General features: G+C 45.4%; 1 protein-coding gene across 1 annotated transcript; it reads left to right on the forward strand.

Annotated features, from left to right (window-relative positions):
- The first annotated feature begins 11,924 nt into the window (after nucleotides 1–11,924).
- On the forward strand, nucleotides 11,925–118,571 carry CELSR3 (cadherin EGF LAG seven-pass G-type receptor 3). Its single transcript, XM_040408714.1, has 37 exons — nucleotides 11,925–12,309; nucleotides 12,712–16,343; nucleotides 41,171–41,809; nucleotides 66,869–67,091; nucleotides 76,713–76,828; nucleotides 78,421–78,509; nucleotides 78,866–79,023; nucleotides 79,328–79,491; nucleotides 80,335–80,460; nucleotides 80,752–80,921; nucleotides 81,032–81,217; nucleotides 84,106–84,216; nucleotides 84,411–84,579; nucleotides 85,942–86,083; nucleotides 86,178–86,298; nucleotides 87,484–87,667; nucleotides 89,431–89,532; nucleotides 90,287–90,301; nucleotides 90,560–90,654; nucleotides 92,664–92,873; nucleotides 93,025–93,208; nucleotides 94,706–94,855; nucleotides 95,582–95,759; nucleotides 96,038–96,205; nucleotides 96,482–96,608; nucleotides 99,577–99,783; nucleotides 100,164–100,338; nucleotides 100,424–100,536; nucleotides 103,960–104,039; nucleotides 105,298–105,424; nucleotides 110,187–110,306; nucleotides 110,399–110,535; nucleotides 111,574–111,674; nucleotides 112,209–112,382; nucleotides 112,535–112,729; nucleotides 114,711–115,830; nucleotides 118,026–118,571. The coding sequence occupies exons 1-37, from the start codon at nucleotides 11,939–11,941 to the stop codon at nucleotides 118,051–118,053; spliced, it is 10,407 nt and encodes a 3,468-aa protein (XP_040264648.1). The 5' UTR covers nucleotides 11,925–11,938; the 3' UTR covers nucleotides 118,054–118,571.
- Nucleotides 118,572–120,624: the final 2,053 nt, after the last annotated feature.

The raw sequence follows: 120,624 nt of genomic DNA on the forward strand, positions 1-120,624 counted from the left end.
GGTCTCACTCCCATCTGACATTGGTGGCTTATCCTAGTGTCTCAGATGAGACGCCCCTCTTTAAAGGGGTTATACCATGAATCCTTTTCATGCCAAAAGTCTCGAAAGGCTGTAAATGTCTGTTTTAAAGTGGTTTGCAGCGTTTCCAGCTTTAAAAAAAATACCCCTTTCATCCTTTTATTGCTCCCTTTCCCTTTATGCTACTGGACAGAATCAGTCGCCTTCCCCCTCTGGCAGCTGGCCGTATAGTCCTTTCATACCTCTCTGCAGAGGACTCTTATACCCTATACTGCCATTTTAGTGCAGAGGTTCTGCTCCTCTCCCGACAAGCAGGGCGCTGAGCTGTGTCTAACAGAGGATTACTATGCAGAGACCTGGCTGTGGGGAGAGTGACTGAGCATGTGCGACCAGCAGCACGCAGCTCATTTGGTGGACATGCACATTGCTTAACAGTGAGCACCAGGTTGCTCCATAGTATGTAAGTGAGTGAATACCAGGTGGCACCATACTAGGTGATTAAATCAACCCGAGGTGCTACATAAGAGAATAAACATTAAGTGGCGCTATATTATATAAGTGAATGAACACCAGGTGGCGCCGTTCTGTGTAAGTAAATGCCCTAAATATTCACTGGATCAGCTTTTAACAGCATGTAAACGGCAGACATGCTTCATTTTATATGATCTATACCAGGGATGGCGAACCTGCGGCTCTCCAGCTGTTTTAAAACTACAACTCCCACCATGCCCTGCTGTAGGCTGATAGCTGTAGTCAGTCTGGGCATGCTAGGAGTTGTAGTTTTGCAACAGCTGGAGAGCCTCAGGTTGGCCATCCCTGATCTGTACAATGAACGTGAGATTTAATGGTGGGACGACCCCTTTAAATATACAAGTTCTCTTAGACTTTGCTGCCCACAGGAGTTGTCACCCGGCCTGCCGGACACCCGGAGTGACATGTATGCAGAATTCATTAAACGTATGTAACCAGAATTGTCTATAGGTTCGTATAACATGAAAACAGAGATATTTTAATAGCATGTGGAATAATACAGGTTAGCGGGGGTCTGGCGGGTCTTTGTACTGGATATTGGTAATCTGAAAATATAATTCTCTATTTTATTAACCAGATGCTTTATTGACCGGGCTGCACGATGATATTTTTTTAATCAGAGCCGCAACAGGATATTTTATCACAAGCCTTCGATTTGCAGTTTTGAGCTCCTGTGTTTTATATAGAAAAAAAAAATGGCGTCCCTGGAAAAGCCTTGACTATCCCGCCGCTCGCCAGCAGCAAGAGGGATCCGTTGTCCTGTGGTCGCCATGTCGTGTATCTTCGCATTTCCTTCATAGAATGTCACGTCGACTATCCGCTGAAGGTGCGCTCCAGGCTGAGGCTCCTTTAGGGTAAATGCGCACGTTCAGGATTTATGTGTGGAGGATCCGCACTGAAATCCGCAGGTGTTCGCAGGGAAGTCAATTGGTGCGGATTTACATGTGGATTTGGTGCGGATTTTACTCTCCCCATTGAAGTGAAAGGAGAAAATCCGGTCAGGAAAAATAAAATAAATTGACATGCTGCAGATTTTAAAATCCGCACCACATGTCAAAATCCGCACGGAAAAAAATCTGCATCGTGTGCATGAGAATTTCTAATTCTTATAGGATACAATGTGCATGACCTACGGTGCACGCAATCCTGATCGTGTGCATTTAGCCTTAAAGGGCATCTGTCAGCAGTTTTGTACCTATGACACCGGCTGACCTGTTAGATGTTCACTTGGCAGCTGAAGGCATCTGTGTTGGTCCCATGTTCTTATGTGCACACATTGCTGAGAAAAGTGATGTTTTAATATATGCAAATGAGCCTATAGGAGCAACGGGGGCGTTACCATTACACCTAGAGGCTCTGCTCTCTGTACTTTGATTGACAGGACCTGGTAGTATAAATGAACACCTGAAAGTGCAGAAGACGCAGCAGTTGCAGAGAGAGCGGAGCCTCTAGGTGTAATGGTAACGCCCCCGTTGCTCCTAGAGGCTCATTTGCATATATTAAAACATCATTTTTCTCAGCAATGCGGGCACATATGAACATGGGACCAACACAGATGTCTTCAGCTGCCAAGCGCACATGGAACAGGTCAGCCAGTGTCATAGGTACAAAACTGCTGACAGATGCCCTTTAAATACTAGGGAATTGCATTATGAGCGATTTTCTAATGTAGCGTTATCACTGGAATCGCTCGCTGCATAAACGTTCTAGAATAACCTACAGAATCCGCTCTGCTGTAAGCTACCTGGAAAGATGTGGGAAATTTGCTTGCGTTATCAGTTGGGTATATCTTTGATGACCAGATGGACGCCCAGTGTCATCGTTATTTGGAGTACCCGTTATACAGGTGTAGCAGAGCTAAGGTTGTCATTGGTTGACAAACTCTGTTTCGCTCCCTCTGTATGTGTTGTCATAGTCATTAGGTCCTCTTATTATGTTGCACCCCCATCTCATTAGGATGTACGGATGGCGGTGACGGCCGGTTTAGCCGTAGGTTGTGTTACTTCTATGCTGCATTACCCATCAGTCTGTTGATTACTCATGAACATTTTATTTTTACGTATTCCTCCGCTGCATTTGGTTAAACGTTCTTGTCGTTTGTGTCCATTCGTGATGTGCAGTCGCTGCTTGAACCTCGCATCTTCTAATCTGCATCATCTGCACTCCGCCAATGTAACTCGCCATATATATAGATCCATACAGGGCCCCTGGCCCACCCCGTCTCATGTACATTTTATTTCTCACTTTCTGTACTTGAAATAAATGGAATCATAATGTCTAAGCGTCTGGCGTCTTTATTACCGGTTCCGTATGGGACCTTCAGCTATTTACCTTAAAGGGGCAGTACATTTTGAACAACCTCCTGTTCCACAACTGCTTTCACCACATATTCATTGGGGACGTTCAAAGGATTGTCCAGGATCATAATCAGGAAGGCCATCAATATCTGATCGGCGGGGGTCCGACACCCCGCACCTTTGCCAATCTGTTTCAGCGTAACACTGGAACTCCACAGCCCCATCCATTGTGCAGTGGACGGAGCTGGTAACTGCAGCTCTGCTCCCATTGAAGTGACCAGTACAGAATGGATGGAGCTGTGTAGTTCCAGCAAAGGAGCTACTCTGAACCAGTTGATCGGCGGAGGTATGTGGTGTCAGCCCCCCACTGATCTGGTGTTGATGGTCTATCCTGAGCATAGGCCATCAGTATTAGAATCCAGGACAACCAAATTAAAAGGAAGAGTTTAGGAATCATCCCATCAGCTGACAGCTCATGTACAGTGCTTATCTCTGACCTCCTAAACACTCATTATTGCTCAATTCTTATCAAACTGATAAGAATATGTTTGAGATAAGAGGCACACTTGAGCCGTCAGCTAACAGGATTCAAAGAAAACTCAAAGTGACAGCTTGCAAACAGACCAATTTTATTTATTTATTTATTTTACTCTTGTATCTTAGAAATAGCTAAACATCTTAATAAAGACCAATGAAAAGTATTATTTAAAATAGAGCAGGACTTTGTCATTAGCAGTCGCTCGCCGGCTCCAGGGTGGCACCGCTGTAGAATAAGGTCCACTTAATGGTCGCTGTATAACCCTATGGGCGGTCTTTAGGAGGTTAATTCTATGAAGTGTTGTCCGACATCTTTCTTGCTGAAATAAAAAAGCGAAGGACCTCTCTAGGACGGTCAGAAGCCTAATCCTGTAGCTAAGCCTCTGTTTAGAAAACCTCCTCGGGATAAAGCGTTGTAGAGCGAGAGCGTTATTGCTTTCCTGTGGAGCCAACAACAAGAAAAATGACGATTGATTATTTACAGGAAAGTTCAGATACATCAATCAATAACGGTCCTAAGCTTTCAGCCGTGACTGTGTCTCTTTAATTAGTCTTTGCAGTTAAAGGGGTCCTCTAAGTAAGGGGAACCCCTAGGATTCTGTAATAGGGCATCTGAGTTAATGTAGGGTCCCTGGTTTAGGTCTCCTGATCACAGCAATACTACACACGGAGGCTCTTGCGGATCCGACCCATCTGTGACTTGGACTACGGCGTCAGGAGTCCCATCATCTTATCCTGCGTGCTCCCCTCAAATAAAAAGCTTTGCCCACGATGAAGCCCAACACTAGGAGTGATGACCACTATGTTACAGTGTGTGCTGTAAGAGCTGAAATCTTCTATCGTCCCCTGCTGGTTCAGTGTCTGCATTCTGGAAATGTTTCTCTGTATACCTGAAAATGTTCAATAATCAGATGTAGAAAATACTACACCCAACCCCCCCCCCCCTTTCCTTCCGGCTAAATGAGATTGTGTTCACTACTTTGAGCAGCAGAATAGTGAGTGCAGCTATAATACAGCGACTATAATACAGGATGTAACTCAGGATCAGTGCAGGATAAGTTATGTATGTACACAGTGACTCCACCAGCAGAATAGTGAGTGCAGCTCTGGAGTATAATACAGGATATAACTCAGGGTCAGTGCAGGATAAGTAACGTATGTACACAGTGACTGCACCAGCAGAATAGTGAGTGCAGCTCTGGAGTGTAATACAGGATGTAACTCAGGATCAGTACAGGATAAGTAATGTAATGTATGTACACAGTGACTGCACCAGCAGAATAGTGAGTGTAGCTCTGGAGTATAATACAGGATGCAACTCAGGATCAGTACAGGATAAGTAATGTAATGTATGTACACAGTGACTGCACCAGCAGAATAGTGAGTGCAGCTCTGGAGTATAATACAGGATGTAACTCAGGATCAGTACAGGATAAGTAATGTAATGTACACAGTGACTCCACCAGCAGAATAGCGAGTGCAGCTCTGGAGTATAAGGCCCCTTTCACACAAGCGAGTTTTCCCGCGCGGGTGCAATGCATGAGGTGAACGCATTGCACCCGCACTGAATCCGGAACCCATTAATTTCTATGGGGCTGTGCACACGAGCGGTGATTTTCGCGCATCACTTGTGCGTTGCGTGAAAATCGCAGCATGTTCTATATTCTGCATTTTTGACACAACGCAGGCCCCATAGAGGTGAATGGGGCTGCATGAAAATCGCAAGCATCCGCAAGCAAGTGCGGATGCGGTGCAATTTTCACGCACGGTTGCTAGGAGACGATCGGGATAGGGACCCGATCATTATTATTTTCCCTTATAACATGGTGATAAGGGAAAATAATAGCATTCTTAATACAGAATGTATAGTACAATAGGGCTGGAGGGGTTAAAAAAAACAAACAACAAATAATATAACTCACCTTAATCCAATTGATCGCGCTGCCGGCATCTCTTCTGTCTTCATCTTTGCTGTGCACAGGAAAAGGACCTTTAATGACGTCACTGCGCTCATCACATGGTCCGTCACATGATCCATCAGCATGGTAAAAGATCATGTGATGGACCGTGTGATGAGCGCAGTGACGGCATCAAAGGTCCTATTCCAGTGCACAGCAAAAACGAAGACAGAAGAGAAGCCGGGCTGCGCGATCAAGTGAAAATAATAAAATCTACACAACACCTAACCCAAACCCGAACTTCTGTGAAGAAGTCCGGGTACCAAACATGGCGATTTTTCTCACGCACGTGCAAAGCGCATTACAATGTTTTGCACCCGCGCGGAAAAAACGCAAACATGGAACGCAATCGCAGTGAAAACTGACTTGTTTTAGTGTCAAAATCGCACCATTTCCCCTGAACGCATCCGGCCCCAATCCGCAACGCCCGTGTGAAAGAGGCCTAATACAGGATGTAACTCAGGATCAGTACAGGATAAGTAATGTATGTACACAGTGACTGCACCAGCAGAATAGTGAGTGCAGCTCTGGAGTATAATACAGGATGTAACTCAGGATCAGTACAGGATAAGTAATGTATGTACACAGTGACTGCACCAGCAGAATAGTGAGTGCTGCTCTGGAGTATAATACAGGATGTAACTCAGGATCAGTACAGGATAAGTAATGTATGTACACAGTGACTGCACCAGCAGAATAGTGAGTACAGCTCTGGAGTATAATACAGGATGTAACTCAGGATCAGTACAGGATAAGTAATGTAATGTATGAACACAGTGACTGCACTAGCAGAATAGTGAGTGCAGCTCTGGAGTATAATATAGGATGTAACTCAGGATCAGTACAGGATAAGTAATGTAATGTATGTACACAGTGACTCCACCAGTAGAATAGTGAGTGCAGCTCTGGAGTATAATACAGGATGTAACTCAGGATCAGTACAGGATAAGTAATGTAATGTATGTACACAGTGACTGCACCAGCAGAATAGTGAGTGCAGCTCTGGAGTATAATACAGGATGTAACTCAGGATCAGTACAGGATAAGTAATGTAATGTATGTACACAGTGACTGCACCAGCAGAATAGTGAGTGCAGCTCTGGAGTGTAATACAGGATGTAACTCAGGATCAGTACAGGATAAGTAATGTATGTACACAGTGACTGCACCAGCAGAATAGTGAGTGCAGCTCCAGAGTATAATACAGGATGTAACTCAGGATCAGTACAGGATAAGTAATGTAATGTATGTACACAGTAACTCCACCAGCAGAATAGTGAGTGCAGCTCTGGAGTGTAATACAGGATGTAACTCAGGATCAGTACAGGATAAGTAATGTATATACACAGTGACTGCACCAGCAGAATAGTGAGTGCAGCTCTGGAGTATAATACAGGATGTAAATAATCTATAAATTGGATGTCGCACTAGGAGAAATGGACACCAAAGTAGGTGCACCTGTCAAAATGAGACCACTCACTCAATTAGGGGAAAGAAATAGTATATAAATAGACAGGGCACTCAAAGAAAGCCGTGACCATGTGGTTTGAATAAGTAATGCACTTTTATTATTTTGTGCTAAAAATAGCAATAATTAGACAATAAGACTAAAACATACAGTGTATTGTTATCAAGTTAATAAGCAAACCTTCCATATAGTGAATGCCAATAATATTCAAAATACCTCTAGTTCTAATGGATAGTTGATAACAATATTCGACTGGGTCTTCAATAAACATAGGATAAATAACAATGTTCAATAAAATACTGGCTCAAGGAATAAATGATAGCAGCAATCCGTACGATAGACGGCTGCTATCAATAGTCAACAAATGGGTGACAGTATTCAATATAGTGCTGACTCAAGGAATTAGTAATAGCAATATTCGACAAGATATTCGATGCTTCTCGATATAGCAACCAGTAAAATAATCAACCAATAAAAGTCAAAGTCACTGAGTATCGATCAAATTTGTGCCGCTAATTATCGCGACCAAGACCATATGTTCAAAGTCCCACACCTGAATGCAGCTTGCAGCTGTGGAGTATTTAAAATGTTAACTATACACCACATATCTTGGGTTTTGTAGGCTAAGACCCCCTCCCCCCCTTACATTCCCTTCTGTCACTGATGTTGCTGAACAATAGACCAATAGGTTTTGAGATGCACAACTCGGAGGTTAGAAGACTATATATTATGCCTGGCATTCAACTGAAAAGGACAGTTGTGAGGACATTACCCTGTCTGTCATGTGCTCCAAGCCTATGAGCATAGCTGGGAACGCGCTGAGCAATACTGATTGGCTGAGAGCAGCTGATTGACAGTGCAAGTTAACCTGTCCTCACATTGCAGCTGCCAAATGTCCTCTTCAGCTGGATACCAATGTCTGTTACAGAACACATTGGCGAAGGGTTGGTGTTATCACAGTGAGGGGGATGGGGACTTTTGACGCAGCAGCAACGGAAGTAATAAACATAATACACCGTTACTAGGAAACCCTACTGATGGACCCTGACCTGGCCGATGTGTTAGGCCCCCAACCAGCAGTCCCATATAGCAGTCCAGTTTAAAGTTACCCCTGTGGTGGTTTCTGTATATGTTTGCGTTGCTAGCATACTTCTTTTTGTTTGTGGTGGGGTTTTTTTTTTGTTCTTTTTTTGGGGGGTTTCATTACACTAAGGGATTTTCTATGCTGTTATATCTGTTTCTGGGAAAGCTGAGTAGTCCACCATATGATCTCACAGAGATTTTTCACCCCACTTTCCCGAAATCTAGAATATAAAACCTGCCCTGTACGGAAGAGATACTCCGGATGTCAAATATCAATGCTTCAATAGTAGGAAAGCCGGGTGAGAACCAGAACATCTGCCGTCACTGGTCACCCAGCTTTCCAAGAGCCCTAAATGTGAACAGGATATGTATCGCTGCGTAACTGGGCGTATTTGGCATTATGGACTCTGGGAAAGCTGGGTGACAACCACGTGGGCAGCCATATTGCTCGTCACCCAGATAAAAGTTCAGACTTGGCCCTAAACTTCCAATCTCGGAGGTGCCTGGCGGATATCAGGACGGTGACGGATAATAAATTGCTGCCATTATGACACTAATGGAGCCGTCCTAGAACAATGGCTGAAAACGCGCGGGCTGGTATTCAATAGGGGATCCATGGCTATTGGCTTTATCTCCCGTCCTGCATATGCTGACCACTTGCTTAAGATTGAAGAGGCTGGCGGATCTGTCTGCTATAAAACATGGGCTCGCACGCTGGGCCAATCGCAGCGGCTGGATGGGCAGGGGGGACGCGGCAGACAATGAGGGATCTTGGCTCAATGAACACAAGTGAGCGGCGGAGGGCGGCTCCTCCACATTGTGATATGGGGACAATGAGCAGAGCCGGGAACTCACTAATGTATGCAGCCGCTTCCTATAAGCAGATGAGGCCGGGTCTGTACCATTCCTGAAAGGAAGGGGGGGGGGGTGCCTGGGCGATACCATTGACAGCCATCATTGTAACTGGCAAATTGCTGTCTAGGATTTTTTTTTTTTTTTCTCAAAGCCATTCATCACAAGGAGACGGGAAGAAAGACCCCCCTGTAAAGGGAGATGTGTTACGGCCTCGTCTGGAGATTACTAGATAGACATGAACAAGTGACTTAAAGAATTAAAGCTGCAGTGACGGGATATCTGAGCAGGGTAGAGGGAGAAGCAGGGCATGATGAGGCTTGTAGTCCCGGACTCGAGCACTTTAGGTCACGCAAGGGTTAAGTGACTGAAACATTGTAAATGGGCCTTCAGGATGATGATGAAACAATGTGTCAGGATGATGAGGTCTAAACCTATTATAGCTTATTAATCACCGCTGATACATTGTTACATGTGATCCAATGTACAGAGAGGAGGACGACGTCATCGCATTGGATAGATAATAAATAGATAGACAGATAATAGATGAATAATAGATGAATATCAGATAGATACACTGAACAAAAATATAAACGCAACACTTTCGGTTTTGCTCCCATTTTGCATGAGCTGAACTCAAAGATCTGAAACATTTTCTACAGACACAAAAAACCCATTACTCTCAAATATTGTTCACAAATCTGTGTTAGTGAGCGCTTCTCCTTTGCCGAGATAATCCATCCCACCTCACAGGTGTGGCATATCAAGGTGCTGATTAGACAGCAGGAATATTGCACAGGTGTGCCTTAGACTGCCCACAATAAAAGGCCACTCTGAAATGGGCACAGTTTTGCCTCAGTCAGTATCTGGTGTGGCCACCATTTCCCTCATGCAGTGCAGCACATCTCCGTCGCATAGAGTTGATCAGGTTGTTGATTGTGGCCTGTGGAATGTTGGTCCACTCCTCTTCAATAGCTGTGCGAAGTTGCAGAATATTGGCAGGAACTGGAACACGCTGTCGTATACGGCGATCCAGGGCATCCCAAACATGCTCAAATGGGTGACATGTCCGGTGAGTATGCTGGCCATGCAAGAACTGGGATGTTTTCAGCTTCCAGGAATTGTGTACAGATCCTTGCAATATGGGGCCGTGCATTATCATGCTGCAACGTGAGGTGATGGTCGTGGATGAACGGCACAACAACGGGCCTCAGGATCTCCTCACGGTATCTCTGCGCATTCAAAATGCCATCAATAAAATGCACCTGTGTTCGTTGTCCATAACATACGCCTGCCCATACCATAACCCCACCGCCACCATGGGCCACTCGATCCACAACGTTGACGTCAGCAAACGCCTCTACAACGTGCCAGACGCCATCGCATGTGAGCATTTGCCCACTCAAGTCGGTTACGATGACGAACTGCAGTCAGGTCCAGACCCCGATAAGGACGACGAGCATGCAGGTGAGCTTCCCTGAGACGGTTTGTGCAGAGATTCTTTGATTATGCAAACCGATTGTTGCTGCAGCTGTCCTCATGGAGGTGAACATGCTGGATGTGGAGGTCCTGGGCTGGTGTGGTTACACGTGGTCTGCGGTTGTGAGGCCGGTTGGATGTACTGCCAAATTCTCTGAAACGCCATTGGAGAGAAATGAACATTCATTGCACGGGCAACAGCTCAGTAGACATTCCTGCAGTCAGCATGCCGACTGCACGCTCCCTCAAACGTTGCGACATCTGTGATCAAACTGCACATTTCAGAGTGGCCTTTTATTGTGGGCAGTCTAAGGCACACCTGTGCAATATTCATGCTGTCTAATCAGCACCTTGATATGCCACACCTGTGAGGTGGGATGGATTATCTCGGCAAAGGAGAAGCGCTCACTAACACAGATTCAGACAGATTTGTGAACAATATTTGAGAGTAATGGGTCTTTTGTGTCTGTAGAAAATGTTTCAGATCTTTGAGTTCAGCTCATGCAAAATGGGAGCAAAACCGAAAGTGTTGTGTTTATATTTTTGCTCAGTGTAGATACAAGATAGATAGATATGGATATTGGACAGCGCTCCAATCGGTTTTCAGTCATGTCTGTGACATTTCAGATATTTATTACATTTATTGAGCGCGATATCAGTAGATAAATTCCAGTAAGACATTATTCACAGGACTGTGACTGATTTTCCATCAGTAAAAAAACATGTCCTTGAAAAAAACCCGCCTCCTCCTGCTTTCAGTCTTTTTATTGCCATCAGTTGAGGTGGGTATGCTGATAACGCAGTCCAGAATACTCCGTCTGCATTCCGTTTCCGTATGTCAGTATTTCCGTTCCGCAAAAAAAAAAGAACATGTCCTATTATTGTCCGCATTACGGACAAGGATAGGACTGTTCTCTTAGGGGGCCAGCTGTTCCGTTCCGCAAAACACGGAATGTACACGGACATCATCCGTATTTTTTGCGGATCCGTTTTTTGCAGACCGCAAAATACCTACGGTCGTCTGCAATGAGCTCTAAGACTGCAAGTAAAAACCTGCTCAGTGATCTTAAAGGTAAGGAAGCCTCTAATAGAGAATTGCTGCACTTATAAATAAATTTGGTGTGTAGCCTAGTAACAGATACCACCGCCAGTAGAGGGCAGCAGCGCAGTGGGCGTATGATGTTACCATAACTTCCTGATATAAATCAGCCAATCACAATTCAGCTTTCATGTCCTGAACTGCCCTGGTTGCTAAGGGCAACACCTTCTCAGTGACAGGTTTTTAAGGTCTTTCTTCATAGCTAAGTAAAATACGGTGAATGCAACACTTATGGCTGACGCACCGTTCTTTGCTGACATCCGTCTTTCAGTACCATGGACAGCTCCCCCCAGCTGCCAGCAGTAAAGATGGCGCCCGCGTTAATTGTGTCTGACTCAGCCGCCGCTATTGCGCCTGCGCAGCGGGACCTACCAACTCCTTACTGTAGTAAAGGGGGGGAGGGTAAGGAGCTGGGGTGGAGCGGACCATTAGGTTTGCCGGGAGCCATGTTGGTGTTGAATGAAGGGAGGGCGAGGAGATGCTGCGCCCGGAGAGTCTGGGAAGCACCGAGTAGATGGTAGCTGCCAAGGCAAGGAGACAGACAGGAGGACCGGGGGAGGGGAGCACTGCTGCCCAGTGAGGGCTGCTCTGTGCCAGGAGGACAAGGAGGAATACTATGGCTGCTCTGCTGCTGGGAACAAGCCTGTCTTTGCATCTCTTCCAGCTGCTTCTCCTCCTCTCCAGCCCTTTGTTCACTTGCAGCCTGGAGAAGCATGCAGGAAGCCGGGAGAGCACCGGGAAGCTCACCTCTCCTCCGGTCATGTGCATGGTGGAGCAGGGGGCTTGCATCGCAAGGTTGGTACTGCTGCTGGATGACATCAAGGGGGCTCGGTGCATGGTGGAAGCCCTTCAGGCCAGAGGCAATGGCAGCCAGGGGGGCTTCTCCAGGCACCCTTGGCATCACAGTCTTGCAAGGAGGATTTCCGGACAGTTATGTGCAAAGTGCATTCCTAGAACTTGGGGGTCGAGCCAGCTCGGTGCCTGCAGGTGCGTCCCTCTAGGAGGCTGCAGGGGGAAACCAATGCACGGAGCTGGCCCCTGCTTTCATCTGCCAAATCCCAGCTCCGTACCCCCGGCTTGTATTATGATAAGGATCAAGGGACACGAGACCAAAGGGGACCCCCCTCCCTGGATTACAAAACCTATGGACTGCCTGCTCACCTTCGGACCCCATTGCCTTAAAAATCACAGCAAAGACATTCGCGTTCTCTCACGACGCTGCCCGCCAATGCTACTGACCTTCCGTGACGCCGCGCCGAGCAATAGGAGTTCATTACAACTCCTTGTGGTCAGTCGGAGTGACAGGTACGTCAGTGCTCTGAAAATTAACAGTAGTTGCCTTTCCGACTCGATCCGTCCACTTGTCTTCCCCACGCGTTGCTTTTGTAGATGTTTTTCGGGAGGTGGGCAACGCACCCGGGACGATAACAGCGGTGACTTTAATGTGGATGGACATTGTGCCGCTTTGGGGATTGTAATGGTTAACAGCGATGGATCTGATCCGGGCGGCGGGGACCCGCGTGGTATGTTTTACTGTGCCGATGACCACGGGGTGCACGGATCTCCCAGCCAGAGGAATATAAACGGGGATTGCCCCATCCTTGCTTTTTTACCTAAGGAAAACGACACCAGTCTGGTTGCCCAGGTCATCAGGCGTTGTCAACGTAGGCATCCCCGTCCATGGCGGCATAAATTAGCGGACTGTTACGTGTTGGAATACTACACTCATCATCCTCAGCCTTCAGTTCCGTCAGTGATTTCTATCAGTGGGGCCCTGTACGCTTGCTCTGGATTATCGGAAGGTGCTCGGTGTGGGGGTGGACCTGCTGGTGACCAGTCCTGCGGTCTGCCATGGTTGAGCAGCTTCCAGGATTGCTGGAGACATCAGCCCGGGGACAACACGTGGAGAGAGGATATTTCAGCACCAGCAGATCAGACAGCTCCCAGGGTGGATGCAGCTGTTCTTACGCAGCCGGAGCTGTCCCCAAAAGAACCCTGCTCTGTCTATTTTCCATTTAACACCACCAAAGGTTGCTTAAAAACTACTTTCCCACTATCCGGCATGGGGAAGCTTACCAATATTGACCTGTTCGCTCAGCAGCAATTATCTGGCAGCAAAGAAATGCAGCCGAATCCATTCCACCTCCCCCATATATCACATACACACGATGTCAAGCAGGGGATCAGTGGGAGGAGAAGAGAAAGGGCATCCCTTCCATTAATAAGAACACGCAGGGCAGCCAACCGGCCTCCTCTCTTCCTCCAACATAATTATCAGGTTCAGGTGGCCGAAAATCAGCCCCCGGGGACCCCTGTGATAACCATGACAGCGCAAGACCCAGATACCGGGGATTCGGGGAGGGTGATGTACACTATGGACGCCTTGATGAATAGCAAATCTTTAGAGCTCTTCAGTATAGACTCAGTGACAGGTTTAATCTCCACCACCGAAATCCTAGACAGGGAAAACATGGAACAACATTATTTTCGAGTCACGGCCATAGACCACGGGAGTTCGCGTTTGTCAGCGACCACTATGGTGTCCGTAACTGTGGCTGACAAAAACGACCACAGCCCGTCGTTTGAGCAGACGGAGTACAGGGAGAGCATTAGGGAGAACGTAGAGGAGGGGTACCCCATCTTGCAGCTGAGAGCCACCGATATCGACTCTCAGGCCAACGCCAATATTAAGTATCGGTTTGTCAACGAGCAAGCCGCCCATTCGGTGTTCGAAATAGACGCCAGGTCCGGTTTGATCACCACCAGCGGTCAGGTAGACCGGGAGAAAAGGGAAAAATACTCCTTAATCGTGGAAGCCAGTGACCAAGGCAAAGACCCCGGCCCTAGGTCATCTACTGTAAAGGTGGAGATTACCGTGTTCGACGAAAATGATAACGTCCCCCAATTTAGTGAGAAGCGTTACATCGTTCAGATCCGGGAAGATATTAAGCCTCACACGGAGATTTTAAGGGTTACGGCCACCGACCTTGACAAGGATAATAATGCTGTGGTCCATTATAACCTTATTAGTGGGAATAGTAGGGGGCAGTTCTCCATCGACAGCTTCAATGGCGCCATACAGGTCATAAGCCCCCTAGACTTTGAATCCGAGAGGGAGTACACTTTAAGAGTCCGCGCCCAGGACTCGGGCCGCCCACCCCTTTCCAACAACACTGGCATGATAAGCGTGCAAGTCTTAGACATTAATGACCATGCCCCCATATTTGTTAGTACCCCCTTTCAAGTAAATGTCCTAGAAAACGTCCCGTTGGGTCACTCGGTGATTCACATCCAAGCTGTTGATGCCGATTATGGCGAAAACGCCCGTATGGAATACAAGTTACTGGGGGTCTCTTCCACCACCCCGTTTGTGATCAACAGCGCCACCGGTTGGATCACCGTGAGCGGACAGCTGGATAGAGAGACAGAAGAACGCTACTTGTTTGGGGTTGAGGCCCGCGATCACGGTAACCCATCGCTGTCTGCTTCCGCCAGCATCACCATCACCATCCTGGATGTGAATGACAATCGCCCCGAGTTTACCCAAAGGGAATATTTTATTCGCCTAAATGAGGATGCAAGCGTGGGTACCAGTGTGCTTAGCGTCACGGCCATAGACAGGGATGTCAATAGCATCATCTCCTACCAGATCACCGGGGGAAATACTCGCAACCGCTTTGCCATCTCTACTCAGGGTGGAGCAGGGTTAATCACTTTGTCATTGCCCCTCGACTACAAACAGGAAAGACGTTACGTTCTGACGGTGACGGCTTCCGACCGTATCCTGCATGATAACTGTTTCGTCCATATCAACATCACCGATGCCAACACTCACCGTCCGGTATTTCAGAGCGCGCACTACACCGTCGATATCAACGAGGACCGTCCTATTGGAAGCACGGTGGTGATAATCAGTGCCGCAGATGATGACGTGGGCGAAAATGCCAGGATCACCTACTTTCTAGAAGACAACATCCCCCAGTTTCTTATCAATCCAGACAGTGGAGCCATCACGCTCAATGCCCTCCTGGACTATGAGGACCAGATGATTTACAGCCTGGCCGTTGTGGCAAAAGACAATGGAATTCCCCAAAAATCTGACACGACTTATGTAGAAATAATGGTTAACGATGTCAATGATAATGCCCCTCAGTTCCTGAACACGCAGTATCACGGGATTGTCTCAGAGGACGCTCCTCCCTTCACCAGTGTCCTCCAGATCTCTGCCACCGACCGGGATTCCCATACCAATGGACGGGTACAATATACTTTCCAAAATGGAGAAGACGGAGACGGGGATTTCACCATTGAACCAACCTCAGGTATTATTCGTACTGTGCGGAAATTGGACCGGGAAACTGTTCCTTTCTATGAGTTGACAGCTTATGCGGTGGACAGGGGTATCCCTCCGCAGAGAAGCCCAGTCCGCATCCAAGTAGCCGTTCAGGACGTCAATGACAATGCCCCCGTCTTCCCAGCGGATGAATTTGAGGTTTTCGTGAAGGAAAACAGTATTGTTGGCTCAGTTGTTGGTAGGATCAAGGCTTTGGATCCTGACGAAGGTCCAAATGCCCAGATCATGTATCAGATTGTTGAAGGTAACATTCCTGAAATTTTCCAAATGGATTTCTTTTCTGGAGAGCTCACCGCCCTCATAGATTTAGACTACGAGACGAGACCTGAGTACATCATCGTGGTTCAGGCCACCTCGGCCCCCCTGGTTAGCAGAGCCACGGTGCATATTAAGCTGATCGATCAAAATGACAATACTCCCGTTCTGAAGAACTTCCAGATACTCTTCAATAACTACATCTCCAACAGCTCCAACACTTTTCCCTCTGGTGTCATTGGGAAGATACCGGCATATGACCCTGATGTATCAGACAAACTCTTCTACACCTTTGAACGTGGGAACGAGCTAAATTTGTTGATCGTCAATCACTCGAGTGGAGAATTAAGGCTCAGCCGGAAATTGGACAACAACCGACCCTTGATGGCATCAATGTTGGTCACGGTATCAGGTAAATGTTTGTTTTACATTATATTTTGCTCCTTTTAGGTTTCCTTTTCTCATTTCTAAGGCCTCACGTCATGGGTAGTCCTCCCCAGTAGTATCTTCTGTAGATCTAGATGTATACCAGATATTTCAATATACTATTTCAGTCCCTGTGTCCGATCCAGTAGCGGAGGGGCAATTTTGTAGGACATCAATGGACATGTTTTTGGCGTTATAGCTCTGGCCAGTAACCCTAGTTCCCATTTTTTTGCTGTCAGAAAAACATTTTAAATCATAGCCTCGTGTTTTATGTCCAAAAATATGCTGATATTTCCTTTGAAAGCGAAAAGAAACCTCATCCGTCTGGTTTTCTTTCCTTTAGCTTGTTAGCCTTGTCAGCTGACGAGCCTCCGTGCCGGCTCTTATAGACAGCTTGATAGGAATTGTCTGGAAATTATGCTAGGAGAAACAAAACGTCTGATTTAGGTCTAATTATGCAAAAATAATAGTTTTTTTAAATATTATTTTATGTGTCTTATGTAATAATTCTAAATACAAACTGTACCAATATTTTGGGCAGCTTCACCAGATAGGATAGGGCTACTTGACAACTTTCGGTTGCCCACCAGTTTTGGTAAAGTCGTAGCATTCCCGCCACCTGAGTGGGCACAAGGTGGCGGACAACTGTCAGAACTAGGGTTGGATTTTGCGAAAATTTTCAAGGTCACCTGCGACATTGAAATTTTGTTATACTGTGACCACATTTCAACGTATATTCTGATCCTTAAAAGAGCAGGAGCATATTTGCTTTGATTCCGGCTCTTCTGTCAAGTTGTAGGACATTTTTATTGAGTATGGGGTGAATTTTTACAAGTCAAGAAACCTTTCAAATTTCAAACATTTGGAGGGTTTTCCTTGTATGTTCTGTACAATTCCACTTTTGTTTCCAGTGTGATTGGCTGCTAATACCCAGTCTTTACCACGAGGAGCCTGAAAGACTGAACTTCTATATGTGTGGTTGTTGTAAAAGGTTACCCAAGGTCCATGAGCCACTTCACGATGACCCCTACCATTCGGTCATTAATATTTTGTAAGCCACCAATGTCTAAGTACTTACCATAATGAATCTGTGGGACTAGATAGCAGTTGATGTGTTTGTATGGGACTCCCACATGGCTGGTTCGTGTGCTATCCCCAGATGACCTCTTCTGTTTCATAATTAATGGTCTGTTGGCAGCCATTGTCACATTATTTACCGTGAGATTAGCCAGTGGTCAATGTACCTTCAGTAAGGCTGATAGGAACACTTTTCTGACTGTCAGCAAGTCTTCCTGACTACCCCTGTACACATGCACTCTCAGCTCAGCCGGGCATGCTTGTATGGGGAGAGAGGAGTAAAACCCTGCAAGACTCTTCTGGCAGCTTATCCCCCCTGAGAACAAATGCATTGGGCATGTTAAAATATAGCAGCCTGCTTCTTCTTTTCCCAACACTTTCTGTTCTGGGAATGTCAGGAGGCCCCCTACATATAACATGGTCGGCAGCTCCTGGTGGGTTTTGGCTGACATTAAAGGGGTTTCTAGGACCCATCATCCCACCTTAAATAATCGTAACTTCCATGCAGAAGAAAGTTTCTAATATACCATATTTTTCGGCTTATAAGACGCACCTCTGTTTACTAAAACAACAGGAAGAGTTACTTTGTAACAATTACATCAATCACTGCATTCTTTCCTGTTGTTTTAGTAAACAGAGGAGTGTCTTATAAGCCGAAAAATACGGGACTGATTGTCTTTGGAAATCTTACATCCACCAATGTCATGTCCTTCACTCTCAATACCAGGTTTCCACTCTGGTCTTTAGACAGGCACATCAGTTTCAAAGCCCAGGACGGGGGCCAGAACTAACTTGTCTCACTGGCGCATACGTAAAATCCTGAATCCGCCTTAACTGCGCACGCGCCAGTTAGAGGAATAGTTCTTGCCCGTCTATAGCACCTCTCCTGTCCTTGCCTGTGGAAGAGTCGCACCTGTCCATAGACCAGACCGGAAACCTTCTATTCAGACTGACGGACATGGCGTTCAGGGCAGCCGATCCACACAGCTTTGAGACAGTAAGTGTATGGAAAACTTTCTTCTGCAGGGAAGTTATGATGAATTAAGGTGGATTGATGGGTCCCAGATAACCGCTTTGGTCTAATGTGTATGTCCAGCGTAAGGCAGGGCTAAAGAAATCCCAGGAACCTGGTGCCCATCGTACCCAGAAACATAGTAAAGCCATCTAACTCATTGGGTCTTTGGAAGTTCTTATGATCTGGCCACCAAGAAAGTCATATTGGCTCCAGGACTGGTTTAAATATCAAGATTTCTCCATCCCCAGAGTATGGGATCTTTTGAGGATTGATTGGGGCACAAGCTAGCCTCGTTGACTTCTTCAGCGTCCCACAAGTATGTTTGGAGTAGCTTTATGCCAGAACCAATTACGGTCAGATCCTGGTGGTGTAGGCTCCATGGGCATCTCCTCTGAACCGAAATTGTGATCACTTGAAGGTATTGGTTGAGGTTTGCCTTGCCAGAAATGGGCTCACGAGAGTAAATAGTCTTATTTTGGTGCCTCGCTACGAAGCCCTATCGTGCAGGCAGACACTCTGTACTTTACGTACGACAGCTCAGCCGTAGCAGATGCATAATGAATGAGCTTTCCGAGAAACCACGTCTCCGGCCTTAAATATGATCTCACCTAGGACTCATTAAAGAGCGATGATAAAATCGAGTCCCCCGCCTCCTGGTCGGGTTGGAGCACGCTTTCCTCTTGTTGGGGGTAATAGCCCTCGCTCTGTTTTGGCTTTCGTCTTCATCGCTTCTTTCAAGATTAGGGCTCTCCAGGGGTTAATTGTATCTGCAGGGCAAAGCAATAGTGTGAATGCGCGGAGCTCGACCGCCCGGCGGCCGTGCGTGCAGAAAACCTCCGAGTGTTCCAGATGTGGTTCTTGTCTGCTGCAGAAACAGCGCAAGGGAAATCTTCATCATCGGTCGAAACGTGGGTTAGAAAGACGCAAAGCGGCCGGTGGTATCGATATAGAAAATCAATTCATAATTAAACTTCGGCAGGCGTTGACCAGGATAATGACTGGAGCGGCGCCATCTTGAAAAATGTAAAAGAAAAGAAAATATTTGTGGAGAAGCCCTTTAATTTCTTCTTCTGTCAAGATTATAGAGTTACTTCAGCCTTATCTCAGAAAGGGTCCATTCACACATCCGTGTGGATCCGCGGATCCGCAAAACACGGACAGCGGCAATGTAATTGCGGATGTGTGAATGGAGCCTTAAAGGGGTTTTCCAGGACTTCCATATCAATGAGCTATCCTCCAAATAGGTCTTCAATATCTCATCAGTGGGGGGTCCAATTCCCGGCACCCCTGCCGATGAGCCATTTGAAGGGGCCGTGGTGCTTGGATGACATCTGCATCCTCTTCACAGTATACCCAGCACAGCGCCGTACAGTGTATAGTGGCTGTGCATAGTATTGCAGCTTAGTCCCAGTCACTCAAATAGAACTGAGCTGCAGAAAGGCCATGGACGTGAGGAAGAGGCCACAGCACTGGACTCAATACCAAGGTCCCCGCCAATAGCTGATCGGCGAGGGTGCCGGGAGTTGGACCCCCACTAATCAGATATTGATGACCTGTCCTGGTCATCAATATTTAAGTTACTGACCGTCCCTTTAATGAACAGTTTAGCAGTCACCCAGCTTTCCTGAATGTCATCCTGCTTTGTTATGTGAGTTGGATGAGGATGCACACTTGTTCAGCCGTTCTGGGAATTGCAGCTGGAGTGCCGGAGGTTGTTGATCCCGGCATACACTGTCACATTTACTAGTGTGGGAAGGAGTGATCGCTCTATTGGTACTTTAATGGTGTCCATGCTAGTTGGCTATCATTCAATTTCGTTCACATCTGTGTTGGAGGCGCCATAAAGCCGGCCGTACACATGAGGTAACTGCCAGATGAACACGGGTTCGGCCGACAGCTGTCTCTCCCAATCCTCTGTTACAGCCAAGCATGCATATGTCTCCTGATCCCCCCATACAGCGAGCATGCCTGTCTCTCCAAATCCTCCCATACAGCAGAGCATGCATATGTCTCCTGAACCTCCCATACAGCCAAGCATGCATGTCTCTCCTGATCCTTTCATACAGCTGAGCATGTATATGTCTCCTGATTCTCCCATACAGCCAAGCATGCATGTCTCTCCCAATCCTCCCATACAGCCAAGCATGCATGTCTCTCCTGATCCTTTCATACAGCTGAGCATGTATAGGTCTCCTGATTCTCCCATACAGCCAAGCATGCATGTCTCTCCCAATCCGCCCATACAGACAAGCATGCATGTCTCTCCAGATACTCCCACACAGCTGAGCATGCAAATGTCTCCTGATCCTCCCATACAGCCAAGCATGCATGTCTCTCCCAATCCGCCCATACAGCCAAGCATGCATGTCTCTCCTGATCCTTTCATACAGCTGAGCATGTATAGGTCTCCTGATTCTCCCATACAGGCAAGCATGCATGTCTCTCCAAATCCGCCCATACAGCCAAGAATGCATATGTCTCTCCTGATCCTCTCATACAGCCATGTTTTTGCACCCTTCTCCAGATCTGCGCCTCCGCACAATCCCGTCTCTGAGCTGTACAGGCAGTTCTTCCCTCCTCATGGCTTGGTTTTTTTCTCTGATATGCAATGTCAGACAGGGCTGTGTTTTTCCAAATCATCTCCAATCACCTGAATTTACCACAGGTGACTCCAGTCAAGGTGGAGAAACATCTCAGAGATGATCCAGAGACATGGGAGGCTTCAGAGCTAAATGTCAAGTGTCATAGCAAAGGGTCTGAATACTTATGTCTGGCCAAAATGATAGTTTTTCCTATTTAATTAATTAGCAAAAATGTCTACTTTCTCATTATGAGGTGCTGAGTGCAGATTGATGGGGGGGGAAACTTGAAGGAGTAACATAACAAAATGTGAAGAACAGTAAAAGGGTCTGAAGTCCTGCCGATCAGCAGACGCCGGTGTTTGCACACATCCCGTATAATGAGCTGTCGGTAATTTGCTCGTCTGCGATTGTTGTCTAATTGTTAGAGGTTTTTCCTGCTGCTCCTAAACTCATTATTTCCATCCTAGATCTTATCTGCTCGGTGGCAGCGCGGCTTCCTCTGCCGTCTTAATTGCAGGCACATTCAGCCGCCTGCGCCTCGCAGGGTACGATCAGTGCACAGACGGGGAAAGTGACTATCAATCAGATTGGCCAGATATCTGAGCGGACCATATGCACGTGGTGAAGGTCTCAGTCACGACCTCACAACTCCTGTCCCACACTGGTTTTTGGGAAGGAGGCCATACCCATAAGAGCAAAGACAGGTAAAGCCATTAAGAGGCAGACCACAGAGTTTCTATGGGGCCCCTGGGGGAAAGAGGTCCGGATGTGGATGCTCCCTAATTACACACACTTCCCAAGTCCTGCCTTGGGCTCAGTCCTTGCCTTTCATATATAGTCCTCCTCCTATAGGGCTCGTTCACACGACCGTGTGAAGCCCGTGCTGTGGACCGCAAATCCGCAATGCACGGGCACTGACCGTGGCCCAGCCGCATGGGGACCGTGGACCCATTCACTTGAATGGGTCTGCGATCCCTCCGTTCCGCAAAAAGATAGAGCATGGTGTATCTTTATGCGGTGCGGATTCACGGAACCCCAGAAAAGCACTCCGTAGTGTTCCGTTCCGTGCTTCCGTTCCGCATCTCCAGATTTGCGGACCTATTGAAGTGAATGGGTCTGCATCCGTGATGCGGAATGCACACGGAACGGTGCCGTGTATTGCGGATCCGCAATACGGTAACGGGCAGCACACGTTCGTGTGAACGAGCCCTTACCCAGCACATCAGTGTCTGGCTGCCGTCTCTCAGGTCCAGTCCAGCGCTCTCTCTGCTGGGCTGGCCAATCAGTATTTGCAGTGCTGGCAGAGCCTGCTGCTGATTGGCTGGACTAGCCTGCACAGGCAGAGAAATGTCAGTGAGCAGCGCCGCGCAGGGTCCCTCTGCAGCAAGTAATGACTGAGGCTAGGCGCTGCAGACCCCAGTCCAAGAGACAGCCGAGCGGCTTTACTACAGGTTCAAAATAAAAGTTCATGGAGGCTGGGGCTGAGGCAGTGAATAAGGAGAGGGAGCACCAGTCATGGGCAAGGGGGGTACGAAACAGGCACAGATCTTGAGGGGGGGGGGGGTTTTGGCGCACTATATATTAGGAAGAAACAGGCACAGATATTGGGGGGGGGGGGGGGTGGCGCACTATATAATGCCCAACACATATCATTGGGGAGCTAATGGCGCACTATACATTATACGTATCAGGCACAATTTTAAGGGGGGATGTGATGTATGGCACACTATATAATATGCTGCAGCAGGCAGCCGGGGGGGTATGACACACTACATATTATATGCAGCAATAAGCATACTTCTTGCCTGGAATGGTACACTATATAGGCATACAGTATAATGACCCCCAGCGCCCCCTCCATACAGTATGACCCCCCAGTGAGGGGGCCACTGGGGGTCATTATACTGTATAGGGGCCACAGGAGGCCATTATACTGTCTGGGGGGCGCTAGGGTTCATTATTCTGAATGGGGGGCCACTGGGGTTCACTGTTATGAATGGAGGGCCACTGGAGGTCATTATACTGTTTAGGGGCCACAGGGGGGTCATTATATGGTGTGGGACCCACAGGGCAAAAGGTCAATGTAAAAATATGCCACAAGGGGACCCACTGAGATTCCCTTACCCCACGTGACTTCCGGGGGTGTGCGCCTCCGCGCAAGCGCAGTACCAGGGCATGGGTAAGTTAAAATTACAGTGAGCGTTGACTCATGGACAGCGGGGTAAGGGAATCTCGTATTGCACATAACCCTGGAGCCAGCCCTGTATCTATCACTCATCTCCTCTATCTAGGATTTCTATCTATCTAATATCTATCTATCTGTCTATCTCTATCTAGTATATCTGACATCTGTCAGTTAAGAGGTCCATCCCATTCTCTATAGTATCTATGTGCTTCTTACAGTTTGGGTTACATTTGTCTTTGCCCCACTTTCTGCCGCCCGTGGCATGGTGCCACCCAGAAGACAGCTGATGCATAAAGCACTTGTCAAGTTCTGGAAAACTTCTCACAACTCCTTCTCAAACAGTCTTTTATATTTTGCTTAACTAAGAAAGGGGACCCTGGAAACCCCCATTCAGTGAATTGAACCCTGGCAGGCTAAGCCCATCTACAGCAGACAATGGATCTGCACCGAGCTCTGCTGCTTTACAATGAATGCCCCCGGATGCTTTGTGTTTCCTACAGGGGCGTTGCGAGGAGAACAATCCTCAACATTCCTGCGTCTGTAAGATGTTAGGGTTACTTCCCTTCCCCCCAGTCACTGAACCATAAGGGGATGACACAATAGAGAGGGCAGATATCCATGAATGCAGGCAGCACTATGGACGCCAGGATGGGTTCCTCTTCCTGCTCATTCTTCATGGCCATGAAATTCAGGATCATGATGTTCTGAAGTGGATGATGGCATTAAAGGGGTTGTCCACTTTCCTCATGCCACCCCTTTATCAGCCAGGTGGGGACATACATTAAAAGGGTTGTCCCATGAAAATAATTCTATAGTTTTCAAACCAGCTCCTGGATCTGTGTAAATTCTGTTTTTATTAAATTTTTCACAGATACAGGAGCTATAGAGTCTGAATACTTTTGTAATTGCATGAAATTAAAAATTTAGCATAGCCACTGAGTTATTCACTGAAATCTACCTGTATAGCGCCACCTGCTGTTTGTTCTTTTTCTTATTTCTTTGTCCAGCTCACTGAGATGGCCGCACATGCTCAGTTCCATCCTTTAAATGCCTCTTGAGCTGTGATAGGCAGAGCATGGACACGCCCCCTGAGCTGCAGCAGAAAGGACACTCCCCTTGATATAAATCTAGCAGAGCAGTGAATGGGGAGATCTCTGGGTCCATGTGAGGTACAGGGCCGGTTCTAGCTGTTCGAATGAGATTGTCATGTGCTGTATGATGTCTGATTTTTCATTTTTTACACATCGCGGGATAACCCCTTTAAATCCCATCTCTTTTCCGTGTCTTCCCAAGCATCACGCTCGGCACATAACTGAATGGTGTGAAACTTCCTGTGACCACGGATTGATACAGGTACTCAAATGGTGGTCACCCAGGTAGTAACTAGGCAGCATGGACCAGCAAAACATGGATTAAATATAAAGACGTATAATGCTAAGCTACGGTCTATGCAAACCATACACATTAATATCGACCAATCTCACCGATTTCGGCATGGCCATCTGACCAACTAGTGTGTATTCTGCTGTCGAGGGTGGTGAAAAGGATTGGGCTGTTGGATTTCACCATGCCTGATCCATTGCTCTCAAAGGAGATAAGGCAGTTGGTTCTCACTTGGCCGAGGCCGGGTGCATGTGTATGGGGAGGTCAGGATAGACATTCGGCCAACAACTTGTCCACGGTGTATGGCCATCCGTAGGATTTGAAGGGGTTTTTCCTACAAAGATCTGATTGCTGGGGGTCCTACCACTGATCTCTGAATCCCTATGTGCGTGCCTGACCCTCTCTCCGTTCACTGTTGTGGGACTGTTGGCTCTAGAGCTGAGCGCTATCTCCCGTGGTCCATATAAGTGAGCGAAGTCTGGTCAAGTATGCACACTTACCTCTCTTTTGACATCAGGAGTCAGGGACCTCCGTTCTAGTGATCGGACTCCCAGCGACTAAACACTAGTGTTTTTTTTTTTGAAAGACCCCTTTAAAGGCTATGTACACCTCCGGGGGCAATTTGTTTTTCTACGATTGCATTTTACTCATTTGGGGCTAAAAATAATTTTTTCAATTGGTCTTTATTAAAAATATTAAGCCGTTCTGTCAGAAAAACGTTACTTTGTCAGATTCCCTTACCCCACGTGACTTCCGGGGGTGTGCGCCTCCGCGCAAGCGCAGTACCACGGCACGGCGCCTCTGTGCAAGCGCAGTACCAGGGCATGGGTAAGGTAAAATTACAGTGAGCGTTGACTCATGGACGTGTGCACAGACACCGCGCGTGCGCCCTCAGGGGTAAGGAGATCTGACGGTCTTTTGTCTTGTTAAATCTCCTTACCCTCACACTGCGCAAGCGCGCTGTGTAGTGGGGGTAAGGAGATTTTACAATCCACGCGTGCGCAGTGTGAGTGTAAGGAGATTTAACAAGACAAAAGACCGTGAGATTTCCTTACCCCTGAGAGCGCAAAAGCGGTGTCCATGAGTCAACGCTCACTGTAATTTTACCATACCCATGCCCTGGTCCTGCGCTTGTGCGGAGGCGCACACCGCCCGGAAGTCACATGGGGTAAGGGAATCTGACGAGGTAAGGTTTTCTGACAGAACACCGGAGCTGACTCGTGGACACGCGCACGGACACCGAGCGTGCGCTCTCAGGGGTAAGGAGATATGACGGTCTTTTGTCTTGTTAAATCTCCTTACCCTCACACTGCGCACGCGCGGATTGTGATATCTCCTTACCTCTGAAGCGCGCTGTGTAGTGAGGGTAAGGAGATTTTACAATCCACGCATGCGCAGTGTGAGGGTAAGGAGATTTAACAAGACAAAAGACTGTCAGATCTCCTCACCCCTGAGAGCGCACGCGCGGTGTCCGTGCGCGCGTCCATGAGTCAACGCTCACTGTAATTTTAACTTACCCATGCCCTGGTACTGCACTTGCGCGGAGGCGCCGTGCCGTGGTACTGCACTTGCGCGGAGGCGCACACCCCCGGGGGGTAAGGGAATCTGACGAGTTAAGGTTTTCTGACAGAACACCGGTCATCTAATAAACCTTATCTCAAAACTACTAAAAGGTTATAAAAATAATTTAAGCCATATTCTTATCAGTACGATAAGAACTGAGCTATAATGAGTGTTTATAATGTCAGAGAGCAGAGATAAGGAGCCATCAGCTGAGCTGCCTGACGGAACAGAGTGGAAATTGGTGGTCATGACTCCGCTCTGACTGACATCTGTGGTGTCCTGAGCAGGAATCGTACCCCTTTTATTCTAATGGGGCGCAGGGATCGGGGTTGTACCACTTTATTCTGGTCATGAACTGGGTATCGACCACTGCTCGCTGGTGAAATGATGTTGCTGAGCGTCTGCCACACGGTATTGAGATGAAGCCTTCAGGAAAGGCCGAGTCTGACAAACACTGTGCATTGCTGTATGAAACTAATGACTGCGAGCCAGCCCGGTGCTGGGGGCGCTGGGTAATAAGTCACGTTGTCTATCATCATTTTTATTAGACTAGTCTGGAGAAGTATTCACAGGAGATGGATTTCTAGAACTTAATTTGACTCTGCAGGGATGAGAGGGAGGGAAAGGCGCGCACGGCGCTCAAGACATCATCATGCCTGAGAAATGGACGATTTTCTGGCTCGGCTTCTCTCATGAAGATTCATGTGTCAGGTCTCCAGATTGATACGTGTTTATTTCAGGATCAGATAATGGAATATGGAGAACAACACGTGCGTTATGAGCTTAGGAGCCTGGCAAAATGGAGATAATAGCTGACCAGGATCGGTAATGTTCTACAGATGTTACAAAGTCTTCTGATACATTCTGAGAAAATTGTTACTTTGTGTCAGTCAATATTGTATAGTCCTCACTGATTTTGTCATGAGGTTGGTCAGCCTTTCACACCTCTACTTCTCCGAAGTACCCACCAGGGGGCAGCCTGGCCGTTGATCATCTAGGCCTAAGGCCTCATGCACACGTCCATGACCATGTATCCGCAAAAGACGGGGCACCTTGCACTTTCCCGTTCCGCATGTCAAGAATAGGACATGCTTTATATTTTTTGCAGGGCCACAGAACGGACAGCACATGGTATGCTGTCAACATTTTTGTGGCCCCATCGAGATGAAAGGGTCCGCATCCAATGAGCAAAAAATGCGGATCAGAAGCAGTCAAAAAATATGGTCATGTGCACGGGGCGTATTCGAAATGGTTCTGTCCCGGGCATGAATTTATTTATGTAAGGGCTTCTTCTCCAAAATGTATTGTTACAAAAATCTGATTACTAAAACTGCTTGACAACGTCATGTGAAAGACTGGTTGTTAGGCAGTTTATCCATGGCAACCAGTCTTTCTTAGTGTGGATCCGTCCCCTCTCCTGACATGGCTGTTTTAGTAAATACTTGTATTCTCCGCGAAGTAACAATTCTGGAGCATCTTTTCTTAGAAAGCTGTGTTGCGTCATTTCTCTGTTATTCCTCCTGGAAATGCACAAATAAATTATCATCTGGGTGTTACCATTTACCTTGTCAATGTGGTGTTTTTCTACACAGGCAGGGGTGCACTCGCAGCTGGGAAAAAAAAAAAAGTTGTCAATTTATTCACAAATTTTTAGGAGGAATAACTGCACAATGTAGAGTTCAAAGAAAATATGTTTCAAAATTGTTATTTCATGAGGAATACAAGTATCTACTAAAACAGACATGTCAGGAGAGCATAAGAGCATACTGTTGAAATGCTACAGTAATATAGTGCCTTGCCTCAGCTGGCATTATAAATCAGATTTTTCAAAAAATTACAAGTAGGAAATAAAAAGAAATGAAACTCCACCAATAAAATATACTTGTTCTGCTGATGGACCCCCACTAGTCTAGCATTTATCAAATGCTTGTGGCTGGAATACCCCTTTAGGAAATGGTGGAATTGTCATTGTAATTACAGAATGGCTTCCCACAGCACCCATTGAGTTATCTATACAGTGTCTGATGTTGATAACAGGATGCGCTTTAATGTATATCCATCATTTAGCCCATCTTTCGACAGATTGTGCCATCCTGGCAGCCACCACTAGGTGGAGCTTAGGAGCTTAATTGATACTGTTTATATAATTGAATTCAAAAACATAAGTGTATACTGTCAGCTCCTGAGCTCCCCCTAGTGGTGACAGCAGGTATTTATCATTTTATCATTTTGCTCTATGTCAATGCAGGGGATTTGGAGTCGTTATATGCCCAGAGAACCATAGTCTAATATACGTTACATCCTTGAGATCCATGACCCTCCACTCCCATAGCCCCCTTCTCTTCTTACTCTTCTCCTTCCACCAATATACTTTTTTTTAATTTTTTTTATAATGTAATGATATATTGTGATTTCTGTGCAGCTCTCACTCATAATGATGGATCATAGAGAGATTTTAATGACATCTCAGCGGCTGTAACGAGCGCAGAGAAGAGAACAGAAAGATTTGTGATGAGCCGCTAATAATATGTCTTCTCTCCTGACCTTGTCGTCTCATAAGGAGTCTCAAATTCAGCGGCAAATGGCCTTATTTTATGGGGAAAAAAGTTAGAAATGTGGGTTTAATGAAGCTATAGACTTTGGGTGATAGAGAGGATTTCTAATCACCCTGGGGGTCTTGGCTAGTTAGTGTGCGACATATGGATTATTTTTGGGGGTCCCCTAACATTTGTAATTGCTGCTTGGGTGGGGCTATCCTATATGATTTAATACACTGTGTAGTTTTGGCCCCAGCGTGCTGCGGAGCAGTTCCCATTCGAGCTGCAGTACCCTGTCACGGACACTACACAGTGTATGGCGCTGGCTGCTCCCAGTCCTGTGCACAGTGTAGGTTCCAAAACTGCTGATCGTCGGGGGTGCTGGGTGTCAGACGGCCACTGATCTGATATTGATGACCTATCCTGAAGTTTGGTCATCAATATCTGTAGCTGGAGAACACTTTCAAGGTTCCCTTTAAATGACTGCAAGCAGAGATCTTGAAAATCAGGATGAATTGAGGCAAAAGGTATATAAAAAAAATGATATAACTTTAATTGAGAAAGATTAAGCTGTAGTTGCAGATACTGGAATACACCTTTAAAAGGCCCGTTTAGGTTGGGACTGCATGGTGACTTTGGCGGCAACAAGCGCTGCATGACCAAGGATCGCTGTATAGCGGTGCAGCCTCAAAACACAATGGAACTGAATAGGAGCAGTGTTACATTTTTTGTGATTCTGGGGTCGGGGTCACAGCCATATGTGCTGCAACCACATGTAGCCCCGGCATTATGGAGTATCGACGGTATATGACACCTCTGATGGATACGGGTCCGCACCTGTCTCCAGGACATGGGTCTGCTAACCCCATCCTGTCTGCTGAGGCCTGGCTGCTGCATCCAGGTGGAGGATGAATGGAGAGGCTGTTCTAGCTAATAGATGGGGTCCTAAGGGGGGCACTTATGACATCCATATAGCCCTTACTTTCAAAGTTTTCCCAATTTTTCGGCTGACTGACTGACCTTCGTTTCTTAAAGTAATGATGGCCACTCGTTTTTCTTTACTTAGCTGCTTTTTTCTTGCCATAATACAAATTCTAACAGTCTATTCAGTAGGACTATCAGCTGTGTATCCACCTGACTTCTCCTCAACGCAACTGATGGTCCCAACCCCATTTATAAGGCAAGAAATCCCACTTATTAAACCTGACAGGGCACACCTGTGAAGTGAAGACCATTTCAGGGGACTACCTCTTGAAGCTCATCAAGAGAATGCCAAGAGTGTGCAAAGCAGTAATCAAAGCAAAAGGTGGCTACTTTGAAGAACCTAGAATATGACATATTTTCAGTTGTTTCACACTTGTTTGTTATGTATATAATTCCACATGTGTTAATTCATAGTTTTGATGCCTTCAGTGTGAATCTACAATTTTCATAGTCATGAAAATAAAGAAAACTCTTTGAATGAGAAGGTGTGTCCAAACTTTTGGTCTGTACTATATATATATATATATACACTGCGTGCAGAATTATTAGGCAAATGAGTATTTTGACCACATCATCCTCTTTATGCATGTTGTCTTACTCCAAGCTGTATAGGCTCGAAAGCCTACTACCAATTAAGCATATTAGGTGATGTGCATCTCTGTAATGAGAAGAGGTGTGGTCTAATGACATCAACACCCTATATCAGGTGTGCATAATTATTAGGCAACTTCCTTTCCTTTGGCAAAATGGGTCAAAAGAAGGACTTGACAGGCTCAGAAAAGTCAAAAATAGTGAGATATCTTGCAGAGGGATGCAGCACTCTTAAAATTGCAAAGCTTCTGAAGCGTGATCATCGAACAATCAAGCGTTTCATTCAAAATAGTCAACAGGGTCGCAAGAAGCGTGTGGAAAAACCAAGGCGCAAAATAACTGCCCATGAACTGAGAAAAGTCAAGCGTGCAGCTGCCAAGATGCCACTTGCCACCAGTTTGGCCATATTTCAGAGCTGCAACATCACTGGAGTGCCCAAAAGCACAAGGTGTGCAATACTCAGACACATGGCCAAGGTAAGAAAGGCTGAAAGACGACCACCACTGAACAAGACACACAAGCTGAAACGTCAAGCCTGGGCCAAGAAATATCTCAAGACTGATTTTTCTAAGGTTTTATGGACTGATGAAATGAGAGTGAGTCTTGATGGGCCAGATGGATGGGCCCGTGGCTGGATTGGTAAAGGGCAGAGAGCTCCAGTCCGACTCAGACGCCAGCAAGGTGGAGGCGGAGTACTGGTTTGGGCTGGTATCATCAAAGATGAGCTTGTGGGGCCTTTTCGGGTTGAGGATGGAGTCAAGCTCAACTCCCAGTCCTACTGCCAGTTTCTGGAAGACACCTTCTTCAAGCAGTGGTACAGGAAGAAGTCTGCATCCTTCAAGAAAAACATGATTTTCATGCAGGACAATGCTCCATCACACGCGTCCAAGTACTCCACAGCGTGGCTAGCAAAAAAGGGTATAAAAGAAGAAAATCTAATGACATGGCCTCCTTGTTCACCTGATCTGAACCCCATTGAGAACCTGTGGTCCATCATCAAATGTGAGATTTACAAGGAGGGAAAACAGTACACCTCTCTGAACAGTGTCTGGGAGGCTGTGGTTGCTGCTGCACGCAATGTTGATGGTGAACAGATCAAAACACTGACAGAATCCATGGATGGCAGGCTTTTGAGTGTCCTTGCAAAGAAAGGTGGCTATATTGGTCACTGATTTGTTTTGTTTTGTTTTTGAATGTCAGAAATGTATATTTGTGAATGTTGAGATGTTATATTGGTTTCACTGGTAAAAATAAATAATTTAAATGGGTATATATTTGTTTTTTGTTAAGTTGCCTAATAATTGTGCACAGTAATAGTCACCTGCACACACAGATATCCCCCTAAAATAGCTAAAACTAAAAACAAACTAAAAACTACTTCCAAAAATATTCAGCTTTGATATTAATGAGTTTTTTGGGTTCATTGAGAACATGGTTGTTGTTCAATAATAAAATTAATCCTCAAAAATACAACTTGCCTAATAATTCTGCACTCCCTGTATATATATATATATATATATATATACGGTAGATAGATAGATTTTTATTTCTTCATACACATGTAACATATAAAGGGGTTAAAAAGCAAACAAAAGGATAGATAGATAGATTCTTGCAGCATCGTCTGGCCCAGTGAACACTCCTCCGGCGCTCTGATCTTCTCTTATTACACTCGGATGTCTGACCCGTCTTATGGTTGTACCATGGAAACCATATAATGCTATTTGACAATGACAGCCCCCCCGTTACCAAGAGACGCAGCTCACACAGAATCGGATAGTTCCAGGGATCAGGGAGATCTGTTCAGGTTCCTCAGTAAAGGGAGGGTGTCACCAGAAAATTCCCTGTTACACCCAGCACACCGCCGTGTAGGGCTAGTTCAGCTGAATGTAATAATACCTATCACTTAGCGATCCGTGGCTTCATTCTGCTTTTAATCCATATGCAAATGAGCAGTTCAGTGCACTGAGGGCGGGCCAAGTCCACTGTGTGCACCCTTGCTCCTCCCCCTCCCTCTTGATTGTGCTGGTTTAACAGTGAATTTCCTGGGGACAGATTCCCTTTAACAAATCCACCGCCTGAACTACTATGACCCCACAGATTACCCAGCAGGGGAAACGGGCGAATGGGCCAAATATAAAGGCATCTGATTTCTTGCAAAGCCGTCTATCACAATCACACGCACTGCTGACAGGTTCTGTCGCTTTTATCGCCAGCTAGGGGCGGATTGGCCATAGACCTTACAAGGAATTTTCCCAGTGGGCCGATGCCCAAGGGTCCGTCTGAGCCCTCCTCACGGCCGGCCAGTGGACGTTTTTGGGGATGTATTTTGTGCTGCTGGCGGCAGTATGTTGTGATGGACTGTGGTATTTTGCTCTTCTGGGGCGGTATAATGTGCCACAATATGGTATTTCTGGCCTCATCTACTTGTGTTGGCGCTGCCTTCCATCAATTTGGGCTCGACTACAAAACGGGGCCACTTTTAGTATTTTTTCCAGGGCCACTTTAAGTTCCCCATCCACCCCTGCCCCCAGCGGATTAGGAACAGCCAACGAGCGTCCAGCTTCACGTCAGTGATCAAGCCTCCATTTAGGAAACCTGCCATGATGGTCACCCACCTGCTGCTCCCTCATCTCTGCTGAACTGTTACCTACAAGGTGCCACCAGGAATCTACTGTAATGTCTTCTTTTATATTTCCTTCTGGACTGCTGCAATCCCGATGCATTCAGCTTTTAATGCAAAAATTGACAGCATGTGACCACTGCAGCCAATCGCCGTACCGGTGATGTATAAAGACCACTGAGATCACTGGCTGCAGCAGTCACATATTGTGTTATACCTCATCACCGCAGCTGGGTGTCCAGAGGCCGGTGGTGGACTTGGGAAGCGTGGACGGAGTATTACTCCTTTTCTATGATTCTAAGTTGTATATGGCCTCTTTCACATGCCAGTGAATCACGGACGTCTTCTGTCTGTGGTCTCCACAGGTAGCACACCATTCCTGTCTTCCAAATAAGAGGACTGTTCTTTGTAGTCTAACTTGTTTATTGGTAAAACAGGATTGTTTGATTGGTAAAACTATAAGAATACAAATAGCAAGTATAAGTATAGATAGCATGTACTATAGCATTTGCATTAACACTGAAGCATATGGTAAAATGGCTGCCTGTACATAATATTATATCTCTAACTAACAGTAGTAACAACTCTCTGAGTAACAATTACAACTAGCTGAACTTCTCTGCAACAAACAATATCCCTGAAATGAAGGTAGATCTCTCACCAGATATGCTTTTACTATAGGGCTACCATAAGCAGCAGCCTGTAATCCAAGATGGAGTTTAATATACCACGGGTAGTCCGCCTGTTGGTTTAATATCTGCTGGTAGAAGGGTCTCTTATGGGAGACGTCACCGAACACACTGCCGGGGCGGAAGTTTCCGCCTGGCAGTGTGTTATTGAAAACAAAAGAGACCTTGCCCTGTGCGATCTAGTGCAGGGCAAGGGGGCGCATCAGAGCATGAGATGCTCTGATGCCAACATCAGGGGGGCTGCCTGGGTGAGAATAAGGGTATGTCCGGGTTCAGCTCTGAACCCGGACAACCCCTTTAAGACCACCTCCAAAAATGGACTGTCGGAAGGTGTTTCTCTACTTGACCCAATCAATTCACTTCAGAAGGAAGAAGAAAGCTATGGAGTTACCTCTGGAAACTTTAACGTACTCAGTGAAAGTCCATTGGATTGTAGTTGCCGGAGAAGAAACGTTGACCCACTTATCGGGATGTGTGAGCCTCTCAGGTCTGAGTTGGGGCCTCCAGCGTCGCAGGGCTTTAATTAATCCTGAAATACAGGAACGTGGAACGTTCATCCATAATGCATAATTTCAGCTAATATGTTATAAATAGATCTTCCCCGTGTTCCGTCTCCGCTCCTTGATTACGAGAACCCGAGTCTTCTTCTTGTGACTCAAGCTTCTTCTCGTCAGCTGCTCAAGATGCAAACTCGACTTCCCACCAAACAAACAGGCAGGCATCACTGCGAGGGATAGTTTATGTTAAAATCCCTCAGAGATCAATTCTTTGCTGCTGGAATACAAGATTTATCCTGCCGAAGCTTCCTCCGCCAGACTGTCTTGCCGAGGAGAGAAATGCCCTGTTGGAAGGAAGCTGATGAAATCTCTTTGAAGTCTCGAGCTCGGAAAGACGAATGCAGTTTCTGCAAGTAGAAGACGTACGAGGGGAACATTGCAGGAGCTCTGGCCTGCAGCCCTGTAGTCTGGAGATCCTTGCCTGTCACACCGTGTGAGTTCATGCGGATTAGAAGAATGGGGGAGACGCAACAGGGCTTATCGAGGACGACAGTTGGATGGAGATGGTTGAGGAGAAGCAGTTTACGGCTCCGCTGAAATCTTGTGATTACCTTGACTGTGCAAAGAATAGATCTTGAAGAAGACTTAGAATATGCATTTGGTAGCGGTAACATCCAAGGGGGCTCAAAGTCCCTCTGCCACATAAGATGACATCGGTATGATGTCTATAACATGGTACAGGCTACGCATCATTTAGACTTCCATGGTCAAGAGCCATGGTCATAAGTTGGGTGGGAAATCTGCCCACTAAAGATTGTATCTCAGGATAGGCCATTAATATCTGATCGCTGGGGGTCTGACACCTTGCACCCTTACTAGTCAGCTGTTTTTGGTGATAGCTCCTACACAGTTCTGTCTATTGTGTAGTAGAGCGAATGGGAAGGTAAAGCTTGACCATGGCGACCACATCTCCTGTCCAGGTCAATCCTTGCAAAGTTCTCTCACTCCATGGATATAGCAAATTTTGTCATGTCACTTTTCTCCATGGTTCAGAAAAGCACTTGGTTCAGGCATCTCCCCTACAGATGGTGGAGTGGCGGTCTAGATGGCCACCAGGAGCAGACACCATTTTCACTTCATCCACCCATACTTGAGTGCACACGTTTCACCACAGCTTTCGCTGCTAGAGCTGCGCTTCTGTCCATTGTAAAGACGGTAAGATTTGCAGACTCACTGCCGGCATCGATTAGCATCCGTCTCAGAACCTCTTTCATATTTGCTTCCTAATTTCACAGTCTGATTACGACGTTCGCTCATGACTTTGACAGATGTCATTGCTGGCGAAAAATAAAGAGCTGGGGATGGCTCTTCAGACGCTCTAATTATTCCCCATCTCTTTGTTGCGCAATTTCAAAAGTTCTCTGCGTCCCTTTCATGAGCCCTATCAAACAGGCCGGGGCCGCGTGCTCCGGTGGAGATAGACGCAGGCAGACCGCTCATTTTCATGCCGCTCTTTCATGACGAGTGGCGGCTTCTGTGGCCTCGGTGTAATAAATTGGAATGACTTTATCTGTCTTTGGACAGGGGGAACAGGCTGCAAACACTCCGGCGAAAGCTTGAGCCCATGACCGCCGTGTGGGTGTACGCGGCTCGTGCATTCCAGGCGTGTCGCAGCGTGCATTACATTGACAGGAATGATGTCACTTCATGGTACCTGTCCCTTGACGGTGGGGCGGGTGCACATGACAACTGGGAAAGACCGCCGGTGACATTTCGTGTCATTGCATTCATGCATGCACGCTTCGGGGGCTAACTGGCAGATGAAAGGTTAATTAAACATGCATTGCGGTCTATTGTATTCGCCGGCGACAGTCTTCAGATCTGTTACGCTGAGTTCTGGTCCTCATTGTGTCTTTGTTAGCATTGGCTATTGTTCGCCGGACCTTTCGCTTTCTTGCATTACCCTGCAAGCAGCTGTTTCCTGTGCGAGGTCGCCCTACTCTGGGGATGGTACCCCCCACGGCACCAGGCCCGGGTAATTAGGTAAATGGGAAGGGGCCATTCAGCGTGTTACTGAGAGGGGTGCATTGTGCTTTAAATGGCCAGAGGGTAGGGCAGGAATTTTTTTGTTTTTGTTTGCCCAAGGCCGTCATGAATGAATCCGCTGCTAATATCCCTGATTTGCCATGAAGCATTGTCTGCCCGGCACCCGGCTATGGAGGCCGGTCTCTAGAGCCCTTTGAATAACCGTGGCCCCTAGAGGTCAATACAGCAAATAGCGCTCAGCCGAAAGAAGCAGGAAATGGACAGGGCTGGATTCATATTATGAGGGGGGGAAGCCATGCTGTCCATGCAGCTTCTAAGGGGCCCCTAGGGGTTTTAATTAACGTGCATGTGTTTATTATAGGAGTGTAGAAAAATATGGTTTTGGGGGTTTTCTGGCAATAACAGCTCCGCACCTGTTGGGACTGGTATGGCAGCTTAGCTCAGGTGAAGGGGATAGGGTTGAGTTGCAATACCACATACAACCTGCGGACAGGTGAGGCGTCGTTTTTGGAAGACAGCTGCCAGGTTTTACTTAACAGTCCCTTTAAGGAGTCTAGTGCCCTTCAGCTCCACCATGTGGCACTGTATTACTGGGACATTCTCCCCTAGAAGCAATGCAGCCCTCTATGTGACACACTGAATGTCCACCGTCTGTTGCTTTAAAGGAAGAATACGGTGCCCAGGGACTCTATGTGACATCACACACGGTCCATGAACCCGGCTTTGGGGCGTTAAAGGGGTTGTCCAGGTGTTTAATCTTTATGACCTATCAAGACCTAATGGGTGGGGGTCCGACACTCCCGCCAATCAGCCCCCTCACAGCTTATCAAGCACAGTGCCATCCATTGGATAGTGGCTGTGCTTGGTATTGCAACTCCACCCTATTCACTTGAATGGGACTAAGCTGTAACTTGTAACCAATAAACATGAAATCAAAATTCCACCCCCACCTTACACCTGCTTCTCTGCTTGGGTGCAAGCTTGTAATTACTTGTGAACAAGGAGGATCAGGATGAACAGTCCTCTAGTTTTCCTAATGTGAAGCTGTGGGGGGACAGCTGACTATTATCAGGAAGTGATCTGCAACCTGCGGCGGTTTCTGTAATATCCCTTTAAATCTCACTTCTAGATACTGAATATGGTGGAATTATCCAACATTGGAAATAACTTCTCGAAGCGAAATAGTTAAAACGTCTTTTTATTGGACAGGAGGAATAATGACGGATGTACTTATTGCGCGTGTCAATGTGCTGATCAATAACTGCATTGCCACGAAGGGGTGGCAGTTAATATTGACGAGCTGCCTGGCGGATCCTAAAGGGCAGAACATTCAGCTCCGAGACCGGGAGATTAAACGCGGTTTTTTTATTGAGATTCCGCATCGAGCTTTGGCTTCTTCGAGGTGCGATCTGTATCAATGGAAGGAGAAGTTTGATTAACTTTGTTTTCGCTTCTTCTTCTATTGATTTTAGCCGCAGAAGCTTCTGAAAACTCATTAAGGGTATTCTCCTAAAATAAAAATAAAAATCCTGTATCTATAAAGCCCTTAAAGGGGTTGCCCGGACAGTATTTTTATATATTTTTTTAAAAGTCAGAATGGTGTAAAAAAAAAGTCTTAATCAGATCACCGATTCCCGCCGCTCTTATTCCGACACTTCCTTTGTCCTCGCTGCTCTGTACTTCCTGTTCCCGAACCAGCACACAGGAAGTGACTGCTCAGCCAATCACTGGCCGCAGAGGTCACCCCCGTCAGTCAGTGATTGGCTGAGCAGTCATTTCCAGTGTGCTGGTTCGGGAAAAGAGGGAACCCGGGAAGTACCAGGACGGGAGTGGCAGGAGATCGGTGATCTGAGTATGACTTGCCATTTCGACCCTTTAAGAAAGAATTTAGCACCTGGACAACCCCTTTAATTTCTCTGTACCTACACAGACAGTGAGACAACCCTCTTGACTCCCTTGAACAATAGGGTCGACTCCCTTGAACAATATCCCTCCGTCCATCCCATGAAAGCAATGGGGAGCCCAGTCAGGACCCCCTTCACTAGCCTGTCAGGGAGCACCGCAAGGAGCCTGTTGATTTTAACTGTACTGATTTACCAAACCTCTCCAAAGATGATAGCATGGCAGCTTATCACTGCCAGGACCCCTTAAAATCAGCAGGTGGACACCCTTTTTTTTTTTTTAGATAAATAGTTCCCAGTTCCTAAAAGATCCACAGATTTCCAATTTTTTGAATAGAAACGGTAAAATACTGGCTTCCCAGAGCCACCACTAGGGGGAGTCTATGAGCCGACTGCATAGTGAAGTCCTGGGCTCCCTCTAGTGGTGGCTGCATCAGAGAGAATCTACTATTTGTGTCTATAAACTGAGCTCCAAACTCCTCAAAGATATATTAAGAAATGAATCAGCGCAGAATGTTAGACCTAAAGAGGATATAGCGTTCAAAGGCGGGCTTTCACTTTAAGTAAGGACTCATTCATCCTTGTCTGCCGCTATAAATACAAGTATGTGTTGTGTACGGATGTATAGGATCATGTGGAAAAATGCCTCCTGGATTGTAGATGCTTAATGGGGGAGAAATGATGCATTGGATAAGGCTCTGGATAACAGGCAAGCAGGATTCAGCTTCAGTGCCCACCCCTAGGACCTCCCAATAATGAAGGCTGATATAAACCGTGGCAAGCAAATGTTTTTTATCGTTGCTGCAGGGTATTTATTCTGAGTATTTGCTTTTGTATTTCCTTTTACATAATGAATAACAGGAGTATGGTGTATATATGCTTCCTGCCCTCAGTAGTATACAAATTGCACAGTGCTATAAATGACACTCAGATTGGTGTGATTCACCCGGTGGTCAGAACGGGTACTGCAGTTATAGAAGCAATCTGATTTAGGCCTCGTGCTCACAAGTGTAGTTTTGGTCCGCATCCGATCTGCATTTTTTTTTTCTGGATCGGATGCGGACCCATTAATTTCAAGGGGCTCCGTACCGTGTGCTGTCTGCATCTGTATGTCCGTTCCGTGGCCCCGCAAAAAAAAAAAAAGTCCTATCCGTGTCCGTTTTGCAGATATGAATAGACATTTGTTGAAGAGAAAATGTGGGATGCACACAGCCAGGATCCACGATTTGTGGACCACAAAAATTGATACAGTTGTGTGCATTAGGTCCAGGATCAGACTGTGGACCCCTGAACCCAGCAGAGCTAATGTTTCCTAGGGCCCATCTTTCAGCTTTGTTCATATAGGGTTGTACAGGAATACAAAAACATAACTTCTTCCTTCTAAAAACAGCCGCACACCTGTCCATGGGTTGCACGTCTGGTTTTGCAGCTTAGCTTTAAGTGGTGCCGAGCTGCAATACCACATACAAACTGCAGACAGGTGTGGTGCTGTTTTTGGAAAGAATCAGCCATCTTTTTTCTAATACTGTATGGCTGATGCTGGGGATTTGTGATCATTGCAGAACCAGACCCCAGTGGAGGAACCTCTCGCCCGGTCCGACCTTATTCCAATCACTTGTAACCCTTGACTAGAACCGTACTTGCCTGAACCCAACATGTTCAGAGCAGGATCTAATCCATCTTCGGTAAGGCGGGTCGCCGGCCATACTGTTACTTAAGAGAAGGCTTTTACTGAGGGTTATAAATCATTTATATGGCCGGCCTGCCAGACCTAAATAATAACTTCCCTGACTCAACAAATTACCGGAATTGTTAATCACTGAGTCTTTAACCCTTGAGGATGCAAGCGTTCAGTGCTTCCGTAACCTGGTGACCAAATTCCAAAAATTCTAGGTCAACTGAGAAATATGGAACACCAAAAACCATCATATATTTGGACAATAGCCCCTGAGTCTACGGCCAGTGGGCCTCCTCCATGGGAAGGGTTGAGAAGATGTCCAGTGCGGTTCCACCTGCCATTATTGAATCTGACTGGTTGCTGTTGGCAACTCCTCCACTTTTTGATAATTCTTTTCTAAATGAGCCCCTATGGTCTTCCCGCCGGCTCGCCAAACTCCTTTGGGATTCCGTAAATCCATGTAGAATCCACGAGAGCCCATTAGGCGGATGTATAAAACCCGTCTAAAAGGGAAACAGTCTTCGTTGCCCATAGCAACCAGAGCGCAGCTTTTATTTCTAAAGCTGCGCTCTGATTGGTTCATACAGGCAACATAGACCGTTTCCCTTCTAGACATGTTTCATAGGTAAGTCACGGCTGAGATCACGTTGTATGTGGCCCCTGGAGCCATTCCTGTAGCCACATACTATGAATTTCGCCTCTTTTTGTTCTTTCAGCCCGTTTCTCATTTTTCTTCTCAGCATATGATGGGAAATCAATGGCTTTGAACAGAGGGGGAGTGTGACAGCCCCCGGTATTTAGCAGAAGAGTAGTTTTGCTGTTTTATGATGAATATCTAAGGAGGAATGACGGATACATTCTCGATTTTTCTGGCAGTATTTTTTTAGCTTCTTTTATGGCATTTTTTTTATATTTATGTCATGGGATTCTTAGAAACAGTTCAACAAAGACATCTGCAAAATGGAGTTTAGCAGCCAAGCGCCATTGTTGGTCACCTGGCAACAAAAACAGCTAAAAAAAAATAAAAAATCCAAAAATGTATTTAGTATATCTGGTGGATTTTTGCACCTACTTTACAATTCATTTGAATGGGGGCTGAGCTACAGTACCCCGCTATGGCCACCACACAGCGGATGGTGCCTTTAAAAACCCAAATTACTGGACATTTTTAACCATGGGAACGTCTCCCAACATGTCCAGAGATATCCCAGTTAGCATAAACTCCATCACCTTTTGTGGTCTGGTTCACAGGACAGTCTTGTGAAAATTAGGGCTCGTGGCAACTATGGGTCAATATGGCCACCATAATGGTTCCATATCCATAAAAATAGGAAAAAAAAGTTGTGTCAAAGTTGACCTTTCTTTTTGTAGTCTAGAAAAGTTGACATGAAGAGGTGAGAAACCAAAAACTGTATATTTTCGATTGCAATGACTTCATGTCTTCTTCTTATCTCTTCTGTAGATGGGATCCATAGTGTGACCGCCCAATGTGTCCTGCGTGTTCTCATCATCACAGAAGACATGTTGTCTAACAGTATCACAGTTCGCCTGGAGAACATGTCTCAGGAGCGCTTCCTGTCTCCCCTGTTGACCAGCTTCTTGGAGGGAGTGTCGACCGTGTTGGCCACCCCAAAGGAAGACATCTTCATTTTCAACATCCAGAATGACACCGACGTTAAGAGCACCATACTCAACATCAGCTTCTCTGCCCTCGTTCCACAAGGTGACCGCTCACAGTTTTTCAGCTCAGAAGACCTTCAAGAGCAACTCTATATGAAGAGGATGACTCTGACCTCGGCCTCCATGCTGGAGGTCTTACCATTTGACGATAATGTCTGTCTACGTGAACCCTGTGAAAATTATATGAAGTGTATATCTGTGCTGAAGTTTGACAGCTCGGCTCCATTCATTGCTTCCGAGTCCATACTTTTCCGTCCAATTCACCCGATCACTGGTCTACGCTGCCGTTGCCCTCAGGGCTTCACCGGGGATTATTGTGAAATTGAGATAAATCTTTGCTACTCAAATCCTTGTCAAAATGGAGGCGTATGTGCCAGAAGAGAAGGAGGCTACACGTGTATATGCCAGGAACGCTTCACAGGTCAGTGTTATTGTGGTTGTGGTATGGTGGGCATGCTTGGTGGTTTGTTGGGATAGCATGGTGGCCTTAAAGGTTCACCATAGAGTCGTTTGTTTGCATGGTGGAGTGATATGTTGCCATTTTAGAGCTGTGGTTGGTACGGTGGACCTCTTTGAAGGTTTCAGTTGCTAACTTGGAGACATTTCTGATTTGTATGGTGGCTTTCTAGGCTAATTTGATGGCACTACAGGTTTGCATTGGGGCATTGCAGAGCTTTACGTGATGGGCTAATATAAGTCATTTAGAGGTTTATAGGGTTTCAAGTGGCAAGAAGGACAACAGAGAGTAGAAGGAATGACGGAATATTAAGTAGTTACTTGTTGCTTACCTATGCTTGTGAAGTCCTGTACTTCACATCTGGAGAAATACTGGGTGCCAGGTAGCCAAATCTACCTAAAAGTTGCCGGTATCCTCATTAATATCTATTAACGTGGCTCTTGGCTCTATCAACTTAGGTGCCTACATATGTACCTGGTGCCAACATTCACTTACAATAAGGTCTCCTTGGCTATGCTTTTGCATTGATTTTGACATGAGATTTCTATAGCCACCTACGTCGAAGAGAACCTAGAAAAGATAAATTGATAAGAAAGGTCTAGTAAAAATGGACCATATATTGAACCAGGGATGGACAAAATATTGTGCACATAATATTATATACGTTTATGATACTGGTGTCGTCTTCAGAGGTTGAAGAACCTTAAGCTCCCTCAAGCACCAGGACCTGTGACGGCTACTTTGGCACCTGCTATAGCTACCCCCCCCCCCCCCCCCCCCATCGCCTTATCGAGCAACGCTCTTAAGAACCAACTTGGCTTGACTGGGTGATAGAAATATTAGGTATCTCAAAAGGTTTGGCGTCACTGGGTCCAGGGATCACGTAGCTAAAAAATATTATATAAAATCTGTCGGTTTCTGTTCTTTTTCAGTTTTTTTTCCCACATGGGACGATCGTTGACTGGTGGAGCGGTAAACCGTTTTACGTTCTCTCGAGCCGCACTCAGCAAACATTATAGATCAGCTCGCTGCATTCCCTTGAGGAGCTTTATGTGGTTGGCTACTTGACAATGAAGCCAACAGGTGCCGTCCTGTAATTCTGCGCTGTTTACCCAGTAGGAGTCTGTTTACCGTCATGACGCTGGAGATGGTGCTGAATTCTAAGCAGCGTCCGGGGAATTGGTCTTGTAGAAGATGAATGCACACGGCCAAGTCGTAGAATGAATGCATGCACTCGTACTGCTTCTTCCGAGAAAATAAATGAGTAGAGTTTGCGAGATGCTGTGAAAAAACCTGGTGTCTGTGAGGTCTCTCATAGCGAACATGATTTACCGTATGTACAAAAAAAATTCTGCTCAGTTGATTATTTTTGTTTTTGGGAAAGCAGGGTGACAATCAGTACTTCTGAATAGCAAATCTAGACCAGGAGGTGCTTCACCGCATTAGGCCTCATGCACACGACTGTATGTACTTTGCAGTCTGCAGTAATATATGTGTCGCATCCTTTTTTTGTTTTGTTTTTTGCGGACCCATTGACTTCAATGGGTCTGTGACATATTGTTATATTCTTCGTATTTAGATTTTGCGAATTATAGAACATGTCCTATTCCTGGCCATAAAATGTGGTCCCTGATTCTAGTGAAGTCAATGGGTCTGCAAAAGAAAACGGATGCAACACAGACGTCATCCGTATTTTGCAGATCTGTGTTTTGCAGACCTCAAAATACATACGGTCGTGTGCATGAAGCCTTAGTAGGCAAATTGCTGTTCAAGGCTGTAGGAGAGAAAGGAGTCATAGTGGCTGTGATATTGGTTGTGTCACTAAGATGTTCACAGATGTCACCGTTCCATGCGTACCAGTGTCAGTTGCTTAAGGGCCATTTCTCAATATGGCAGTTCTAAGGTGCCACTGCTCCCTGTATCCTGGCATCGGTTTCTTGTGGGTATGAACGGTACCAATATGTTTGTATCACTTTCCTGTTCGATATGGTAAGGGTTTATGCCTCTTTCTGATTGTGGTTTGGGCTGAGTAGCTAAGCTGTATTGTCTATCGTGCCCCTTGCCTGAGCAACAGTTTCAGCAACAGCTTCTGTTGTTCTGTTTGTCTGTCCAGCCCCTGCCAGTCTGTATGTCTGCTCATTGTCCATTGTCATGTGTGTCCTGACCCAGCTTGAGTTCCTGCTGTATTCAGTCTGTGTTTCTCCACTTGTCTGGTCCCAGTTTAGTTCTGTTTGTGTTTTTGTTGTCCGGCCTGGTATTGTAGCTCAGTTCCTGGCTGCCTGTGTTCAGTTTGCTATCTGGACTTCTGAGACCTCCATGTGCTTTAGACCAGAGTTCTTGATTCCAGAGGGTCAGCTGCCAAGTTCACCAGGACCATCCCAGGAGGGAGCAGTCTGGTCGCTAGCATGCAGCAAAGTCCACATCCCTGTGCAGTGGTTAAAGGGTGAATACCGGGTGGGCACCCGAATAACACTCTTAGGGCTCATTCAGACAACCGTATGTTTTGTTCCGCACCCGTTCCACAATTTTGCGGAACGGGTGCAGACCCATTCATTTCAATGGGTCCCCAAAAGATGCGGACAGCACACCGTGTGCTATCGGCATCCGTTGGTCCGTTTCACAGTTCTGCAAAAAAGATAGAGCATGCCCTATGTTTGTCAGTAAAACTCGGCTTCGTGGCCCCATTCAAGTCTGCGAAACCGCAAAAAACTGAATGCATACGGAACACATTCCGTATGCATTTTGTTTTTCGGCGGACAGACGGAACTGTATGCTAAAAAACGGATCCACATTTTTACGGACCGCAAAATAAACATACGGCTGTCTGAATGAGCCCTTAAATAGTTATTTCATATTCCTGGGATAATAAACACAGTGATGTCACAGTACAGGGATAATAAACACAGTGATGTCACAGTACAGGGATAATAAACACAGTGATGTCACAGTACAGGAATAATAAACACAGTGATGTCACAGTACAGGGATAATAAACACAATGATGTCACAGTACAGGGATAATAAACACAGTGATGTCACAGTACAGGGATAATAAACACAGTGATGTCACAGTACAGAGATAATACACACAGTGATGTCACAGAACAGGGATAATAAACACAGTGATGTCACAGTACAGGGATAATAAACACAGTGATGTCACAGTACAGAGATAATAAACAGAATGATGTCACAGTACAGAGATAATAAACAGTGATGTCACAGTACAGGGATAATAAACACAGTGATGTCACAGTACAGGAATAATAAACACAGCGATGTCACAGTACAGGGATAATAAACACAATGATGTCACAGTACAGGGATAATAAACATAGTGATGTCACAGTACAGGAATAATAAACACAGCGATGTCACAGTACAGAGATAATAAACATAGTGATGTCACAGTACAGGGATAATAAACATAGCGATGTCACAGTACAGGGATAATAAACACAGCGATGTCACAGTACAGAGATAATAAACACAGTGATGTCACAGTACAGGGATAATAAACACAATGATGTCACAGTACAGGGATAATAAACACAGTGATGTCACAGTACAGGGATAATAAACAGAATGATGTCACAGTACAGGGATAATAAACAGTGATGTCACAGTACAGGGATAATAAACACAGTGATGTCACAGTACAGGGATAATGAACACAGTGATGTCACAGTACAGGGATAATAAACACAGCGATGTCACAGTACAGGGATAATAAACACAGTGATGTCACAGTACAGAGATAATAAACACAGTGATGTCACAGTACAGGGATAATAAACAGTGATGTCACAGTACAGGGATAATAAACACAGTGATGTCACAGTACAGGGATAATAAACACAGTGATGTCACAGAACAGAGATAATAAACACAGTGATGTCACAGAACAGGGATAATAAACACAGTGATGTCACAGTACAGAGATAATAAACAGAATGATGTCACAGTACAGGGATAATAAACACAGTGATGTCACAGTACAGGGATAATAAACACAGTGATGTCACAGTACAGAGATAATAAACACAGTGATGTCACAGTACAGGGATAATACACACAGTGATGTCACAGTACAGGGATAATAAACACAGTGATGTCACAGTACAGAGATAATAAACACAGTGATGTCACAGTACAGACATAATAAACACAGTGATGTCACAGTACAGGGATAATAAACACAGTGATGTCACAGTACAGAGATAATAAACAGTGATGTCACAGTACAGAGATAATAAACACAGTGATGTCACAGTACAGGGATAATAAACACAGTGATGTCACAGTACAGGGATAATAAACAGTGATGTCACAGTACAGAGATAATAAACACAGTGATGTCACAGTACAGAGATAATAAACACAGTGATGTCCCAGTACAGGATAATAAACAGAATGATGTCACAGTACAGAGATAATAAACACAGTGATGTCACAGTACAGAGATAATAAACACAGTGATGTCCCAGTACAGGATAATAAACAGAATGATGTCACAGTACAGAGATAATAAACACAGCGATGTCACAGTACAGGGATAATAAACACAGTGATGTCACAGTACAGGGATAATAAACACAGCGATGTCACAGAACAGGGATAATAAACACAGTGATGTCACAGTACAGAGATAATAAACACAGTGATGTCACAGTACAGAGATAATAAGCACAGTGATGTCACAGTACAGAGATAATAAACACAGTGATGTCACAGTACAGGGATAATAAGCACAGTGATGTCACAGTACAGGGATAATAAACACAGTGATGTCACAGTACAGGGATAATAAACACAGTGATGTCACAGTACAGAGATAATAAACACAGTGATGTCACAGTACAGGGATAATAAACACAGTGATGTCACAGTACAGAGATAATAAACACAGTGATGTCACAGTACAGAGATAATAAACAGAATGATGTCACAGTAAAGTGATAAACCAGAGTGATGTCACAGTACAGGGATAATAAACACAGCGATGTCACAGTACAGGGATAATAAACACAGTGATGTCACAGAACAGAGATAATAAACAGTGATGTCACAGTACAGGGATAATAAACACAGTGATGTCACAGTACAGAGATAATAAACAGAATGATGTCACAGTACAGGGATAATAAACACAGTGATGTCACAGTACAGGGATAATAAGCACAGTGATGTCACAGTACAGGGATAATAAGCACAGTGATGTCACAGTACAGGGATAATAAACACAGTGATGTCACAGTACAGAGATAATAAACACAGTGATGTCACAGTACAGGGATAATAAACACAGTGATGTCACAGTACAGAGATAATAAACACAGTGATGTCACAGTACAGAGATAATAAACAGAATGATGTCACAGTAAAGTGATAAACCAGAGTGATGTCACAGTACAGGGATAATAAACACAGCGATGTCACAGTACAGGGATAATAAACACAGTGATGTCACAGAACAGAGATAATAAACAGTGATGTCACAGTACAGGGATAATAAACACAGTGATGTCACAGTACAGAGATAATAAACAGAATGATGTCACAGTACAGGGATAATAAACACAGTGATGTCACAGTACAGAGATAATAAACACAGTGATGTCACAGTACAGGGATAATAAACACAGTGATGTCACAGTACAGACATAATAAACACAGTGATGTCACAGTACAGGGATAATAAACACAGTGATGTCACAGTACAGAGATAATAAACACAGTGATGTCACAGTACAGAGATAATAAACAGAGTGATGTCACAGTACAGGGATAATAAACACAGTGATGTCACAGTACAGAGATAATAAACACAGTGATGTCACAGTACAGGGATAATAAACAGTGATGTCACAGTACAGAGATAATAAACACAGTGATGTCACAGTACAGAGATAATAAACACAGTGATGTCCCAGTACAGGATAATAAACAGAATGATGTCACAGTACAGAGATAATAAACACAGTGATGTCACAGTACAGAGATAATAAACACAGTGATGTCACAGTACAGGGATAATAAGCACAGTGATGTCACAGTACAGGGATAATAAACACAGTGATGTCACAGTACAGGGATAATAAACAGTGATGTCACAGTACAGGGATAATAAACACAGTGATGTCACAGTACAGGGATAATAAACACAGTGATGTCACAGAACAGAGATAATAAACAGTGATGTCACAGTACAGGGATAATAAACACAGTGATGTCACAGTACAGAGATAATAAACAGAATGATGTCACAGTACAGGGATAATAAACACAGTGATGTCACAGTACAGACATAATAAACACAGTGATGTCACAGTACAGGGATAATAAACACAGTGATGTCACAGTACAGACATAATAAACACAGTGATGTCACAGTACAGGGATAATAAACACAGTGATGTCACAGTACAGAGATAATAAACACAGTGATGTCACAGTACAGAGATAATAAACAGAGTGATGTCACAGTACAGGGATAATAAACAGAGTGATGTCACAGTACAGGGATAATAAACACAGTGATGTCACAGTACAGAGATAATAAACACAGTGATGTCACAGTACAGGGATAATAAACAGTGATGTCACAGTACAGAGATAATAAACACAGTGATGTCACAGTACAGAGATAATAAACACAGTGATGTCCCAGTACAGGATAATAAACAGAATGATGTCACAGTACAGAGATAATAAACACAGTGATGTCACAGTACAGAGATAATAAACACAGTGATGTCACAGTACAGGGATAATAAGCACAGTGATGTCACAGTACAGGGATAATAAACACAGTGATGTCACAGTACAGGATAATAAACACAGTGATGTCACAGTACAGGGATAATAAACACAGTGATGTCACAGAACAGAGATAATAAACAGTGATGTCACAGTACAGGGATAATAAACACAGTGATGTCACAGTACAGAGATAATAAACAGAATGATGTCACAGTACAGGGATAATAAACACAGTGATGTCACAGTACAGAGATAATAAACACAGTGATGTCACAGTACAGGGATAATAAACACAGTGATGTCACAGTACAGACATAATAAACACAGTGATGTCACAGTACAGGGATAATAAACACAGTGATGTCACAGTACAGAGATAATAAACACAGTGATGTCACAGTACAGAGATAATAAACAGAGTGATGTCACAGTACAGGGATAATAAACACAGTGATGTCACAGTACAGAGATAATAAACACAGTGATGTCACAGTACAGGGATAATAAACAGTGATGTCACAGTACAGAGATAATAAACACAGTGATGTCACAGTACAGAGATAATAAACACAGTGATGTCCCAGTACAGGATAATAAACAGAATGATGTCACAGTACAGAGATAATAAACACAGTGATGTCACAGTACAGAGATAATAAACACAGTGATGTCACAGTACAGGGATAATAAGCACAGTGATGTCACAGTACAGGGATAATAAACACAGTGATGTCACAGTACAGAGATAATAAACACAGTGATGTCACAGTACAGAGATAATAAACAGAATGATGTCACAGTAAAGTGATAAACCAGAGTGATGTCACAGTACAGGGAGAATGTCACAGTATAAGGATAATCCACGCAATAATGACATAGAATAGGCATAATGCACCCCATGGTACCATGTACACTGTGAAATCACACTGTAAGAAAAACATATAGGCCCCTTGCAGACGAGCGTGTCCGAATTAGGTCCGGATGCCTCTTTTTGTGCATTGCGGCTAACCCGCGCGAGTAGGTACCCAATTGCAGTCAGTTTTGACTGCGATTGCATTCCGTTGTTCAGTTTTTATCGCGCGGGTGCAATGCGTTTTGCACGCGCGTGATAAAAAACTGAATGTGGTACCCAGACCCGAACTTCTTCACAGAAGTTCAGATTTGGGTTGAAGGTTGTGTAGATTGTATTATTTCCCCTTATAACATGGATATAAGGGAAAATAATAGCATTCTGAATACAGAATGCATAGTAAAATAGGGCTGGAGGGGTTAAAAAAAATATAATAATAATTTAACTCACCTTAATCCACTTGTTCGCGCAGCCGGCATCTCTTCTGTCTTCTTTTGTGAGGAATAGGACCTTTGATGACGTTACTACGTTCATCACATGATCCGTCACCTAGCAACCGTGCGTGAAAATCACACTGCATGCTGCGATTTTCACGCAAACGCGCACAAGTGCTGTGTGAAAATCACCGTTCATGTGCACAGCCCCATAGAAATGAATGGGTCCGGATTCAGTGCGGGTGCAATGCGTTCAACTCACGCATTGCACCCGCGCGGAAATCTCGCCCGTGTGAAAGGGGCCATAGTGATGTGTCAGTACAGGCTTAGAAGGGACAATGCACACAGCGGGGGTAACTATGAGGCGCTATAGTATAAAGTATGGGGCCATGTTCCATTTTTCACATCCCTTCTATTGTCCAAAGTACAGCACCTTATATCTGATGCTGTGCCTCCTACCGTGGTAGTTATGCCCATTCACAGGTACCTGCTCCAGTGATGTCAGTCAGGTTGCATTATCCCAGCGCCACCTGCTGGAGGCTAGCGAAGGCGCAGTGTTTTCTGATGTGTTGCAGCGCTGTATGTGGCGTCAAGTGTTAACAGCTACATCTGTACATTAGCAAAATGGATAAAGAGCACATTTGGCAGATAAGTTCTTACATTTCCAGCTCTTGTCTGGCAGCCAGTGGTACACAAAGCTAATTTCCAAGAACTAAGCATTCCCCCTCGAAATGGCGCATTGTTCTTTCAGAAATCCCTCTCCGCCCTTAACCTACTTAATCGCGCTCCTTAACCCTTGTTAAGCCGTTACCCTCTCAGTATTTGGTCCCCGGGTTGGTTCCATGCTCCAGGCAGTACACGGGATTAAAGGGATGTGTTCTTCCTTGCCTAACATTTCCATTTCGATTCCTTAAGGAATGTCTTGTGGTCGAGAAAGATAAAGGATTATTAATTTAAAACCCAAGCTTCTGAGACTGGAAGCACGGGCGGCATTAATGGGTTTCTGTTTAGACGACTTGCTCGGGCACATCTTCAATTAACTCTTTAGACTCAAGCCGAGAAGGCGCGCAAGGCATCATGGGTAACGGGCAAAAAGGGTTGACTCGCTACGAGAGTCGTCAGACAGGGACCTGCGGAAAATTTACTGGCCACCCCGGATGCGTCGGATTGACGTCCTTATAGTCATTTCTAGTGATCGGGAGCAGCGCAATCTTCTTGGCTGGAAAACCGAGCCTTGCCGATAGGTGCAATCACTGCAGGATCGGTAGCCTTACTTCATGGAGTGAACCTGTTACTGGTTTAATTGGCCTCCTACAATTCCGAGCGCCTCATGCCGTGTATGACCTGTACGGTGTAGGTCTCGCGGTTTGTCGTATGGGAAAAATATTTTTATATTTTAATAGTACGGGCGTTTTCGCTCGCGGCGATGCCCAAGATGTGTATTTTAAAAAAATGCATTATATTTTTTTAAATTTACGGTGCGCACGCTGCCGGTGGTGTTTGCGGGCCGCAATACGGGCACGGCCGGCCCACGGTTGTGTGCATGGAGCCATACACTGTGTTCCTATGGAGCCCTGCCACAAGCAGGGGCTCCTTAGGAACTAATGTGCGGCAGCTTCCTTTCATTGAGAAAGACAGGAGCTGCCGCACAATGCATCCAGCTCCCCCAATCCTCGCTTCCGGGTTTAAAAGTCCACGACTGGCATTACAGCCGATCACAGACATTAGTTCCAGGTGCCTGCTGTTTAAAACAGCAGGCACCCAGCGGCTATGGCGTCCACTCCGCTTTCGAAGGGGTGCCATTTTTAAATGCCCGACCTATGATGTTAATTTACGTGGGTCGGTTGGAAAGTGGTTAAAGGGGTGATCCGGCCTTGGAGCCAACAACTTACCTTTCTGCAGTTCGGCCACTGCCTCTTTCCCGACAGGACCAGGAAGCGGCTTGGCCAGTCACAGGCATCAGCAGTCACACAGCAGCTTGACAGCAGTGATACACCCCCACTCAAGCCGCTGTGACCGCGAGGCCTATGATTGGCCACTGCAATCATGGGACCAAGCCGCTTCCTGGTCCTGTGGGGACTGGAGTCGGCCAGGAATGGAGCAGCGATGGGACCGTGGACAGGTGAGAGGGGTATGTTATGTTCAGGGGTACAGATTTGGAGTTGTTGGCTCTTTATGGCTCTTCCATAAATACAAACCTTTCCGATAAGCGACCGCACACTCTTCCGCCACTTATCTAGAAAGGGTTTGGAAAGGCTGAAATTTGGAGGACCATTATGGCAGCCGGCATTGACGTCGGCTTTTGATAAATCTATAATCTATGGCCAGACGCCTGTTTATCAGTTAATTGGATCATTTTGTCCCGGGCAATTCAGATATAAAAGCCGTGTTATCAGGACGTTCCGCAATTATAAATGTGCAGGTGCTCGTCTGCCACGTCCTAATGAGGGAGAGAGATATAGATGATGAGAGATACGAAGTATGGAGTAAGATCCTCTCATTCTTGGTGGTCCCTCCGAGAGGAAGCAACGGCGCCGACAGCGTCTCTGCGGACGTAACAGCGAGGACGGTGTGTCTTCCATGCAGATGAGGAAGACGGAACGATTTCTCTCCGATCTGCAGAGAGATAGCGGAATCTTTCTTAGTGGGAGCGGAGTTCTCCTTTGTCATACCTATCCCTTATCGCTTACACAGGGGGCTTGTAATAAATTATACTGAACTGGGCGACTGTCCGGCTGTGCCTCTATAGAGGTGGCACCCAGGGTGCTGGTCTTAAAGGGACAGTCTCATGGGCATATTGCATAAGAGGACAGTTCAAAGTGATTTACGATGACCTGTGTGGGCGGCAATGATTGCCAGGGCAAACCAATGGCTGGATCATGATGGTCTTCTGCTTATCTGTGGAGACCATTGAGTTTCTATGGGATGCGGATAAAGCAAAATGAGGTGACACCGGGCTTCATATGTCCCGGGGGTCTAGCTTGATCCCATGTCCAAAGGCCCTTCTGTCTCATTATAAATGATACGTGAGGCCCGGTTTCAGATTTTGCATTGAGGCTTCATGTTGCGCCTCTGGTCTCTCCATAGACTTGCATTGAATCAGGGTTTCAAGTTAGGACCACGGTAGAATTCGACCAAGGGACAAAATTCACTCGTCTCCATGCTGGGTTAGGACTTTTCAGTACTTTTTTATATACTTGCTGGGAAGGAACCGCTCTGGCACCCAAGATGGTTCCCACACTAGCCTATATCTAGCGGTGGTGATCAGAGTCGTAACCAGATCTTCCTTCACCAGGTGCAAAAATTTGATAGGTTGCCGAAGTTTAGAAAACCACATCTACTTCCAAAAACAGCGCCACGCCTGTCCATAGGTTGTGTTAATGCGAAAAATAGAAAAGGAACCCAGCTTCTCCAAAAAAAGTGACGGCCTTTATTGTATTAGAGCAGGTTAAAATCCAATTGCCAAATACAGCGTCTACGCGTTTCAAACCTTTGTTGTTATGCTGCCATGAATAACGGCCTAACCACAAAGGTCCGAAACGCGTAGACGCTGTATTTGGATATTCGATTTTAACCTGGACTAATACAATAAAGTGCCGTCACTTTTTTGGAGAAGCTGGACTCTTTTTTTTCTATTTTTCGTATTGTACTGGTCCTGAGTTCCCAGCTCTGTCCGTGCTTCCTACTGTGACGTCCACGCAGGTGAGCGCAGCCACAACCCTCCCTCTTTTACGTGGGTTGTGTATGGTATTGCAGCTGAGCTCTGTTGAAGTGAATGGGGCACATGCAGGTGGGCACTGGAGTTTTTTTTTGTTTCTAATACATACCCTTTAAGGATCAACATACCCATTAAGGACATACCCTTTAAGGATCAACATGCCTGGCCAAGGACAGCAGCTTGCCACCAGCGCTTCAGGGCCCGTGCCGCAGATATATTGCAGATTGCCTACCTTTGGGTACACAGAAGGAATTGAGGGTCGTGCAGCAAACTCCTATGAGCTGTATTTAACATGTGGCAGGTGCGCCCCCTTGAGGTGGGTGCAACTCATCAAGTGAACGGAGAAGGGAGGGGGGACGCTGAAGGTGCACAATCATAAATCATGTTTTGCCTGGCAGACTGTGGCATCCGTTCCTTTATTTCGCCCCCCCCCCCGGCTTTTACTGGCACGCGCCGTGCTGACAGGCCAACATTAATGAAGGCGTCTGCAGCGCTCTCCCAGAACATGAATATATTAACCGGAAATAAAAAATGGAAATCTCGGAAAAAAAAAAAAAAAGTCTGCGAAGATGCACAAAAGCCTCAAAAATAAATCTATTGAATTCTTCAGCAACATGTAATTATGTGTAAGATAAGCTAAGCCTGCAATAATTAACCCCGGCCATTGGGAACCATCTGCACTCCAGTTAGCGGTTTGTGCTGGTATCTGCTTCACGTTCGCCGCTTTCTCTGCCGCATACAAAAACATTCATGATTCCCGGAGAAGTCAACAAAGGAAATCTGATTAATTAAGGCAGAAAATTCAATCAGGAACAGTAGGAGATGTTGGGATGAAGGAAGGAGGCCTCCGATGTAAACTAGATTTCTGGGACGGGAGACCTGGATGCCCACGTGGTGTCAATTTGCACTTTGTGTAAATAAGGGATTGCACAGGACTAGGAAAACAGCGCCACACCTGTCCAGTGGTTGTGTGTGGTATTGCAGCTCAGCTCCATTCAGTTTAGGGGGGGGGGGGGGGCTTAACTGCAATACCAGACACAACCAATGTCCATGGGCGGCACTGTTTGTACAAGACAGCAGCCCTGATTGTGAAATTGTTACGATTATGCTCCGGAGAGCTGGATTCCCCTGGTATGGAGCATGGAAATTATTCTACATATTCCTTGTACCAGTTGACCCTTTCTAACCATGACAGGCTGTCTTTTGGAAGATCTGGGTAATATCTCTACGACTACTTTCACCCTGTCGTTTAGTATCATCCAGACACCGGTTTTAATGGAATCCACAGTCAATTATCCCTCTCGGTCCTGATGTGGGTCTGGAGGTATAACAGAATCCATTAGGTTTTCAAGTTATTGGATTATACGGCGCTACAGAGGATTCATCTGTACACAGATATTAACCCCTATGTAAAAGAATATAACTACTATAATACTGCCCCCCTATGTACAAGAATATAACTACTATAATACTGCCCCCCTATGTACAAGAATATAACTACTATAATACTGCTCCTATGTACAAGAATATACCAGTAACTACTATAATACTGCCTCCTATGTACAAGAATATAACTACTATAATACTGCTTCTATGTACAAAAATATAACTACTATAATACTGCCCCTATGTACAAGAATATAACTACTATAATACTGCCTCCTATGTACAAGAATATAACTACTATAATACTGCCCCTATGTACAAGAATATAACTACTATAATACTACCCCCTTTGTACAAGAATATAACTACTATAATACTGCCCCAATGTATAAGAATATAACTACTATAATACTGCTCCTATGTACAAGAATATAACTACTATAATACTGCTCCTATGTACAAGAATATAACTACTATAATACTGCTCCTATGTACAAGAATATAACTACTATAATACTGCCCCCCTATGTACAAGAATACAACTACTATAATACTGCCTCCTATGTACAAGAATATAACTACTATAATACTGCCTCCTATGTACAAGAATATAACTACTATAATACTGCCTCCTATGTACAAGAATATAACTGCTATAATACTGCCTCCTATGTATAAGAATATAACTACTATAATACTGCCTCCTATGTACAAGAATATAACTACTATAATACTGCCCCTATGTACAAGAATATAACTACTATAATACTGCCCCCTTTGTACAAAAATATAACTACTATAATACGGCCCACTATGTACAAGAATATAACTACTATAATACTGCCTAATATGTACAAGAATATAACTACTATAATACTGCTCCTATGTTTCAAGAATATAACTACTATAATACTGCCTAATATGTACAAGAATATAACTACTATAATACTGCCTCCTATGTACAAGAATATATCTACTATAATACTGCCTCCTTTGTACAAGAATATAACTACTATAATACTGCTCCTATGTACAAGAATATAACTACTATAATACTGCTCCTATGTACAAGAATATAACTACTATAATACTGCTCCTATGTATAAGAATATAACTACTATAATACTGCTCCTATGTACAAGAATATAACTACTATACTACTGCTCCTATGTACAAGAATATAACTACTATAATACTGCTCCTATGTATAAGAATATAACTACTATAATACTGCTCCTATGTACAGGAATATAACTACTATAATACTGCCTCCTATGTACAAGAATATAACTACTATAATACTGCCTCCTATGTACAAGAATATAACTACTATAATACGGCCCACTATGTACAAGAATATAACTACTATAATACTGCTCCTATGTACAAGAATATAACTACTATAATGCTGCTCCTATGTACAAGAATATACCTACTATAATACTGTTCCTATGTACAAGAATATAACTACTATAATACTGCCTCCTATGTACAAGAATATAACTACTATAATACTGCTCCTATGTACAAGAATATAACTACTATAATACTGCCTCCTATGTACAAGAATATAACTACTATAATACTGCCATCTATGTACAAGAATATAACTACTATAATACTGCCTCCTATGTACAAGAATATAACTACTATAATACTGCCTCCTATGTACAGGAATATAACTACTATAATACTGCCTCCTATGTACAAGAATATAACTACTATAATACTGCTCCTATGTACAAGAATATAACTACTATAATACTGCTCCTATGTACAAGAATATAACTACTATAATACTGCTCCTATGTACAGGAATATAACTACTATAATACTGCCCCTATGTACAAGAATATAAATACTATAATAAGGCCCACTATGTGCACTTTATTTCTGGGGCCGCTCTCTGCTCGGTATGAAGATATTTTCTTGGTCTAGGAACAGCTTTAATGCGTTTCTCAGTTCAGGACAGAGGATCAATAAAGGGATTGTGCCTGGATGAGATCAGACACTACGCGGGTCTTCATCAGCTCGGTGGCTCAGGATGGGGCCAAATCAACCCTTTCATTTCCAGTTAGAAGCTGGGAAAATCTCACCTCCTGAATCTCATAGTGAGCATCTCACCAGCACCCAAAGGGTCAAACAAATCCTCTGTCAAACTAAGGAAATGTTTTGTCATTCCTTTTCATTCTATTCAGGGCAGAGTCAGACCCCCCACTTGAGAATTTATATTTTTGTTAGACTTAATTGGTATTTAATACACTAATCTGTTAATTATTAGTCCCGGGGAACACGCTTATAGGGATAATTCTATCCGCTGAACTCTTTGATGTGCTAAGACAACGCAGAAACCATTGACTTCTTGTCTAGCCTCAGACACTACAAGCTATCCACATCTAAGGCGTGAAGATCAACATCCTAGATTACGTATCCAAGACATGTCTGTATACTCTACATAGTGTGCAGCATTATAGTAGTTATATTCTTGTACATAGGAGCAGTATTATAGTAGTTATATTCTTGTACATAGGAGCAGTATTATAGTGGTTAAACTCTTGTACATAGGAGGCAGCATTATAGTAGTTATATTCTTGTACATAGGAGGCAGTATTATAGTAGTTATATTCTTGTATATAGGAGGCAGTATTATAATAGTTATATTCTTGTACATAGGGGCAGTATTATAGTAGTTATATTCTTGTACATAGGAGGCAGTATTATAGTAGTTATATTCTTGTACATAGGAGGCAGTATTATAGTAGTTATATTCTTGTACATAGGAGGCAGTATTATAGTAGTTATATTCTTGTATATAGGAGGCAGTATTATAATAGTTATATTCTTGTACATAGGGGCAGTATTATAGTAGTTATATTCTTGTACATAGGAGGCAGTATTATAGTAGTTATATTCTTGTACATAGGAGGCAGTATTATAGTAGTTATATTCTTGTACATAGGGGGCAGTATTATAGTAGTTATATTCTTGTACATAGGAGCAGTATTATAGTAGTTATATTCTTGTACATAGAAGCAGTATTATAGTAGTTATATTCTTGTACATAGGAGGCAGTATTATAGTAGTCATATTCTTGTACATAGGAGCAGTATTATAGTAGTTATATTCTTGTACATAGGAGCAGTATTATAGTAGTTATATTCTTGTACACAGGAGGCAGTATTATAGTAGTTATATTCTTGTCCATAGGAGCGGTATTATAGTAGTTATATTCCTGTACATAGGAGCAGTATTATAGTAGTTATATTCTTGTACATAGGAGCAGTATTATAGTAGTTATATTCTTGTATATAGGAGGCAGTATTATAGTAGTTATATTCTTGTACATAGGAGGCAGTATTATAGTAGTTATATTCTTGTACATAGGAGGCAGTATTATAATAGTTATATTCTTGTACATAGGAACAGTATTATAGTAGTCATATTCTTGTACATAGGGGCAGTATTATAGTAGTTATATTCTTGTACATAGGAGGCAGTATTATAATAGTTATATTCTTGTACATAGGAACAGTATTATAGTAGTCATATTCTTGTACATAGGGGCAGTATTATAGTAGTCATATTCTTGTACATAGGGGGCAGTATTATAGTAGTTATATTCTTGTACATAGGAGGCAGTATTATAGTAGTTATATTCTTGTACATAGGAGGCAGTATTATAGTAGTTATATTCTTGTACATAGGAGGCAGTATTATAATAGTTATATTCTTGTACATAGGAGGCAGTATTATAATAGTTATATTCTTGTACATAGGAACAGTATTATAGTAGTCATATTCTTGTACATAGGGGCAGTATTATAGTAGTCATATTCTTGTACATAGGGGGCAGTATTATAGTAGTTATATTCTTGTACATAGGAGGCAGTATTATAGTAGTTATATTTTTGTACATAGGAGGCAGTATTATAGTAGTTATATTCTTGTACATAGGAGGCAGTATTATAATAGTTATATTCTTGTACATAGGAACAGTATTATAGTAGTCATATTCTTGTACATAGGGGGCAGTATTATAGTAGTTATATTCTTGTACATAGGAGGAACTATTATAGTAGTTATATTCTTGTACATAGGAGGCAGTATTATAGTAGTTATATTCTTGTACATAGGAGCAGTATTATAGTAGTTATATTCTTGTACATAGGAGGAACTATTATAGTAGTTATATTCTTGTACATAGGAGGCAGTATTATAGTAGTTATATTTTTGTACATAGGAGGCAGTATTATAGTAGTTATATTCTTGTACATAGGAGGCAGTATTATAATAGTTATATTCTTGTACATAGGGGCAGTATTATAGTAGTCATATTCTTGTACATAGGGGGCAGTATTATAGTAGTTATATTCTTGTACATAGGAGCAGTATTATAGTAGTTATATTCTTGTACATAGGAGCAGTATTATAGTAGTTATATTCTTGTACATAGGAGCAGTATTATAGTAGTTATATTCTTGTACATAGGAGGCAGTATTATAGTAGTTATATTCTTGTACATAGGAGGCAGTATTATAGTAGTTATATTCTTGTATATAGGAGGCAGTATTATAATAGTTATATTCTTGTACATAGGGGCAGTATTATAGTAGTTATATTCTTGTACATAGGAGGCAGTATTATAGTAGTTATATTCTTGTACATAGGAGGCAGTATTATAGTAGTTATATTCTTGTACATAGGGGGCAGTATTATAGTAGTTATATTCTTGTACATAGGAGCAGTATTATAGTAGTTATATTCTTGTACATAGAAGCAGTATTATAGTAGTTATATTCTTGTACATAGGAGGCAGTATTATAGTAGTCATATTCTTGTACATAGGAGCAGTATTATAGTAGTTATATTCTTGTACATAGGAGCAGTATTATAGTAGTTATATTCTTGTACACAGGAGGCAGTATTATAGTAGTTATATTCTTGTCCATAGGAGGCAGTATTATAGTAGTTATATTCCTGTACATAGGAGCAGTATTATAGTAGTTATATTCTTGTACATAGGAGCAGTATTATAGTAGTTATATTCTTGTATATAGGAGGCAGTATTATAGTAGTTATATTCTTGTACATAGGAGGCAGTATTATAGTAGTTATATTCTTGTACATAGGAGGCAGTATTATAATAGTTATATTCTTGTACATAGGAACAGTATTATAGTAGTCATATTCTTGTACATAGGGGCAGTATTATAGTAGTTATATTCTTGTACATAGGAGGCAGTATTATAATAGTTATATTCTTGTACATAGGAACAGTATTATAGTAGTCATATTCTTGTACATAGGGGCAGTATTATAGTAGTCATATTCTTGTACATAGGGGGCAGTATTATAGTAGTTATATTCTTGTACATAGGAGGCAGTATTATAGTAGTTATATTCTTGTACATAGGAGGCAGTATTATAGTAGTTATATTCTTGTACATAGGAGGCAGTATTATAATAGTTATATTCTTGTACATAGGAACAGTATTATAGTAGTCATATTCTTGTACATAGGGGCAGTATTATAGTAGTCATATTCTTGTACATAGGGGGCAGTATTATAGTAGTTATATTCTTGTACATAGGAGGCAGTATTATAGTAGTTATATTTTTGTACATAGGAGGCAGTATTATAGTAGTTATATTCTTGTACATAGGAGGCAGTATTATAATAGTTATATTCTTGTACATAGGAACAGTATTATAGTAGTCATATTCTTGTACATAGGGGGCAGTATTATAGTAGTTATATTCTTGTACATAGGAGGAACTATTATAGTAGTTATATTCTTGTACATAGGAGGCAGTATTATAGTAGTTATATTCTTGTACATAGGAGCAGTATTATAGTAGTTATATTCTTGTACATAGGAGGAACTATTATAGTAGTTATATTCTTGTACATAGGAGGCAGTATTATAGTAGTTATATTTTTGTACATAGGAGGCAGTATTATAGTAGTTATATTCTTGTACATAGGAGGCAGTATTATAATAGTTATATTCTTGTACATAGGGGCAGTATTATAGTAGTCATATTCTTGTACATAGGGGGCAGTATTATAGTAGTTATATTCTTGTACATAGGAGGAACTATTATAGTAGTTATATTCTTGTACATAGGAGGCAGTATTATAGTAGTTATATTCTTGTACATAGGAGCAGTATTATAGTAGTTATATTCTTGTACATAGGAGGAACTATTATAGTAGTTATATTCTTGTACATAGGAGCAGTATTATAGTAGTTATATTATTGTACATAGGTGCAGTATTATAGTAGTTATATTATTGTACATAGGAGCAGTATTATAGTAGTTATATTCCTGTACATAGGAGCAGTATTATAGTAGTTATATTCTTGTACATAGGAGCAGTATTATAGTAGTTATATTCTAGTACATAGGAGGCAGTATTATAGTAGTTATATTCTTATACATAGGAGCAGTATTATATTAGTTATATTCTTGTACATAGGAGCAGTATTATAGTAGTTATATTCTTGTACATAGGAGCAGTATTATAGTTGTATTCTTGTACATAGTAGGAACTATTATAGTAGTTATATTCTTGTACATAGGAGCGGTAATATAGTAGTTATATTCCTGCACATAGGAGGCAGTATTATAGTAGTAATATTCTTGTATATAGGAGGCAGTATTTTAGTAGTTATATTCTTGTACATAGGAGGCAGTATTATAGTAGTTATATTCTTGTCCATGGGAGGCAGTATTATAGTAGTTATATTCTTGTACATAGGGGGCAATATTATAGTAGTTATATTCTTGTACATAGGAGCAGTATTATAGTAGTTATATTCTTGTACATAGGAGCAGTATTATAGTAGTTATATTCTTGTACATAGGAGCTGTATTATAGTGGTTATATTCTTCTACATAGGAGCAGTATTATAGTAGTTATATTCTTGTACATAGGAGGCAGTATTAGGCCCCTTTCACACGGGCAAGTTTTCTGCGTGGGTGCAATGCGTGAGGTGAACGCATTGCACCCTCACTGAATCTGGACCCATTCATTTCTATGGGGCTCTGCAGATGAGCGGTGATTTTCATGCATCACTTGTGCGTTTTCCACGTTGGCCCCATAGAAGTGAATGGGGCTGCGTGAAAATCGCAAGCATCCGCAATCAAGTGCGGATGCGGTGCCATTTTCATGCACGGTTGCTAGGAGACGATCGGGGTGGAGACCCGATCATTATTATTTTACCTTATAACATGGTTATAAATGAAAATAATGGCATTATTAATACAGAATGCTTAGTATAATAGGGCTGGAGGGGTTAAAAAATAAAATAATTTAACTCACCTTAAGTGCTCAGCCCGGCTTCTCTTCTTTCTTCTTCTTTGCTGTGCACAGGAAAAGGACCTGTGGTGACGTCACTACGCTCATCACATGGTCCGTCACATGACCCATCACCATGGTAAAAAAAGATCATGTGATGGACCATGTGATGAGCGCAGTGACATCATCAAAGGTCCTATTCCTCAAAGAAGAAGACAGAAGAGATTCCGGCTGCGCGAACAAGTGGATTAAGGTGAGTTAAATTATAATAATTTTTTTTTAACCCCTCCAGCCCTATTGTACTATGCATTCTGTATCTGTATTAAGAATGCTTTTATTTTCCCTTATAACCAGGGAAAATAATACAGTCTACACAACACCTAACCCAAACCCGAACTTCTGTGAATTTCTGTGAAGAAGTTCGGGTTTGGGTACAAAACATGCCGATTTTTCTCACGCGCGCGCAAAACGCATTTTCCCGCGACGCACCCGCATCTTATCAGGGCCAAAAACATGACGCCCGTGTGAAAGAGGCCTTAAAGTAGTTATATTCTTGTTTATAGAAGGCTGTATTAGGAGCAGTATTATAGTAGTTTAGACTATTAGGCCCCTTGCAGACGAGCGTGTCCGGATTAGGTCCGGATGCGTCCCAGGTGCATTGCGGCAAACCCGCGCGAGTAGGTACCCAATTTCAGTCAGTTTTGACTGCGATTGCATTCCGTTGTTCAGTTTTTATCGCGCGGGTGCAATGTGTTTTGCACGCGCGTGATAAAAAACTGAATGTGGTACCCAGACCCGAACTTCTTCACAGAAGTTCAGGTTTGGGTTCGGTGTTGTGTAGATTGTATTATTTTCCCTTTATAACATGGTTATAAGGGGAAATAATAGCATTCTTTAATACAGAATGCTTAGTACAAGGTCAATTGAGGGTTAAAAATAATAATAATAATTAACTCACCTCCTCCAATTGATCGCGTAGCTGCCAGTCTCCTGTTCTTTCTTCAGGTCCTTTAGCCGGCAGCTCATGATTAAAGAAGTAAAAGGAGACCGGCTGCTACGCGATCAAGAGGGGTAGGTGAGTAAATTTTCATTTATTTTTTTAACCCTCAATTAACCTTCTACTAAGCATTCTGTATTAAAGAATGCTATTATTTTCCCTTATAACCATGTTATAAGGGAAAATAATACAGTGAATAGACTGTCATCTTAGCAACCATGCGTGAAAATTGCACCGCATCCGCACTTGCTTGCGATTTTCACGCAGCCCCATTCACTTCTATGGGGCCTGCGTTGCGTGAAAAACGCACAATATAGAGCATGCTGCGATTTTCACGCAACGCACAAGTGATGCGTGAAACTCACCGCTCATCTGCACAGCCCCATAGAAATGAACGGGTCCGGATTCAGTGCGGGTGCTACGCGTTCACCTCACGCATCGCACCCGCGCGGAAAACTCGCCCGTGTGAAAGGGGCCTTAGGTTTTTTGTGCTGAAACAAGCTTGCAGGGAAATTGCTGATTTGCATATCCTCTTTACAGACTAATCGCTTTCATTGTTCCAGCTGCCTTTGTAATATTTAACGTTCTGAACAGAACTTTATGAGTCTAGACAATTTCATCTCATAAATAAACCAAGGTGCCGACAACCACATTTGCCCTGATCCGATGAGTGTTCTAGTGTTGTTTCTTGATCTAAGGGCTCGTTGAATTGCAGCAATACTTATTCTCATTGAGACCATGGATTGAGAGCCGCCATGTAAATGCAATGTCTTGACTTTGTTCTTATATCACCGTCCCGCGCACTGTAAGCTTTGTTCATCCTGATCTCCCTGGCTCATGTGCGTACTGACACTTTTACAGGCAGGGCCTTTTACAAAAGGTATATAACCCGGCTCTCAAGAATAATTTTTTATGCCATACACCATGGGTAAAAATAATTTGTGCGACAACCCCTATGGGCAGAGTCATGGCGGGCCTTAGTGTTTGTCTTTTTGGTCTTTTTGTTATTTTAGAGGGAAATGCTTTACGGTATAGATGGCGACGTGTGCGCTACTGAATGCTGTATTATAAATGACATTGCGCTAGTTTACGAGTTTGAAAAGCAAAAAGGGAACACGGGGAAATGAATTCCAATGAATGGAGCACATTCAGAGGAAGAATTATCTCCGTGGGGTTAGTTAAAGGCCAATTGCATATTTCCTGCTAAAATTTGTAATTGCTATTGTCAGGCGCTGCTATGTTCTGGAGTCCTGGCTTCCTGCCCTACGACCGGCCTCCCTTTTTTTTTTTTTGTTATAAATGATGGTATTTCCTAACTTAATGAACCCGGAGGCAGAAATGTGAGCTGTGAACAGAAAATCGCAGCAGTAACACTGATGATACATACTAAGGTAATTGCATAAGTATCAATTCCCCAATGCAGTTACCCCATGTGTGATCTGACGGATTGTGATAATAGGGCAGAAGTGAGGGAATCAAAATGTTAATTGTTGGTCTGAAATAGAGACTGCTGGTGTGACTGCTGGTGTGACTGCTGGTGTGACAGTCTGTGTATAGTCTATGGGGGCAAGGGGAAGGGGTGACACCAACACGCCACTCCGCCAGGTTCAGTGGTTAGCACTGGTGCGCTGGGGTCTTCTGCATGGAGTTTGTATGTTCTCCCCGTGTTTGCGTGGGTTTCCTCCGGGTTCTCCGGTTTCCTTCCACACTCCAGAGACAGACTGATAGGGACCTTAGATTGTGAGCTCCTGGGGACAGAGCGATGATAATGTCTGTAAACTAAATTGTTACCCGAGGGGAGAGAAGGTCTAGCTGTGACTCTGATCCTGAACAGGGCACGCTCTGGTGCCCTGATACATTGTAGCGAAATCGTGCCGATTTGTGCGGCTAATGTATTTAAAGGGGTTCTCCAGGAATAAAGACTTTTCCTTTAATGCCCACAGCCTGCCTTCATATATAGAAAATTCATGCTTAAACCTTCTCCCTGCCACTCTAGGCCTCTGTGCTGTCTCCCGCATGTCCATGTTCCGGTCCCCAGACATCAGGCGGGGCGTGGGTATGGTCAGATGCTGTGCTGCAGCCAATCACTGGCTTCAGCGGTGATGTGCCACTTGTGGGCATGTCACCGCAGAAGGCATTTATTGGCTGCAGTGGTGCACCGCCAGATGTAAACAGTCCAGGAACTGGAACATGGGCTTAGGGGGGCGGCAGGGAGTGTGCAAGTGTGAATCTTCTATTTATGGGGGCTGGCTGCAGGCATTAAAGGAAAAGTATTTATTCCTGGAGAACCCCTTTAAGCTTGTAGAGATTGTCTAGATTGGTTGCAGTCTGATCCACCTCTCATTTCTGAGCAGGGCTGGCTCTGTAGGATTTTTTATTTATTTTTTAGCCTCTTGATGTAAGCAAGAATGTTGCATTCACTGACAGCCAGCAGAGATTTTGAAAACGGGGAAGAATTGAAGTACAAAGTGTGTTAGAAAGTTGCCGAGCGTTTTACCATACAGTGACGTGCCGCCGGAAAACCCCTTTAAGGTACACAAGCCAAAATTGGAGTGAATATAATAAAGTCGCTAACCTCCTTGCTGATGGTTTCCAGGATAAAGAGCCAATGCTAATGGCTGAAGACGTATAGTTAAATGAAAGTAAAGTATTCTACAACCTCTTTGTTCTCCAAGTTTGAACAGGAAAGCAAAGTCTCCTTGAAGGAGAGGGGCTTCCGATCCATACCATCTGTCACTGGCATCAAAGACGCAGGCTTCCTCCTTCTGTGCTACCCTCAAAGGGCACATTAACGCTCTGCTCACTGCGCCGACTCTGTATGGTTTTGCTGTGTAAGCGTTGGCTACTTTTTGCTCCAGCAACTAAGGGGTTAATGGCAAAGCTTCGCAAGATGGCTCTTGCCAGGAGCCGTACATGCCGCCGTATGCCCAAGAAATGGCCTCCTATGGGACCCGAAAGCGGTGCCAGCTCGGCCTGAAGCGGAGAGTAGATCTTATATATGTGGCCTGTAGAGACTGCATCCATCACTACTACCCCGAGGCGGAAACAAGCATCTGTGCCGGACGTCTGGGCGGGCGCTGCCGCACTTTATGCCGTCAGTGGGAAGAAACTTTTTGAAAAATAATAATCTGGGAGGAGAATAAGGCAAATTTTAGCGTAACCACCTATAGGTGGCACTAGAGAGACAGTTTTAATACAGCATATGGGCCTGTCTGGCAGCTTGGATGATGAGACTTCAGATCCCGTCAGCCGGTGACTCAGTGTTACTGAGTACAGAGCCTTTTTTTCTTTTTTTTTTTAACTAAATGATGTCATATTTATTAAACAACCAGTTTGTGTTTATGTTGAGAAAACAGTGGGTTTCATTTTACTCTATTCCCGCACAGAATGTAGCCCATACTTCTGAGGTGCCTTTGATTTCAGGTTAATTACAGGGGTATTTTATGGGCGCACTTGCAGTTTTGGCCACAAGATGGCAGCACTACTGTCTCCAAATAATAGTCCATCCACCTTCATGGACTGCAGCAGTGAGGACTGAGATAAACCTCCTCCTTTCTCTCTCTCTTCCTGCAGGTGACAACTGTGAAGTGGACAGCAGCTCAGGACGCTGTGTGCCCGGCGTCTGCAGGAATGGGGGGACATGCACTAACTTGGCAGAAGGAGGCTTCACATGCCAGTGTCCATCTGGAGGCTTCGAGAAGCCATACTGCGAATTGTCAACACGTTCCTTCCCTCCGAAGTCATTTGTCATGTTCCGAGGACTCCGGCAGAGATTCCATATGAGCCTGTCACTGTCGTAAGTGCAACCGCCTGTCTGGGGTGACAAGGAAAAGGCCACCCAGCAATGTCAGAAGAGATGTCTATAGATGTCTAATATCTATCTATCTATCTATCTAATATCTATCTATCTATCTATTATCTATCCATCCCATATCTATCTATCTATCTATCCCATATCTCTATCTATCTATCTAATATCTATCTATCTATCTATTATCTATCTATCTATCTATCATATATATCTATATATCTATCTATCATCTATTATCTATCTATCTATCTCATATCTATCTATCCATTATCTATCCATTATCTATCTATTATCTATCTATCTATCTATCTATCTATCCATTATCTATCTATATATCTATCTATCTAATATCTAATATCTATCTATCCATCCCATATCTATTTTATCTATCTATCTATCTATCTATCTATCATCTATCTATCTAATATCTATCTTCTTTCCTGTATTTTTGCTGCCCCCATATTATCCTCCTCTTAGCCGCTGTAGAGCATCTACTCATTAGATTAGAATTGATTGATGATGTCATTAGGAGCCCCTCCTCCCACCAATTAGGTCATAGCGCACTCTTCCTATATGTTTGGAGCATTACCTCATCTGAGACCATGAGTCAGAGGGGTCATTTCTTTATGAAGAGGTTTCCAGATTGTGTTTAATTGATATTTTGAAAAAATATGTTGTGTTTTTTTAATTATTATTTTTAAATAATCACAATAGCAATCTATCTATCTCATATCTATCTATCTATCTATCTATCTATCTATCTATCTATCTATCTCATATCTATCTATCTTCTATCTATCTATCTATCTATCTTGTATCTATCTATCTATCTTCTATCTATCTATGTATCTATCTATCTATCTATCTATCCCATATCTATCTATCCCATATCTATCTATCTATCTATCTATCTATCTATCTATCTCTTCTAGATCAGGGATCAGCAACCTCCTGCACTCCAGCTGTTTGTAGACTACAACTCCCAGAATCCTTTTTTCACTTCTATGGGAGTTACAAGAACAGGGCAGCATGCATGCTGGGAGTTGTGGTTTCACAGCAGCTGGAGTGCCGAAGGTTGCCAATCCCTGTTGTAGACTTTCTGGATTATCAAATGACAGGCTAAGGCCTCATGCACACGGCCGTTGTTTTGGTCCGCATCTAAGCTGCAGTTTTTGCGGCTCGGATGCGGACCCATTCACTTCAATAGGACCGCAAAAGATGCGGACAGCACTCTGTGTACTGTCCGCATCCGTTGCTCCGTTCCATGGTCCGCAAAAAAAATATAACATGTCCTATTCTTGTCCACGCTTTGCGGACAAGAATAGGCAGTTATATTAAAGGCTGTCCATGCCATTCCGCAAATTGCGGAACGCACACAGACGCCATCCGTGTTTTGCGTATCCGCGGTTTTGCGAACCGCAAAACACACAACGGTCGTGTGCATGAGGCCTAAGGGCTCGTTCACACGAACGTGTGATGCCGGTTGCCGTATTGCGGACCGGGCACCGTTCCGTGGCCATTCCGCATCACGGATACGGACCCATTCATTTCAATGGGTCTGCAAATCCAGGGATGCGTAACGGAAGAACGGAACAGAGTGCTTTCTGGGGTTCCATTCCGTGCTTCCACACCGCAAAAAGATAGAACTTGCTCTATATTTTTGCGGAACGGAAGGATTGCAGACCCATTCAAGTGATTGGGTTTGCGATCCCCATGCGCCTGCCCCACGGACGGTGCCCGTGCATTGCGGACCGCAATTTGCGGTCCACAGCACGAGCCCGTGTGAGGCCCGTGGCCATTCCGCATCCGCATTTCAATGGGTCCGCAAATCCGGAGATGCGGAACGGAATACTATGGAAGCACTAAGGGCTCTTTCACACGAACGTGTGAAGCCCGTGCTGTGGACCGCAAAGCACGGGCACCGTCCATGGAGCAGGCGCATGGGGATCGCAGACCAAGTTCTATCTTTTTGTGGTGCGGAAGCACGGAACGGAACCCCAGAAAGCACTCTGTAGTGTTCCGTTCCGCATCTCCGGATTTGCGGACCCCTTGAAATGAATGGGTCCGCATCCGAGATGCGGAATAGCCACGGAACGGTGCCCGTGTATTGCGGATCCGCAAGTGCGGTCCGCAATACGGCAACTGGCATCACACGTGAACGTGAACGAGTCCTAAAGGAGCGGTTTTCTTATTCCAGGGAGTGGAAGCTCGCATGGGATATCATTTTCTGACATCTGACAGTCATCCGGCAATGCTAAATAGAATTTCATTCAGGCCTCATGCACACGGCCGTGGCCGTATTGCGACCCGCGAACAGCAGGTCCGCATTACACGGGGACTGGCCGTGTGCTTCCCGCATTACGAATGTGGACCCATTCACTTGAATGGGTCCTCATTCAGGAAGGTCCGGTTGGAAACGGAGGCACCGAACCCCGCGGAGTACTTCCATGGGGTTTCTGTCCTTGACTCTGCACTGCAAAAAAGTAGTGCATGCACTACTTTTTTGCGGTGCGGACCGTCGGATACGGAACGAGGAGCCCATTCAAGTGAATGGGTCGGCGATCCGCATGCGGCAGCTCTACGGTCAGTGCCTGTGCATTGCGGACCGCAATTTATGGTCCGCAGCATGGGTCCGGCCAGCACACGCTCCTGTGCATGAGGCCTCAGGCTGAAATATTCATGGGCTCCTCATGCCGGTAATTGTGAGTGAATCATTTTAATTGTGACCATCAGTCGGTGGCTTTCCCCTGGAGATTGATCCCTCCTGATGTTGTTAGCGTGATTCATTTACGGGGCAGGATATCGATCGGCGCTCACTATTCCCTCTGTCGTACATAATATCCGTCCTTACTTTAAATGGACAGAAATCTCATGGCGTTTTTAAGATTGTTTGTCAGGAAATTATAAAACATATTTTCTGGCATTCCTCCCACCCATAGGAAATGGGAAATACAAGAACAAGGCAGCGAAAGGGCCCCCATTGCAGTGCCAGACATGGTGCCCTCACAGTGACCTTAAAACCGTCCCACCCAGTGTGCTAAGTCACATCCAGAGCAGCATCACAAGCATAGCCAAGGTGTTCCCCATAATGACTGCCACATTGCCCCACAACCAGAGTGTCCTTATATAATATCCACAGTGCCCCATGATAGCCATACCCAGAGTGCCCTCATAATGATAGCCACAGTGCCACCCCAACAAAGTCAACCAGCGTTCCCCATGATTATAGCTACAGTGCCCCTATAGGTTATATCCAGAGTGCCCTCATAATGATAACTAATGTTCCCCTATAGTATACTATAGCTACATCCAGAAAGCTCTTATAATGATAGCTGCAGTGCCCCCTTAATAGCTACATCCATAGTGTCCTCATAATGATAGCTACAGTGCCCCCAAATAGTTACATCCATAGTGCCCTCATAATGATATCTACAGTACCCCTATAAGTTACATCCATAGTGCCCTCATAATGATATCTACAGTACCCCTATAAGTTACATCCAGAGTGCCCTCATAACGATAGCTACAGTGCCCCCTAATAGTTGTATCCAGAGTGCCCTCATAATTATGGCCACAGTGCCCCCTAATAGTTATATTAAGAGTGCGCTCATAAAGATAGCTAAGTGCCCCCATAATAGCCACATCCAGAATGCTTCATAAAAACAGCTAAGTGCCCCCGTAATATCTATATCCAGAGTGCCCTCATAATGATGGCTAAAATTCCCCCTTGACATTTTGTCCTTCATTTTTTTTCCATAACGTTAGCCATGGTGCCCCTACATCAAGAGTGCCCTATTAGTGACTACCACAGTTCCCCCGTGTCAGAGACAACCATTGTTCCCCATAAGGAGAGCCATATTGCCAACACATCCAGTGCCCCTGTAGTGATAGACACTATGCATACTTGACAAAGCTAAACACGGATCCCAATTACAGCCACAGTACCCTATTTCGTCCATAGCGCCCCCATAATGATAGCCGCATTCCTTCTTGACAGAACCAAACAAGGTTCCCCATAATGATAGCCACAGTGCCCGATAATAATAACCAGACCACCCTGTAACGATTCCATCCAAAGTGCCCTCATAATGTCTGCACAGTGTTGTGGTGGCCCCACACAAGGACCCCTATTCATCTCGACCACCACCACAATGACACTTCTTCCCTGACATTTTCCACAGTGAAGATAATGCGGAGAAATCTTGGCCTGGCTCATGGCACTACAGTCTCCCCATAGACTGGCAGTGCCCCCAGCGCTGCAGAGTGGCGGCTGATTATTTTATACGGGTTATAAATGCTGCATATTTCAGTCCATAGAGTAATTAGTCTCTTCTGTCTTTTATTACTTTTGCCACATTTTATTAGATGTGATTATCCAGGAGGATGTTTTATATGAGCTTCAGAGTCTGCGGATGTAATCTCCTGCCCTAAAGAGGTCACGTCTAATAATGTCTCTCCCGGGGGCGTCCCGATGCCAGTAAAATGTAACGGGATCAATTACACCGCCACTAACAGGTGCGACGCACCGTAAAAGAGTGGCCATTCCGGAGCTTATACATCACGGGAGCAACCAGGGCTGGGACCCCTGTCCTCATGGGCCCCTAGCAGCCGCATGGTATGTACACCCTTGGCACAGACATTAGATGGAGGATTGCACGGACGAGCATTGTCAGGGTTGGGAGAGAATGGAGCTCCCGTCATCTGACGGCCTCTCCACTCCCTGATGTTCTGAAACTACAACTCCCAGAATCCTCCTTTCACTTCTGAGAGAGTTACAAGAACAGCCAAGTAAGGCCTCATGCACACGACCGTTGTTTTGGTCCGCATCCGAGCCGCAGTATTTGCGGCTAGGATGTGGACCCATTCACTTTAATGGGGCCGCAAAAGATGCGGACAGCGCTCCGTGTGCTGTCCGCATCCGTTGCTCCGTTCCGTGGTCCGCAATTTTTTTTTAACCTGTCCTATTCTTATCCGTTTTGCAGACAAGAATAGGCAGTTATATTAATGGCTGTCCGTGTCGTTCCGCAATTTGCTGGGAGTTGCAGCTGGAGTGCCCTGACTTAGGGTCCATTCACACGTCCGTAATTTGGGTCCGCATTTGTTCCGCAATTTGCGGAGCCATTCACTTTCAATGGGGCTGGAACGGATGCAAATCCACATTTCCTGGATCTGCATCCGCATTTTCGGGATCCGCATCCGTTTTTTCAGGATCCATTTTTTCGAGATCTGCAATTTCGTTCCTGAAAAAAATAGAACATGTCCTATTCTTGTCTGCAATTGCGGACCAGAAAAGGCATTTTCTATTATAGTGTCTGTGATGTGCGGATCCACAAATTGCGGATTGCACATTGCAGGTGTCCGTGTTTTGCGGATCCGCAAAACACTTACGGACGTGTGAATGGACCCTTAGAGCGTGCTTTGATATATTTGCACGGTGGTCAGTACAAGGGATCACGCCATTGTTGCAGGTACTGTGAGCGCATCTTAAAGGATCGTTTGAGGAACTGACTCTTCACCTCTGTGTCCAGCTTGAAGGGTTGTTCCCCTGCGATGGTATATCTCTAGGCTATGTAATCACGTTATGATCTGTAGGGGTCCGATCCTAAAAAATGAAGGGGACTGATTTAGTGCTACATTCCCCCTGTACAGCAGTGCCCCAGCCATATGGCTTCACTCAATCAAATGGTCATACCCCTTTAAAAGGTTCGTCCACATTGGACAATCCCTCGACGGTAAGGTAATCACACGACTCCTGCTACAGCGATCAATCTGTAGGAGAGCCTGGCAGCAAGTGTTCACTTTCCCAGCAGCGCCACCACTGGTCAGTTAAAGCACTACATGGTACCCATTGAAATCTGTAGAATGTCCATGTGATACACTAACATGCCAGGTCCTCCAGTGTGAGAGATGCTGTTTGTGAACCACTTCTATTAATTCAGAAATCCCTATGGGTATGTGCACATGTGGCAGACGCACAGTGGATTTTCCACCGGGAAAGTGTACGTGGAAGCAAAAATTTCGTCCCCGCCCCCGCCTGCCATTGGCTGCTCCCCCCCGACACCGGATGTTTTCATCCGTGGACAGGGAGAAGCAGCGCAAGGAGCGGGGAGACAGGTAGGTATATTCAGTGTGGGGGGGCCTGGCGTATGGGGGGGCTTTTTAGGACTGGATAACCCCTTTAAGGCTGCAAGCTGTGACCCAACCAGAACCCATACCTGCACATATAACCAGATTTTTAAGTTACCTTGCAATCCATTCGTCTAGCTCCTGTGTGAGCCTGCAGCACGCTGAGAGTATCAAAACTACAATCCCCACCATCCCTAGCTTTCCTGCTGTGAGTGTTGATCTTTATTGACTGACTGCCTGATATTACAGTCCGGTCACGTCCCCTATCACCGCACACTAAGGCTACTTTCACACTCATGTTTTGGGCAGATCCGTCATGGATCTGCAAAAACGGATCCGTTACAATAATACAACCGCATGCATCCGTCATGAACGGATCCGTTTGTATTATCTGTAACATAGCCAAGACGGATCCGTCATGAACTCCATTGAAAGTCAGTGGGAGACGGATCCGTTTTCTATTGTGCCAGATTGTGTCCGTCAAAATGGATCCGTCCCCATTGACTTACATTGTGTGCCAGGACGGATCTGTTTGGCTCCGCTTCGTCAGGCGGACAGCAAAACGCTGCAGGCGGCCTCCAGAGCGGAATGGAGACGGATCGGAGGCAAACTGATGCATTCTGAGCGGATCCTTTTCCATTCAGAATGCATTAGGGCAAAACTGACCCGTTTTGGACGCTTGTGAGAGCCCATGATCTCACAAACGGAAAGCCAAAATGTGAGTGTGAAAGTAGCCTAACACGCCCTTTGTTTCACAAGACATTTAGCAGCAGGCATGCCCAACCTGCGGCCCTCCAGCTGTTGCAAAACTACAACTCCCAGCATGCCCGAACAGCCTACAGCAGGGCATTGTGGGAGTTGTAGTTTTCCAACAGCTGGGGGGCCGCAGGTTGAGCGTGCCTGCTGCTAGAGAATTGATAGCTACACACTGAGCATGCTCGACCTACCAAAGGCTCAGAACTACAGGTCGATGCCACACAGTGGGTAGCAGAGGAAGAAAACTACTTTTATAACTGTTGAACGGTAAATATGTGAAGTTTACATTATAATAGGTAATTATTGATGATGAATTAGTCTAAAACATAAGTATATATTTATGGTAAGCGGAATACCCCTTTATATCAGCTTCAGTGTTATTTTTGTTCGATGTGGCGCCCCCTCTTCCCTGTAGTTCCTCTGCCCATAATACACACATGGGGCCCTCTGATCTAAAGGGGGGGGGGGGGTGATCTTCACTATTTTGGCGGTGTGGACAGCTTCAGAGTGGCCTCAATAATTCGGGAATGAAGGGGGAGGGGGGGGGGTGCACATAGGAAAAATTATACCAGAGGACTCCGTGGAGTGGCACTGATTGAGAGAGAAACACTTTTTTAAAAAATTTGGGTGACTGGTCCTCTTTAACTTGCACCTGTTTGACTTGCCTGGGGAAGGAGGGGTTCCATAAGGCTTCCCCTAGAATGAATGGAACTGGGGACAGCTGCTCCATTCTCCTCCATTATGTGCCAGCCTGTGGAACCTACCACCATGATTTATAGACCCGAGCCTCGATGGCTGGCGCTGATTGCTCCTGTAAAGCGTTTGGCAGGTATAAAGTATCATCGGCATCTCTGCCGTATTCAAGGTCGTATTCTACATTGTCATTTCTCTTCATAGATATTTATATCTGCTAATGACGCTCTTGAACCACTTGACCCTCTTAAGCAAAGCCATTAAGACCTCCGCACGACCCAGCGAAAGGATCCTGCTCAGTGTGATTATAGGAACTGAGCCGCTCCGCAGAAGGGAACGTTTCAGGCTGAAGGAAAAACATTAATTTCTTGTCAATGTCTCACTGCTTAATCCCCATAGAGGAACATTTCAATGAAAGGTCACGGTCCGTCTCCCCACCAGAGCGCAGTCCCCGAGGATGGATTTGGACATCCTCACTTTAATACCTTCCCATCTCCTGTGATTTTTTTTCCTGTGGTGAAAATTGTACTGAAATCTTTATAATATTGGAGACTATTATAAAGTGCACAGTCCGTAATGTATCAAGAATAGATCTACACACACAACAGGACATTGCCAGTGGCGGCATAATTACCATAGATCGAAATCTTACCAACAACCTGCAGGGCAGTAATTTAAACGGATGCTTATTGAATAAAAACAATACAAAAATGATTTATTCATTGGAAAAAAATAAATTATATACTTATCGTGAACTGAATCTGAGTTACATTCTGTATTATATTCCAGAGCTGCACTCACTATTCTGCTGGTGGAGTCACTGTGTACATACATTACATTACTTATCCTGTACTGATCCTGAGTTACATCCTGTATTATACTCCAGAGCTGCACTCACTATTCTGCTGGTGGAGTCACTGTGTACATACATTACATTACTTATCCTGTACTGATCCTGAGTTACATCCTGTATTATACTCCAGAGCTGCACTCACTATTCTGCTGGTGCAGTCACTGTGTACATACATTACATTACTTATCCTGTACTGATCCCGAGTTACATCCTGTATTATACTCCAGAGCTGCACTCACTATTCTGCTGGTGCAGTCCTGTATTATACTCCAGAGCTGCACTCACTATTCTGCTGGTGCAGTCACTGTGTACATACATTACATTACTTATCCTTATCCTTATTACTTATCCTTATCCTTATTACTTATCCCGAGTTACATCCTGTATTATACTCCAGAGCTGCACTCACTATTCTGCTGGTGCAGTCACTGTGTACATACATTACATATCCTGTACTGATCCTCAGTTACATCCTGTATTATACTCCAGAGCTGCACTCACTATTCTGCTGGTGCAGTCCTGTATTATACTCCAGAGCTGCACTCACTATTCTGCTGGTGCAGTCACTGTGTACATACATTACATTACTTATCCTGTACTGTACATACATTACATATCCTGTACTGATCCTCAGTTACATCCTGTATTATACTCCAGAGCTGCACTCACTATTCTGCTGGTGCAGTCACTGTGTACATACATTACATATCCTGTACTGATCCTCAGTTACATCCTGTATTATACTCCAGAGCTGCACTCACTATTCTGCTGGTGCAGTCACTGTGTACATACATTACTTATCCTGTACTGATCCTGAGTTACATCCTGTCTTATACTCCAGAGCTGCACTCACTATTCTGCTGGTGCAGTCACTGTGTACATACATTACTTATCCTGTACTGATCCTGAGTTACATCCTGTATTATACTCCAGAGCTGCACTCACTATTCTGCTGGTGCAGTCACTGTGTACATACATTACTTATCCTGTACTGATCCTGAGTTTTATCCTGTATTATACTCCAGAGCTGCACTCACTATTCTGCTGGTGAAGCAACACCTGTACAGCATTAGTGGTCTTGGTGTCTGTGTGTGTCTGGCATGGGAACATTAGAGTGCAAGCTTTATTGGCCAGGAACCTATGTGAATTAATGATTTTGCTTCTTTCCACCTACTTAGATTTGCCACCAAAGAGAAGAATGGCCTTTTGTTTTACAATGGACGCCTCAATGAAAAGCATGACTTCATTGCGGTGGAGATTAACGATGGACAAGTGCAGCTGAAATACTCCACAGGTCTGTTGTTCATGTTCTATCTGGTGCAAAATAGTTCACTAATTTTAATCCTGAGTTACATCCTGAATTATACTCCAGAGCTGCACTCACTATTCTGCTGGTGGAGTCACTGTGTACATAGATTACATTACTTTTCCTGTACTGATCCTGAGTTACATCCTGTATTATACTCCAGAGCTGCACTCACTATTCTGCTGGTGCAGTCACTGTATACATACAATACTTATCCTGCACTGATCCTGGGTTACATCCTGTATTATACTCCAGAGCTGCACTCACTATTCTGCTGGTGCAGTCACTGTGTACATACATTACTTATCCTGTACTGATCCTCAGTTACATACTGTCTTATACTCCAGAGCTGCACTCTCTATTCTGCTAGTGGAGTCACTGTGTACATACATGACATCACTCCAGTGCTGCATTCACAATTCTGCAGGCCTCAGACCTAAAATGTGCCAGCATTTCCTGCTTGTTCATTGTCTGCTCAGATGGAAAATGTTCTCTTTACTCCAGGTTCTAAAATAAAATGATCTGCCCCTCCCTCACTTGGGGTCGTCCTCTGCCGGACCCTCGGGACAGTACTAGGCCTTATTACCCCATCAGAACCTAGGCTCCCGGTCCTGCCCTGATTGTACTGCTGACTATTGCAATACAGTAACTCCAGGAATATTCTATTGCATTAGATACAGGGTGACAACCAGTCACGGAAGCTTTTACATTACCATCGCCGGCTGTCACCCCACTTCCCACATTTCCCTGCATGTCATATAGAACTGCAGAGCTACACTCCCCTCTTTGCCGCCCTTGTTCTTACTGCTCTGTGTCGGTCTTTACGGCCGGTCTGGCATTCTATTCATGAAACAGAGAAACCATTACTATAAGTGCCTTCAAGGTTGGGGATAACGACCCACAACAACCTCTGCAATTATCAGATTTCTGTGATCGCAGGGGGTTAAAGGTCTCTACTCTCATATGCCGCGGAGAGTAGTCCTCGGTGTCATTAATATTTCACGGTGTCAGATGTTGTAAACTCACTTTGGAAAGCATCCATAGCCCCGTCTGCCACATCCACCCACCACCAGGCCCCGACACAGATGTGTTGCAGAATCATGTCGATAAATGGCGCATTAGCGGCGGTCCGACGCGTCCTGTTTGCATGGCTTGTGTGTGAAGGAACCCCGGGCGGCAGATTGATGGCCCCCTTTAGATGCAGTAACCGGGGCCATAAATCTTCCCACATTGTGACAGCGAAGCCGCAGCCCCGACAGCCAGCAGATTTAGCTTTTACCTAAACCCTTAATTGCTACTTGCGGTTCCGGAGCTGCTGTGCGATAATGCAGAGCTGAGTGTGTCGCTAATGGACGACGAGACAAACACAACACGCTTTTATTAATTACACCTTGTTCTATCGCTTGATGGATGCTGGCGAGGTGGGACGAGCGCAGGAACATCTGCCCTTGTGTAAATGGGGGGTAATGGGCTCCGGCAGCACCTTGCATTAATTGGGCAGAATTAAGCAGTTGCACCCTCAGTCGTGGCGCTCGATTATATAAGATTTTTGATGGAAAGTATCATTGATTGATCCTTAGGAGAATCCAGCACCCTGGTGGCCCCCTACGTCCCTGGAGGGGTCAGCGATGGCAAATGGCACACAGTCCAGCTCCGCTACTACAACAAGGTAGGAACCACCATGGGGCCCATTCCTGGCCCCGCCGGCGGTATATGACTGATTCCATCTAATATAAATCCTTGAGTCGTCCTCATCCTATATCTGTCTGTAGGAAAGCTGGGTAACAACCAATATGGCTGCCATTGCATCTTTTCCGTAAGGCGTCCACAGATATCTGTTTGTAGTAATGCAGGGAATAGCCTATATGCCATTCAGGAGTCTGGAAAAGCTGGGTGGCTTCCCCCTTACTGGCTGCAATGGCCGCCATATTGGTGGCCGTCTTGCTCGACAGGATAAGACAACTCAAAGTCTTGTATTTACTATATATATATATATATATATATATATATATTATTTTTTTTTAGCCTAAGAGGGGATCTATGGGGGTGGCCCAGGGGCCCTCGAAGGAGAAGGTAGCCGTGCTGGCGGTGGATGACTGCGACATTCCTGTGGCCTTGAAATTCAGCAGTGAGATTGCAAACTACACGTGTGCGGCTGAGGGAGTCCAGTCCAGTTCCAAAAAGTAAGTAGAAGGCTGATGGCGGGGGCGATTCTGGGACCCCCGTATGTCTACTCAGGGACTAATTGTATGTCTGTGGGATTCCAGTAGCCTAGCTGCCAACAGTCCTGAATTTGCAGGGACTGTCTCTAATTTTCTGCAGATTCGGGCTGTCCTTGGTTGGGGCTCATGTAAACCTCACCCATAAATGTGTATCCCCTCTCAGTTTGGGGGCATCCCAGGGGGTGTGATACTTGTCCCTAATTTACCAAGTGCGATGTTGGTAAGTATGCAGTGACATGGCCTTCCTCCTCCTTTACCCTTGCAGGTCCCTGGATCTCACAGGTCCTCTTCTTCTGGGCGGGGTCCCCAATCTCCCTGAAAACTTCCCAGTGACCCACAGAGAGTTCATAGGATGTATGAAGGATCTGTACATCGACAGCAGAAAGCTCGACCTGGCGTCATACATAGCAAATAACGGGACCTCTGCAGGTAGGACGCGTGCGGTGGATGCATGTTCGGATTTTCCTGGCCTCGTCTTGACCGCTCGCCATGTTAAGATGGCCGTAGACGTGAAGCAGATGTTAGCTTAAAGCAGGGATGCTCAACCTGCGGCCCTCCAGCTGTTGCAAAACTACAGCCCCCTGTATGCCCTAATAGCTGTAGGATGTCCAGGCATACTGGGAGTTGTAGTTTTGCAGCAGCTAGAGGGCCGCAGGTTGGGCATCCCTGGCTTAAAGGGGGATTCCCATTTGGTGGTGGTCTGACCTCAGGTCTGATTCCGCACCTCGCCTTTTTTCCCGCGGCACCCCGGCCTCCCATTGTGCAGGGGAACCACGGCACAACCCCATTCAAGCGAATAGGACTGTGCTGCAGTGTGGTGTCCGGAAGGGCCACTGTGCAAGTAAAAGCAGCCCTGAAGACCCTTCGTTCTCAGGATCAGTGGGGTCCCAGAGGTCAGATCCCCACCAATCACATCCTACCATATGTCATTACTTTATATGATGGGAATAACACTTTATCCCCATCTCTCCCTTTAGTAACTGCAGAAACATGTTATTTCTAGGGAAGGATGTAGATAAGCGGCGGACGGGCTTCTATGGCGCCGCTTATCTGTGGAAACAGTAGGATTAGATGGGTTAAAAATTTTTGGGGGGCTGTCTCTATGATTGCAGCGATGTCTCATCAGAATGTGCGGGATCTGCTGACGGATATCTCATGGCCAACTTTATGAACAAGGCCACATAAACGTCGGACTACAACTCCCAGCCGTGTCCCCTTTTTACAAAACCCATTGCATTCCGGTCCCTAACGTCTGTGTTCTTGTTTTCTCAGGGTGTAATGCAAAGCAGTCGTTTTGTGACCCTAAACCATGTAAAAATGGAGGCAGCTGCACATCGGGCTGGGGCACGTACACCTGTGATTGTCCATTGGGTTTTGGAGGAAAGGACTGCAATATCGGTGAGCGCATGAATGTTATATGGATTTTTACGCTTGTTTTTCCTTTTTTTTTTTAAACCCTTAATAGAAACACACCTGGAAATCTTGTTTGTGATCACATGGAAGACGGAAATTAATAAATGAATAAGATTATTTGTATCTACATAATAAAGCGTGCTGAGCAGGAAGTAGAAGAAATCTGCCGCCCTCTAGTGGCCTTTCAATGGAAGGGCAGCTCTTGGTTACATTTTTTGTTGTGTATGTAACAGAAAAGCTAATAAAAAAAAATATACTAAAACTTTGTCTCCTTAGCAATGCACCATCCCTATCACTTCAACGGGAGCGGAGTTCTGTCCTGGGACTTTAAAAATGAAGTGAAAATCTCCATTCCCTGGTTTATGGGCCTGGCTTTCCGAACGCGCCGAAATGACGGACTGCTGCTGCAAGTGCACGCTGGCCAGTATACCATCATCCAGTGCCAGGCAAGTATACATCTCTTATCTCCTGGCTGCAAGGATCAAATTGCTTCTTCTCTGGGGCTTTTGCATTTACTGAAGACTAGATTGTATGATTTTTATACTTTTCCTTGCAGCTGGTTTCTGGACACGTCTCGTTCTCGGTCAGCCGAGGTTCCAGCAGATCCTCCAACCTCCTGTTGGACCAGATGCAAGTGAATGATGGGAGGTGGCATGACTTGCAGATGGAGCTACGCGATGTGCGGAGCGGACGGGAAACCCGTTATGTTATCAGCATCAACTTGGATCATGGGTTTTACCAGGTACTCATGGCCTTATACCTTAGTATAAAATACCCTAGATATACATTAGGCCTCATGCACACGACCGCTGTTCGAGTCCGCATCCGAGCCGCAGTATCTGCGGCTCAGATGCGGACCCATTCACTTCAATGGGGCCGCAAAAGATGCGGACAGCACTCCGTGTGCTGTCCGCATCCGTTGCTCTGTTCCGTGGCCCCGCAAAAAAAATAGAACATGTCCTATTCTTGTCCGTTTTGCGGACAAGAATAGGCATTTCTACAATGGCCCGCAAATTGTGGAAGGCACACGGGCGGCTTCCGTTTCTTGCGGATCCGCAGTTTGCGGACCGCAAAAAACGGAACGGTCGTGTGCATGGGTATAGAGGTACTCCGGACAGAAACCATGTGAAATAGTATATGAAGGAATTGCATTCTAAGCGATTTACTTTGTATAATGTTATTATGTCTTGGAGAAATTCCAAAAATAACCATAGAGATATGGACAGCAGTGCCCTATCCTGATCAGTACATTGCACCCACCGCAGAGAGCAAGCCTATCACACCTGTCATGGCGCCCGTAGACGGTAGCACGCAGTGTGATATCCCCACAGCTCTGCCTACCTATGATTGGAATCACTCTTATAACATTATATTAGGCCATTGCTGATAATACAATACTGGATACCCAGATACCATACACCCACACCTTAGGCCTGTGCACTAGCTTAAGGCCTCATGCACACGACCGTATTTTTTTGCGGTCCGCAAAAACGGGTTCCGTTTTGCCGTGATCCGTGACCGTTTTTTCGTCCGTGGGTCTTCCTTGATTTTTGGAGGATCCACGGACATGAAAAAAAAGTCGTTTTGGTGTCCGCCTGGCCGTGCGGAGCCAAACGGATCCGTCCTGAATTACAATGCAAGTCAATGGGGACGGATCCGTTTGACGTTGACACAATATGGTGCAATTTCAAACGGATCCGTCCCCCATTGACTTTCAATGTAAAGTCAGGAGTTAATATACCATAGGATCGGAGTTTTCTCCAATCCGATGGTATATTTTAACTTGAAGCGTCCCCATCACCATGGGAACGCCTCTATGTTAGAATATACCGTCGGATTTGAGTTACATCGTGAAACTCAAATCCGACAGTATATTCTAACACAGAGGCGTTCCCATGGTGATGGGGACGCTTCAGGTTAGAATATACTAAAAGAACTGTGTACATGACTGCCCCCTGCTGCCTGCCGCCCCCCCCCCCCCCCCCCCCCTCCCTCCCCTGTAGTTAACTCGTTGGTGGAGAATGGGCCCCTCCTCCCTCCCCTGTAGTTAACTCGTTGGTGGCCAGTGGGCCTTCTCCCCTCCCTCCCCCTCCTAATTAAAATCTCCCCCCTATCATTGGTGGCAGCGGAGTGTACCGATCAGAGTCCCAGTTTAATCGCTGGGGCTCCGATCGGTAACCATGGCAACCAGGACGCTACTGAAGTCCCGGTTGCCATGGTTACTTAGCAATTTGTAGAACCATTATACTTACCTGTGAGCTGCGATGTCTGCGTCGGGCCGGGAGCTCCTCCTACTGGTAAGTGACATGACTCTGCCTTGGCCGATACACTGTAACAAACTCTCATCTGTATTAGGCCTATTGCACACGACCGTATGGCTTTTTCAGTGTTTTGCGGTCCGTTTTTCACGGATCCGTTGTTCCGTTTTTTGTTTCCGTTGTGTTTCCGTTTTTCCGTTCCGTTTTTCCGTTCCGTTTTTCCGTATGGCATATACAGTATACAGTAATTACATAGATAAAATTGGGCTGGGCATAACATTTTCAATAGATGGTTCAGCAAAAAACGGAACGGAAACGGAAGACATACGGATTTTTTTTTGCGGACCCATTGACTTGAATGGAGCCACGGAACGTGATTTGCGGGCAATAATAGGACATGTTCTATGTTAGAACGGAACGGAAAAACGGAAATACGGAAACGGAATGCATACGGAGTACATTCCGTTTTTTTGCAGAACCATTGAAATGAATGGTTCCGTATACGGACCGTATACGGACCGTATACGGAACGCAAAAAACGGCCAGTAAACGGGGGGAAAAAACGGCCGTGTGCAGGAGGCCTTAGTGGGTGGTGAGAATAACTGCTTTTAAAGTCACTGACTAGTTTTATTCACTGACAGCAAGCAGAAGAGTAGCAAATAGTGAGGAATTAAAACACAACGTATGTTGTCATCATACAGTGACTATATCTTATTAATATAAATCTGTCACCAGCGACCTCCCTGTAGAACTATTTACATAAACACGTAGATTAAAATCCTGTTTTTCTTTTGTTGATCTGAGTCTCCATTCCAGAGTTCTGACACTTTTTTCTTAATATGCAAATGAAGCCTTTGGTGCAGTGAGGGCGTCACCATTGCACTTGTTGCACCCAAGCTCTGCCCCTCCCTCACTGCTTTGCCATTGCCTGGTCCTGTCACTCAAAGCGGTCAGTAATGGGCCGGCCACAGAAAGGAGCAGAGATTCAGTGCAACAAGATGCTTTCATTGCACCAAAGGCTTAATTTGCATATTAAGAAAAAGTATCATAACTCTGGAACGGAGCCTCGGATCAAAAAAAAATAAAAATTGTGTTAATCAAATGAACCCCAGCTATGTGTCTATGCAGACAAGTGGGATAGGGAGGTCGCTGGTGACATCCAAAATATAACCCCCGGCCTGCTATTGGCTGCCGGATGTGGCAGGGAGATGCAGTGGCGGCTGTGCGGGGATATGGTGCTATGCGGGTGCCGGAGAGCAGGTAAGTATAATGTATATGAGGGGCTCGGGCATTGTGGGGCACGTTTTATACTTTGGTTAACCCCTTTAAGAATCATATAAGCGATGATTTTTTTCTTCTTCTAATTTTGTAGGATACTGTCAATGTGGGGAGCGAACTTCATGGACTGAGGGTTAAGCACCTTTACGTGGGCGGAGTTCTGACCGCTCAGGGGGCACAGAATGGTTTGGAAGGCTGTATACAGGTGAGGACTATTGGTATAGCCGCCATTGCCAGAAATCCTTCATCTGCACCATTGTTCTTAACCTTTTATAATTTGTTTAATGTGAGGTCATAAGATAAATAAATGTGGAATTCCCCTTTAAAATAACTTCCCTACTGAAGCCTATTATCCTCTACATATGGCACCGATCACCAGAGTTGTTATTGCACTTTCAGGGGCTGCACCTCGGAGACACCCCCAGCGGTATCGTCTTTCCCAAGCCGACAAACCTCTTGAATGTTAAAAATGGCTGCAATGTCACCAACATGTGTGATCCTAACCCCTGCCAGGTGAACAGCTCCTGCGTGGACACGTGGCTGGGCCATGTCTGCGTCTGTCACCCAGGTATGTACAGTATTACATTATAAACGTCTTTTTGAAGCATTTTCTTCCCTTTGCCATCTGATAAAATCCTGTCCGCAGCTGCCACTAGGTGGAGCTCACCGCCTGTTGATTTATTTAGCTCCCATTGAACAAATCCCTGTATGCAGGGAGCTCCCCCTAGTGGTGGCTGCAGGCTGACAGAATGGTATCATGTTACTCTATGGCTGTGTAAAGGCAAGCAGGGGATTTGGAACTCTGTATCAGAAAATTCAGCTTTATAGCCACTTTACCATATTGGAGGATTGAATTTCGAGCTGTCCCCTGATATTATTATTATTATTGGAGTCCCTTCCTTTCCATGCAGAGGTGGGTCCAATAGTGGTCTGCCCGATATTCAGGATCCTTACAGCTGTCCTGCAGATGCTGCCGGCAGTATACGTACTGTTTACAGCAGACTGGAGTGTAAAAGCGTTCTCATATTCATTGTCACGGTGCGTTGGGAACATGACAACACTTCCTGAAAGAACCCCATCCACACAATGAAGGCAGCCATAGACAGCACCTGAATTCTGTTGATGGCACCTGCGGGGAAGATGCACAGAGTTTGGCTAAGGGAGCGCTATACTGAAGGGGTTTTACATTGTATAGAGCAGGCATCCTCAAACTGCGGCCCTCCAGCTGTTGCAAAACTACAACCCCCAGCATGCCCTATCAGCCTACAGCAGGGCATTGTGGGAGTTGTAGTTTTACAACAGCTGGAGGGCCGCAGGTTGAGGATGCCTGGTATAGAGAATAGCTCTTCAACTTTCTAATGTACTATGGGCCAGATTTATCATTAGGTCAGGTCAGAATAATGGAGTGAAAAAGTCCCAAAAAAGTCCCAAACGCTAAAACTGCGCACAAATTTGCGACTTTTTTCTGCTCTGCACTATGCTCGCCAGTTTTCTGAAAGTGGGCGTGTCTTCTTATGTAAATGAATCTCTAGACAGATTTACTATTGGGACTATTTAAAAAAGTCGCAAAAAAGTCCCAATTTCTCTCCAGTGAGGACCATGCTTATCTTATGAGTCTTTTTAATAGAACATGCGACTTTTTCATAAAAACGTGCGACTTTTTCGTAAAGATGTGCGACTTTTGTAAAGCTGCTTACTGACGGATAAACTGCTACCGTCAAACCACATTTATTACAGTCTTAAAGGGCCGATCATAAATCTGACTTGGCTAAAACTGACTTTAGCCATATGTTAAAGTGGAGTGAGCTGTCAGAGGAATGATAAATCTGGCCCTTTGTGTCTAAATTCCTTACCGTTTTCAAAATCTCTGCTTACCGTCAGTGAGTGGAAATATTATTGGGTGATAACGGGCTCCTATTTGTCCACACAGGATTCTTAGGAGACAACTGTGTAGATGTTTGTCAGATCAACCCCTGTGAGAATAAAGGATCGTGCACTCATCGTGCAGACCACCCCCTTGGTTATACCTGTGAGTGCTCAGGGCACCATTTTGGAAGATACTGCGAGCACAGGTAAGAATTAGGAGACTGGAATAAGGGCATGGCGATCGTTAAACCGACTTGACCTCTTTTATATGGTATCGGCTGCTTTCTGCTTGCCTTCTAGAATGGATCATCAGTGTCCTAAAGGCTGGTGGGGGAATCGAACCTGTGGACCGTGCAACTGTGATGTCAATAAGGGCGTCGATCCCAACTGCAATAAGACGAATGGGCAGTGCCACTGCAAGGTAAATGGAAGACGCCACAAACGGCTTTAAATGCAGTATCTTATAATATTATAGCTAACTTAAAGGGGTTGTAAGGGACTAGACAAACATGGCTGCTTTTATCGAGAAACAGCGCGTCACCGGTCCACGGCTTGCGTCTGGTATTGCAGGCCAGCTCCATTGAAGTAAATGGGACTGAGCTATAATCCCAGCCACAACCCATGGACCGGTGTGGCACTGTTTCCTGGGTAGGGATCTGGACAATCGCTTTAAAGGGGTTCTGCACTTTCACTTAACTGATGATCTATCCTCTGGATAGATCATCAGTTTCTGATCGGCGGGGGTCCGACACCCAGGACCGCCGCCGATCAGCTGTTTGAGAAGGCAGCGGTGCTCCAGCTGCGCCGCGGCCTTCTCACTGTTTACCGCCGGCCCACTGACGTCACGACTAGTATCAACTAGCGTGGGCGGGGCTAAGCTCTGTTCACTTGAATGGAGCTTAGCCGTGCCCACGCTAGTTGATACTAGTCGTGACGTCAGTGGGCCGGCGGTAAACAGTGAGAAGGCCGCTCCGCTGCCTTCTCAAACAGCTGATCGGCGGCGGTCCCGGGTGTCGGACCCCCGCCGATTAGAAGCTGATGATCTATCAAGAGGATAGATCATCAGTTAAATGAAAGTGCAGAACCCCTTTAAGTTTAATTCAGATATAATATATAATATATAAAATATCAGGTCAATCTCTTTGATCATCTGAACCAATACGATTGTTACCAATATATATGAATAAAAAATTGAGAACACTTTGGACCACCCAGAATACCCCTAAAGTGACCCAGAACGCCCACAAAATGGCCACTTTTGGAAAGGGCTGACATAAGACCCACCTCTTTTGTGGCCCAGATTGTTGGCAAATATGACCAATACTTCCCAACCCGAACTTTTACCCTTTGGACAACCCCTTCCTATGGTATCCCTATCGATCCCGTCCCCTCTGCTGCCAGTCCAAGTATACATCCTCACCGCCACCTTTCCTCTGCATGTGCATTTTGTCCCTTGAGGGGGCATGACCCAGTCTTAAAACCCCCAGTTCCCAGGCCTTACAATGGTGATATGCGCTACGCCTATGGTAGGCACTGACGGTATATATGGTGTGACGGTTTAGAAATGGACCGGTATATAAATACATCCTCTTCTTTCACGCCGTAGGAGTATCATTATCGCCCTAAAGGAAGCGATGCATGTTTGCCCTGTGATTGTTACCCCATTGGATCCTCTTCGAGGTCATGCGATCTGGATACCGGCCAGTGCTACTGTAGACCCGGAGTGATCGGACGCCAGTGCAACAGCTGCGACAGCCCGTTTGCAGAGGTCTCGCCCAGTGGTTGTCAAGGTGAGATCCCAGGGATGCAGACGTATTGAGGAGGTTCAGGTCATGGGAGGCGATGTGCTGCTGGGATACCGCCAGGCCCGCCACCACCAATTACCCATTATCCTTGTATCCTGCTAATTGATTTAAGCAGAGCAGACATCGTGTCCTGGATGCAGTGAACCATCCCTACATCAGTATGTAATAATATTCCCGGATAGACGGGATGCAGCTTCTCAGTGGAAAATGTAATTAGAAATGTTATATCGCCTTCTTATGCAGTGCCGTGTACTGGAACATTAGGCCTCATGTTTCACCTAGCCTGAGAAAACCTTTACAGAACCTGAGAACTGTTGACCGCGGGATGTGAATAAGCCCCAATACTTATAGTGGATGTGGTCGATCTTAAACACCCAGCTTTTCAAAGGCCCTGAACAGCAAATATGGGAAGAATGTGGAACTCTGAATGGTGCACAGTTAGGCCCCTTGCAGACGAGCGTGTCCGGATAAGGTCCGGATGTGTTGCGGGAAACCCGCGCGAGTAGGTACGCAATTGCAGTCTGTTTTTATCGCGCAGGTGCAATGTGTTTTGCACGCGCGTGATAAAAAACTGAATGTGGTACCCAGACCCGAACCTCTTCACAGAAGTTCGGGTTTGCGTTAGGTGTTGTGCAGATTTTATTATTTTCCCTTATAACATGGTTATAAGGGAAAATAATAGCATTCTGAATACAGAATGCATAATACAATAGCGCTGGAGGGGTTAAAATTTTTTTTAACTCACCTTAATCCACTTGATCGCGCAGCCGGGATCTCTTCTGTCTTCTTCTTTGAGGAATAGGACCTTTAATGACGTCACTGTGCTCATCACATGGTCCATCACACGATCTTTTACCATGGTGATGGATCATGTGACGGACCATGTGATGAGCGCAGTGATGTCATCAAAGGTCCTTTTCCTGTGCACAGCAAAGATTAAGACAGAAGAGATGCCGGCTGCGCGAGCAAGTGGATTAAGGTGAGTTAAATTATTTATTATTTTTTTTTAACCCCTCCAGCGCTATTGTACTAAGCATTCTGTATTCAGAATGCTATTATTTTCCCTTATAACCATGTTATAAGGGAGAATAATAATGATCGGGTCCCCATCCCGATCGTCTCCTAGCAACCGTGCGTGAAAATCACACCGCATCCGCACTTGCTTGCTGATGCTTGCGATTTTCACGCAGCCCCATTCAATTCTATGGGGCCTGCGTTGCGTGAAAAACGCAGAATATAGAGCATGCTGCAATTTTCACGCAACGCACAAGTGATGCGTGAAAATCACCGCTCATGTGCACAGCCCCATAGAAATGAATGGGTCCGGATTCAGTGCGGGTGCAATGCGTTCACCTCACGCATTGCACCCGCGCGGAAAACTCGCTCGGCCTTTTTCACGCGTCAGTGAGTTGTGTGCTGTCTGTGGTTTCCATGGATCACACACGTATACATACCGTACACTTTAAGTTCAGTGGTTTCCCCATGACGCCACGGAAGCATGCCCTATTTTTGTCTGTGATTATGGATCCCTCGCGCACACGGACTGAAAGCCACGGACACGACACGGAGGCCATCTGTGTTTAGCCTGTGGTTTTCCCGGATCATTGCTAGAATATGCGTTGTCAATTAATTTTCAGTCTAGCCGTGTCCGTGGAATATGGATCAAGGCGCTCTCTCCCCAAGGAGAGATAGTACCTCCCAAATTCTGGAAAGTCTATTGTCCTCACCAGTGTCCTTCTGCTTTGCAGTTATTTATGACGGATGTCCAAAAACATTAACTTCAGGCGTTTGGTGGCCCAGGACCAAGTTCGGCCTCCCGGCTGCTGTTCCCTGTCCAAAAGGTTCCCTAGGTAAGTCATCTAATGTGTCTGTGCTGGAAGGAATGATGCAAGCTGTCACGTCATCTCGTCTCCCCACTAGCAGACTGAAATCCTGCCACCCCAACAAGTGCGCTCTCATCAGACAGATTGCTCCATGTTAGCAGCCCTCCAAATATTTCCAGAATCATGGCAGGCGCTTTGCTGAGAATCGTTAAACATTGCCGATCGCTGCCCACCTTGTTTATACCCGGCCTGTCACTCGGCTGTCAGGGAGCTGGAGGGAAGCCTGGTGGCTCGTCAGCCTTCAGATGTGTGAGGCGCCAGGTAGTGCCCGATGCTTCCTCCTAATGTTGTATGTAGGTCAATGCCTACAACTTTTATTTTTTCACGATTTAAAATTTCTGCAGCCGGTTCTTACGCCAAGTATCAGTAGGGATAATTTGTGATCAACATGAATCCTTTGGTCCTTAAAGGGATTGTCCGGGATTTTAATATTGATGACCTATCTTCAGGATATCAGGTCGATGGGGGTCAGACACCCGGAACCACGGCCACTTTAAGTTCCCAGTCCGCCCTTCTTCGGGTTATTATAGGTCCATCCGTTTCTTGTCTTGTTTTAGTTCACTGTAGTTTTTCATGCCTTTATATACGGTATATTTAAAGTGACAGGAGCCGTTATGCTATGTTTGTAGTGAGCGTGTGCACTCGGGGTCATCATGTGGTTTTAATGATATTTTTTCCTCCCTTGTTTCATCCTGTGCCCCGTTTCCTTTCTGTCACGCAGGTGTAAGGGGCTCAGGTGAGGATTTTGAGTTGACCCATTGCCCCTCTCCTACATGTGCTTTATGTGATTTGACTCCCCTTAGCTGCACCCCTTCCCTCTGCCTGACCAGCCATTCCTGCACCTCTGACTGATCCCAGCTGCCTGCGCCAGTTCTGTAATACACTGCCGCATACCGTATGCCCGATCCTGCCTGGGATACCGCTTGCTGTGTGTTGCTCCCTGTGTAGTCCCCTTCTTAAAGTCACCCACGTACACGGTATGTCTCACTAACAGGAGCCGCCATACGACACTGTGATGATGTGAGGGGCTGGGTGGACCCGGACCTGTTCAACTGCACCTCCCCGGCGTTCACAGAACTGTCTGCGTTGGTAAGAAATGCAGTTCTACTATATTAGGTTGACATAGAAGATCCGGATTACTTGTTCTTGCAGGTTATGTCTATTGTTCTCTGTTATCAGTCAGAAGAGGAGCCGACTGCAGAGCCATTCCTAAAGCTGCCCATGCGCATTAGACTAATGGCCGACATCTAATATGTATGGGGGTTAGCGAAGCCCCCCAAACAGCAGATGTTGGGGGAGATAAGTTTCGAGCTCTTGGATTTCAATATGCCCGATCCTTTAGGCTACATTCACACATTTATTTTACCTGCCGCCACAGGTCCATTTTCAGGGCCAGTTGAAGTCAATGGGGCTATTCACATGTCCTATTTTTGTCCATTTTCACATCCTGATGGTTCCCATTGAAATCAACGGGGCCTTTTTTAAGGCTGTCTAGACAGGAGCAAAAGTCGTTAAAAAAGGGTACACACTAGAGAAAAATTGCATTTTAGGGGGTTAAAAATATTAATAATTACCTCATCCAGTTGCACGAGCAGAGACAGTTGCTCCTCACTTGATGCAGAAGGACCTGCGCTCCCAGCTTGATGACGTCACCATGTTCTCTTAGCGTGATCCTTCAGCAGGTCCTTCTGCATCAAGTGAGGAGCGACTGTTCCTGCATGTGCAAGTGGATGAGGTGAGTCATTTAACACAAGCAGAACTGGGGGACACTAATGTGAGCATTTGTCACAGTGGGGGCACTAATGGGGGCATTAATAGTACTGGGGGGAACTAATGGGGGCATTATTTATACAGCGAGGGCACTGTGGGAGCCATAATTTATACTGGGGGCACTATGTGTCCAGTGGGTATTAGCTATACTAAGGGCACGGCAGGGGTTGGAAAGTTTAAAGAAAAGCCAATGAAATTCATCCGTTTTTAATGGTTATTTTTAACAGCAATTAAAAAACGGATGCCAGAAGGATGCAAAACAGCCGTTAAAAATAGACAGACAGCAAGAAAACGTATGCACATGTGGCTTCAAAATGGCCGTGAAAAACTGACAGTGTGTCCATTTTAAGTGCCTGTCGTGAATGTAGTCTGAATGTAGAATGTTTTTACGGACGATAAGGCTACTTTCACACTGGCGTTTCTGGGTCCGCCTGTGAGATCCGTTTCATGGCTCTCACAAGCGGCCCAAATCGGATCAGTTCAGCCCCAATGCGTTCTGAATGGATACGGATCCGTTCAGAATGCATCAGTTTGGCTTTGTTTGATCTCCGTTGTGTTTTTTAGACGGTCACTAAAACGCAGCTTGCAGCGTTTTGGTGACCGTGTGACGATGCAGAGCCAAACGGATCCGTCCTGACTTACAATGTAAGTCAATGGGGACGGATCCGTTTTTCACTGACACAATATGGTGCAATTGAAAACGGATCCGTCCCCCATTGACTTTCAATGTAAGTCAAGACGGATACGTTTTGACTTAGACTTTTTTCTTTAGATGAATAATGCAAATGGATCCGTTATTAACGGATACAAGCGTTTGCATTATCGGTGCGGATCCGTCTGTGCAGATACAAGACGGATCCGCACCAAACGCGAGTGTGAAAGTGGCCTTAGCCACCAGAGGTCATACACAGTGAAAAGCTGACACCAAGTGATTGCTCGCCAACAGCTATCTCTCCTGACTCCCCCATACACATACTTGTCGCATGTATGTGTCGTCCATGGGGGGAGAGGAGAAAGCTTTCACCTGATCCTTTAACTCCTCAATTCACCTGTCACCGGAGAATTGGGAGCCCCTCCTGCACCATTTTTGGCAGGTTCAGCCAATACGCTTAATGTGTCTGTGGCCTTATCTCTCATGTCCCCATTCAGAACACATACATATTTCTATTTTCCATATCTTCTGCCATATTGGAAAGCCGTGAAGAAGACGCCGTTCCAACCACCCGTTCATCATTATAAAGGCGTCCGTAATAAATAATAATATCAATGAGTAAACGTTATGGTCCCTTTAAGTAAAAACTTGACCCATATTTCTTTCCCCTCGACAGTTGGACAGTTTAGAGAGAAACGAGACAGAACTGAATACCATCGAGTCCAAGAAGCTGTCTCTGCGTCTTCGCTCCGTGACAGAGCACATGGACCAGTATTTCGGGAACGACGTCCACATAACCTACCGCCTGCTGTCTCTGCTCATGCAGTTTGAGAACCGACAGAAGGGTTTTGGGCTGACGGCCACACAAGACGCCCAGTTCACGGAGGTGAGATGTAGTGCACAGACAGGCCTCGACCCAGGGCCGACCAGCAGTCATTACAATTTTGAGTGCAGCTCTGCAGGTGACTGGAGTATAAGGAACGCTGAAATTCCACACATCTATTATAATAACCATCATTTTTTTTGTCCTCTCCAAGAACCTTCTTCGCACAGGAAGCTCCATCTTAACTCTGAGTAACAAGGAGCATTGGGAAACGCTCCTGCAGAATGACCGCGGCAGCGCAGGGCTCATGGACCTGTTTCAGCAATATGCCAGCACCCTCGCCAGGAACATGAAACTTACCTACCTGAACCCCGTTGGCCTGGTGACCCCTAACATTAGTAAGTACAAGCAATATGTGTAAGGAGATTTTAAGAGATCCCGCTCACCATTCTTTATATTTCCATTGGTCCCTCTTGTGTATCCACTGCTTTCACGAGGTTAATATAGCATTTTATAATACATTGTAAGGGCACATTAACACAACAGTGGGGGGGGGGGGAAACAACCGTTAAAAACAGATTCACTGTCAGGTTTTCATGGCCATTTTGCATCAGTCTGTGCATCGATTTTCTGGCCCTCTATCCATTTTTAAAAAGGCCATTAAAATGGATGGATTTAATTGGCTTTATTTTACATCCAAACCCCTGCAGTGCCCCCAGTATAAATAATCCCCCCCCATAGTGCCCCCAGTATAAATAATCCCCCCCCCCATAGTGCCCTCAGTATAAATAATGCCTCCCATATAAATAATGTCCCCCATAGTGCCCCCAAGTACCATATATATATTTGCTCCCCATTGTACCCCCAGTAATCTAATGATGCCTTCAAAGTACTCACCTCATCCTCTTGCACGCGAGGGAGCACTTGATCCACCCTGGAGGCAGCAGGACCTGACGCTCCCAGTGTCATCGTGACGTCACATCAAGTCCTGGTGTCTCATCAAGTGTTCCCTAATGTGCAAGAGGATGAGGTATTTTTTTAACCCCTGAAAGGCCCTAGCATACCTGTATTTAATAACAGCTAAGTTACGTTCACATCTGCGTTTTCAATTCCGGTTTTGTCCAGGATTAAAACAATGTGGCTGCCTTCTTCCAGAAACAGCACCACGACTGTCCATGCGTTGAGTCTGGTTTTGCAGCTCAGCTCCATGGCAGTAAAAGGGATGGAGCTGCAGTACCACACACAACCTGCGGACACATGTGGCATCTTTGGTGGAAGACAGCAGCCATGTTTTTCTAAACCCCCTTTAACTCAGAGTTCCTTAATAAGATATTTAAAAGTGAATTTTCTGAACCCAATGACCCCTTTAATATTAGTATCATTATAGTATGTACTGGAGGAGGAGAACCTGAGAGGAGAATCTTCCCGTATAAGTGTTTATTGAAACTTTTCCCTAACTTTATTACATGAATCATGTGGGTAAGTGGCGAAAGAAATCGGTAAAAGTTACTTTATTGTTCCTGTTAGCGAGTTAAAAGTGAGAATCCCTGCCTGTAGATCTGACCTTATACTGATATGATGCGATTTGGGAAGCAACTCAATAAGAAAGTTCATTAAGTAGGATGCGGGATGGCGCCCATCTCCGAATCCCTGGCGCCGGAGGAATCTGCCAAATGGCATAAACCTCAGTACATCTGACACTTTTCCAGCCGCTCGCTTAGAGGAGGAAGAAATGTGAATTAAATGTGATTAGTTCCGTTTTCTGGCTGCCCGCACCGTGCTCCCGCGTCTGGAGATATTGTGGGTTTGCAATTATTGCTAGACATTCATCACAACCTCAACCAGATTGTGCAGAGAAGCTCCTGAGACTCCGCTGTTTCCTTTCCTTGTGACAGTTGTTAATATCGAGCGAGTGGATAATCAGATCCTGGAAAGAAGACATTTTCCCAGGTATCACAGCAGTCTTTTCCGGGGTCAGACTTCCTGGGATCCTCACACTCATGTGGTGCTGCCCGCCTCGGTCCTCGAGCCGCCCAAGCCGGAAGGTAATGTGACCGTACGATACCTCTGTGTAAATGGCAGTCTATTATACCCACCCTAATATCCTGTTCAATACGGGGGCGGGGGGGGGGGGGATGTGCAAAGCAAAATGCACTCAAATACGACACAAATTGTGCAAAAGAAATTGGTGTCCATGCCGTGTATACTTCACTAGACGGCCTGTATGCAGTATTATGGTGCAAAATGTTGGCGCCAAATTTATACACTTATTAGTGTGTGCGCCACCGGTAGATCTGTAAGCGCTCGTTCACGCAGCACATTTCCATGCCAAAACCCCCCTCCCATTGCCGTCAATGGAGAAGATCCACGGAAGGGACACGACCCTTCTTGGGGAGGAAACTTCCAGAAGCTGCAGCGGGGGTCAATTTCTGTCCAGGCCAATTCTTTTTAGTGACAACAATTATGGCCACCATTACAGCTCCCTCATGAGTTGTCACCCAGCTTTTCATACTTTTGAACTGCAGATCTCCCCAGTCAGTCTGTGCCACGTCCCCCGCTTCCATAGTGCGGTATGTTCTGGCAGATTATACACGCAGGGCGCTGGAAGATCCGCCGCACTGCTAGATCCTTATTGCTTAGTGCATCCCACTTATTTATTTTTTCTGTGTTCTCGTTCTTTTCTTTATTCCTTTATCTTCTATGGTGTACAAACAAGTACACCCTGTATATGGACGGGAACGTACCCATAAATGATTCCGATTTTATTTCAGTGCCACCCACAATTGCTGCGTCTCCAACCAGCCCCGCAACCAGCAACCTTACCACACCTGTACCCCCAGCAAAAAGAGTCATCCCAGAACCTGCGCCAACCATACTCATTCTCATTGTATACCGCACCCTGGGTGACCTATTGCCAGCACGTTACCACACGGAGAAAAGGAGTCTCAGGTGAGCCCTCTGGTCTTCTGACTAAGAGTAAAAAAAACAAGGTAGAATCCTGCCGTCCATGTTGCGCCTGATATTGGTTCCCTCCTTAACTGTTCTTTTCATTATATGACTATAGGTCAGAGCAAGCAACTATTAACTACCAGTCTGCTTCCTGCTGCTAGCGGATGTCAACAACCCCAAGCAGGAGCTGACATGCTGGGAGTTGTAGTTTCACAAAACCTGGCACAGGTTGCAGATCACATGATAACTAGTACTACAAGGTTTGTGTGTTTTTTCAGGCTCCCTAAGAATCCGGTGATGAATACCCCCATCGTGAGCGTGTCCGTTCTCAGGGACCAGTCCTTTATCCGTGGGGATCTGGAGCGGCCACTGATATTAGACTTTCAATTGCTGGAAACGGTGAACAGAAGCAAACCCGTCTGTGTGCAATGGAATCACACGACCCAGTACGTGCAACATTTCTAATAGATAGATAGATAGATAGATAGATATGAGATAGATAGATAGATAGATAATAGATAGATAGATAGATAATAGATAGATAGATAGATAATAGATAGATAGATAATAGATAGATAATAGATAGATAGATAGATAGATAGATAGATAGATAATAGATAGATAGATAGATAATAGATAGATAGATAGATAGATAGATAGATAGATAGATAGATAGATAGATAGATAGATAACATCATTTCTCACATCTCTGTATCTTTCAGATTGGAGCAGCCGGGGAGCTGGACGGCCAAGGACTGTGAGCTGATCTTCAGGAACACCACACACGTGCGCTGCCAGTGCTCCCAGTTTGGCAGTTTTGGAGTCCTTATGGATGGTTCTCATCGAGAGGTAAATGTACCAAATGCTGGTTCTTATACAGTTCCTGCAGCTTTCTGTAATATGTGACTGTTTAGAAGCCATATAAGTGTAGGATGGGAAAGCATGCCAACCTCGGTGCCTCTACATAACTTCGGCAATCCACCACCAGCCATAGGGGATATTAAGACCAACATCTAAAATGCCGGTCATAGTAAATGTGCCCCTATGATCTGCAGTTGCGGTGGAACTCCATAACCCGGGATGCTGTTATTATCTCTCTCTCGCTATATATATATCTATCTGTAGTGCTCCAGTACCTGTGTGACATTTGTAAGTTCTCCATGTTTCCACGTGGGTTTCCTCTCTCCATACTGACTGTCCTCCATGGCGATTAAACTTTAGCTGTAATCCTTGCAAGGCCTCCTGCACACGACCATTCTGTGCACCCGTGGCCGTTGTGCCGTTTTCCGTTTTTTTTCGCGGACCCATTGACTTTCAATGGGTCCGTGGAAAAATCGGAAAATGCACAGTTTTGCAGCTGTATCCGTGATCCGTGTTTCCTGGCCGTGAAAAAAATAAGACCTGTCCTATTTTTTTCACGGTCAACGGTTTGCGGACCCATTCAAGTCAATGGGTCCGTGAAAAATCACGGATGCACACAAGATTGTGATCCGCGTCCGTGATCCGTGTCCGTTTTTTCCTATCATTTCAATGGCAAACTTGACTTAGATTTTTTTTGTTCATGTCCGTGGATCCTCCAAAAATCATGGAAGACCCACGGAAGAAAAAACGAGCACGGATCATGGTACAATGGAACCACGTTTTGCGGGACGTTAAAAAATACTGTCGTGTGCAGGAGGCCTAATACTGGGCATCACGGACAGTGCAGTTTCTAGGTAAAATTTCTCTCAGGGCAAGTGTCAAAAAAACTCCCCCCCCCCCCCCAAAAAAAAACTGCTCGATAAAATCATATCAGAAGAGTACTTGCAACCGTCTCACCATATATATATATATTTTTTTTTTATGCAAATTGCGGGTCCACAACACACCCGCCCGACACCCCTATAGAAATGCCTATTCTTGTCCGCAGCTGCGGACAAGAATAGGACATGCTCTATCTTTTGCGGAGCTGCGGACCCATTGTGGATGCAATTGCGGATGCAGACAGCACACTGTGTGCTGTCCGCATCCATTTCGTCCCCATAGAGAATGAATGGGTCCGCACCCGTTCCGCAAAATTGCGGAACGGATGCGGACCCATTTTGCGGACGTGTGAAATGGAGCCTAACCCCTACACAGTGTAGCGGTATACTGTATATTGTGTGGCACAGTGTAGGCTATGTGTGTATAACATAAACATATTTCACATGAAAACTTACAATTACTTGGCTTGGCCCTTGGGGGTCTCGGACACCACTTCCACACTTTGGCCGGGGGTTCGGCGGAGCTGATGGGTTTTATCCTAATGAGAAAGATTTCATAATAAGGATTAATGGGCAGAGGGATAGCAGAGCAGGGAGAGGCTGGTGCTGCTACTAGGGGGTCATACCATGGGGGAGTAATAAAGCCCACCATAATGTCCCCCCCAGTAGTAATAATTCTCCTTATAATGTGCAAAACATACTGTAATGCCCCCAGTTGAGCTAATGTTCCCATAATGTGCCAATATAAAATACCCCTTCTCAGTGCCCCCGTAGATGACCCCATAGTGCTCCTCTCCCCCCTTCGCCATAGTACCCACCATAATGTGTCCCCGTATAAAATGCCCCTATACAGAGCCCCCATATAAAATACCCCTTCTTTTCAGCCTATGTAGATGTCCCTATAGTGCCACCCATAGATGCCCCCCAATCATGTACCAGTAAGATGTGCCCCCAAATCATGTGCCAGTAAGATGTTCCCCCATAGAGGCCCCCCAATCATGTGCCAGTAATAAGAGCCCCCCACCATCATGTGCCAGTAGCCCCCTTTTCATGTGCCAGTAGCCCCCATATCAAGTGTCAGTAGCCCCCCTATCAAGTGTCAGTAGCCCCCCTATCAAGTGCCAGTAGCCCCCCTATCAAGTGCCAGTAGCCCCCTATCATGTGCCAGTAGCCCCCCTATCAAGTGCCAGTAGCCCCCTATCATGTGCCAGTAGCCCCCCTATCAAGGGCCAGTAGCCCCCCTATCATGTGCCAGTAGCCCCTCTATCATGTGCCAGTAGCCCCCCTTATGTGCCAGCAGCCCCCCTTATCTGCCAGCAGCCCCCCTTATGTCTGTGCCAGCAGCCTCCTGTTTGTGCCAGAAGCCCCCCTTATGTGCCAGTAGCCCCCCTTATGTGCCAGTAGCCCCCCATATGTGCCAGCAGACCCCCTTATGTCTGTTCCAGCCCAGCACCCCCCCTTATGTCTGTGCCAGCCCAGCAGCCCCCCTTATGTGCCAGGATTGTCATTTTTACATATAAAAAAATAATAATAAACTTATACTTACCTCCTCCAGGATGCGATGCAGGCCTCTTCCGGGATGTGTCCCTCGCTGGCTCAGGCAAAGCGATGACGTCATCGCGCCGCGACCGGCCTCTGATAGGCTGCTGGCCTAGTGCTGGCAGCCTATCAGAGGAACAGGGAGGGGACACACCTCTCCCTGCCGGCTGCCGCATTACAGACATTTGTATCGCCGTCCTGAGGACGGCGATACAGATGAGATGACTGGAGATGAGTGAGCGCTTCCACAATGGAAGCGCAGCGCTCATCTCCTGCTGTGCCCTGCCGGCGCCCCCCTTCTGACAGCGTGCCGGCGCCCCCCTTCTGACAGCGCCCCGGGCGGCTGCCCGGCCCGCCCGCCCCAAGAAACGGCCCTGATCACGGAGTACACGGAGCATAGAAGCGTTCCTCCTGCAGTTATATAACCAATGAACCTCTCAGTGGCTTGTAATAGTCTTATAACGTACAGTGGGGGTAGGGTACATTGTGCCACGTATAATGTATGTGATTTTTTTTTCTCCTTTTGGATGAAACAGCGAATGGAGGGAGATCTGGAGACCCTGGCCGTTGTCTCTTACACCTGTGTGTCCATCTCGCTGGTGGCTCTGCTGTCTACGTTTGCGATCCTGACATCTCTGAAGGGGATAAAATCCAACACCCGGGGGATCCACTCTAATGTCGCCGCTGCGCTTTTCTTCTCTGAGCTTGTGTTCCTATTGGGGATCAACAGCACGGAAAACGAGGTAAGAAGATGGCGTTTACCCTGTAGACCTTATGGCATCTCCTGTAGATAAATCTCGGATAGATGACGGTCTCACCTCTGGGGTACCTTCACTTGTCGGGTCAGGCTCTGGTTCCACCAGCTGATGTAGTTGCTGTGAATGGAGGGGTAGGACATGCACTACCTCCCTTGGGGGGTTGTCACTCAGCTTTCCCAGACTCCTGAATGGCAGACCTTGTTATGCATGGATATCTCCCACCTGTCATTGCTATTCAGGACTCTAGGAAAGCTGATTTGACCCCTTGGAAACTGTAAAGCAGCCACCCAGCTTTCTCAGAGACGGATATGGAGCAGGACACCATAGTAAATGACTTGTTCTGTTCCCTTGCCTTCCTCTCTCAGTTCCTCTGCACGGTGATCGCCATCCTACTTCATTATTTCTTCCTGTCGACGTTCGCCTGGTTGTTTGTGGACGGACTCCATATTTACCGCATGCAGACGGAAGTCAGGAACGTGAACTACGGGGCCATGAGGTTTTACCACGCCATCGGTTGGGGCGTCCCAGCCATAATCACCGGTATGTATCTCATCATGTGAGGGCAAATGACAGGGGTTTAAAGGGACACGTTTGTCCAAATTGTATTAAATGCCTTTCTTCTCAGGTTTGGCCGTGGGACTTGACCCCGAAGGTTATGGAAACCCGGACTTTTGCTGGATCTCCATCCATGATAAACTTGTGTGGAGCTTTGCTGGACCGGTCGCTATTGTCATTGTGGTGAATATTCCTCCATTACAAATAGTCATTTGTCTCCATTTTGTGGTTTTTAACCCATCATTCAGATACATTCAGGAATTGTGGCATCTTGTGCACAAACTTTGGAGGTTTTTTTTCCAATTTATCGACTCCACAAAGATAACAGTAAAGTACTGCATTCATAAAAAACTAAAATATTTTTCAAAAATCCCTTAAAAAATGGGAAGAATTAAAATCAACCAGGAGCCTGTAAAGTATCTAATACACAGTGGGGAAGGCAGGGTCCTCCAGTAGTATATGGTCAGGTGAAGCTCCAGTAAAACTGGTCGCTGCTTTCTACAAAAGCAACACATTAGTCTCCTGAAATACTCTGCGCTGCTGTGGGGACTGTCTGTCTGTGACCTCTTACTTGCCTCCATTACCCTTTCCCGCATCATGCCGCTGCTCGTTTTGTATACTGTATAACCAACCCGTCCCTCACTAACATCATCACATACATGAACAGGTCACTTCCTCCCACAAGTACTGCACACTCTGCTTAGATACTCTGTGCTGCTGTGGAACCTGCTACTTTCCTGCTGTTGAGGACCCTGCTCCTTTAATACTTCCATCTGATTTTTATATGTGATCCTCCATTTTTTAAGATTATTGCATCGCAAAAAAATCTGCAGAGTCCTCTCTGGAAATACTCTGTGCTGCTGGGGACCATGTTCTTCTGATTTCCTGTGATTTCTCACCTCTCTTTTTTACACCATGACACTGCCCCTATTACATACAGCCCTGTCTTTGCTAACACGATCACAATTGAACAGGTCACTGCCTCCCACAAGATCAGCTCACTCCACTCCTGCTGCTATAATCATTCCCATGATCCGATTGGGTACAGTCCTCACACCTGTCGCTTCTCCTGACACCACTTGAATTCCCCCATGTAATAACAACTCTGGAGCATCTATTTCTAAGACTCGGTGTTGTGCCACCCCTCCATTGTTCCTACTAGACCTTTACAATTCAATCGCTGCCAGTCTGCAATAAGGGTCCAGCTGAGTGTTACCAGCACAGTTTGCCGCTGGCTGCAGGGACCCCCCCCCCCCCCACTGGAAACACCCATCTGGACCTTCATTGCAACCTGCTAGCAATTTATTCTTATCTTCTAGTAGGAATAATAAAGGAATGGCACAACATAGAGTCATGAGAATAGATGCTCTAAAATTGTTATTACATGGGGAACGCAGGTAGTTACTAAAAGAGGTACGTCAAGAGAGGTGACAGGTCCTCTTTAAGGCTAGGGCTACACTGCAACTTTTTGTAGTGCGATTCATTGATTTTAACCATTGAGCTGCAGCTGTGTCCAAATGAATGCATTCAGTTGAATACAATCTTGTGGACTGCAGCTGTCATTAAGTGTTCTTGCATGGCAAGACCACTTACTGTTATCTCACATATATATTTTTATTATTATAGCCAAATTTACCACCCTAACTCCTCCCACAGTTTTTACACTACATAGACAGTAATATACCGTGGAACGTTTCGCCGAATGGTTCACGAAATATCGGCGTTTTTGTGGCGAAATTGGTCCCATAGCAATGAATGGCGGAATGTTCAAAGCTAGAGTGTGAGCTGAAAAATCAGGACATGATTTCTAAACTGCCACCACTCCCTCATTTTCAAGCCCACCTGCACAAATCTTATATCAAATTGTTTAGCTATCCCTGCTGCCACTAAAAATGCCCACGGCTAAGCCATAGACCTGATAGTTTTCACAATATGACAATTTGTTTGCAACTCACGCCGCCCATTGACATTCATTGAAACTCCACTCTAGCCACCTCAAATTTGAAGGGCAATTTCTGAACTGCGACTGTGCCTTCATTTTTAATATTTCAGAGACATACTATGCATCGAAATGTAGGTCTGGGTCTTGTGATTCTCACAATATAAAGCTCTTCGCTGTAGGATTTATAATTTTTAAAACTACAACCGATTGAAGATGGCAACCGCCAGTGAAGTGAGCAAGTTGGAGCAGTTTGTTTTTAACCGCTCTTCTCTGCGCTTGCTGTAGAGTGAGTTGCCATAGGAACCCAGGTGTGTGAGCAGCCAGCAGAGTGACAAAAGCTAGAGTGTGAGCTGAAAAATCAGGACATGATTTCTAAACTGCCACCACTCCCTCATTTTCAAGCCCACCTACACAAATCGGCTGCTAATGTTTTTCTAAATGTATGTTTTAATGTAACTGTGAAGCACTTTGGGCAACAACATTGCAATTAAGTGTTCTATATAAATAAAGGCCTCTTTCACACTTGCGTTGTCCGGATCCGTCGTGCACTCCATTTGCCGGAGGTGCCCGCCGGATCCGTAACACCGCAAGTGAACTGAAAGCATTTGAAGACGGATCCGTCTTCAAAATGCGTTCAGTGTTACTATGGCACCCAGGACACTATTAAAGTCCTGGCTGCCATAGTAGTAGTGGGGAGCGGGGGAGCAGTATACTTACCGTCCGTGCGGCTCCCGGGGCGCTCCAGAATGACGTCAGAGCGCCCCATGCACATGGATGACGTGATCCATGCGACACGTCATCCATGAGTGTGGGGCGCCCTGACGTCACTCTGAAGCGCCCCGGGAGCCGCACGGACGGTAAGTATACTGCTCCCCCGCTCCCCACTACACTTTACCATGGCAACCAGGACTTTAGCGTCCTGGCAGCCATGGTAACCATTCAGAAAAAGCTAAACGTCGGATCCGGTAATGCGCCGAAACGACGTTTAGCTTAAGGCCGGATCCGGATTAATGCCTTTCAATGGACATTAATTCCGGATCCGGCCTTGCGGCATGTGTTCAGGATTTTTGGCCGGAGCAAAAAGTGCAGCATGCTGCGGTGTTTTCTCCCGCCAAAAAACGTTCCGTTCCGGAACTGAAGACATCCTGATGCATCCTGAACGGATTTCTCTCCATTCAGAATGCATTAGGATAAAACTGATCAGGATTCTTCCGGCATAGAGCCCCGACGACGGAACTCTATGCCGGAACACAAGAAAGCAAGTGTGAAAGAGCCCTTACTCTATCGAGCTTGCCATGTGCACTTTTTAAATTTGATCAATCAATTGGTTAGTGTAATGTTTACTATCTTTACTCACTCCAAACACTCCACACAGTTACTCTGCCCACTCCATAAAGTTACTCTGCCCAGTCCAACCTTTCCACAGTTACTCCAGCCACTCCAACCACACAACAGTTACTCCAGCCACTCCACCCAGTTACTCCGCCCACTCCAGTTGTAGACTACCGGTGGAGGCAAGAACACTTCACACAATTTCCCCAGAAATTGTAGCTTTTCTAGTTAAATAGTTAAAATCAATCAGTTGTGCCACAAAGTGTAGCCCAGGCCTGAGTGTCTTCTGCAGATCTTCTTACATCCTTTTGCTTTTTTGTGTTTGGTTTCAGGTTAATGGGGTTATGTTCCTCATGGTGGCCAAACTTGTCTGTTCTCCAGGACAGAAGGAAGCAAAGAAAAAGTCTGTGCTGTGAGTGTGTCAGGGGTCACTATCCTGCTCTTACTATATCATGTTATACACATCTTAAAGGAACAGTCCATGCAAAAGTAATAGATTGTGCTGAGCCTAGTGCCTAGCACAAAATGGGTGTGGTCTAAGAGTGGGCGGGGCCCAAAGTTCAAGAGACTTTTTCGATATATATTGGTATACACAGAAAAAGTGTGCTTTACATTTACATTGCAGTAGTAATAAACCTTGCATTTTGCATGATCAAGAACTGTACTTTATTTTTTTTTTGCTGTTTGGAGGGGGCGTTCATAACAAAACTGAGATCCCATGGTAGATTAAAAAGGTAAAGCCCTAGGCAAAGTCATGGTAACTTATCCAAGGTTTTGATTGGTAAGCGCTCAGACCCCCACCGATCACTAGACTGAGGGCAGAGAAGCGCTCACACGGCGCGCTCTCTTCTCACGCCCATAGACTGTCTATTGGGCCCGTCTCCTACAGCGATGAGAGAGAGCGTGAAACGCGAGCATTTCTCTCGCCTCGTTCTAACGATCGGTGGGGCTCTCAGCACTCAGAGCGCCAGCGTTCAAAACCTTTGACATGTGGCTATGATATAGCACACGGTTTTTTAAAAGTTCATTGGCACTAATTATAGTAACATGGGCGGGGTCGTGACTACCCCATTGGAATAGCTGCCCCAATGAAAGGGCCCTAGAGATTCTCAGAACTGGAGATTTGTGATCATCGGAGGGTCTTCAGGGGGTTCTGTGGACTGTCGGCCTCCCCCTGTCTGAACTGGCTGAGCGATAGATGACATCCACATACATAATCAAGTAGAGATCATATAAACTTTAGGTTCAGCGTCCATTTAATAGACTTATGGTGGATGAACCCCCCCACATAATAGAGAAATTGTATATATGTGCGTTCAGAGCAGGAATCCGCAACCAGCTGTTCTGAAACTACAACTCCCACAATGCTCCATTCATTCTACGTGGGGAAGAACAGCCAAGTATGTTTGCATGCTGGGAGTTGTAGTTTCATAGCAGCTGGAGGGCCAAAGGTTGCTGATGCCTGCTCTAAAGCACACGCAGAATAACAGGTAACATGGGGCGTGTAGTATGAATATGGCGTCCACTTCCCCCAGTGTTGCCCCCCCCCCACCTTCCCCCGCAGAACCTGCCCCCTGTATACTGAATACATGATGTATGTATTAATGTTCTCTTTCCTGGTGTAATCTCCGTGTCTGTGCTCTCTGCTGCTTCTTCCTATCTCCCTGTAGCATGACTGTCCGGAGCTCCTTCATTCTCCTGCTGTTTATCAGCACTGCCTGGCTGTTCGGTCTGCTGGCTGTAAATAACAGCATTCTGGCCTTTCACTACCTCTATGTCCTCCTCTGCAGCCTGCAGGTAAAACCACTTTCTACGCCTCAGGTCACACCAGTGCTTCATCTCCAGGACAGATCTGTATCTGACGGCACTCGCTTGCCTATATACAGTCCTGATCAAAAGTTTAGGACCACTTGAAAAATGGCAAAAAATCCTATTTAGCATGGCTGGATCTTAACGAGGTTCCAAGTAGAGCTTCAACATGCAACAAGAAGAGATGGAGCATTAAATTTAATGAAAACAACGATTAAACTGAAACAGGCTGTTTTTTAGCTGATCAAAAGTTTAGGACCACACCTCCAAAAAAAAAACTAAACCCCCCCAAAACAGAAATCCAACTTCCAAACATGAACTCAGTAATGAGTAGCTCGGCCGTTATTGTTTCGGCATGCTTGATGCAAGCGTTTCCATGAGGTGAGTGGGGACATTTCTCCAAGTGGTGAAGACAGCCGCACGAAGGCCATCTACTGTCTGGAACTGTTGTCCATTTTTGTAAACTTTTCTTGCCATCCATCCCCAAAGGTTCTCAATTGGATTTAGATCAGGGGAACAGGATGGGCCAAAAGAGTGATGTTATTCTCCTGGAAGAAGTCCCTTGTCCTGCGGCCATTGTGTACTGTATCCTTGTCCTGTTGAAAAACCCAGTCGTTACCACACAGACGAGGGCCCTCAGCCATGAGGAAGGCTCTCTGCAACATCTGGACATAGCCAGCGGCCGTTTGACGCGCCTGCACTTCCTGAAGCTCCATTGTTCCACTGAAGGAAAAAGCCCCCCAGACCATTATGGCGCCCCCTCCACTGTGGCGCGTAGAAAACATCTCAGGTGGGATCTGCTTGTCATGCCAGTAACGTTGGAGACCATCAGGACCATCAAGGTTACATTTTTTCTCATCAGAGAATAAAACTCTTTTCCACCTTTGAATGTCCCATGTTTGGTGCTCTCTCTTGCAAAGTCCAAACGAGCAGTTCTGTGGCGTTCAAGGAGACTAGGTCTTTGAAGACGTTTTTTGTTTTTGAATCCCTTCAGTCTCAGATGCCGTCTGATAATTATGGGGCTGCAGTCAGCACCAGTAAGGGCCTTAATTTGGGTCGAGGATCGTCCAGTGTCTTGACGCACAGCCAATTGGATCCTCCGGCTCAGTGCTGATGACATTTTTTTGGGTCTGCCACTTGACTTTTTTGTTCCATAACCTTCAGGATCATTTAAGAAATTCCAAATGACTGTCTTACTGCGTCCCACCTCAGCAGCGATGGCGGCTGTGAGAGACCCTGCTTATGCAGCTCAACAACCCGACCACGTTCAAAAAGGGAGAGTTTTTTTGCCTTTGCGCAACGTGTGACTACCTGACAGAAAATGAATCCACATCTTTGCACAGATTTGGCCTTTTAAAGGCATGTGGTCCTAAAATTTGGATCAGCTGAAAAACAGCCTGTTTCAGTTTAATCGTTATTTTCAATTAATTGAATGCTCCAAAAATGTTTTGTCTCCCTCCCATTTCTTCTTGTTGCATGTTGAAGCTCTACTGGGAACCTTGTTAAGATCCAGCCATGATACATAGGATTGTTTGCCATTTTTCAAGTGGTCTTAAACTTTTGATCAGGACTGTATTTAAAGATATATGTAATATTAAAAGATTTATCCGACTAGAAAGTGAAAAAGAACGCCCTGTCCCTTTAAAATAACAGTAAGGCCTCATGCACACGACCGTATTTTTTTGCGGTCCGCAAAACGGGGTTCCGTTTTCCCGTGATCCGTGACCGTTTTTTCGTCCGTGGGTCTTCCTTGATTTTTGGAGGATCCACGGACATGAAAAAAAAGTCGTTTTGGTGTCCGCCTGGCCGTGCGGAGCCAAACGGATCCGTCCTGAATTACAATGCAAGTCAATGGGGACGGATCCGTTTGACGTTGACACAATATGGTGCCATTTCAAACGGATCCGTCCCCATTGACTTTCAATGTAAAGTCTGGAGTCCCTTTTATACCATCGGATCGGAGTTTTCTCCAATCCGATGGTATATTTTAACTTGAAGCGTCCCCATCACCATGGGAACGCCTCTATGTTAGAATATACTGTCGGATATGAGTTAGATTGTGAAACCTCATTTCCGACAGTATATTCTAACACAGAGGCGTTCCCATGGTGATGGGGACGCTTCTAGTTAGAATATACTACAAACTGTGTACATGACTGCCCCCTGCTGCCTAGCAGCATCCGATCTCTTACAGGGGGCAGTGATCAGCACAATTAACCCTTCAGGTGCCGCACCTGAAGGGGTTAATTGTGCTATCATATCCCCCTGTAAGAGATCAGGGCTGACAGGCAGCAGGGGGCAGACCCCCCCCCCCCCTCCCCAGTTTGAATATTATTGGTGGCCAGTGCGGCCCCCCCCCCCTTTCTCCCTCTATTGTAATAATTTGTTGGTGGCACAGTGTGCGCCCCCCCCCCTTCCTCCCTCTATTGTAATAAATCGTTGGTGGCACAGTGTGCGCCCCCCATCGGCCCCCCTCCCTCTATAGCATTAACAACATTGGTGGCCAGTGTGCGGCCTCCCATCTCCCCCCCCCCCCCCCCCATCATTGGTGGCAGCGGGTTACTAGCAATAGTACAATAGTAAAAGATTCATACTTACCTGGGAGCTGCGATGTCTGCTTCCGGCCGGGAGCTCCTCCTACTGGTAAGTGACAGTTCATTTAGCAATGCGCCGCACAGACCTGTCACTTACCAGTAGGTGGAGCTCCCGGCCGGACACGAACATCGCAGCAGCGGGTAAATATGAATCTTCTACTATTGTACTATTGCTAAGTAACCATGGCAACCAGGACTGTAGTAGCGTCCTGGTTACCATGGTTACCGATCGGAGCCCCAGCGATTAAACTGGGACTCCGATCGGAACTCCGCTGCCACCAATGATGGGGGGGGGGAAGGGAGATGGGAGGCCGCACACTGGCCACCAATGTTGTTAATGCTATAGAGGGAGGGGGGGCCGATGGGGGGCGCACACTGTGCCACCAACAAATTATTACAATAGAGGGAGGGAGGGGGGGCGCACACTGTGCCACCAACGAATTATTACAATAGAGGGAGGGGGGGGGCCGCACTGGCCACCAACCTATTATTACAATAGAGGGGGGGGGGGGGGCCGCACTGGCCACCAATGATATTCAAACTGGGGGGGGGGGGGGAGGGTCTGCCCCCTGCTGCCTGGCAGCCCTGATCTCTTACAGGGGGCCGTGATCAGCACAATTAACCCCTTCAGGTGCCGCACCTGAAGGGGTTAATTGTGCTGATCACGGCCCCCTGTAAGAGATCGGGTGCTGCCAGGCAGCAGGGGGCAGTCTTGTACACTTTTTGTAGTGTATTCTAACTAGAAGCGTCCCCATCACCATGGGAACGCCTCTGTGTTAGAATATACTGTCGGTTCTGAGTTTTCACGAAGTGAAAACTCAGCTTTGAAAAAGCTTTTATGCAGACGGATCTTCGGATCCGTCTGTATAAAAACTAACCTACGGCCACGGATCACAGACACGGATGCCAATCTTGTGTGCATCCGTGTTCTTTCACGGACCCATTGACTTGAATGGGTCCGTGAACCGTTGGCCGTGAAAAAAATAGGACAGGTCATATTTTTTTCACGGCCAGGAAACACGGATCACGGATGCGGCTGCAAAACGGTGCATTTTCCGATTTTTCCACGGACCCATTGAATGTCAATGGGTCCGCGAAAAAAAACGGAAAACGGCACAACGGCCACGGGTGCACACAACGGTCGTGTGCATGAGGCCTAAGGCCCCTCCTAGTGATGTAGATCTGGGACCTCTCTTGATCACATATGGGGGGTCTGTATTCATAGTAGGGGGGTCAGAGCGGCCTGTACAATCAGAGGTGCTGAGAACTTGCCTTTAGGCCACATGCGCACGAACGTATTTTCTTTCCATGTTCGTTCCGTTTTTTTTTTTTGCGGACCGTATACGGAACCATTCATTTCAATGGGTCCGCAAAAAAAACTGAAGTTACTCCTGTGCTTTCCGTATTTCCGTTCTGCAAAAAAATAGAACATGTCCTATTATTGTCTGGGACAAAGATAGGACTGTTCTATTAGGGGCCAGCTGTTCTGTTCCGCAAAATACGGAATGCACATGGATGTCATCTGTATTTTTAGCGGATCCGTTTTTTGCGGACCGCAAAATACATACTGTCGTGTGCATGAGGCCTTAGTATGAATGGTACTTGGAAGGGATTTTAGAAATGTCAGGTTTGGAGATCTCCCCTTTAATGTTTGATATGTCCCTGTAGCGTGCCAACTACTCTTCCATCAGATCCTGTAATTCCCATCGTCCCTCCATTTCCGCTCCTTCAGGTCATTTCTATAACCTTATGTCATCACTCTGTGTCTGTGTTATTCTGACTCTTTGTGCCATCCTTATGCCTATACCGTTCCTTCCATAAAGCACCAGTGTATCCTTCATGTCATTGCTGTATTCTTATATACCAGCACCATGTCCTGTGTATTAATACTATTTCTCCGCACGCCATGTCCATCTCATCTGCCACCTCTGTATGCCTGCATACTAGATGTCATCACTTTATATGCCATCATGTTCCCACTTTGCCCCTTGTACCCACGTTATGCCTATATCTAACATATCTGCCTATCCCATGGTGCCCTGAATCCCACCGTACCCCATATTCAGTCACTCCGCTCCGACATGCCTCGTGCTTCCCGACTTGTAGAAGGTCAGAATCCAGTTGAATCTTCTAAGCTGTGTCTAATGGTCCCGCAGGGTCTGGCGGTGCTGGTTCTTTTCTGTGTACTCAATGAAGAGGTCCAAGAGGGCTGGAAAATCGTATGTCTTGGCAAGAAGAGCCAGGGAGAGGAGTCATCCAGACAAGCTCCGATGGGGGTAATACTCCCTGGTAGTTTTCTGGTGTGCTGTTATTAGTAGCATTCGTCATGGGATAAATAAATCTGATTTCTTTGCCTCTTTCCATCCAGGGTCCCAACGCTTACAATAACACGGCCTTATTTGAGGAGAGCGGTCTGATCAGGATCACGTTAGGAGCGTCCACGGTGTCCTCGGTCAGCAGCGTGCGCACCGCGCGTACTCACTCCAGCCACAGAGCCTATCTGAGGTAGAACACATCACCTTGCTGCAGCTGCTCATTGACCACTGATTCGGAAATCTGATTAATTGTGCAGCATTACGCTGGGTTCACACCTGAGCGTTCCTACGCGCTGTAAAACGCTCAATAAGGAGAAACCAATGCTTCCCTATCGGCATGGTTCTCACCTGAGCGTTTTACAGCGCATACGATCGCGCCTGACTGTAAAACGCCTGACGCCCCAAGAAGTTCAGGAGCTTCTTTGGGGCGTAGTGTCGTGCGTTCCCGTACATAGACTTCCGTGAACGCGCGACAATGGGCGTTCGCTTGTCTCCGCGGCGCGAATGTAAGCGCCCCTACAATCGCGCATACGTACGCTCTGGTGTGAACCCAGCGTTAGGTAGAATAAGACATGGCGTGACTGCTGCCAAGCTGCTTTTTACCTTTATCTCCTGTCCTTTTGAGAAAGACTAGTTGCTATGAATACACAAAAGGACTAGTTGCTATGGGAGCACAGCCTAACAACCATAGACTTTACAGTGTCAAGCAACATATCCCTATCAACCAGCCTGTTTTTGATTTGTCAGGTCTGCCATGGAACAGAGGGGCACAGAAAGGACGAGGGGCCTCGAGAGGCTGTTCTGCAACCCTGATGTTGATGATTTAGATTCTCTGAAATTTTTGTTGCTCAGTTTGGGAATTTTCTTTAACCTCCTTGTGATGAATAGGGTTTAAGGATGTATGAAAAGGGTTGTCTGGTTTGGAAACCCCATTTTCAAATCCCCTATTAGGGTAGTCAGGGGGTTCCATGTTCAAGACCCTCATATTTTTGCCAGAGTGTCTACAAAGAGCGTCTCTTGCTCTGTAGGATCTGGCAAGTCTGTAGGACAGTGCACTGATGTGTAATGCTTCACTTAGCCTGTGGTGGCGCTGCAGGTTCCCCAGATTACAGCTGATCACTGAGGATCCCAGCAGAAGGGCACCCTATGATCAGCTTGTCATCCGGGGATGCTTCTATCAAAAGATCTGAGGACGTGTGGAATTTACCTTTTGTTGATTGTCCTGCAGGGAAAACATTGCAGCTCGCCAGGGATCTGCCAAAGACCACAGCCTTCACTCCGGTCCCACTGACCTAGACATGGCAATGTTTCATCGAGATGCTGGAGGAGGTGAGGAGACTGGACTTTTTCTCACACCAGCCTAGGAATTATTCATTAGATTTAGGCCTCATGCACACGACAGTTCAGTTTTTTGCGGTCCGCAAACCGCGAATCCGCAAAAAACTGAAGCCGCCCGTGTGCCTTCCGCAATTTGCGGAACGGAACGGGTGGCTCATTGTAGAAATGCCTATTCTTGTCCGCAAAACGGACAAGAATAGGACATGTTATATTTTTTGGGCCTGGCCACGGAACGGTGCAACGGATGCGGACAGCACACGGAGTGCTGTCCGCATCTTCTGCGGCCCCATTGAAGTGAATGGGTCCTCATCCGAGCCGCCGAAACTGCGGCTCGGATGCGTACCCGAACTACGGTCGTGTGCATGAGGCCTTATGGGGTGGCACACCCATTCATACTGTATTAGTGGCATCTATCATATGGCTACCCTTACATTATGGCTCATGCCTGGGACACATACCCTGTAGTGTGGCTGTGTACACTGACGGGGTTAATGATATTTCTACATTTACATGTGATCGCCATAGAACAAGATTCTGACTCGGATAGCGACCTGTCCTTGGATGAAGAGCACAGTCTGTCTATCCCGTCATCAGAAAGTGAAGAAAATGTCCGCCCTCGAGGAAGGTTCCAGCGTCAGTTTAAACGGACAGCTCACAGCGAGAGGCTGCTCACCGATCCATCAAATCACAGTCCTAAAGGTGACGACAGATCCCCGCACATCTTGTCTATTGGAGCGTCTGAGATGATTATGGGGGGGGGGGGGGGTTTATCAGGGGTATAACCCACCATAGCCCTAGAACATGCGGCATATCCAGTAACATAGCTAGTGGACACCTCTCTTTCCTTACAGATATGGATGGCAATGACTTGATGTCCTATTGGCCGGCCCTGGGGGACACAGAGGTGCAGACAAACTCATTGCAGAAATGGGGGTCTGAAAGGAAACTTGGTCTCGATCTCAACAAAGACGCAGCTAACAATAACCAGCCAGACCTGACCAGCGGGGATGAAAATTCCCTCACATACTCCCATAGGCAGAGGAAAGGTAACGGAGATGGAGAAAGCATGTGCCTTAAATGTTTGGGGCGGTATTGCCCTTTAAAGGGGTTGTCCTATCTGGAGAATCCCTTTGCATATGTTCTGTTAGAACGTATGGATGTTGTAGGAGGTTATTCCCTTACTGATGGATTTGACATGGCCATGTAGATGAATGGGCAAAGGGAAAATGGCTGTAAGGGGCTTCCACCAGCCAGTGGCCTACTTACCATGGAGGCAGACCACGCCATTTTCCTGCAGTCACCATTACGGCTGGGTTCACACCTGAGCGTTTTACAGCGCGTTCCTACGCGCTGTAAAACGCTCAACAGGCAAGAACCAATGATTCCCTATGGGAATGGTTCTCACCTGGGCGTTTTACAGCGCGTACGAACGCGCTGTAAAACGCCCTACGCCCCAAGAAGTACAGGAGCCTCTTTGGGGCGTATTGTCGCGCGTTCCCGCCCATAGACTTCAGCGGGAACGCGCCTAAATGGGCGTTTCTTGTTTGCTCATTTCGTCCTTGACAACGTTTCGTCCTTGACAACAGACCACTCCTTAATGATATATCGAAAAAATAATCGAATCGCGATAATCGCCAAATGCGATATGGCGATTTGGCCGACCCGAAAATGCTGCGATTATATATGAAGGGGCCCCGCGCACATAACTGGCTTTGTGTGTAAAGTATTTTACTACTGTCTGAAACAAGCTCTCTCCTATTGATAAAATGGCAGCCTCTGTACTCACTTTCACTATGAATGCACTGCAGCGAGCGAGTCGGCCGGCACTTAGTAACACTCCTGCTTCCTGAATTAAGTGGGAGGAGCGTTACTAAGTGACGTGAGTAATGCGCCGGCCGGCTCGCTCGCTGCCGCTCGCTGCAGTGCATTCATAGTGAAAGTGCGTACAGAGGCTGGCCATTTTATCAATAGGAGAGAGCTTGTTTCAGACAGTAGTAAAATACTTTACACACAAAGCCAGTTATGTGCGCAGCTTAGGACACATGAGGGGACACATAGGGCCATGAGGGGGACCAGCATAAGATGCTATATGTGTGTGTCTTATGCTGGCCCCCCTCATGGCCCTATGTGTCATAGCACACATCCCCTATAACAGCGCCATCCACAGATCCACCCCATAACTGTGTCCTCCACAGATCCCCATAACAGTGTCCTCCACAGATCCCCATAACAGCGTCATCCACAGTTCCCCCACATATCAGCGTCATCCACAGATCCCCCACATAACAGCGTCATCCACAGATCCCCCACATTACAGCGTCATCCACAGATCCCCCACATAACAGCGTCATCCACAGATGCCTCTGTTGTCAATCACACAAACGCGCGTATTACTAGCGTTTCCTAAATACAAAAACGCCCCAAAATACGCCTCAAAAACGCCTGTAAAATGCGCATACCCAATACGCTCAGGTGTGAACCCAGCCTAAGAGGATCTAAGTGCATAGAAATTTTACAGCTTAATTTAGTTCAATGATAACTGTGTACATTCCTATGCACTGGGCTCCCCCTAGTGGTGGCTGCAGGCAATCCGTTTTTTAATATGTGAGTGGAAGCAAAGGGCTTAGAGCAATATGGGGACGTTGGGTAACCTGGGTATAATCTTGATATTTTTTTTTTATTAAAAATTCCTCTGCAAATTAGAAAAAAGGACATTAGTAAGAAATTTCAATGGACGGGGGCCTTACTAAGTTTTTCTATGGAGCCCCATGTCTCTGTACACCCCTGCCATCAGCAAAAACAGCTGATCACCAGGAGTTAGAAAACTTTTACCTGCTCATCAGGGGACGGTTTCATTTGAGAAGATGTGGTTCAGTTGGGGTGGGACTACATGCACAATTAGATGACATTTAGCAAAGACAAATATTCTCCGCATGTGCTCTGTGATATAGGAAAGACTACAAACCTTTTAAGAAATCCAAATTTGACTTAATATAAAATTAAACCTACTTTATTTTTCCCAATCAGGAATCTTGAAGAATCGACTTCAATATCCGCAAGGTTTGCCATCCATGGGTAGGATGACGAATGAATTACCATGGTATAAGACCTCTACGCTGGGTCACAGGGCTGTGCCGGCAGCCTCATATGGCAGAATGTATTCTGGAGCTGGCAGTCTGTCTCAGCCCAACAGCCGATACTCCTCCCGAGAGCAGCTTGACATGCTGATGCGAAAGCAGATGTCCAGGGAGCAACTGAGTAGGAATAATTCCCGGGAACTTCTAGAAGCTGTACCCAGTAGACATGGATCTCGAGAACAACTAGATACCATTCCTAGCCGGCATGGTTCAAGAGAACATCTGGATATCATTTCCAGCCGACACGGGTCAAGAGAGCATTTGGAAAGCATATCAAGCCGACACGGTTCTAGAGAACATTTAGACCAGCCTGACATGAGAAGTGATAGGGGGGATAGTCTGCCTCGAAGGCATGCTTCTAGGGAACACCTGGAAGATTTACATAGCAGATATGGGTCAAGAGAGCAACTTGACCCTGGTCCAGCAAGAGAGCTGTCTCGAGAATGGGTAAACACTTTGCCAGGTAGGCAAGTATCTAGGGAGCGAATGGACTCTTTATTAACCAGACCTCCTTCTAGGGAGCAGCTAGACCCTCAGCCGAGAAGACAGCCGTCCAGAGAGCAACTGGCGTCAACTAGGCAACTGTCGAGGGAACAATTGGACTTTTTATCAAGAAGGTCTAATTCCAGAGACCACCTGGACTCAGTGCCTAGCACACATTCATGTACAGATAACATAGAACCTCTTTCTAGAAGGCAACTATCTAGAGAAAATTTGGAGACTCTTTCAAAAAGGCTTCCATCTAGGGACAACCTCGAACCTCTGTCTAGAAGACAACCTTCCAGGGAGAATCTAGACACAGTTCCCAGTCGGCATCCGTCCACCGAACAGCTAGATATTCTGTCATCCATCCTCGCTTCATTTAACACGTCCGTCCTTTCATCCAATAATTCCGCCCACCAAACCGTCAACCCTTCAGTGCAAAACTCCTCAACCCCATCTATGCTGTGTTCTTCTACACCCCATTCTGGCACGTCACACAGCATATCCGAGATGTCTGCAGATTCTGAGTAAGTCAAATACCATTTCACAATAACATTGTGAAAATCTACCAGAACCCTTCAGGTTTGATAAAAGCAGCATTAAAAATTTCTTACAGTTTTTTTCCCTTCAGTTACTGTGTAGACTATATGTCTCCATGGTAACAGACTACAAACAAACAGTTTGTGCCTGTAGTCACACTCAAGTCGATCTGTCCTTTGTCCTACCCAACCTACATTAACACAAATCAAATGGAAGACAAATGGAAGAAAATCTGAGACTGTGCGGGTAGGCCAGGGCCACACGAGTGTATCACAGACATGTTATGCGTCTGTATTTCGGACGAGCGTCCCAACCCGATTGCGACATTTCAGGTCCAAACTCACAGCATCATAGGGATCTGTCATGCTGTGAGTTCTGGTTAGTTAAACCTGCGATCAGGGCTGGGTCACACATCCAAAATACAGACGCATAACGTGTCCGTAATACGCTCCTGTGGACCTGGCATTATACGGCGTGGGATTTGTTCGCATTGCCTGCATAGGAGCTGTAAAAAAGAAAAAGATTTTTTGCAAAGTTTCTTTTTATTTTTGGTGTATTGGGACAATAAAATTGGTTGCAGAGGTGGACATAGCCTTAAAGGGGTTGGCCCATCTCACACATTGGTGGCAAATCGCTAGGATACGCCACCAATGTCTGATCGGTGTGGGTCTCGCCTCTGGTCGGACGCTGCAAATTGAAGGAGAGCAGACCGTGCATGCGCAGCCGCCTTCCATTCCTATGGCACTGCCAAAAATAACCAAGCGTGGGCTCGACTATTTCCGTTGGCCCCATAGCGGTGCGCTTCACATTCATTTCTGTGTAACTTTTGAAAGTTGCCGACCGTGCAGCTCTGCTATTTTTGGCGCTCCCATAGAAATGAATGTAAGGGCGCCACGCATGTGCAGCCTGCACTTCTTTGCGGGCTCCGTTCTAGAAATAGGTGGGACTTACACCTGTCATACATTGGTGGCGTACTGAGGCGAACTGGGAACTAAAATTGGCCCTGGAAAAAAAGTTTAAGTGGCGCCATGTTGCAGGTGGGTTTAAATTGACAGAAGACGGGGCAACATAATTAGGCAGGGCGCAGAGCAATATACCACTCCAGCTGAACCAAATACCACAGTGCAGCACAATATACTGCCATTTGCTCCATAGTATTTAACTGTATCACTGTCCCGAGGACATCGATACAGTTGTATTCAGGAGGGCACCTGCCGGCCAGGTGTGTAAGAAAGAATCACTTCATTATGAACCTGGCTGGTGGCCATGAGGAGAGTTTGGGTGGACCTCCGATGCATCGGCCCACCAGGAAATTCCCCTGTAGTGTCTATAGCCAATCCGCGCCTGGTGGCATGTCCTAATGTGTGAGATGAGCCAACCCCCTTAAGCTTCATTTAGAAAAACACTGGAACACCCCTTTAAGGCCTCCTGCACGCGGCCGTTCCGTGCATTGGGGACCGCAATTTGCGGATTCCACAGACGGATCCAGACCTACTCCACTTGCATGCACTACTTTTTTTTGTGGTGCGGAGGCACAGATAGAAACCTTCCGGATTGCTGACCCACTCAAGTGAATGGGTCCGCATCAGTAATGCTGGGTGCACACGGCTGGTGTCTGTATATTGCGGACCCGCTGTTTGCAGGCCACAACACGCGCACGGTTGGGCAACGGCCGTCTGCATGAGGCCTAATATTAAGGCCCCTTTCACACGAGTGAAACGCATCGCACCCGCACTAAATCCTGACCCATTCATTTCAATGGGTCTGTGTACATGAACGTTTTTTTTTCACTCATCAGTTCTGCGTTGCGTGAACGTTCCATATTCAGCATTTTTCATGCAGCCCTGGCCCCATAGAAGTGAATGGGGGTTTAATAAAAAACGGACTGCATCCGGATGCAGTGCGTTTTTTCACTTATGGTTGCTAAGAGATGTTGTTTGTAAACCTTCGGGGGGGGTTTATCACGCGCTTGAAAAATGCATCAAAACGGATTGCACCCACGCGGAAAAAACTGAACGCAATTGCAGACAAAACTGAATGAACTTGCTTGCGAAATGGTGCGAGTTTCACTGAACGCACCCTGAACCAATCCGTATCATTTGTGTGAAAGGGGCCCAAGGTTCTATAGGGGATTATGTAAGACCGATGTTAACTAGTCCCAATTTTTTGTCACTTACTTAAGGTTAGTGAGAAATGATGGTCATTCCTGAAAAAACCCCATTGGGAGCAGAAGGAGAGGAAGATACTATGGGCAGCTGTGTGTGCAAGCTCCTGGTTACACATTTGCTAGCAGAGGTCTGTAGTCCACTCGCCAGCTGGCCTGAGACGTGACTGAGCAGGAGGAGGTCGGGAATCTCAGGTAACCATTTACCAACCGCAATGCCGAAGCCAGGCTGGAACATCAAGCGCACGTACCACAACAGGAAGGAAGTGTGGCACGGAGCGCTGACGCAACCAAACGCTGTTTCTACGTATCGTCCGAAACGCTTGCTGCAGGAGGCTCCTTTAAATAGATGGTCATCAGGGGAAGAGAGGTTCTTGTGAACTGAACAGACATTTTTTTTTTATACATTTTTGTACGTTTGTAACCAGAGCTTAAAAAAAAAAAAAAGGAAAACAAAAAGCAGAAAATTTTTATCCTTATTTTTAGGAGTAATTTGTCGATGTCATTCCAATGCAGACGCTGTTCTTGTTGAGGGTTACAAGGGAACTTTCTAGAAAGTAGTGGAAAGTTCGATGGATTAGGAGGAACCTACTACACAGGGTGAGAGGGGGAAAGCAATGTGTATTGTATTATGATTGTATAAAAAAAAAACTATAATGAAATTGTCTGGTGTCTGGAGTTTCTTACAAATGGGAAATGTATCGTACACCACTTGCCTTTACAGACTACAGACTGCCATAATGTGGGCTGCACCAATGGTCAATATTGCCTGGAAAATTTTAAAGGGTATGTCCACCATTTTTCATTTTACATAAATGAGTCACTTTAAAAATACATTACTTATCCTGTACTGATCCTGAGTTACATCCTGTATTATACTCCAGAGCTGCACTCACTATTCTGCTGGTGCAGTCACTATATACATACATTACGTATCCTGTACTGATCCTGAGTTACATCCTGTATTATACTCCAGAGCTGCACTCACTATTCTGCTGGTGGAGTCACTGTGTACATACATTACATTACTTATCCTATACTGATCCTGAGTTACATCCTGTATTATACTCCAGAGCTGCACTCACTATTCTGCTGGTGCAGTCACTATATACATACATTACTTATCCTGTACTGATCCTGGGTTACATTCTGTATTATACTCCAGAGCTGTACTCACTATTCTGCTGGTGGAGTCACTATATACATATAGTACTTATCCTGTACTGATCCAGGGTTGCATCCTGTATTATACTCCAGAGCTGCACTCACTATTCTGCTGGTGGAGTCACTATATGCATACATTACTTATCCTGTACTGATCCTGAGTTACATCATGTATTATATTCTAGAGCTGCACTCACTATTCTGCTGGTGCAGTCACTGTGTACATACATTACATTACTTATCCTGTACTGATCCTGTATTATACTCCAGAGCTGCGATCACTATTCTGCTGGAGGAATCACTGTGTACATACATTACATTACTTGCACTTATCCTGAGTTACAGACTCTATTGCGCTCCAGACCTGCAATCACAATTCCACAGACCGAAGAGCTGAAATCACCCAAGCTTTCCCTGCTAGTTCAGTGTCTGCACTGAGTTAACATTCTGGAAAGTATCATCTTTACACCAGACACTGTACAACCATCTATTAATGATCTGATGACTGTTTTCAATAACAACCAGCAGTATACTGAGTGCAGCTCTGCAGTATGATACAGGCTGTTAACTAGAATCAGAACAAGGCAATATAATGCATTTTCATATTGACAAAACTTATTTTGCAAAATGTCTCTGTGCAGCAGATTTGATGGGAAGGCACAGAACCTGATGGCCCCTCTTTAAGTCAGCGGGGTCTGTCGGGCTCTGATCCAGCAGAATGTTGTGGCTACCACTACAGACGGAAGCTATGGTGCAAGAGTGAACGGAGCCTAAACCATTATGTTCAAAGGTGGACATATCCTTTAAAAAACATGACCCCTCCGCCCCACTGCATAGCATGGCATGCAAACAAACTATACATTAACTCCCTGAGGTGTAAGGCTTACTAATCCATTGGAGACACTTTGTGCCTCCTACCTCATTGACGATGTTACTTATTGACTTGCCAACATTCACAGCCCACAGATTAGCTGCATTATGTGTAGGGCAACACAGCGGAGTCGGATCGGGGTTACTTGAAACAAACCTTCACCGGAGCTTTAAGAAGGGTTTAATTGTACAAATGTTACTGACAATTTGCTTGAAATAAACCTAAAGAGCGATATTAACAGAGCTGCTTATAACGACCAGCAGTGCACAGGTGAAGTCACATCTCCTCTGCTTTCTGCATTTTCCCTGCCTGTCACTAGACAACCTCCATATAGCACCATCCAAGGGGTTAAAATACAAAAACTGTCCTGAAATTGCAAGGCCGCCACGTTTGTAGCCATTTCTGTCTAAATTGACTCATTTTTCTTTAGATTTCTATAACAGTATTATTAAATGTACATCCAAAGCTGGATACCACAGTGTGCAATCTCTGCAGCAGCCATGCAACCAGACGGTGAATAAGGGCTCATTCACACGACCGTATGTAATCTTGCGGTCTGCAAAAAAACGGATCAGCAAAAAA

Source organism: Bufo bufo, chromosome 9 (genome assembly GCF_905171765.1).
Source record: "Bufo bufo chromosome 9, aBufBuf1.1, whole genome shotgun sequence".
Taxonomy (NCBI): domain Eukaryota; kingdom Metazoa; phylum Chordata; class Amphibia; order Anura; family Bufonidae; genus Bufo; species Bufo bufo.

What these genes read in the sequence shown, in the direction of transcription:
- CELSR3 (XM_040408714.1), top strand. Translation starts at nt 11,939, where the DNA reads ATGGCTGCTCTGCTGCTGGGAACAAGCCTGTCTTTGCATCTCTTCCAG. An exon ending in ACGGAGAAAAGGAGTCTCAG is followed by an intron (nt 95,760 to 96,037) that starts GTGAGCCCTCTG and finishes GTGTTTTTTCAG; the next exon opens with GCTCCCTAAGAATCCGGTGA. An exon ending in CGTCCCAGCCATAATCACCG is followed by an intron (nt 100,339 to 100,423) that starts GTATGTATCTCA and finishes CTTTCTTCTCAG; the next exon opens with GTTTGGCCGTGGGACTTGAC.